Source organism: Bombina bombina, chromosome 6 (genome assembly GCF_027579735.1).
Source record: "Bombina bombina isolate aBomBom1 chromosome 6, aBomBom1.pri, whole genome shotgun sequence".
In the NCBI taxonomy this organism is placed as follows: Eukaryota; Metazoa; Chordata; class Amphibia; order Anura; family Bombinatoridae; genus Bombina; species Bombina bombina.
In genome coordinates, this window is record NC_069504.1 from 879,165,292 (window position 1) to 879,309,470 (window position 144,179).

A 144,179-nucleotide genomic window follows, 5' to 3' on the forward strand; every position below is an offset into this window, starting at 1 on the left:
TTGCCCCCCCTCGCCGCTCTCCCCATATTGCCGCCCATACAGCTCCCCCACCTGCCCAGCCCCCAACTCACCAGGCCCCTGACTCCCCAGCTGTACGGGCTATCCCAGAGTGGCAGCCCAATCCCATCCCTCCCCTCCTCCCTTCCCACCCCCTCCAGACTTTTACCCCAGTCCCCACCTTCATTGTCCTGGGTGTCGGATTGTCCTTCGCAGCCACAGATGTAAGTATCATTACAAATCCACATTATAACATACTTTCTTAAAGGGACACTATAGTTATATAATTAGACATAAATTGATTTTTTTTATTCAAAAAAGGTCTGATAAAAATTTTCTTTATTTGATTAATCTAAATGTTACAGATCTTCAGTTTGGTGAAATCAACATCCACATTTTTGAATATCTAAATTATATTGCTTAGATGTTGTATATCTATTCTGTATATATGATGATATTTTGTATTTGTTATCACTGCCCTTTTCACAGTGTGTCATAAACCAAAGAAATATATTTTTCAAGATTGAGAGGGTTTGGATTTGTGTTAAGATCTTAAAGGGACAGTATACTATAAAATAGTTTTTTCTTAATGTGTTTACAATTAGTTTTTGGACCAGCTGCAGAGTATAAAATGTATGCAATTTGCTTGTTAATGATTCTTTGTGTATATGAATTAGCTGATTTTGTGTTTTCAAGCCACAACCTAATAAAATGGTTTGAACTTGTAGGTATTATCAGATCTCATTACTTTATCCCATTTTGAAAATATACATGCTTCTTTATCTCATATCACTCCATATACCAATCACCAATACTTGGATAGAACAATTGAAAATTAACTTTTTATTACCTTATCTCTTCTATAACCCACTGGGAGTGTAATTTCTTCTGCTTGCTGTGTTTACACAGCTTGGCCTCGAGGCCAAAAGGTTTAAGTATAGGTATGGATGCCACAGGCTAAATAAACTATTTCAGATACCAATGTAAGGACAATGGAAATACTTATAAACAATTTAATACACTCCAGCAGGTAAAGTGGATCATTGTGAACCAATTAAAGGGGAGAACATTTTTGAGTAAACTGTCCCTTTAATGGTTTATCTATGAAGAACATATTTAATGTATAAATCTTCTATATAGAATATTTAATTATAATAATGATTTTTTTTTATTATTACAATGTCTATTTGCTCTCTTTTTATTATGTGCTGGAATTAACAATAATTTTCATACTTAATTTTTGTTTAGATTGTGACTCAGCATGTTTAACGCTAGAGGCTCTAGCACGTATAGAGCAGACCATGCTGAGGAACAGTCTGTTGCTGGGAAGGATTCATGACACCATGCATACCCAGCTGCAGATGCAGCGCTTGACTCTAGAGCGCATTCTGCGTCTAGAGTCAATGCATGAATCCGCAGCTGGTAATGCACAGGACGATGAGGGTCAGGCTGATGCCCCATAAGTGGAGGATCCGCAGATGCTCCAAGGGCGCAGATACGAATCTTCCGTCCACATGTTACTTTTTTTGTATTTATTGTTGCCATTTGGCCTTTTTTTGTTTTTTGTTGTTGTGCCTGTTGCACTATTTCACCTTGTCAGATGACTCCAATGAGGCTGTGTTGGCCCTTGTCAAGTCCCTCCAAGGACTGTGATGCACTCTTTCACCTTGTCAGATGTCTCCAATGGGGCTGTGTTGGCCCTTGTCAACTCCCTCCAAGGACTGTGATGCACTCTTTCACCTTGTCAGATGGCTCCAATGGGGCTGTGTTGGCCCTTGTCAACTCCCTCCAAGGACTGTGATGCACTCTTTCACCTTGTCAAATGGCTTCAATGGGGCTGTGTTGGCCTTGTCAACTCCCTCCAAGGACTGTGATGCACTCTTTCTCATTGTCAGAGGGCTCCAATGGGGCTGTGTTGGCCCTTGTCAACTCCCTCCAAGGACTGTGATGCACTCTTTAACCTTGTCAGATGGCTCCAATGGGGCTGTGTTGGCCCTTGTCAACTCCCTCTGAGGACTGTGATGCACTCTTTCACCTTGTCAGATGGCTCCAATGGGGCTGTGTTGGCCCTTGTCAACTCCCTCCAAGGACTGTGATGCACTCTTTCTCATTGTCAGATGGCTCCAATGGGGCTGTGTTGGCCCTTGTCAACTCCCTCCAAGGACTGTGATGCACTCTTTCACCTTGTCAGATAGCTCCAATGGGGCTGTGTTGGCCCTTGTCAAGTCCCTCCAAGGACTGTGATGCACTCTTTCACCTTGTGAGATGGCTCCAATGGGGCTGTGTTGGCCCTTGTCAACTCCCTCCAAGGACTGTGATGCACTCTTTAACCTTGTCAGATGGCTCCAATGGGGCTGTGTTGGCCCTTGTCAACTCCCTCCAAGGACTGTGATGCACTCTTTCACCTTGTCAGATGGCTTCAATGGGGCTGTGTTGGCCTTGTCAATTCCCTCCAAGGACTGTGATCCACTCTTTCAACTTGTCAGATGGCTCCAATGGGGCTGATTTATCAATCTGACTTTTTGTAACTTTATCTTATTTCTTTATGTTTTATGACATAATAATAATAAAAATGTCATTAATATATTATTTGTCCTCTTTATTCATGGCATTTATTAAAATCTATATTTTATGTGGTTAACCCTAAAGGGACATGAAACCAAAAAATGGTCTTTAATGATTCAGATACATAATACAATTGTCAAGAAATATAATATTTACATTTCTTATTTAATTTGCTTAATTTTCTTGATATACTTTGCAGAAAGGTTTATTTTTGCAAGATCATGAGTAGCAGAGAACTGAGGTTCTAGATGTTGATTGTTGTTTGTATATATATATATATATATATATATATATATATATATATATATATATATATATATATATATATATATATATATATTGGTTGTTGTTGGCTCATCCATGTGTTCATTTATAAACTATTCGTGAATTGATGCATCTTTAACAAATGATCCCAAGATTATTAAACTGAGCTAATTGATGTAAATTATTAATTTGATGGAAATAGTATCCTCTCTGTAAATCCTGCACTTAATTGTTTGTATTTCATGTCCCAGTGATGCTGACCACAATTCTTAAAGGATTACTTTCTGTTATAATTTTTAAGCTAAACAAATAACATATTAAAGTTAATAAACATTAATTAAAACCTACTGACCTATATTTTCTCCAAAACGAAGTTTCATAACGTTCTAAAAGTTATATCTTTTATTCGCCGATGATGTCACGTTATCCTGCCCACTATTTTCAGCCTGCATGTTCAAAATACTTAAACTAATAACTTTGTGTTTAAAGCGCCATTTTGAAACCTAGGTATTGTAAACGGATTGGTACAGAGCAAAGGATACCCACGGAGTGGGTTTGGAAAACAATTAAATTTGCAGACAAGATTTCTGATATACGGTAGAGATATGTTAATGAAATGCTATTGATAAAAAGCGTATTTGGGGTAGTTAGTTAGTAACAGGCATAGAAAATATTTACTTACAGTGGCCCTTTAAGGAATGGATATTTATTTCTAATGTATTTTTTTCCTTTTTACATCAACATAGACATATAATATTTGTAAAACAGACTATTATTTGAATGTTGACAGCACATGTATTCCAATTTTACTTATATCTTATTGTAGTAGTCTAACAAAAGCAATCACTGTGTGTAATGCGCATATTTTAGCTGATTAATATCTTTCTCTTATTATTATTATTATTATTGTTTCTCTTTAATGATCCAACAATCTATTGCTATAGGTAGGCTGACCATATTTCAACTTGAATAAGTGACACATCTGATAAATACATGGGTCATTATTCTTATTCCAAATAAATCTTTAAACATATCTGAAAACATCCCTGACATATGTATTTCTCATGTGTCCCTTTTTAAAGCATAAAGATGGACACCATAGCTATAGGTAACATATAATGTATAACCAATCCCGATTTTCATAATGTATCTCGTAGCATTATTTATAATTTAAAGGGACATGAAACACAATAATCTATTTTTTCATTTATGTTTAACATACGATTTTTAAATTCTTTCCATACATTCTCAATTCTGCTTCAGTCTCTTTGTATCATTTGTTTAAGGAGCAGCAGGGCACTACTGGTTTCTAAATGAACACATAGGTGAATCAATGACAATCGGTATATATATGTAGCCACCAATCAGCAGTTAGAATATCATATTTTTCTGCTCTTGAGATTACCTCTAAACACATTTCATCAAAAGATTAAAATTAAATTTGAAATTGAATTTCAAATTGCAATGTCGCTCATAATCGTGTAACATAAAATGCTTGCTAAATAGTTAATAATCCTCCGATTCTAATGAAATATATCCTTATTACCAACAATGGATTCTATTTCATATATCACAGTATTACGTTATCTAGCGTGACATTCATAGATCACAATATAGCACATACTAGTTATTAAAATATAAATACGTTTCTTATTGACATGCAAAGCTGAAAAATGAGTCCTTGTATTGGCTGACGTTTTTACGTGATCTCGGATGCGCCATATTGCTTAAGACGTCACATGCCAAGCTGTAAAATGAGTTCTCGGATTGGATGCCGTTTTTATGCGATCTCGGATGCGCCTTTGATTGGATGACGTTTTTACGCAATCACGGATGCGCCATGTTGTTTTAATCTGCAAAGCTACTAGATGTAATTTTTTTAAATGTATAGTTTTGCTTATTTTTAAATACCATTGCTGTGATTTTCAGACTCCTAACAAAGCCCCAAAGTTTGATGTGAATACCGTCAGCTACCTTCTCCAGCTTGCTCCTGTTTGTGTAAAGAGTCTTTTCATATGGAAAAGAAGGGGGAGTGGGTAGTGTTTTATTTCCCACTTGCAATGGGCTTTCCAGCTAATTTTTCAACAGAGCTAAACTGAGAGTTTCTAAGTAAGTCTTTAAACCGTTTTCTCATGGATTTTTATATCAGTATCTGGGCATCTTGTTCTTTAGTGTCTATTACATGCAGCTCTATGAAAATGAGTGTATACTGTCCCTTTAATGTTAATGCTCAGTATTGTGTCATGTATGACTCCCACGTTGTTAATCTCCAAATATATTACTGTGAGCATATATTTCTAATGTAACTCTTAAAAGGGCATGAAACCATATTCCTTCTAAATAAAATGTATTTCTTAAATAATTCAAACACTATAATGTATCTTTAAGAAAATAGACTTTATTTAACACGTCGAGAGAAATATGTCATACAGGCTTAGTATCCTAATCAAATATTTTCTTGTTTGAACAAGTACGTGTAGATATACCAACAATCCCTAAGGATTAGTATATGTTATCATATGTTCTTGTTTAAAGGGACAGTCAAATCAAACAAACCAGTAATGATTAAAATTGCAATTTTTAAAAAAATATATCGCAAACTTTTATCACCAATTTATCTTAGTTCTCTTGGTGTTCTTAGTTGATATCTAAACCTAGGAGGTACATCTGTTCATTTCTTCGAGCTTGAAGAGTGCATCTAATCTGAATGTATTTTGACCATTAGAGGGCATTATTTTTTGTGTTTCATATAGAAAACATTGAGCTCATGCAGTATAGTTACCCTGGATTGATCAGTGATTGGCTGAAATGCCGGTCTGTCAAAAGAACAGAAATAAGTGGTCATTTTTCAGAGGCATAGATACAAAGTTAATCACAGAAGTAAAACATGTATTTCTCTAAGTCTTGTTTTTCCATACTTGATAATGCGTAATAAAGTGTTTTCTTTGTAACCAACAATAATTAATGTTATGACTGTCCCTTTAAGCTGTGTTGTTGGCAGCAAAACAGTGATATGCCATCATGTATAATTGTAATGGTCATTTTGTTTGAGATTAGGGAAACAGTTTGTACATCACATCACAGAAACCAATCAATGTAATCAACAAGGATAGGTATGTGATGATGTGGTCTCCACACACTTGTAAAACACACTCTGCAAACAATCTGCCTCCATGGACCCGGTCCCATAGAAGCAGATTATATACAGAGTGTGCTCCACAAGTGTAAGAAGACCACATCATCACATAGCTATCCATTACACATTAAATAACTAAATATATATAAAAAAACTTACTTCCTCTTCCTTCCCCTCTTCCCATGAGACTGAGGCTCTGGGGGGGGGCAACTGCCCCCTCCAACAAGTTCTCATCGGAGATGTTTGGGGAAGAGGGGAAGGAGGAGTACTGGGATCACCCGGCTGAGGAGGAGATTGAGGATGAGTTGGAGGAGGGCCAGGAGAAGATGGACCAGCAGCAGATGGCCCAGGATCAGATGGCCCAGGATCAGATGGCCCAGCAGCAGATGGCCCAGCAGCAGATGGTCCAGCAGCAGATGGTGCATTATGTGCCTCCCGGAGGACCTGCAATATATCTTTCAGAGTATGCAAGATCTCTCTTTGGTCTTGGCGAAGCTCTCTTTGGTCTTGTCGAATATCATTAATTGCTTCCGTCAGCTGGATTCTGATTACTGCCTGTTCCCTCCGGGAGGCACGCATCTCTTCAAGAAAATCTCTTAATATCTGCAGCTCTGTTATCTCCTCCTGAGTAGCTGCTGGTGCACGGCAGGCTGCTGGTGCAGGAGGGGCTGCTGCAGGGATCTCTTCTGCAGTGGGGGCTTCTTCAGAGGATGAGGATAGAGGGATGTCTTCCATGTCTCCCCAAGGTGGCGAGTCATCTGCACCACTCTCATACCTGGGTGAAGGAGGAGCCTGTGGGTGCTGTGCTGCCTCCTCCCCGGGCTCAGACTCTGTATATTGTAAAAAGAAAGAAATCAAGATATTAGAACAGTTCCAAATAAAGATGTAAATGCTTTTGCTTACAATAGAATTACAAAGACAGCCTCATTAATACACTTTCATATACAACAATCAATACGATTTCCGCATTTTCAAAACCGTGTTTCTGATATCTATATGGTCAATCTGAATGTGGTTTTGGGTTTGTTTTCAGTCTGTTAAAATGCACACATAATCTGTAGACTAGATACTAATGTGATGGCTTTTCGTGAAATGCAACTTTCGCAAGGTAATTGTGAATGCGTTTACGTAATAATGTCTAAAAAAGCGTAATTGCATTAATCATATCCTTAAATACATTCTTTATTTTTGATGTAAAGAGATTATTAAATGAGCTTACCGGAAGATGAGAGTGGCAGGTTCCCGGTATCGACTCCTCCGATACCGACTATGGCCACTTCGGAGATGCTGGGATGCAACATTTCCTCCCATCGGGAATATTCCACGATCATTTCAGGACCGCCACCGGTCCCTGTTAGATATTGGTTCTCCCTCGAGAGCTTTCTTTTGAGTTCCATTTTGCAGTCCCGGTAGTGATGCTGTATGGACTTGACATCCCTGTAATGGACCCCCACTGTATTAACGGCATCCCTGATCTCCAGCCATAGCTTCCTCTTCTCCTTAGGGGTGGTCTTCTGAGCCTGCAGCCTCCTAGCCCTCTCCATATAAGCCTCTATGAGGGCCTCCTTCTTATCTATGGTATATCTCGCCTCCCTAGTCAGCTTGGCTTTCCCCTGTGATGTGAGCTTCTGTTTCCCAGACTGTGAAGCTCTACACTGCACGCCACTGGGCCCAGCCACTTGTTTATCTTGAACAAAGTGGTCGGGTCCACCCACCGCTTCCTCCCCCCCCTTCCTCTCCCCCTTCCTGTCCCCCTTCCTGTCCTGTTCCTCTTCCTCTCCCTTTCCCCCTCCTCCCTCTCTCCTGCCTAACCTCCTCTACAAGCTCTTCTCTAACCTCCTGCCTGATGAGCTCTAATAGCTGCGGGCTAATCTGCCCCCTATCCCCCCCTCCCGACATACTCAAACAAAAAGTAATTGTGCCCAAATGAAAGGGGGTAAAAATAAATAACAAAAATGTAAAAAGTGCTCAAAGTGTGAAAGGGATATAAATAAAAGAGGGTAAGGGGTATTAAACAGACAAAAATGTAGAAAAAGACTAAAATGAGGATATGTAAACAAAATCTAACTATGGGATGGGTATGGGCTTACAGGGAATGGGGTATGGGCTTACAGGGAATGGGGTATGGGATGAAAGGGAATGGGGTATGGGATGAAAGGGAATGGGGTATGGAGTGTAGTATGATAGGGGATGGGGTATGGAGTGTATGTAGTGTTATTGATAAGTGTATGTATGTATTGAATGTGTTTGCGTGTAAATGTGTTAAGTATTCAGAAAAAACACTCACCCAAACAAACTCTCGCTCACTACCGCTCTCTCACTATCTCACACTACCACTAACTCACTATCTCACACTACCATTAACTCACTATCTCACACTACCACTAATTCACTATCTCACACTACCACTAACTCACTATCTCACACTACCACTAACTAACTCACTATCTCACACTACCACTAACTAACTCACTCTCTCACACTACCACTAACTAACTCACTCTCTCACACTACCACTAACTAACTCACTCTCTCACACTACCACTAACTAACTCGCTCAGTAACACTAAATCTCACAATACCAGTAACTCGCTAAATGTCTCTAATCTCACAAAATCCTCCAGCAACACAGTCAAAGAAGCCATGCTTGTAGCGTGCTTATATACCCTATGTAAATGGTTATGATGTACCGGTTTGGAAAGTAAAGTATGTTCAGGTGTGCTTTGTTAGTAATTAGTATGTGTGCAATGTGTATTAGTTGTGTGAATGTGCGCATGCTCATATTGAGTTAGTATTTGTGGAATGTGTATAATGTGATGATGTCATAGTGATCGTTTTGCATAACATTGTCCAAAAATATTATCTGTAAATGTAAATGGTGATTTGTGATGGTGTCATATTTGTGAAGTGGTGTAAATGTTTCTTTGTACTAATGTTCCGTAATCTTGAATGCAAATGTTTTGTTTGTGCATGAGTGTGCAAATCTTTTTTTCGTGCTGTTTTGTTCCGTGATGCAAGATCGTAACGTATTTATGTATTCCTCATTAATGTAAATGTTGCTTATTCTTTTTCTTTTCCGATTGTGAATGTGTAATGCGTATGTGGTATGTTGCGTGATTGTTGTTTGTACATTTGATGTGTGTTTTTGTTGTGCATTATTCCGTATACGTAATATGACAGAGCAGTGTGTATTACGGGTAAAAATTAAACGCCGTAGTCATGTTACCGTGACGCATTACAAGGTTGTTTTGAGACTCGTAATATCAACGTTAAGAAAAGTGCACAATGGAAATAAAGTACACGTAACTAGCGCATCCCTCCTAACGCACAACTCGTAATCTAGCCGTTAGATAATAAAATTAAAGATGACTTTTATTTTAGATGGTATCATATATTTTATACTACTTTTTTTATTTTTTTATTGAGGTTATAAAATAAACATAACAGGCAAATTACATGACATAGTTTCAAGACAAAAACAGAAATACACGTAGTAAGAAGTAACCACAAATCAGATTAATTCCCCAAATAATACAACACCAGAGTAGGATTATAAACATTGCCCAGTTATATAAATAAGTAGTAAACCGCAAGTATTTTTTTTTTTTAAATTCAAGTATATCCCCTTAAAAGCATGGTACAATATGAGGTAAGTTCCTCTAACCTAGACGTCTCTCTTGGACCCCAAAAAGATAGCTATGGCACAATGGGGAATGTCAGGGGAGAAATAAAATAACAAAGAGGGCCGCTCTTGGACCCAGGAGAGAATATATAATGATATTTAACCAACCTTATGTAAGTAACATCTATAGGACTGCTGATTAGAAGCATATAGAATGGGAAAGTATGAGCAAATCTCTATCAAGATAAGTCTAGGGAAGGACATAAATATGGACAAATCCTTAAGGAGACATACCCTCTAATAAATATAAGTATACCCAACTCAAAATAAAAGTAGATGTATAGATAATGGAGAATTATGTGACCAAAGATACAATTTCCTGAGGATAATTGGAGCAGTTATAAAAAGATTTTACATAGATTGTCTTCTTCAGTTAGCTAGTTACAGATATTATCCATTGCTCTCAGATTCATTCAAAAAGTTATAATTGAGAGTTTATATATCCTATAGACCAGGGTTCTTCAAACTTTTCCCCCCAAGACCCAGTGCCATGATACCACATACCTTTGTGACCCAATTTTTATACTTGGGGGCCTATTTATCAAAGGTCTTGCGGACCTTATCCAACAGTGCGGATCAGGTCCGCAAGACCTCGCTGAATGCGGAGAGCAATACGCTCTCCATATTCAGCATTGCACCAGCAGCTCACAAGAGCTGCTGGTGCAACGCCACCCCCTGCAGACTTGCGGCCAATCAGCCGCCAGCAGGGGGTGTCAATCAACCCAATTGTACTCGATCGGGTTGAATTCCGGCAATTCCTGTCCGCCTGCTCAGGGCAGACGGACAGGGTTATGGAGCAGCGGTCTTTGTGACAGCTGCTTCATAACTGCTGTTTCTGGCGAGTCTGAAGACTCGCCAGAAACACGGGCCCACAAGCTCCGATCGGAGCTTGATAAATGGGCCCCCATGTCTGAAATTTTCTTAAGAAATAAACAACAGGATAGCTGCAATTTTTGGTAGAGACTAAAATATGTGCATGCTTTATTTCTGATTGTAGTCAAATTTGAAAGCGTTTTAAAATGTAATAACACACACAATCTCATACAACACACACACCCCACACTCATACAACGCACACACAATCATACAACACACACAAACACACTCTCATACAACACACATTTTTATGTAATACACATACCACACACACTCTCATACACTGTCATATAACATACACTCACCCCATACACTCTCTTACAACTCACACATACACACACACTTTCATATAACACACTCTCTCATTCAACATACACAAACACTTTCATATAACACACACACACACTTTCATATTACAAGCATAACACCCACACACACTCATACAACACACATACCACACACACTCTCATATAACACACACACCACACACACACTCATACAACACACACACACTCTCATACAACACACACCTCACAAACTCTCATACACAACACACGCACAGCACACACACAATCTCATACAATACACCACACACACTCCTTCCACTGGTTAATGGTAGATGTACCCGTATGTAAAAAAACAAGCATGATCTTATGCGTAATATAGTGGGTAGTGACGATCAATGACAGATCACACAGTAGCCCTCTATAATATTTGTCACACCCCGCAGCTGTTAGTTGGCATACAGCTATTTGCGGAGAGGTCAGAGCAATGCTGACTATCTGACTATCTCCGTTTTTCTGCTTTTTCCTACACAAGTGAGCTGGGTGGCGTGTTTTAAGAAAGATAGGTTAGTCTCCATAAACAAATAATTGGCAGCTTTGTATTGCTGCAACAGCAATCCGGTCTGCTTTCCACATTATGTCCCCTATTCACATCTAGTTGTACACAGCAACGTGGGGTTATATGTATACACTATTTTATCTGCAACTGTATATATGAATAGTACTATATAACATTGGCATTGGTTTTACTGCATTATTGTCACTGTATTATGTGTATTGTTGTTATGGTGTCACTATGGTAACCCTTTGGCGGTTTTTCTGTCAGGGGGTGGGGCTTCATACACTTTAAAATGTTTGCTGTGTGTTTCATTATTGTTGGTCTGATGAAGGAGTGAACACCCTGAAACGTCACTATGGAGTAAACTGTTGAGTTTGGACACTTGATAAGACCAGTGAGTGCTTTGTTCTACTTTAATATACCCAACACCCACCAGTGATAATCAGTGATCATCTATAACAGCTGTGCCTTGCATCGGACCAAACGCTGTAACCGTGGCAAAAACAGATACAAATTAACCGTGCATCGCGATGACGTCATCGGAAAGTGCCGATGTAGCCACAGCAACACATACACAATGTCGCGATCGCTCAGCTGCTGATCGCTTCTTTCTACAGCGCGGTAGCGCTTTCATTGGTTGCCTAGCAACCCTGTTCCTGCCGGCCCTTCCGATGACGTCAAGGCCGATGACGCCTTCTTATTCCAGCATCTCTTCTCATCGGTGCCTGTTTGTTTTACTCGTGGGCTTTTGTGAGTACAAATTTATTCCTGAATCTGTGCCTGTTTATTCTGAACCCTTATCCCCTACCTACCGGATATCGTTGCTGGACACTGCTTACCCGACTACTCTATTGGTTAACCCCTACCTGCCTGATAACACGTTGCTGGACACTGCTTACCTGACTACTCTATTGGTTAACCCCTACCTGCCTGATAACACGTTGCTGGACACTACTTACCTGACTACTCTATTGGTTAACCCCTACCTGCCTGATAACACGTTGCTGGACACTGCTTACCTGACTACTCTATTGGTTAACCCCTACCTGCCTGATAACACGTTGCTGGACATTGCTTACCTGACTACTCTATTGGTTAACCCCTACCTGCCTGATAACACGTTGCTGGACACTGCTTACCTGACTACTCTATTGGTTAACCCCTATCTGCCTGATAACACGTTGCTGGACACTGCTTACCTGACTACTCTATTGGTTAACCTCTACCTGCCTGATAACACGTTGCTGGACACTGCTTACCTGACTACTCTATTGGTTAACCCCTACCTGCCTGATAACACGTTGCTGGACACTGCTTACCTGACTACTCTATTGGTTAACCCTATCTGCCTGATTACACGTTACTGGATATTGCTTGCCTGACTATTCTATTGGTTAACCATTACCTGCCTGATTATACGTTGCTGGACATTGCTTGCCTGATTACTCTATTGATTAACCCTTTCTACACGAAGTTTCTTCTCCTGACCCTGCTGTGTCATCTTCCAGTCTATTACTGTGAGTATATATTATACTACAGCTGTCGCAGGGTCAGGTCCTGGTATATACTCACTGTGCTAGGGTGTTATTAACCTCATTCTAGCATTTGGGTCTAACTCTGGACTTTACCTATCCTGACACACAACAGCCGTGTATACAACAACAAACAGCACTCACAGAATGCGGTCAACAGCTGTTAGGAGTAATTATAAAACTACATATAGAAATTGAACAAACTTTATATAGAAGACAGGAACATATCACAATACCAAGGTATAAAATTAGTTAGTGACAACCACTTAGAAGCTAGCATATAGTTAGTCAATTTGTGACAATTTAAAAGAAAAATACTTCCTACATCGTAAAATGTTCCCATCAAGATAGCCTAATGTGGTACTCAATACATTGCTGTATCAAAACCACTACCGACATCTTCTAATACGAAGAGTATATACAAAACTTTCAACTAAGTGTCTCAAGAGTATGGTAATTAATTTATTTATAGAGTCCTGATATAGAGGAGGATAATACCCGGACATCCTGGGTCAAACCAGTTCCCCTGCTTCAGAGGTGACATGCTGATGGTGTACTCCAACATTCCAAATTTCGCACACGTTCCATGGCTATAGGAGCTCCACTGACAACATCACAATACTCCTACACATCCAGATTAGCGGTAGCAACAGGCAAAGTCCACCATGCTGTTCAGGCCTCTAGGTGAGACTGTATCCAATGAACAAATCCATCTTGCTTCCAGTTTTAATAAAGCTTTAGCTATATCTCCCCTTCGCTTCAAGGGCGGTAGATGGTTGATTAACATAGTCTGTAGTGATGATATAGGGTGGCCTGCTTTCACAAAGTGCCTGGCCACGGGCTGATCATAATCACCCTTGTCAATGACCTGTCTAATGGCTGATTTGTGATTGGCTATGCACTCCCTGAAGGTAGTGACCGTTTTTCCAATATAACACAGAGAACATGGGCAGATGATCATATAAATCATATATTCAGAGAGGCAGGTCAGTGTATGTTTGATCTGATATAGCTTATTTGAGTGTGGATGATGAAATATGCTGCCTGTAATCAGACTATTGCAAGTCACGCAGTTTCCACAACAAAAGCATCCCTTTTTACCTCTGGGCAACCATGTCTCTTTACTAGACATGTGCATGGCGAAAAAATTCGGTTCGGATCGCTTTGGATTTTTTCGAATTTCGGTTCGGAGCGATTCGAATTCGGAAAAATTTGAATCGATTCGGTTCGGATTTGTTTCGGATTCATTCGGATTCGAATAAATTCGGTTCGGATTTGTTTCGGATTAATTCGGATTCGAATAAATTCGGCTGGATTCGGTTCTATTTGGTTCGGTTCGGAAATTCGGAATTTCGGTAAGTGTTAGGTGGGATTAGACTCGTATTATGTACTGTACATTAGGTGTAACCCATAGCAGAGTGATATAACCTAATATACTGTACAATACTAGTGTAATCCATGGCCATCCGAATCTACCGAATAAATCCGAATAAATTCAAAAAAATCCAATTTATTTGGTATATTCGGCACTATTTTAATTCGGCAATTCGGTTCGATCTGAATCTCCGAATTCTGTCAGTACCAGAAGATCTTGTAGATTTTTAGATCTCTTATATACCATTTGGGGAGGTGACATACCACCAAAGGGAAGACTATTATCCATTGCTACAATAGGCCAGTTATCCTTAAGTGCTGCCGTCACCAACCTACTTGGTGGAGTGTAGGTAGTGATGAAATTAATTTGGGTATCAGGAGCATCATCAGCTCTTCTGATGGTGGTGTGTGCCTGTGTCAGGCCTTTAGCTTTATTACATTGTTGGGAAATAAGAGAATGTGGGTACCCTCAGTTCAGGAATTTCATAGACATTTAATCAAGTTGTAATATTTTCCTGGTATCATCGGTGTTGTTACGCACCACAACTGAGAAGAACCGACCCCATCTTTCTGAAAACGGGGATGAAAACTGTTACTGTTTACTAAAAAGAGTAGTATGTAGTTGACATCCCTCTGCTGTAAACTCCTTGTATATCTTAAGATCAAGAAAATGAACCATTTTTGTATCACTCTCTATCTTAAATCTAATGGTAGAGTCTAGTGAATTCAAGGCATCAAACCAAACCATCAATGAGTCAGAAGTACCCCTCCAGATTAAAAACACATAATCAATATAACGGTGGTAAAAAGGAATAGATGTGTGTGTGTGGAAAAGAATATATTCCATTGTTCGTACATTGCCATATAAATATTGGCATATGCAGGGGCCATACTCGACCCCATAGCCATTCCCAGGGTTTGCAGAAAAAAAGTTTCTTCAAAAGGAAAAAAATTATTCTCCAGATACAACTCTAATAACTGAACAATAAAGTCAATAGAAGGTCAGTTATATTGTTGGTTGTTAATAGATAGATTACCACATTAGGCTATCTTGATGGGAACATTTTACGATATAGGAAGTATTTTTGCTTTAAATTGTCACAAATAGACTAAATATATGCTAGCTTCGACGCGGTTGTCACTAACTAAATACAGTATATACCTTGGTATTGTGATATGTTCCTGTCTTCTGTATAAAGTTTGTTTTATTCCTAATTCCTGTTGACCGCATCCTGTGAGAGCTGTTTGTTGTTATAGGCACAGCTGTTATAGATGATCACTGATTATTGCTGGTGGGTGTTGGCTATATTTAGGGGTTCTCTTGTGCAATAATTTAAGTCTACTCTGGCCTCCATTTGATAAAGGCTCCACCGGGAGGCGGGAGCTGAAACGTCATGGCTTTTGGCTAATATTGTACCTGTAAATAAAAGGCTTTTTTGCAGAACCTGTGCCTGTGTTGCCTGTTTGTGTACCCATTGAGGAAACTGCCGATCATGGATACACTTGGGAGTCATTATATATATATATATATATATATATATACACACACTGTATATATATATATATATATATATATATATATATATATATATATATATATATATATATATATATATATATATATATATACGATATATCTATTTAAAAATAGAAATAATATTTTCCCCAATGTAAAGAACATTAGAATGTAAAATATTTACAGTAAATACTCATTAAAACACATTATAAAAGGGACATGAAACCTAAATATTTTTCTATCATGATTCAGACAGAGCATAGTATTTTAAACAACTTTCCAATTTACCTATATTATCTAATTTGCTTAATTTTCTTGGCATCCTTTCATTGAAGGAGCAGCAGTGCACTGCTGGCAACTAGCCAAAAGAGGTATATGTGTGCAGCCATCAATCAGCACCTAGGTATATTTTTCAACAAAACATACAAAGAGAACAAAACACATAAGAAAATAGAAGTAATTTGCAAAGTTGTTTAAAATTGTATGCTCTATCTGAATCATTAAATAAAAATTTGGGGTTTCATGTCCCTTTAAATATTAAAATTGAATATTTTTTTTTTTTAATATTTTAAGGTATTTGAATGGAAAGGGCTCCAAAGTATGTGTGTGTGTGTGTATATATATATATATATATATATATATACACACATGTATATACACACACACACACACACACACATATATATATATACATACATACTTTGGAGTCCTATATACGTATATATATATATATATATATATATATATATATATATATATATATATATATATATATATATATACCCGCATACACATATTTAGACACATATATATTATATAGGTATTTCCATTTAAACACCTTGTGATATACCATATACCTTTTAACCCTTATAAAATACTTTAATTAATATTTATATGAATCATTTGTTATAGATAGTTTATATATGAGTGTAACACTTTATTTTAATGTATTTATGTTGTATTTAGTGCAATGTTTACTATAGTCCTAACCCTTTATGTAAGGTCTTCCATCGTGCTAACCTGAAAAGCTCAAATTTAGACTGCACTCGTCAGTGCACATTTACTTTCAACTTGTATTGTGTGAGCAAATTAGCACGGTCACGATATTGCAATAACAATAATGTTAGCGTGCCACTTATAATCTAGCCCATAATTTGGGATGCAAGTACATATATCTGCTTTAAATACTCTTTAGGGTATGAAACTGGCATAAATGGAGATGCAGTGGCATGTAGCTACTTTGAGGAATCTCTAGAGCAGGGGTGTCAAACTCATTTTAGTCGCGGGCCATTTTCCATACAAGTACAACTCACGTGGGCCGCACACTACCTACATATCTTGTCATTGCTAAACAGTGCAGTGGCATTTGCTATAACTGTATACATTTCAAAAGATTGTGTTCTGTAACTCCTAATTAACTTACTCTGGCTTGAGGAAATGTGCTCTAATGCTTTTAAGAAGGTGACACACGCTCCACCTGCGACGCACTGTTTATAATAGTGATAGACATACCTGTTGTACATAATATAAAATAAATACATAGAAATATATATAAAGTATGTGATTTTAGTTAAAGAGAAAATTATGGAAAGGAATGGACAGAAATGATGTGGGAAATCAGTGCTACCATAGTAATGAACTGCATGTGTTAAAGAAACCATTATGCACTTATCTGTCTTTTTCTTTTTAATAACGTATGTTTTAATGTATGTGCATCCCTAGCAGTAAGCGCACTCGCTCTTTAAGTAATAAGCATATTATAATTAATATTTTTCATGGAGGTGGTGTGGGCCGCACAAAATTAGGTTGAGGGCCGCATGAGGCCCGCGGGCCGCAAGTTTGACACCCCTGCTCTAGAGAGTATATAGCTACTATGAAGGGGGATGCAGGGGCATGTAGCTACTTTGATGAATCTCTAGAGTATATAGCTGCTATGAAGGGGGATGCAGGATCATGTATCTGCTTTGAGGACTCTAGGGTATGTAGAAGTCAGAAAGGGGATTTGAGGGCATGTATCTGCTTTGAATACTCTTTAGGGTATGAAGCTGGCATAAAGGGAGATGTAGGGGCATGTAGCTACTTTGAGGAATCTCTAGAGTATGTAGCTGTGCCTGCTATGAAGGGGGATGCAGATGCATGTATTTGCTTTGAGGATTCTTGGGTATGTAGAAGTCATAATGGGGATTCAAGGGCATGCATCTGCTTTGAATACTCTTTAGTGTATGAAGCTGGCATAAAGGGATATACAGGGGCATATAGCTACTTTGAGGGGTTTCTAGAGTATATAGCTGCTATGAAGGGGGATGCAGAGGCATGAATTTGCTTTGAGGACTCTTGGGTATGTAGAGGGCATAAGGGAGATGCAAGGGCATGTATCTGCTTTGAGGTCTCTCTAGGGTATCTAGTTGACATAAATAGAGATGCAGATACATATATCTTCTTTGAGGAATTTCTGGGGTATGCGGCTGGCATAAAGGGGATTCAGAGGCATGTATCTGCTTTGAGGACTCTAGGGTATGTAGAAGTGATAAGGGGGATGCAAGGGCATGTATCTGATTTGAGGTCTCTCTAGGGTATCTAGTTGACATAAATAGGGATGCAGATACATATATCTACTTTGAGGAATTTCTGGGGTATGCGGCCAGCATAAAGGGGGATTCAGAGACATGTATCTGCTTTGACAACTCTAGGGTATATAGAAGGCATATGGGGAATGCAGGCATGTATCTGTTAGATCTCTCTAGGGTATGTAGCTGACGTAAATAGGGATGCAGGTATATATATCACATTTGAGAAATCTATGGTGTATATAGTTGGCATAAAGGGGGATGCAGGGGCATGTATCTGCTTTGAGAAACCCTATAGGTTAATATAGAGGACATACAAGGGATGTAAGGGCATGTAGCCGATCTGAAGTTTCACAGGGGTGTATAGCCAGTACAGATATCACTGTTTTTGGTGACTAAAAATCTATGTATTTATATACTAATTGTTTCTGTTTGAATTAATAGATGCAGTTGAATATTCTCTGTGTGTAGTGGGGAGGTATCTGAGGTAACATTTTTTATGCTAGTCCCTCTCTTCATTGGCTCTGCTACTGCTTATAATTAATATTTAGTAAAGTTTGCTCTGTCCAGCAAGGCATCTACTGATGTTCTATTTTCTCCTACACTCTCACCATTATGCATTGTTTCTACTCGTCATTACATCAGTCATGATGATTTGTGCGTTTGTTTTGTGTGCTTTCTTGCCCCCCAGCCCCTATTACATAAATAGTAACACTGCCTGACCTGTTTAAACAGCATATAAGCTAATGACTCATGAGATATAGATAGATAGATAGATAGATAGATAGATAGATAGATAGATGATAGATATAGACAGATTAGATTGATATATTATATAGTTGAGATAGACAAACATGATAAATGCATAGACAGATATAGATATTAAAATAGAATGCAAAAAGTAAAACGTCATAATTTATGAATACATAACTATATAGCGTGATTTCTCAAGCCAGTGTATTGTTTTTTTATTACACAGTGAGCAGCAGAAGAGTGTATTCTGCCTTACTTTAAATCACAGTATCAGTTATCATTACAAAGTGTCTTTATGCATTACAAACGTGCAGAAATGTACTTTACATAACACTGAGTGGGGAGGAGTTACAACTACACAGTGCTGCTGTTGAGAGTTTGCCAATATATACATAGAGTGAGGGGGATAAGAAAAAATGTTAGGGGGGTACAGAGGGGTACCAAGGGAAGGTGGGAGAAATGAAGGAGGAGGAGAGAGGGGGATGGGTTTATTACTACAAATATAAGGAAAGGAGAAAGATTTGGAGAGAAAAAAAAAATCTCCGAAACTCCAATAAGAAAAGGGGAGGAGAACGATTGACAGAAGGAAGCAGAGAAGGGACAGAGAGATAGAGGAGGCTGGACTTCCTGACAGTGGAGATGTCAACAGGCTAGAAGAGAGCAAACAAGGAAGACAGGGAAAGAAGCATTTTAAATACGAGTCAGGGGTGATCAAGCAGTGCTAGAAATGAAGCAGTTAGTTTGAGTAAAGGGGGAGGGGGAAAAGAGTTAAAAAAGACAGGAGAAAAAAAAACTTATAGAAAACAATCAGAAAAACCTGTTCTTTCTATACTACAACAACCCTAAACCTCTAGGACTATAACCATTGCTTCTCTTCTCACCCTCCTCTCTCAAGAGTCCACCAGCTCCACAGGCAGAGGTGAGAAGTTGTTTATTATTATTATTAGTGTTAATATTTCCTACTTACACATACTTAAAATGTGTGTGCCTGTCACTAACAAGTGAAATTCGGTTATTACTGGCCATTTAGGGACCTTCACTATGGAAACAATTCTGGGATTTCTGCCAAAGTTTTCTAAGGTAGAATTGATACCGAGGAAAGGTCATAAGGAATAGTGGACAAACACAAAAGCAGGATGATGATCAAACTAAGCCACAATATACAGACGACGGGAGCATTATTTTACTATTCACAGTGACAGTTTGCACTTTGCAGCTACATTCCGTTCCATATCTGCTAGCAGCTTTCTTTAGGTTCACAAGTATTAGAGAATACTCAAGTTCTTAAACTCATCCAGTAAAGTTGCAATGGATGAACCAATCTATATTTTTTTGAGAAAAACCTAAATCCTAAAAACAAATATATGACATTTTGAGCAAGCATAGGGAGGAATATTATTCTGAATCTGAGATTAGAAGGGAGTTTATTTGATTACTTTACAGGCTGGTTGGCAAAGGTGTGATGGGATGTTTGCTTTTCTCTAAATCAACAAATCTAAAACTTGGATTAGAGCTCTAAAAAGGCTGAACATGATGGGGTTAATTCTTTCTTTGTGTTATGTTATGTCCACTGATGATCGCTCGTGTCACATTACAAATGTCACATTCTTAGGTATATACCAACCTTGCAAAGTATTATCCACATTAAAGCCAGTTTATTATTTCATTTTTATGTATTTATTTTTTTTGCATTGAAAATAGGGCATTTTATTTTAAATGCATTCATAAAAAAAAAAAAAAAACTGTGCTAGAAAAGATATTTTCATGCTTGTGAGAAGTGTCATTGGCCACCTCTAAATCTGTTGGGGTTGTCTTTATCAGCCAGTGATTACTTTATCACACTGATAAGCTATATTACAAACATGCACTTTCAAATCATTTGAAATCGTTTTAATATTATTAATGCAACAAATCTGTTTAACATGTATAAATAGTAAAGTACTTTTTGATATGAATGTTAAAACATTTTTTTAGTTTAATGTCTGTCCCTTTAAAGGGACGGTCAAGTCAAAATTAAACTTGCATGATTCAGATAGGGCATGCAATTTTAAACAACTTTCTAATTTACTTTTATCATCAAATTTGCGTTCTTCTCTTGGTATTCTTTATGAAAGCTAAACCTAGGTTGGCTCATATGCTAATTCCTAAGTCCTTGAAGGCCGCCTCTTATCTCAGTGCATTTTGACAGTTTTTCCACAATTAGACATCACTAGTTTATGTGTGCCATGTAGGTAACATTGTGCTCCCTCCCATGGAGTTATGAGTCAGCACTGATTGGCTAAAATGCAAGTCTTAAAATAACTGAAATAGGGGGCAGTCTGCAGAGGCTTAGATACAAGATAATCACAGAGGTAAAAAGTGCATTACTATAACAGTGTTGGTTGTGCAAAACTGGGGAATGTGTAATAAACGGATTATCTGACTTTATAAACAATAAACAGTTTGGTGTAGACTGTCCCTTTAAGTCAGTAATTTTGTCTGGGTGTGTGTGTGAGGAAATTAGCCCCAGAGGTAAATTGTAGGATAAGCAGTGAGTGGGTGATGTGTTAGATTACATGATGCATTTTTGGAAGAGTGCATTATTACTCATTTAATGTGAAAATGCAGCTATTGGCCATACACTGTGATTCTTTCACACCCATACATTATTTATATTGACACCTTTCATTGAGCTTGAAGGGATTGGAAAGTCAAAATGAAACTTGCATGATTCTGAGAGAGCAGGTAATGTTAAAGGGCCACTAAACCCAAAATCTTTCTTTCATGATTCAGATAGAGAATAGACATTTAAACAACATTACAATTTACTTCCATTATTTATTTTGCTTCATTTTTTAAATATCCTTAGTTGAAGAAAAAGCAATGCACATGGTGAGCCAATCACACAAGGCTTCTATGTGCAGCAGCCAATCAGCAGCTAGTGAGCATATCTAGATATGCTTTCAATCAAAGAATATCAAGAGAATAAAACAAATTAGATAATATAAGTAAATTAGAAAGATGTTTAACCCCTTAACGACCGAGGACGTGCAGGGTACGTCCTCAAAAAAAAGGCAGTTAATGCCTGAGAACGTACCCTGCACGTCCTCGGTTTGGAAAGCAGCTGGAAGCGATCCTGCTCGCTTCCAGCTGCTTTCCGGTTATTGCAGTGATGCCTCGATATGGAGGCATCCTGCAATAACCTTTGGTAGCCATCCGGTGCAGAGAGAGCCACTCTGTGGCCCTCTCTGCACCGGAGCTCGGTGGCTCCCTGCGCTGTTGGGTGGGAGCCGGACCGGGAGGCGGGTGGCGGCCATCGATGGCCCTGGTTATGTGCAGGGGGGGCGGGATCGTGGGCGGGGACGAGCAGGGGCGCGCACGGACGCGCGCGCGTGCACGCGGGGGCGGGCGCGTGCACGGGGAGGGAGCGGGTGGGAACCGCTACACTACAGAAAATGATTTAATAAAAAATGTATAAATTTCGAAATATTTAAAAAAAAAAAAGATCAGCAAGGTGGTGGGGGTTTGTCTGTGTGTGGGGGGGAAGCTACACTACAGAAAAAAGCCCCAAAAAAATAAAAAAAGCACTTTTTTTTGCAAACTGGGTACTGGCAGACAGCTGCCAGTACCCAAGATGGCCCCCAATGAGGCAGAGGGGAGGGTTAGAGAGCGGTTTTGGGGGGGATCAGGGAGGTTGGGGGCTAAGGGGGGGATCCTACACCCTAGCATATGTAAATATGCTAAAAATTTTTTTATTTTTTTTAAAAAACCCTTTTATTTTAGTACTGGCAGACTTTCTGCCAGTACTTAAGATGGCGGGGACAATTGTGGGGTGGGGGAGGGAAGGGAGCTGTTTGGGAGGGATCAGGGGGTGGGATGTGTCAGGTGGGAGGCTGATCTCTACACTAAAGCTAAAATTAACCCTGCAAGCTCCCTACAAACTCCCTAATTAACCCCTTCACTGCTAGCCATAATACACGTGTGAGGCGCAGCAGGATTTAGCGGCCTTCTAATTACCAGAAAGCAACGCCAAAGTCATATATGTCTGCTATTTCTGAACAAAGGGGATCCCAGACAAGTATTTACAACCATTTGTGCCATAATTGCACAAGCTGTTTGTAAATTATTTCAGTGAGAAACCTAAAATTGTGAAAAATTTAACTTTTTTTTCAATTTGATCGCATTTGGCGGTGAAATGGTGGCATGAAATATACCAAAATGTGCCTAGATCAATACTTGGGGTTGTCTACTATACTACACTAAAGCTAAAATTAACCCTACAAGCTCCCTAAAAGCTCCCTAATTAACCCCTTAACTGCTGGGCATAATACACTTGTGGTGCGCAGTGGCATTTAGCGGCCTTCTAATTACCAAAAAGCAACGCCAAAGCCATATATGTCTGCTATTTCTGAACAAAGGGGATCCCAGAGAAGAATTTACAACCATGTATGCCATAATTGCACAAGTTGTTTGTAAATAATTTCAGTGAGAAACCAAAAGTTTGTGAAAAAATTTGTGAAAAAGTGAACGATTTTTTGTATTTGATCGCATTTGGCGGTGAAATGGTGGTATGAAATATACCAAAATTGTCCTAGATCAATACTTTGGGATGTCTACTAAAAAAAAATATATACATGTCAAGGGATATTCAGGGATTCCTGAAAGATATTAGTGTTCTAATGTAACTAGCGCTAATTTTGGAAAAAAGTGGTTTGGAAATAGCAAAGTGCTACTTGTATTTATGGCCCTATAACTTGCACAAAAAGCAAAGAACATGTAAACATTGGGTATTTCTAAACTCAGGACAAAATTTTGAAACTATTTAGCATGGGTGTTTTTTGGTGGTTGTAGATGTGTAACAGATTTTGGGGGTCAAAGTTAGAAAAAGTGTGTTTTTTTCAATTTTTCCTCATATTTTATATTTTTTTTATAGTAAATTATAAGATATGATGAAAATAATGGTATCTTTAGAAGGTCCATTTAGTGGCGAGAAAAACGGTATATAATATGTGTGGGTACAGTAAATGAGTAAGAAGAAAATTACAGCTAAACACAAACACCGCAAAAATGTAAAAATAGCCTTGGTCCCAAACGGACAGAAAATGGAAAAGTGCTGTGGTCATTAAGGGGTTAAAATTGCATTCTCTTTCTAAATCATAAAAGAAAAAATGTGGGTGGCATGTCCCTTTAAGGCACTTTTGAATTCACTTCTATTTTCAAATTTACTTTGTTCCCTTGGTATAATTTGTTGAATAATATGTACATATCCTTCACTACTGAGAGCTAGCTGGTGATTGGTAGCTGCATTTGTCCCTTGTCATTGGCTTGCCAGACATATCAGAGCATTTTATTTTTGCTGTTGTATATACCTTTAAAGGGATAGTCTAGTCAAAATTAAACTTTCATGATTCAGATAGAGCATGCCATGTTAAGCTAATTTACTCCTATTATCATTTTTTCTTCGTTCTTTTGGTATCTTTATTTGAAAAAACAAGAATATAAGCTTAGTAGCCGGCCCATTTTGGTTCAGAACCTGGGTAGCACTTGCTGATTGGTGTCCAAATGTAGCCACCAATCAGCAAGCATTACCCAGGTAGCTAAACAAAAAATGAGCCGGCTCCTAAGCTTACATTCTTGCTTTTTCAAATAAAGATACAAAAAGAGAAGGAAGAAACAATTATAATAGGAGTAAAGTAGAACGTTGCTTAAAATTGCATGCTTTATCTAAATCATGAAAGTTTTTAATTTTGACTTAACTATCCCTTTAATCCAGCTTTAGTACTTATAACACTCCGTAACACAGTTATCCATAACCCACACAACGTAGGAGCTAGGGAGCCAAAATTCCTAGAATGTTTCTAGAATGATGATCACACCTATATGAGCTTTTTGAACATCCTATTTCAAAACCACAGCCATTAATATGGAGTTGCCCCCCCCCCCTATTGTGGCAATAACAACCACAACTCTTTTTGGAAAGCTTTCCATAAGATTTTTGAGCGTGTCTGTGGAAATGTGTGCATATTTAACCTAAAGAGCATTTTTGAGGTTAGACACTGATGTTCAATGAAGATCAGGCTCACTATTGGCGTTACAATTCATCCAAAAGGTGGCTTTCTCCAAGCTGTTGCCACAAAGTTAGAGGCACCCAGTTGTCTATAATGTCACTGTATGCTGTAGCATTAACGTGACCCTTCACTGGGCCTAGCTCAAACTCTAAAAAACAGCCCCAATCGTATTCACTCTCCACCAAACTTTACAGTAGGCACTATGCATTTTGGTAGGTACTGTTCTCCTGGCATCCGTCATACCCAGATTCTTCCATCAGACTGTGAGATAGTGAAGAGTGATTAATCTCCCCAGAGAACACGTTTCCACTGCTCTGGCTAGCGCTTACAGTTAAAGGACCCCTCAATACAGTAGAATTACATAATTAACAAGTACATAATGAAAAGGCAATGCAATAGCACTTACTCTGAATTTTAAATAGGCAGTAGATTTTATTCTGACAAATTTATTTTTTCCTACTATTTTTGGCCCCCCTGTATCTTGTGACAGACATCAGCCAATCACAGGCTAGTATACATATACCCTGTGACCTTGTGCACATGCTCAGTAGGATCTTGTTCCCCCGTAAGTGTGACTATAAAAAGACTATGCAAAATTTGATAACGGAAGTAAAATGGAAAGTGTCTTCAAACTGCATGCTCTATCTGAATCATAAAAGTTTATTTTGACTTGAGTGTCCCTTTAACTGGGGCAGATCTAGTAGTAGAGAAATTTTACAAACTGACTTGTGACCCTATTACAGTGCCACGTTTAATGTCCGTAAGCTCATCTGTATGACCCATTGTACTGCCAGTGCTTGTCTATTGAGAATTAATGGCTATGTGCTGGATTTTATTCATCTGTTAAAACACCATAACTCAATAATTAGTAGGGGTATTAGTAAGGGTACTTTTGTATATATACTGTGTGTGTGTATATATATATATATATATATATATATATATATATATATATATATGGGATGGCACCATGGCCATGTTTTCCTAAACTCTAATGAGTTACGCATATGTTGCAGGGTAAGCAGGGCGGAACCTGTATTGTGCCTCTGGACATCACATGAATAGTGCTGATGAATGGCACAATACATGTTCCGCCCTGCACTCCCTACAGCATGTGTAACTCATAAGTGTCCAGGAAAACTCGGCTGAGCTGGCAACCCATATATATATCTCTGGAAAAAATTAATAGACGACTGCAAAATTATAAAACTATTCCTTCCAAAACCCAAAGGGTTTTTACCTGTTTTTTAAAACTGTAATTCTTTTTTAGTGTATGCTGTAAATCAGATAGCTGATTTATGCAATTTGCCGCATTTTAAAAAACCAGGGTCAAATATTTTGCATTTTGGCCTCTCTTGGGAGCGTGGAGCAAAGTAGTACTGTTACACCAAATCAAGTGGTGTTTAAAGGGACAGTAAACACCTTGCAATTTTTATATAAAATGTTTAGTTATGCATAATGAAACAACTTTGCAATATATGTTTATTATTTATTTTCCCCTCTTTTGTTGTAATTTAGCTCTGAAAATTAAGCAATTTCTAAGAACTTGGAATGTCCCATGCTGACTTATTATAGTGACTAGCCTTGTTGTCTGTGGACTGAAGGCCAGATTGGCACCTCCAAATATGGCAAGTGGTGGATATAGTTTGGCTATTCATTTTTTATTTTTTTGCATGGTTATTAATTTGTTTACAAAACGTTAAAGGGACAGTCTACCTAAAATTGTTATTGTTTAAAAAGATAGCTAATGCCTTTACTACCCATTCCCCAGCTTTGCACAAACAACATTGTTAGATTAATATACTTTATAATCTTTAAACCTCAAAATTTCTGCCTGTTTCAAAGGCTCTATTGTCAGCGTCTTAATCACATGCTTTTATATTTGCTTTTCACAACAGGGGACTGCTAGTTCATGTGGTCCATATAGATAACAATGTGTTCACACCCGAGGAGTTATTTAAGATTTAGCACAACACAGTACTAAACCCAATTCAATAGATAATAAATAAATAGTCATGTGATCAGGGGGCTGTCGAAAGATGCTTAGATACAAGGTAATCACAGAGGTAAAAAGTGTATTAATATAACTGTGTTGGTTATGCAAAAGTTGGGAATGGGTAATAAAGGCATTATCTATCTTTTAAAACAATAAAAATTCTATTGTAGACTGTCCCTTTTTGACTTTGCTATGTTATGCTATAGCAGCACAACATAAATGTTGTGTAACTACAAGGTGTTTACTCTTTTAATGTTCTCAAATACTTATAATTCTTCCTCATTTAGAATCTGAGATAAACCAATTCTTTGCCCCCCGCCCATATTAAGGATACATAAGATCAGAGTTTTCAGGGTTATGCATGTATTAGATCACTGCATCTGATCATTGTGTAGTGTTACATAGGTGTTTGATAATTAATGCTCTCATTTAGGACTCCATCACTATGAGCCTTGGGAAGAAGCGAAGTGGCTTCCAGATCACTAGTGTGACCAGCGACTACCAGCCATCCTCTCCTTCCTCTCCAATACCAGCAGAGAGATCTCTTTCTCCATTGTCAACTAATGGGCTGTGTTCACCCCCCACCTCACGGTTTCGAGTTGTACGCCTGGATCAGGTCTCTGTAGGGGGTGGTAGAACCTATCAGAAAGGCCGGTGGAACTGTGTGGACTTTTATTCCCCAGAAGTTGGATCCCCACTAAGGGCCGGAGCAGGACACTCACTGGATTCAGGGCTTCCCCGTGCCACTATTCCACATTCACCCTTTTTACTATCCCCAGGAAGGGCTCAGCAGGTTCCAAGGTCACAGGGAGCACCTGTGCTGAATGTAGCAACAGAGGAAGAGGCAAAAACACAGGTAAGAGTTGATGGCAGAATTATTCCTCACAATGGCTGTCTGTCCTGTTTGTGTATATGCATAGAATGTATTGCAAATATCTGCATACAAAATAAAGTTTTAAATTTGGCAACATTTTAATTGTTTTATAATCCAGTGACAAACCATTTGAAAAGCTTCAAAAGTGTCTGTTTATCTTTTTCTCGCCTTCCCTGGCTATTTAAAGGGACTTAAAGGGTCATTGTACACTAGATTTTTCTTTGGATAAATGTTTTGTAGATGATCCATTTATATAGCCCATCTGGGAGTGTTTTTGTAACAGTGTATAGTTTTGCTTCTTTTTTTAATAATGTTGTGATGATTTTCAGACTCCTAACTAAGCCCCACATTGTCAGAAGATGTATATCTGCGTTTACAGAATCCTTTTTGTGTAATCTGTCTTTTCATATGCAGGGAAGGGGGTAAAGGGGAAGTGTCTGCTGTTTTTGTTTTTCCAGCCCCTTTCACTGGGTGTCCCAGTCAACCTAATCAACAATGCTAAACTTTGAGCTTCTTAGTAAGTTTTTAAAAGGTTTTATACTGTATTTTTACATAAGTATCTGTGTATATTCTTTATAGTAGGGGAGCCTAGTTCTGATGCTGTCACATATTTACACATAAATATATATAAGCATATACATATATATTTACATTGCGGTCTATGAAAGCAGTTCCCAAAGACCGCAATGTAAAGGTACTTTTCAGTGGCGTTTTTCTTTTCTAACGCCCCACTCCCACCAACTTTTTAAGTCCCAAAACTGCCTAGCTTGCGGGAGTGCGATAATTTAGTGCTCCACTTGTAATATAGCCTAAAGTATTTTACTACATACAGTTAGTTTTATTGTTTATCCCTTCAAGCTGATTGTTTATCCTTCTCTCTCTCTCTCTCTCTCTCTCTCTCTCTCTCTCTCTCTCTCTCTCTCTCTCTCTCTCTCTCTCTCTCTCTCTCTCTCTCTCTCTCTCTCTCTCTCTCTCTTTCTCTCTTTCTCTCTTTCTCTCTTTCTCTCTTTCTCTCTTTCTCTCTTTCTCTCTTTCTCTTTCTCTCTCTCTCTCTTTCTCTCTCTCTCTCTTTTTCTCTCTCTTTTTCTCTCTCTTTCTCTCTTTCTCTCTCTCTCTTTCTCTCTTTCTCTTTCTCTTTCTCTCTCTTTCTCTCTCTTTCTCTCTCTTTCTCTCTCCTCTTTCCTGCTTATTTGCTGCACATGCTCACCCACCTTATATTAGCATTGGCTTTCTCACCAGGAAGACATTTTTCCCTCTGTAGTATTTTTTTACTTAATCTTTATCTTCCCCAAAGCTACAAGCGAGCTTGTGTCATGTTGGGAGAGGGTCAGACACAGAGCTCCTTGCCTGTGCCACTCTGTAAAGAGGGCAGACTTGTGTCTCTCTTCTCTTTGTTTTACACTGCAAGAAGATAAACAGACTAATGGCTCTGTGTAAACACTGTCTCTATTTTATCCTGCGGGGATAAGGATGAACTCCAAGTTCCTTGCTGGAGGGGAAAACGTTTCCTTTCATACCCTCATGATCTCATACTCATTACTGCTGGGAATAGCCTTGTACGTTCTTAGACTTGGTAGATACTTCCACAAGTCTCTGTGAAATTCCTTTGTCTTGCAGCATATTGCTCCTGCTGATGTCAGTTTAGTTTCTACCTATTTAGAGAATAAATGTCTGGTCTATGTTGAAGATGTTTCTTTCTAATGACACAGTGAGTCCACGGATCATCTCTAATTACTATTGGGAATATCACTCCTGGCCAGCAGAAGGAGGCAAAGAGCACCACAGCAAAGCTGTCAAATATCACCTCCCTTCCCTCCAACCCCAGTCATTCTCTTTGCCTACGTTAAAAGCAAGGAGGTGGTAAAGTTTAGCTGTCTGAAAGAAGATTCTTCAATCAAGATTTTTTTATTTTACAGCAGAGCAAGTTTGTTCTTCTCCTTCCTGGGGTGTAGCCGTAGCCCATGTCAGCCTCTTCAGTAGAGCAGTGGTGGCTTTTAAGAAATTGGGAACTTGTGGGGTATAATCCTCACTGTGCCTCCCAAATAGTTTTGCTGCCCTAACCGGAAAGCCTGAGTAAGATTATTCAGTTTCTCTTTTTTTCCATAGTTCCATGTGAGGGAGAATGCCTCTCAAACCTAGTGAGCTGCCCTGCTGCCAGGCAGATTTACATTAAGGTAAGTGCTGAATTTAATTTTCTAAAAAGGGAAGACATTTTTTTGGCACGTTAACAGTTAACTCTGTTGGGACATTAAATACATTAATCCTATTATAGGTTAATAGGATAATGTAAGGCAGTTTGTGCAGGCACTGGGGACGAGAGGACTCAGTCTTTTTTTCCGGTGTGTTCCGGTCAGGGGTATAACAACTTGGTAGTGTGTTTTACTTGTGGTTTCTCTCGGCAGCTTTACTTTCTTATAATGCCGGCCGGGATGTGTCAGCTGAGAACGCCCACTATGGGCTGAGCTTTTATGAAGCGGCAAAGAGATTTTGCACACTTTTTCTTCTTCACTTCCTGAGGGCCGGAAGAGTGACATAGTTTTTCAGAAGTCTGGGAGAACGATTGCCTGATAGCCGGTGGGAGCAGCTCTGATTTGAGTCCCGATCTTTAACTTCTGTTGACTCCAGTAACCAGCAGGACAAGTAGGCACCTCAGCAGGGCTTGCTGAGGTGTAGAGGCTGTCTGGGTTTCTCTAGAGCCACTGCTCTGCTATTAGAAAATAAAAAGTTACTTTTAACATTTAGTTGAAATATTTCTTTATTAGTAGCAATAGAATCAGGTTACAACATAGCAAAAATGTACATGTAACAGTCAGTCAATTTTCTTTTATCTAGTAATGGGCCTCGGTCTTCTCACAGGCACTTTAACTGAGGTGAGAGGGATCCTACTCTTGGTTATTGAAAACTGTAGGTTCACTATTGTAGCAAAATCATTCACCCAAGTCCGGCCTCCCTGGTGATGTCTTTATGTATGGGGGAGTCGCCTCCTCTCCCAAGCGTGGTTGCTTAAATACACTACCTCTCACCTCTAAATGTTCGAAGACCTTATCTTATCCCTGACATATTCATCCAAGTGCTACATTGCAATCCTCTTAACCTTCACCATGTATCATGTTTTTGTACATAATCATTGCATACTGTGAATAAACTGTGCAACATATAAAACAATTTTAACCAAACTTAAAACTTTCTGTGGTACTATTTGTAGTCGCCTACACTCTGATCTGTCTGTATCAAGTTTCTACTCTTGTTAGGTGGAGATGGTATCTGTTCAGTGAGTCTGCAATGGTTAGTTCTTGATTTACCTCTTACTCTTTGTATAGTCATACTTATCTGCAGATTCCCTGTTCACTCTTCCTCTTGCATAATACAATAAAACCATATTTTAATAAACTGTTCCCTTGTCCCCTGTATTGAAGCAGCTAGTTCTGACATGGTATATGTGTGTTCTATTTTATCTAGCACCTCTCGCGATACAGACTCTAGTCGCTGTACAGAGAATTTTAATAAATGTGTTGATTGCTTTGTTGTACGGTGTAAGCCTGTGTTTCAAAAGAGCCTGTGCAACTGTCAGAGTAATTGGCTCTTGTAGAATTCTACCTAGGAGTCTCTGAAGCTGTACCCAGATAGCCCTTATCTCGGGGCACTCCCACCACATGTGTATATAGGTCCCCTTTTCCCTACAGCCTCTATAGCAGTGGTTTCTACCGTCTCGCGAGAAGTGGCATGTTTTCTCCGGGGTGAGGTACCACCTAAAGGTCGTTTTTATGCACTTCTCTTTGAGATCAGCATTAATCAGTCCTTTACTGGAATCATGGAAAATACGGTCCCATTTATCTTTTGGGAGGTCGAGTCCAGTGTCCCTTTCCCACTTATCTATTAGTGTAGATTGGTTAGTAACTTTAGCCTCCTGCAAGGTCATATATAGGGGACAATTTATTAAAAGGTCTTGCGGACCTGATCCGACAGTGCGGATCAGGTCCGCAAGACCTCGCTGAATGCGGAGAGCAATACGCTCTCCGTATTCAGCATTGCACCAGCAGCTCACAAGAGCTGCTGTTGCAACGCCGCCCCCTGCTGACTCGCGGCGAATCGGCCGCCAGCAGGGAGGTGTCAATCAACCTGATCGTATTTGATTGGGTTGAATTGTGGCGATTCCTGTCCGCCTCATCAGAGCAGGCGGACAGGGTTATGGAGCAGCGGTCTTTAGACCCCTGCTTCATAACTGCTGTTTCTGGCGAGTCTGAAGACTTGCCAGAAACACGGGCCCACAAGCTCCTTTCGGAGCTTGATAAATGGGCTCCAATGTGTCGAGATCAGCTTCTTCTGTCTGGTTGGAGTAGTGCATTCTAGTGTTGTGAATGTTTGTGGAGGCCAAGGAGAGCAGTATTTGTGTATGGCAGAGGAAATCTGAAGGTATAGGAACCATTGTAATTTTAATGGGTGAATTATTTCTTGTATTTGGGAATATGTCTGAATATGGCCTCCGTCCAGAAAGTCAGCCACTCTGTAAAGTCCCTTGTTAAGCCATTTCCCCAATTGTCTATGTGATTCTGGGTGCAAAAGAAATTTAACTGGTTTGCTTCTGGATTGTGTTTGAATGAGTTTCAGGGATCCGGTAAGAGATTTCCACACCTTGATGGTGTCAGCTGTGGCAAATGTTCTGTAATTATAGGTGTCATATGTATGTTCTGAATCCCACAATATGTCGGCAGGTGTTTCAAAAAACCCCAGGTCCGCCTCCAGTCTGGTCAATAAGATGTCTGGAGTGTTATTGCCCAGCAAAGAGGCTTGTGCTAGTCTAGCTGCGTAGTAATAGTCTGTCAAGTTCGGCAAGCTCACACCACCCAATTGTCTATGTCGGGATAATATGTGTGAGGCTATTCTCACTCTCCTATCTCCTCTAAGGTAACTGTTAAGGGAAGATTGCCGTTTATGTAAATATGATCTGGATACCGCAGTCGGCAATGCCCTAAAGAAGTATAAGATCCTTGGGAGGATATTCATTTTAATCACCGAAAGTCTACCATACCAGGAGAATTTGTAGGTTTTCCATTTTCTCAGGTCTCTGTTAATGGCATTATATAGCGGGACATAATTTAGGTCATATAAATTGTGGTATGTGTCTGAAGTTTTGATGCCTAAGTGAGTGATTGATTTCTTAACCCAAACAAATTCGAACTTAGCTTCGATCAGTTTTTTTGTGTGTGTTGGGAGAGCTAAGGGCAACGTTTCGCACTTGTCTAAGTTGATCTTGCACCCTGATATTAGGGAAAAGTCATGTAAGGTCTGATATAAATTGGGTAGGGAGATCAAAGGTCTCGTCAAAGTTAGTAGGACATCATCTGCAACGAGTGATAGCTTATACTCCAAGTCTTTCACTTTTACCCCTGAAATGTCTGGGTTGTTTCTTATACATGCAGCTAGCGGTTCCATACATAAGGCAAACAATACTGGCGATAAGGGGCAGCACTGGCGAGTGCCATTTAAAATATTTATGGTTTTAGATTGGAACCCTGCCGCCCTAATGGCTGCTGTCAGGACAGAGTATATACTCTGTATTGCCTTCATAAAAGCCCCCCAAATCACATTTCTGTCAGGACTGTAGTCATATAAGTCCAGTCTACCCTGTCAAATGCCTTCTCCGCGTCCAGAGAAAGGAGCAGAGAAGGCTTTCCAGTTCCCATCAGGTAATCTACCAAGGCTATCGTTCTCCTCACATTATCTGGTGCTTCCCTGTCCGATACAAACCCAACCTGGTCCGGGTGGACCAGGAGCGGGATAAGTTTCTTAAGCCTATTGGCCAAGATTTTAGTGAGAATTTTAACATCTTGATTTATCAGGAATATCGGTCTATAGCTCTGACACTTCTCAGGGTTCTTGCCTTTCTTAGGAATGACTACAATTTTAGCACTTAACAGATCGGTTGTAATCCCTTTGCAAATGGGGAATCGGTTCTGACTTAAATATTTTATAGTACTCCCCCGAAAAAAGCCATCCAGTCCCGCTGCTTTACCCGGCTTCAAATCTTTAATTGCTAGTAAAATTTCCCTCCTCGTGATATCTGCATTCAATTCCTCACTATCTTGTTTGTTTAATTTATTCAGTTTAGCATTAGCCAAGAATTTCTTGAGCAATTTCTGTGTATGAGGGGTTTGGTCCACTTTTTTACCATCATAGAGACTAGTGTAATATTCTGTGAATGTGTCCGCTATTTCTTGTGGGTGGGAAATGCGTTCCCCATCCGCTTTTTGTAAGATTGGGATCGAAAAATTCCTAATCCTTTCTCTTATTTTATGGGCTAAATATTTATCTGGTTTGTTGGAGTATAAGTAATAATGGGCTCTCAATATCTGTAAAGCTCTGATCTTGTTGGAGTCTAGGATTTTGGCTAGAGACTTTCTTTTTGTTTGGAGTAGCTTAAAAGTAGACGTAGATAATGATTGTTGGTGATGTTTCTCCAATTCCCCTATATCTGTTCGCAGTTTGTCTATTGTCTCATTAGCGGTTTTAGTGCTGATTAATTTATCTTTGATTAACAAACCTCTAAGGTATGGCTTGTGAGCCGCTCATGTGTTAATGGGGTTAGCAGTAGTACCCTCATTTAGTGACTAATATTCTTTTAGGGCCTCAGTGATACTCTTGTGTATAGGTTGGGTTTTAAGTATCGTCAGGTCAAAGGTCGAAGAACGTTGTTTGTGTATGTTTATAATACCCGTTATTTCAATTTGTGTGAGTGAGTGGTCAGACCACACTCAATGTTGGATAGAAGATGAGATGACGTTAGGTATGAGTGTCTGGCTGACACAAATATAATCCAGCCTGGAATAAGATTTGTGTTCATATGAATTGTATGTATAGTCTAGTGTTGGCCCATATTTAACCTCCCAGGTGTATAAGATATTGTGCGTGTTTAAGGATTCCCTAATTGCTTTCGCAATATTATTATGTCTCTGTTGTTTATTGGTTAGTTTGGCTGCTGTTGGGTTTTTGTAGGGAGTCAAAGAGATATTAAAATCACCATCTAGTATGATTCGAGATTGGGACCATTGCATCAGGAGTTGCGATATTTGCCTAAAAAATGTATCCTGTTTCTCATTGGGGGCATACACAGATGGTAACTGGAGTGTTTTGGATGCGTCCCCTGACTATTAAATACCTGCCTGTTGGGTCTGCAATTACTACCTCTGTGTTAAACTGAAGCAATTGATGTATAAGGATGGATACCTTTTTTTGTGTCAGTTGTTGAGTGATAGTGTAATAGAAAATGTTTAGACCAGTATTTAGGAATTACTGTGTTGGTGAAATGTGTCTCCTGCAGCATTATAAGGTCTTCTCCTGCCCTAGAGTATAGTGCTGTTTTTCGCTTGACATCTGTGTTAAGGCCTCTCACATTATGTGAGATAATTGTAATCTTCTGGGCCATCGGTCAAGTCCTTCCTATCGCCTTGTCTCCTGAATACCCCCCTCTCCTTTGGTGTATTGCCTAGTACCACAGTAACAAAACATCAATAAACAATAAAAACAGTACAACAATTTAAATTTAAAAACATGTATAGTATATAAGCCTAGTGCCCATTCACTATTGGTGTACAATTCTCAAAGGTAACTTACAAAACATGTATAACAACAATCGTGCAATCGAAAATCTAGGATTGACATTTTAACTTTAGTGTAAAGGAGCCCTTTGTGGTATGTAACTTTTGCCTTATCACCTCCATGAAGGTGTTGCTCAGATCTCCCTTCTTACTCTCTATTCACAGCAGTTATAGACTATAGATTCCCACCTCATGCATAGTCCCAAATTCACATTATTGACCATTATAGCTTACCCTCAGTTGGGGCAGCTGGCACTTCTATCCTCCTGGTAGTCTATTTCACCTCTCCTGGCCAACACAACTAGCCAAAGTAGGAGTCAGGTCTAGTGTTTTAACCTTTTCAACAGTCATCCAAACAAAAGTAATTCTATACTCATCTGAAACTCGTCGTCCCAGGGGATGGAGTGAACCTAAGCTTCTCGCCTACTCAATGGGCAGGGCGGGACTTCAGGTCTTTTGTTTCTTCTTGGAGACCCTCGTCAGGTTTTGTCACCGTGGGAGGGTGCGTGGTAGCTGAGGTGTTTCCAGACCCAGGTGGCTGCAGATGTCAGGGATGTCTTGAGCCTCCTAATAGTGAATGTAATCCCATTATTGATGATATTAAGTGAGAAGGGGAATCCCCACCTATGTGAGCGGTCTCAAAGCACTTCTCCTCTGTAGGGTCCTCACACAGAGGTCCTGGTAGAACTGGACAACTGATCCATGGAATTTGAAGGTCTGGTTCATGCTAGCAGCAGCGAGGATAGCTTGCTTTTCTTGAAAGCGGAACATTCGGACTATAACATCCCTAGGTGGTGCTTCAACCTTGGGTCTCGCTCTTAAAGCCCTATGTGCTCTTTCCATCTGAAAGGTGCCTTCTTCTGCATGTCCTGTAATAGCTTGGAAGAGCTGAGTACGGTATTTTTCCAACTCACTTGAGGTTACGGTCTCAGGGATTCCTTTTAATCTAATGTTGCATCTGCGACTCCGATTTTCAAGATCTTCCATCCTGTCTTGGATTGAGTCTATCTCTTGCTGGTGAGAAGTCACCTGCTGGAACAGTGCGGTAGAACTGTGTTTTCACTATCCTCTAGAGTGGACACACGGTTGCCCAGATCTTGAATATCTTGTTTAATGTCTGCGAGACTACTGGTCACCGTGTGTTGCATTGCATCCATCTTTTCCCAAAGTTTGTTGAAACTGGTTGATATATCTTGCTTTGAGACCAGATGTTTAATGTCTTTGGTTACTGGAGTCAGATCCTCATTAGGAGAGTTGGAATCTGAGTCTGCATCCTCCTCCTGTTCAACTATCTGGGTTTCCGATGATTTGTCCACTCTCACAGGTTTAAAAAAGAGGCTTGCAGTAGCTGTTTTATCCCCCTGAGCAGATTTAGCCGATTTCCTGGCAGACATTGTAGTAGGGATATGTGAGTGCAGAGCTGCACCAATGTTGTTTGTGTCCCAGTGATAGGTGCGGTATTCCCTAGTTGCGATTAATGTAATGTTCAGGGGTATAAAGATGGATTCACCTGGATCCTAGATCCGTAGCTTCCGAATGTTCCAGATAAGGTGTCTGTAGGTATATCTCACAGCCTGTAGATATATATTTATATGCCTTCAGTGCAGCTGAATTCTATTATTGACTATTGGCATCCTCAATCCTGTTGCATCTTTAGCTCAGTTATCATGTGTGGGCCCCCCATTGCTTATGATTCCATGTTAGGACTGTATATCATCCCAGCAGCTGGCCCTCCGTTGCTAATTTATTATAGACCTATATCATGAAGGCCTGTGTATGTGCAGCCGTTTAATGTTCAGGCTTTTACTGCCTCCCGCTCTCCCTCAGCGTTTAGCTGTGTACTCACTGGGCCATTAGAGATTGCCCCTCTGCGTCCGGTGTCTCATGCGAGTGCTGGAGTGGCCTGGACTTCTATCCTTACTGCCGGAGCGACCACGTGGCTCCTCAAGATGGCGGCTGCGCTCCTAGCCCAAAGAAGCACCGGCAGTGTATAGGGAGCAGAAGTGCGGTCCGGGTGCAATCTGGATGCCGTTCTCGGTAGTCTGAGGCTCAGGGCATTTTGAACTCTCCACAGACAGGAGCTAGAGGATTTGGTGCAGATTTCTCGCTCCTTTACTCCCTGCTTTGCACAGAGCTGTTTGATTAAGCAGCCGACACCATGTTCCTCCAGACTCCGCCCCCTACTTTTAACATTTAAAGGGACAGTAACGTTTTTTTGACATAAATTTCAAATTTAAATAAAGCATTTTATTTTTTGTTTATTCATTTATTGAGTAAAGAAGGACCAAGAGGCCCTGCAAAATGTTACTTGTACTTTGTGCTTTGATGCTAATGTGGAACCACTAATCCCTTTTTGTTCTTCATGTATTGAGAGAACATTGCATTACAGGGATAGACTTTTTGAGTCTGAGCCAACATTGTCTGGGGCGGATGCTGTTCAGGGGTCTCCTGTTCAAGTTATGCCGCAGCTTTCTCCTCAAGTGTCCCAAACCTTATCATCTACACATGCAGTGCCCTGCGTTTCCTCTCAAGCTCCAGTTGGAGTTACCTTGCAATACATTGCTACCCACATACAGTTGCAAGAAAAAGTATGTGAACCCTTTGGAATGATATGGATTTCTGCACAAATTGGTCATAAAATGTGATCTGATCATCATCTAAGTCACAACAATAGACAATCACAGTCTGCTTAAACTAATAACACACAAAGAATGAAATGTTGCCATGTTTTTATTGAACACACCATGTAAACATTCACAGTGCAGGTGGAAAACGTATGTGAACCCTTGGATTTAATAACTGGTTGAACCTCCTTTGGCAGCAATAACTTCAACCAAACGTTTCCTGTAGTTGCAGATCAGACGTGCACAACGGTCAGGAGTAATTCTTGACCATTGCTCTTTACAGAACTGTTTCAGTTCAGCAATATTCTTGGGATGTCTGGTGTGAATCGCTTTCTTGAGGTCATGCCACAGCATCTCAATCGGGTTGAGGTCAGGACTCTGACTGGGCCACTTCAGAAGGCGTATTTTCTTCTGTTTAAGCCATTCTGTTGTTGATTTACTTCTATGCTTTGGGTCATTGTCCTGTTGCAACACCCATCTTCTTTTGAGCTTCAGCTGGTAGACAGATGGCCTTAAGTTCTGCAAAATGTCTTGATAAACTTGGGAATTCATTTTTCCTTCGATGATAGCAATCCGTCCAGGCCCTGACACAGCAAAGCAGCCCCAAACCATGATGCCCCCACCACCATATTTCACAGTTGGGATGAGGTTTTGATGTTGGTGTGCTGTGCCTCTTTTTCGCCACACATAGTGTTGTGTGTTTCTTCCAAACAACTCAACTTTGGTTTCATCTGTCCACAGAATATTTTGCCAGTACTGCTGTGGAACATCCAGGTGCTCTTGTGCAAACTGTAAACGTGCAGCAATGTTTTGTTTGGACAGCAGTGGCTTCCTTTGTGGTATCCTCCCATGAAATCCATTCTTGTTTAGTGTTTTACGTATTGTAGATTCGCTAACAGGGATATTAGCATTTGCCAGTGACTTTTGTAAGTCTTTAGCTGACACTCTAGGATTCTTCTTCACCTCATTGAGCAGTCTGCGCTGTGCTCTTGCAGTCATCTTTACAGGACGGCCACTTCTAGGGAGAGTAGCAGCAGTGCTGAACTTTCTCCATTTATAGACAATTCGTCTTACCATGGACTGATGAACAGCAAGGCTTTTGGAGATACTTTTATAACCCTTTGCAGCTTTATGCAAGTCAACAATTCTTAATTGTAGGTCTTCTGAGAGCTCTTTTGTGCGAGGCATCATTCACATCAGACAATGCTTCTTGTGAAAAGCAAACCCAGAACTGGTGTGTGTTTTTTATAGGGCAGGGCAGCTGTAACCAACACCTCCAATCTCATCTCATTGATTGGACTCCAGTTAGCTGACATCTCACTCCAATTAGCTCTTAGAGATATCATTAGTCTATGGGTTCACATACTTTTTCCACCTGCACTGTGAATGTTTACATGGTGTGTTCAATAAAAACATGGCAACATTTAATTCTTTGTGTGTTATTAGTTTAAGCAGACTGTGATTGTCTATTGTTGTGACTTAGATGATGATCAGATCACATTTTATGACCAATTTGTGCAGAAATCCATATCATTCCAAAGGGTTCACATACTTTTTCTTGCAACTGTATCCTCGGCGGTAACTGATGCGCTGTCTGCTTTTCCCATGTTGCAGGGAAAGCGCAAGAGGAAAAGTAAAGAATCAGTGAGTAAGGTTTCTGATAAAGTCGTGGCTATGTTGAATGCTTCCTCCCAGAAGTCTGAGGAGGAAGATACTTCGGTAGCATCTGAGGGTGAAATCTCAGATTCAGACAGTGTAATTCCTTCTTCTGATACTGAAGTTGTATCCTTCAGGTTTAAGCTAGAGCACCTCCGGTTGTTACTTAAAGAGGTTTTGGCTATCTTGGATGACTCTGACATGACTGTCGTAGTCAACCCTAAGAAGTCTAGTAAGTTAAACAAATACTTTGACGTTCCTTCCACGGTGGAGGTTTTTCCGGTACCAGACCGGGCTACAGAGATTATTGCTCGGTAATCGGAGAGACCTGGTATCCCTTTTTCTCCATCCCCAATTTTTAAGAAGATGTTTCCTATAGCTGACTCTATCAAGCAGTCTTGACAGACGGTCCCCAAGGTGGAAGGGGCAATTTCCACTTTGGCTAAGAGAACCACTATTCTCATAGAGGATAGCTGTTCCTTTAAGGACCCTATGGATAAGAAGTTGGAAGTTACTTAAAAAGATGCATGTACACCAGGGTTTACAATGGCAACCTGCGGTGTGTATTGCTACCGTCACCAGTGCGGCGGCATACTGGTTTGATGTGTTGTCTGATTCTATTCAGACAGATACTCCCCTTGAGGAGATACAGGATAGGATCAAGGCTCTGAAGTTGGCCAATTCCTTTATTACGGATGCTTCCCTACAAGTTATTAAGTTGGGAGCAAAGATTTCTGGTTTCGCAGTACTGGCCCTCAGAGCCTTATAGTTGAAATCATGGTCTGCGGATGTGTCGTCTAAGTATAATTTTTTGATTGTTCCCTACAAGGGTAAGACCTTGTTTGGGCCAGGCTTGGCTGAAATTATTTCAGACAATACAGGAGGTAAGCGTCATTTCCTCCCTCAGGATAAGAGGAATAAGCAGAAAGGACGTCAGAGTAATTTTCATTCCTTTTGAAACTTCAAGGGTAAGACTTCCTCTCCCTCTGCCAAGCAGGAGCAGTCCAAGTCTTCCTGGAGGCCCAACCAGTCTTGGAACAAGGGGAAGCAATCTAAGAAGCCCGTTAGTGACTCAAAGTCAGCATGAAGGGTCTGCCCCCGATCTGGGACCAGATCTTGTGGGGAGCAGACTTTCTTTTTTCGCTCAGGCCTGGGTTCGGGACGTTCCGGATCCCTGGGCTGTGGACATCGTTTCCCAGGAATACAAACGAGAGTTCCTCCCAGGGGCCGGTTTCTGCTCTCTAGATTGTCTGTAGAGCAGATAAAGAGAGAGGCGTTCTTACACTGTGTTCGGGACCTTTCCGACCTGGGAGTGATAGTTCCTGTTCTAATACAGGAACAAGGTCTGGGATTTTACTCCAATCTGTTTGTGGTTCCCAAAAAAGAGGGAACTTTCAGACCTATTTTAGACCTCAAAAGTCCAAACAAGTTCCTCAGAGTACCGTCCTTCAAGATGGAAACTATTCATTTAATTCTTCCCTTGGTTCAAGAGGGTCAATTCATAACAACAGTTGATTTAAAGGATGCATACCTGCATGTTCCCATCCACAGGGATCATCACAAGTTTCTGAGGTTTGCTTTTCTAGACAAACACTTCCAGTTTGTGGCTCTTCTATTTGGCCTTGCCACAGCTCCCAGATTTTTTTCAAAGGTCCTGGGATCTCTGTTGGCGGTGCTCTAGTTGCGGGGTATTGCAGTGGCGCCTTATCTGGACGACATTCTGGTTCAGTTGCCATCCTTTCAACAAGCGAACCCCCACACGGAGATGTTGTTGTCTTTTCTGCGTTCTCATGCATAGAAGTTGAAATAAAGAGTTCCTTGATTCCAGCTACAAGGGTAGTGTTCTTGGGAACCATAATAGATTCCTTATCAATGAAGATATTTCTGACAGAGGTCAGAAAATCAAAGATCTTCGACACTTGTCTGGCCCTTCAATCCTCTCCTCGGCCGTCAGTGGCTCAGTGTATGGAGGCGATCGGTCTGATGGTAGCTGCCATGGACATCATTCCGTTTGCCCGGTTCCATCTCAGACCTCTGCAGTTATGCATGCTCAGGCAATGGAACGGGGATTATGCGCATCTGTCTCCTCAATTACATCTGGATCTGGCGAAAAGAGATTCTCTTCTTTGGTGGTTGTCTCAGGAACATCTCTGAGAGGGAACCTGCTTCCGCAGACCCACCTGGGTGAATGTGACAACGGACGCCAGCCTGCTGGGATGGGGAGCAGTCTGGGGCTCACTTAAGGCTCAGGGGACATGGACTCGGGAGGAGTCTGTTCTCCCCATAAACATCCTAGAGCTGAGGGCAATCTTCAATGCTCTTCTGGCCTGGCCTCAGTTAGCTTCAGCCCGGTTTATCAGGTTCCAGTCGGACAACATAACTTCAGTGGCTTACATCAACCATCAGGGAGGAACTTGGAGTTCCTTGGCCATGACAGAGGTAGTCAAAATTATTCAGTGGGCGGAGACCCACAACTGCTGTCTATCTGTGATCCACATTCTAGGAGTGGACAATTGGATTCGGATTTTCTGAGCAGACAGACCTTTCACCCGGGGAAGTGGGAACTCTATCCGGAAGTGTTTTCCAACTTGATTGTCAGGTTAGGTTATGTCCAGAAGAAGACCCAAATGCTAGGACAAACTAAAATAACACCCTAGCACTCTGAGTTTAATCTAGGACTTGACCCCACGACAACTTCTATAAGACAAGGTACTCACGATATGGAACAGTGTTGATCTGAGTCCTCTGGATAGAGTAATGGAAAACTTGATAGCAGAAGGATAAACTTCAGACTTGGAAACTATAATCAAGCAGTTCAGGAATAGACCACAACAGAACCTGAGATGCAGAATAAGACAACTTGAAATCAGGCAGATAGAGGGTTAAACAATAATACAGTCAATAATACAGAGTTGACGACTTGAATTCAGGCAGTTTGAGGGTTAAACAATAGCGTGGTCAGTAATGCAGAGTTTGGCAACTTGTAATCAGGCAGTTTGAAGGTTAAGTACAGCGTGGTCAGTAATGCAGAGTTTGGCAACTTGTAATCAGGCAGTTTGAGGGTTAAGCACAGCGTGGTCAGTAATGCAGAGTTTGGCAACTTGTAATCAGGCAGATTGAGGGTTAAGCAACAGCATGGTCGTTCAGGCAAAGGTTCAGGAACAAAAGACAAATTTCGAAAGTTTCAGAGTACCCACGACAGCCACAGAGGTTAACAAACAAACGGGCACCAGAGGATCGAGTCACCAGAATAAGAAGCCAGCCTGACGTCAGCCGAGTGGGACGGCTCAGAATGAGCGAGACGTTTTTAGGCAACTAGGCACACAGGGTGAACCGCCGGGATATCCGGCAGCGGAGCGTGACAGTGCCCCCTCCTTAAGGACCCCTCCGGGGGACTCAACCAGGCTTGGAAGGATACTTCATATGAAAAGACTTGACAAGAGCAGGAGCATGTACATGAGAGACAGGTTCCCAAGACCGTTCAGTGATAGGATAACCCTTCCAATGGACCAGGTAGTATAACCGATCTCCCCGTAGCTTGTACCCTCTACAAATAGCGGAGGAGGAGGTTTAATATTGATGGTGTATCGATTGTTGATAACTGGCTTGAGGAGAGACACATGAAACATTGGGTGGATCTTAAGGGTCTTGGGTAAGGCCAGACGATAAGCTGAAGAGCAAACTTTGGAAACAATTCGGAAAGGTCCAATGTATTTGGGACCCAATTTTGTACAAGGTTGTTTTAGATGTATAAATCTAGTGGATAACCATACCCTGTCCGAAGTAAAGGAGTCTTACACCTTCTGCGATCAGCATATCTTTTGTACTTTATGGAAGAAGAGAGTAGATTTTGACGGATGTGTTTCCAATGGTTTCTGAGATTTTTTACAATACAATCTGCTCCAGGAACTTCAGTAGAACTAGTAATCATAGGAAAAGTTCTAGGCACAAAGCCATAAGCTGCCTTGAATGGTGAGGTCTGTAAGGAGGAATTGAAGCGAGAGTTGTGAGCTATTTCCGCTAAAGGTAATAACTATGACCAGTTAGAATGTTGATGGTTTACATAGTGTCTGAGAAAAGACTCCAAGGATTGATTACACGCTCGGTCTGTCCGTTGGACTGAGGATGATGTGCAGTAGAAAGAGATAAGTTGATTCCAAAGTGCTTAGAAACAAATTGAACACCACGATCAGAAACTATGTCAGAAGGAAATCCATGTAATCGAGAGATATGAAGAACGAAAAGTTCAGAAAGTTTTCGAGCAGAAGGCAATCCAGGAAGAGGAATGAAATGAGCAGACTTGGAGAATCGGTCCACCACTACCCAAATGGTCGTATTTCCAGCAGAAACAGGAAGATCCGTAACAAAGTCCATGGATATATGGGACCAAGGGTAATGAGGGACAGAAAGGGGTTGTAACAATCCAAACGGCTGATGAGTAGACTGTTTATTAGATGCACAAGAGCTACAAGCGGCAATGTAATCCTTAACGTCCCTCCTCATGGTGGACCACTAAACATGCTGCTTAAGTTTCCACAGAGTATTGGTTACTCCAGGATGACCTGCCGATATATTGTCGTGAGCCCAACGTAAAAGCCTAAGACGTAATTTACTGGGTACATACAGGACCCCAGAAGGAAGTTTGTAAGAAGATGGTACCTGGTTTTGAGCTGAACGTAAAGCCTGTACAGGAAAAGAGGATACTTGAGCCAGAACTCTGACTGGATGTAGTATGGGTTCAGAATCCAGTGGAGTAGGTTCTGTAGACTGAAATTGCCTGGATAATGCATCTGCCTTGGAATTCTTGGAACCAGGAACATAGGAAAGTACAAAATTAAACCTGGAAAAGAACAAAGCCCACCGAGCCTGACGAGGATTTAGGCGTTTAGCTGTATGGAGGTCCTGGAGATTCTTGTGGTCTGTCAGAATGAAAAACGGTTGACTAGTACCCTCTGACCAATGTCTCCACTCATCCAAAGCAAGTTTTATAGCCAATAGTTCTTTATTGCCCACATCATAGTTTAACTCAGCAGGATTGAACTTCTTTGAAAAGAACGCCACCGGATGTATCTTGCTGGTAGTCAGATTTCGTTGGGAGAGAACAGCTCCAGCAGCAATAGAGGAAGCGTCTACCTCCAGGATAAATTGGAGATCAGGAATATGATGACTAAGGAGAGATGTCGAACAAAATGCAGATTTCAGAGTTTCAAAAGCCCGTACTGCCGAATTAGACTAGTTCCTACCATCTTGACCCTTTGTAAGGGGAGTGAGTGGAGACGTGATGTCAGCAAAGTTTTTTTTAATAAACTTTCTATAGTAATTGGCAAAGCCAAGAAACCTCTGCAGGGATTTGAGGTTGGTTGGTCTGGGCCAGTCCTTGATTGCCGAAATTTTAGCAGGATCCATCTCAAATCCAGATTCTGAAATAATATAACCCAAGAAGGGAATGGAACTCTGATGGAAAGAGCCTTTCTCTAATTTAGCGAAAAGGGAGTTATCACGTAATCTTTGAAGCACAAGTTTTACATGGTGTACATGTTCCTGTAATGTTCTGGAATAGATCAGTATGTCATCAAGATAAATGATAACAAATTGGTTTAAATAATCTCTAAAGATCTCATTAACAAAGTGCTGGAACACTGCTGGTGCATTGCACAATCTAAAAGGCATTACAAGATACTCGTAGTGACCAAATCTGGTGTTAAATGCTGTCTTCCATTCGTCTCCCTCACGAATTCTGACCAAATTGTAGGCCCCACGAAGATCCAATTTGGAGAAAATAGAAGCACCTTGGAGACGATCAAATAGCTCAGGGATGAGCGGAAGAGGATAACTGTTTTTGACAGTAATCTGATTCAAGGCTCGATAATCAATACAGGGACGAAGCCCTCCATCTTTTTTCCCAATGAAGAAAAAACCTGCTCCCACCGGTGAAGATGAAGGACGAATAAACCCTTTGGCCAAGTTGTCCTTAATGTATTCTTCAAGAGAGATATTTTCTTGACGAGAGCGAGGATAGGTCCTCTCTTTAGGTAGAGGTGCCCCAGATAACAGATCAATAGGACAGTGAAAAATCTGGTGAGGAGGCAACGTTTTAGCCTCCTTTTTAGAAAAAACATCACAGAAGGCATGATAGTGATTAGGCAAAGAATTAGGAACATCCAAAAGAGCCACAACAGGACTGGACGGTTTGGAGGGAATTTGCAGACAATGCTTAAAACAGGTAGTTCCCCAGGAAATAAGCTCTCCTTTAGACCAGGAGAATACTGGATCATGAAGCTTCAACCAAGGTAACCCCAAAATTAATGGTATGTGGGGGGAAGAGATGACATCAAAACAAATAATCTCAGAGTGGAGTATGCCCACAGACAAAAGAAGAGGTATAGTAGAATGTTGAATCATTCCAGATTCCAGAGGTTGCCCACTAACTGTAGTTACCTTGATTAATTGTTTCTTGGCTAGAAGAGGAATCCTGAGAGAGTTAACAAAACTTGAATCAATTAACACTCCAGCAGCTCCAGAGTCGATGAGAGCTTGAGCTTGAAACTTGGTATTACCAAAAGTGATGGTAACAGGAACAAAGAGTTTAGGATTGAGGGATGTCATAGGATTCTGGCTTAACTCTGTCCCTCGATCAATAGTTAAGCCTTGGCTTTTACTGGCCGGATTGGACAGTCCTTCAGTAAGGGACCTTTGGTGCCACAATATAAACATAACCCAAGAGTACGCCTTCTATGGCATTCAGCTTCTGTCAACTTAATAGCTCCTACTTCCATGGGTTCTACAGACTCAGAAGAATGGGAGTTGTTATTAGAAAGACTTGGGGTACGAATAGGAGGACGATAAGTAGATCTAGGAAAAGATCTCTGATTCCGGTCTCTCTCCTGTAGGCATTCTGAATGCCGGGCGTTGAGATTAATACATAAATTGATAAGATCCTCAAGAGAGTCAGGAAGTTCACGAAACACAAGTTCATCCTTTAAGCGTTCGCAAAGTCCTTTGCGAAAAGCTGCCTGTAAGGCTCCATGGTTCCAATCAGTTTCTGCGGCTAAAGTCCTGAATTCAATAGCATATTGAGCTACAGAAAGGGACCCCTGTCTCAAATCCAACAGCCCTGCCTCAGCAGCAGCTGACCTCCCAGGCTTGTCAAAAACAGAGGAAAAAATAGACAGAAATAACTCCAAATCCTGAAGAAGAGGATCGTCTTTCTCCAAAAGAGGAGATACCCAGGGCAAAGCCTTACCCTTCATGAGGAAAATAATAAAGGTGATCTTGGAAGAAGAATTGACAAATACTTGAGGATTCTTTCTGAAGTGTAAACTACACTGATTAAGGAATCCACAGTATTCTTCCGGATTTCCGTCATACTTATCAGGAAGAGGAATTCTAGGAATAAATTGTCCCACTGGCTGAGGTGGATTATAAACAGCATTGGAACTGGCAGCAGCTGCAGCAGTAGCCGTAGCTTGAGAAGGAGTGGAGAGGTTATGTAGCAGAGCAGTAATCTGGTCAAGCTTGGAATCCAATGATTGTAAATGTGCAGAATGATTACCAAGAAGTTGTCCTTGAAGAGCCACGGCCCTGGATAACTTTTGTTTGTTATGTCAGGTTAGGTTATGTCCAGAAGAAGACCCAAATGCTAGGACAAACTAAAATAACACCCTAGCACTCTGAGTTTAATCCAGGACCCATGACAACTTCTATAAGACAAGGTACTCACGATATGGAGCAGTGTTGATCTGAGTCCTCTGGATAGAGTAATGGAAAACTTGATAGCAGAAGGATAAACTTCAGACTTGGAAAATATAATCAAGCAGTTGAGGAATAGACCACAACAGAACCCGAGATGCAGAATAAGACGACTTGAATTCAGGCAATTTGAGGGTTAAGCAATAGCGTGGTCAGTAATGCAGAGTTTGGCAACTTGTAATCAGGCAGTTTGAAGGTTAAGTACAGCGTGGTCAGTAATGCAGAGTTTGGCAACTTGTAATCAGGCAGTTTGAGGGTTAAGCACAGCGTGGTCAGTAATGCAGAGTTTGGCAACTTGTAATCAGGCAGATTGAGGGTTAAGCAACAGCGTGGTTGTTCAGGCAAAGGTTCAGGAACAAAAGACAAATTTCGAAAGTTTCAGAGTACTCACGACAGCCACAGAGGTTAACAAACAAACGGGCACCAGAGGATCGAGTCACCGGAATAAGAAGCCAGCCTGACGTCAGCCGAGTGGGACGGCTCAGAATGAGCGAGACGTTGCTAGGCAACTAGGCACACAGGGTGAACCGCCGGGATATCCGGCAGCGGAGCGTGACATTGATTTTCAAATGGGGACAGCCAGAGCTGGATCTCATGGTATCTCGACAGAATGCTAAGCTCCCGAGGTACGAGTCGAGGTCAAGGGATCCTCAGGCTGTACTGATAGATGCTCTGGCGGTTCCTTGGAACTTCAGTCTAGCATACCTATTTCCTCCGTTCGCTCTCCTTCCACAGGTCATTGCTTGAATCAAACAGTAGAGGGCGTCGGTGATCCTCATTGCATCGGCGTGGCCTCGCAGGATCTGGTATCCAGACCTAGTGGAGATGTCTTCCACCTTGGAGACTTCCACTGAGGAAGGACCTTCTACTTCAAGGGCCCTTCCTTCATCCAAATCTCGTTTCTCTGAAACTGACTGCTTGGAGATTGAACGTTTAATTCTATATAAGCATGGTTTTTCTGAGTCGGTCATTGAGACCATGATAGGCTACTCTTGGAGTAGAGTTCGGATTCCTAGAATTTTGTCTTTTCTCCAGGAGGGTCTGGAGAAGGGATTATCTGCTAGTACCTTGAAGGGTCAAATTTCTGTCTTATCTATATTGTTGCATAAACATCTAGTGGACGTGCCAGATGTGCAATCCTTCTGTCAGGCCTTGGTCAGAATCAGGCCTGTGTTAAAACCTGTTACTCTTCCCTGGAGTCTTAACCTTGTTCTTAAAGTTCTTCAACAGGCTCCGTTTGAGTCTATGCATTCTTTAGATATTAAGATGTTATCTTGGAAAGTTTTGTTTCTTGTTGCAATTTCTTCTGCTCGTAGAGTCTCTGAGCTCTCGGCATTGCAGTATGAATCTCCTTATCTTATTTTTCATTCGGATAAGGTAGCTCTGCGTACTAAGTTAGGGTTCCTCCCTAAAGTGGTTTCGGATAGGAACATTAACTAAGAAATTGGCTACTACGGCTACTTCTCTTTCTTTGTGGCTGAAGAGTATAATTCGCTTGACCTATGAAACTGCTGGACAGCAGCCTCCTGAGAGAGTCACGGCTCATTCCACGAGGGCTGTTTCTTCTTCCTGGGCATTCAAAAATGAAGCTTTTGTGGAACAGATTTGCAAGGCTGCAACTTGGTCCTCTTTACACACTTTTTCAAAATTCTATAAATTTGATACTTTTGCCTCAGTCGAGGTTACTTTTGGGAGAAAGGTTCTTCAAGCAGTGGTGCCTTCTGTTATCATCTGTGTCCTCTAGCTTGGGTATTGATTCCCAATAGTAATTAGAGATGATCCGTAGACACGGTGAGTCCACGACCCGCCCCGTATTTTTACAGACAGTTTTTCTTTGTTATATAAACCTCAGGCACCTTTGCACCTTGTGTTACTTCCTTTCTCTCTTTTTCCTTCGGTCGAATGACTGAGGTTGGAGGGAAGGGAGGTGATATTTAACAGCTTTTCTGTGGTGCTCTTTGCCTCCTCCTGCTGGCCAGGAGTGATATTCCCAATAGTAATTAGAGATGATCCGTGAACTCATCGTGTCAAGAAAGAAAGAAATTTATCAGGTATGCATAATTTTTTTTTTTTATAACTTTAGAGGAAGAATGAATATTGAGACCCCCTAAGTAGGGATTATTGTTGCAGCAAATGGTGTGGCCAACCCTAACCCCCATTAGACTTGGCAATAGATTAATAAGGTGTCCATTATGTAAGACGTTCAGAGTATCAAAAGTTCCCATGGACCTGCCCACAAGGGGGACAGTAAAGTTCAACTTAAGCTTTCATGATTCAGATAGGGCATGTCATTTTAAACAACTTTCCAATTTACTTTTATCATCAAATTTGCTTTCTTCTCTTGATATTCTTAGTTGAAAGCTAAAACTAGGTAGGCTCATATGCTAGTTTCTAAGCCCTTAAAGGCCGCCTCTTATATGATTGCATTTGACAGTTTTTCACAGCTAGAGGGCGTTAGTTCACGTGTGCCATATAGATAACATTGTACCCACGCACATGGAGTTATCTAAGAGTCAGCACTAATTGCCTGAAATTCAAGTTTGTCAAAAGAACTTAAATAAAGGTGCAGTCTGCAGAGGCTTAGATACAAGGTAATCACAGAGGTAAAAATTTATATAACAATGTTGGTCATGCAGAACTGGAGAATGGTAAATAAAGGGATTATCTATCTTTTTAAACAATAACATTTTTGGTATTTACTGTCCCTTTAACTGTAGCTACGCTCTCAAGGCGTCCCCTTGTAAGCAGCATTTACAATGTAGGAGGATACAAGTCGTGTTTTCAGGATGTTTCAGCAGTTTTTAGTGCTGGGACATCACGTGTGCTGTTTGCTCCACCTGTGTGCTGCATTATCCAGATAGTTCAGATCTACTGCAGATATACTCTTCACATACCCCATGTTGTTTGCTACTTTTTGTCATTTATTATGGGCATTTTGTTTTAGTTCACTATCACAGATCACTGTTAATGTATTTCTGAAACATACTCTTAATCTACAGGTTTATTCATTTGCTTTCCATATTATAGTGTCTGGTGCAAGTTTTGTTACTATTTATGCTATACTGTATGTATGGTTTAAATAAGGGTTTGATACTTTTTCAAGAAAACTGCTATCCTTCAGCACTGCAGGGTGGAACTTGATGTTTTGCATGTGTGAGAAGGTTATGTGTCTGCTTTCCTTTGCATTTCCTACGAAACAGAGGGTTCTGGTACTTTAAATGACCACTAAATCCCGTAGAAGTGCATAATAAAAAGACAACGCAGTAACACTTACTCTGAATCTCAAATAAGCAGTAGATTTTTTTTCTTCTGGCAAATGTATTTTTGCTTCCATTTTCCGGCCCCCTGTATCATGTGACAGACATCAGCCAATCACAGACTAGTATACACATACCCTGTAACCTTGCGCACATGCTCGGTAGCTACTGGTGCTGAAGAAAGTGTGCAAAATTTGATCAACTGGAATTGGAAAGTGTCTTAAAACTGCATGCTCTGTCTGACTCATGAAAGTTTATATTGACTTGAGTGTCCCTTTAACAACTCTTGGAGGCAGAAACTCCACAAGTGTTGATGGTTTGCTCTATATGCAAGGCAGAATTAATTGTGGGAACGACATTATAAGGCATATTTTGACAAATCCATGGAACTAGATCATAATAGTGAGTTAGAAATTGTACTTGGGGCCTAGAAATATGAGCCCTGATGTTGCTCCAGTATTATAGTGCCATACTGCCCTTTTATCCATAGTAGTAGCGCCTTTGTTCGTAACACTGAGATGTACAGCTGTAAAAGACAAAAAGTAATCCTAGAGTATCACTCAAACCTAGGGGTGAAGAGAAAATGTGATGAGATATGCACACAGCAGTGGTTGTCACTTGGCCCCATTCCGACCCATTACAGTTTGCATGTGACCATTTTGTATTGAACTCAGGGGATTTTTGGCTTTCTTTTGTATGCTATTCCAGTCCATCAGTAAAGCAGGAAAATCTGTTTTTCTTATTCTCTGATTGGAGTGTTTGATGGGGGTTTCCGCCCACCTACACAGAAAATAAAAGGTCTATGAGATACATTGCGGCTGATTCAGAACAAATGATGTGTTTGAATACAAGATTTTTCACTATGCTAATAATATCAATTGGTATTTTAGTTGTGTACAAGTTTTATAATTTTAAGTGTTTTTAGCTATATTTTTTACTTCCTATTAAAACAGGAAATGAAGGACCTCAAATTTGAAACTCCAGCTAGAAGCTGTGTGATTTGAAACATAACCCCTGATATTGTGTTTCGGACAATCACTGCTGAGGGTGTCATGGGACATTATGGGATTAAATTACTACCGGCTAGATTTGGAGTTTGGCGGTAAAAGGGCTGTTAACGCTCCGCGGGTTTTTTTCTGGCCGCACCATAAATTTAACTCTGGTATCGAGAGTTCAAACAAATGCTGCGTTAGGCTCCAAAAAAGGAGCGTAGAGCATTTTTACCGCAAATGCAACTCTCGATACCAGAGTTGCTTACGGACGCGGCCGGCATCAAAAACGTGCTCGTGCACGATTCTCCCATAGGAAACAATGGGGCTGTTTGAGCTGAAAAAAAACCTAACACCTGCAAAAAAGCAGCGTTCAGCTCCTAACGCAGCCCCATTGTTTCCTATGGGGAAACACTTCCTACGTCTGCACCTAACACCCTAACATGTACCCCGAGTCTAAACACCCCTAACCTTACACTTATTAACTCCTAATCTGCCGCCCCCGCTATCGCTGACCCCTGCATTACACTTTTAACCCCTAATCTGCCGCTCCGTAAACCGCCGCCACCTACGTTATCCCTATGTACCCCTAATCTGCTGCCCTAACATCGCCGACCCCTATGTTATATTTATTAACCCCTAATCTGCCCCCCACAACGTCGCCGACACCTGCCTACACTTATTAACCCCTAATCTGCCGAGCGGACCTGAGCGCTACTATAATAAAGTTATTAACCCCTAATCCGCCTCACTAACCCTATCATAAATAGTATTAACCCCTAATCTGCCCTCCCTAACATCGCCGACACCTACCTTCAATTATTAACCCCTAATCTGCCGACCGGAGCTCACCGCTATTCTAATAAATGTATTAACCCCTAAAGCTAAGTCTAACCCTAACACTAACACCCCCCTAAGTTAAATATAATTTTTATCTAACGAAATAAATTAACTCTTATTAAATAAATAATTCCTATTTAAAGCTAAATACTTACCAGTAAAATAAATCCTAATATAGCTACAATATAATTTATAATTAGGATTCTATCAGCCAATCAGAAAATTCCTACCTTAATTCCGATTGGCTGATAGAATCCTATCAGCCAATCGGAATTCGAGGGACGCCATCTTGGATGACGTCCCTTAAAGGAACCGTCATTCGTCGTCTAGTCGTCGGAAGAAGAGGATGGATCCGCGCTGGAGGTCTTCAAGATGGAGCCGGTCGTCATCGGATGGAAGAAGATAGAAGATGCCGCTTGGAGAAGATGTTTGCCGGTCCGGATGTCCTCTTCTTGCCGGATAGGAGGAAGACTTTGGAGCCTCTTCTGGACTTCTTCAGTGGATGTCTAGCCCCCGCTTGGGTTGGATGAAGATCTTGGAGCCAGGACGGATCGGTGAACCTGGCATGGTGAAGACAAGGTAGGAAGATCATCAGGGGGGTAGTGTTAGGTTTATTTAAGGGGGGTTTGGGTTAGATTAGGGGTATGTGGGTGGTGGGTTGTAATGTTGGGGGGGGGTATTGTATGTTTTTTTTTACAGGCAAAAGAGCTTAAATTCTTGGGGCATGCCCCGCAAAGGGCCCTGTTCAGGGCTGGTAAGGTAAAAGAGCTTGTAATATTTGTATTTTAGAATAGGGTAGGGAATTTTTTATTTTGGGGGGCTTTGTTATTTTATTAGGGGGCTTAGAGTAGGTGTAATTAGTTTAAAATTGTTGTAATATTTTTCTTATCTTTGTAAATATTTTATTATTTTCTGTAACTTAGTTCTTTTTTATTTTTTGTACTTTAGATAGTTTATTTAATTTTATTTATTTGTAGCAATTGTGTTTAATTAATTTATTGATAGTGTAGTGTTAGGTTAATTGTAGGTAATTGTAGGTAGTTTATTTAATTATTTTATTGATAGGGTAGTGTTAGGTTTAATTATATCTTAGGTTAGGATTTATTTTACAGGTAAATTTGTTATTATTTTAACTAGGTAACTATTAAATAGTTCTTAACTATTTAATAGCTATTGTACCTGGTTAAAATAATTACAAAGTTGCCTGTAAAATAAATATTAATCCTAAAATAGCTATAATATAATTATAAATTATATTGTAGCTATATTAGGATTTATTTTACAGGTAAGTATTTAGCTTTAAATAGGAATTATTTATTTAATAAGAGTTAATTTATTTCGTTAGATAAAAATTATATTTAACTTAGGGGGGTGTTAGTGTTAGGGTTAGACTTAGCTTTAGGGGTTAATACATTTATTAGAATAGCGGTGAGCTCCGGTCGGCAGATTAGGGGTTAATAATTGAAGGTAGGTGTCGGCGATGTTAGGGAGGGCAGATTAGGGGTTAATACTATTTATGATAGGGTTAGTGAGGCGGATTAGGGGTTAATAACTTTATTATAGTAGCGCTCAGGTCCGCTCGGCAGATTAGGGGTTAATAAGTGTAGGTAGGTGTCGGCGACGTTGTGGGGGGCAGATTAGGGGTTAATAAATATAACATAGGGGTCGGCGATGTTAGGGGTAGCAGATTAGGGGTACATAGGGATAACGTAGGTGGCGGCGATTTGCGGTCGGAAGATTAGGGGTTAATTATTTTAAGTAGCTTGCGGCGACGTTGTGGGGGGCAAGTTAGGGGTTAATAGATATAATACAGGGGTCGGCGGTGTTAGGGGCAGCAGATTAGGGGTACATAAGTATAACGTAGGTGGCGGTCGGCAGATTAGGGGTTAAAATTTTTAATCGAGTGGCGGCGATGTGGGGGGACCTCGGTTTAGGGGTACATAGGTAGTTTATGGGTGTTAGTGTACTTTAGGGTACAGTAGTTAAGAGCTTTATAAACCGGCGTTAGCCAGAAAGCTCTTAAAGTGAAGGTCAATTTTGGCATATTGCAATACACCATTGCAAACCTTAATATACAAATATTACAGTCGCTAAGTTTATATTTTTATAAAATTATTAGTTTTCCCAAAATATATATATATCAAATACCTCCGTTCTAGCTATTTGCTCCGCCCCTACCACACTTCCTTATTTATCTGTTGTGACGTCGCTGTAGTTCCTACAAGTGGACTACGCTCGTGCACAACAGTAACTTCTAAATGCGCATGCGTTTCGTACACTCAGTAGCGATGGATATTACTTTAATATATATGACCGCAATAGCTTGGAAAATAACATCGTAATCTGTCTTACTCTTTTTTTAAAATATATTGCCTCTGCTGCGATCGAGCGTTGTCGTGGATACAATCTACCAAGTGATTGTGAGACGGGACAACGCATGCGCGTATCGTGAACGAGCAGGAGGACGATGACTCGGTTTTTTTAACGCATGCGCAGAACTTCGTAGTGACGCAAGAGAAAAGGGGCTGGACGCCACGGGGTTAGAAGATATATTGGATACCAGTAATGTCACTCAATAACGGGAGTATGGCGGGCGGTTAATACGAAGAAAACGGAGAGGAATTAAAAGGTGAAAATAAATAATGTTAACAATAAATATAAATAAATTGATGAATGAACATAACTCTTAATTTAAGTGAGCTATTGGAAAATGTTAAGCAATGCTCCTGACTTGACCTTCACTTTAACTCCTGCTATTTTCAGGCGGCTGGAATCTTGTCGTTAGAGCTCTAACGCTCACTTCAGAAGCGACTCTAAATACCAGCGTTAGGAAGATCCCATTGAAAAGATAGGCTACGCAAATGGCGTAGGGGGATCTGCGGTATGGAAAAGTCGCGGCTGTAAAGTGAGCGTTAGACCCTTTAATCACTGACTCCAAATACCAGCGGGCGCCCAAAACCAGCGTTAGGAGCCTCTAACGCTGGTTTTGACGGCTACCGCCGAACTCTAAATCTAGCCGTTAGTGTCTTACTGTCAACCAAGGGTTTAAAGGGATAGTAAACACCAAACATTTTATTGTTTAAAAAGATAGATTTTACTAATCCCCAGTTTTACATAACCAACACTGTTATAGAAATATACATTTTACCTTTGTAATTACCTTGTATCTAAACTTCTGCCGACTGCCTCCTTATCTCAGATCTTTTGACAGACTTGCATTTCAGGCAAATAGTGCTGACTCTTAAATAACTTCACGTGCATGAGCACAATGTTATCTATATGAAACACATGAACTAACGCCCTCTAGCTGTGAAAAAACGTTAAATGCATTCAATTTAGAAGTGCCCTTCATGGGCTTACCAATTAGCATATGAGCCAAACTAGTATTAGCCTTCAACTAAGAATACCAAAAGAACAAAGCAAATTTGATGATAAAAGTAAATTAGAAAGTTGTTTAAAAACATAATTTATGTAAGAACTTACCTGATAAATTCATTTATTTCATATTAGCAAGAGTCCATGAGCTAGTGACGTATGGGATATACATTCCTACCAGGAGGGGCAAAGTATCCCAAACCTCAAAATGCCTATAAATACACCCCTCACCACACCCACAATTCAGTTTAACGAATAGCCAAGAAGTGGGGTGATAAGAAAGGAGCGAAAGCATCAAAAATAAGGAATTGGAATAATTGTGCTTTATACAAAAAAATCATAACCACCACAAAAAAGGGTGGGCCTCATGGACTCTTGCTAATATGAAAGAAATGAATTTATCAGGTAAGTTCTTACATAAATTATGTTTTCTTTCATGTAATTAGCAAGAGTCCATGAGCTAGTGACGTATGGGATAATAAATACCCAAGATGTGGAACTTCCACACAAGAGTCACTAGAGAGGGAGCGATAAAATAAAGACAGCGAATTCCGCTGAAAAATAATAATAATCCACAACCCAAAACAAAAGTTTTAATCTTAATAATGAAAAAAACTGAAATTATAAGCAGAAGAATCAAACTGAAACAGCTGCCTGAAGTACTTTTCTACCAAAGACTGCTTCAGAAGAAGAAAACACATCAAAATGGTAGAATTTAGTAAAAGTATGCAAAGAAGACCAAGTTGCTGCTTTGCAAATCTGATCAACAGAAGCTTCATTCCTAAACGCCCAGGAAGTAGAAACTGACCTAGTAGAATGAGCTGTAATTCTTTGAGGCGGGGATTTACCCGACTCCACATAAGCATGATGAATCAAAGACTTTAACCACGATGCCAAAGAAATGGTGGAGGCCTTCTGACCTTTTCTGGATCCAGAAAAGATAACAAATAGACTAGAAGTCTTTCTAAAATCTTTAGTAGCTTCAACATAATATTTCAAAGCTCTTACTACATCCAAAGAATGTAAAGATCTCTCTTTTGAATTCGTAGGATTAGGACACAATGAAGGAACAACAATTTCTCTACTAATGTTGTTAGAATTCACAACCTTAGGTAAAAATTTAAATGAAGTCCGCAACACTGCCTTATCCTGATGAAAAATCAGAAAAGGAGATTCACAAGAAAGAGCAGATAACTCAGAAACTCTTCTAGCAGAAGAGATGGCCAAAAGGAACAGAACTTTCCAAGAAAGTAATTTAATGTCCAGAGAATGCATAGGTTCAAACGGAGGGGCTTGCAAAGCCCTCAGAACCAAATTAAGACTCCAAGGAGGAGAGATTGATTTAATGACAGGTTTGATACGAACCAAAGCCTGTACAAAACAATGAATATCAGGAAGATTAGCAATCTTTCTGTGAAAAAGAACAGAAAGAGCAGAGATTTGTCCTTTCAAGGAACTTGCAGACAAACCTTTATCCAAACCATCCTGAAGAAACTGTAAAATTCTAGGAATTCTAAAAGAATGCCAAGAGAATTTATGAGAAGAACACCAAGAAATGTAAGTCTTCCAGACTCGATAATAAATCCTCCTAGACACAGATTTACGAGCCTGTAACATAGTATTAATTACTGAGTCAGAGAAACCTCTATGACTAAGAATCAAGCGTTCAATTTCCATACCTTCAAATTTAATGATTTGAGATCCTGATGGAAAAAAGGGCCTTGAGATAGAAGGTCTGGTCTTAACGGAAGAGTCCAAGGTTGGCAACTGGCCATCCGAATGAGATCCGCATACCAAAACCTGTGAGGCCATGCTGGAGCCACCAGCAGTACAAACGAACGTTCCATAAGAATTTTGGAAATCACTTTTGGAAGAAGAACTAGAGGCGGAAAGATATAGGCAGGATGATAATTCCAAGGAAGCAACAACGCGTCCACTGCCTCCGCCTGAGGAACCCTGGATCTGGACAGATACCTGGGAAGTTTCTTGTTTAGATGAGAGGCCATCAGATCTATTTCTGGAAGTCCCCAGATTTGAACAATCTGAAGAAATACCTCTGGGTGAAGGGACCATTCGCCCGGATGTAACGTCTGGCGACTGAGATAATCCGCTTCCCAATTGTCTACACCTGGGATGTGAACCGCAGAGATTAGACAGGAGCTGGATTCCGCCCATACAAGTATCCAAGATACTTCTTTCATAGCCTGAGGACTGTGAGTCCCACCCTGATGATTGACATATGCCACGGTTGTGACATTGTCTGTCTGAAAACAAATAAACGATTCTCTCTTCAGAAGAGGCCAGAACTGAAGAGCTCTGAAAATCGCACGGAGTTCCAAAATGTTGATTGGTAATCTCGCCTCCTGAGATTCCCAAACCCCCTGCGCTGTCAGAGATCCCCATACAGCTCCCCAACCTGACAGACTCACATCTGTTGAGATCACAGTCCAGGTTGGACGAACAAAAGAAGCCCCTTGAACTAAACGATGGTGATCTATCCTACATTGGGATTTAAGGATATTAATTGTGATATCTTTGTATAATCCCTGCAGCATTGGTTCAGCATACAAAGCTGAAGAGGTCGCATGTGAAAACGAGCAAAGGGGATCGCGTCCGATGCAGCAGTCATGAGACCTAGAATTTCCATGCATAAAGCTACCGAAGGGAATGATTGAGACTGAAGGTTTCGACAATTTCAGACGTCTCTTTTCTGTTAGAGACAAGGTCATGGATACTGAATCTATTTGAAAACCCAAAAAGGTTACCCTTGTCTGAGGAATCAACAAACTCTTTGGTAAATTGATCCTCCAACCATGTCTTTGAAGAAACGACACAAGTTGATTCGTATGAGATTCTGCAGAATGTGAAGACTGAGCAAGTACCAAGATATCGTCCAAATAAGGAAATACCGCAATACCCTGTTCTCTGATTACAGAGAGAAGGGCACCGAGAACTTTTGAAAAGATCCTTGGAGCTGTTGCTAAGCCAAACGGAAGGGCCACAAACTGGTAATGCTTGTCTAGAAAAGAGAATCTCAGAAACTGAAAGTGATCTGGATGAATCGGAATATGAAGATATGCATCCTGTAAATCTATTGTGGACATATAATGCCCTTGCAAAACAAAAGGCAGAATAGTCCTTATAGTTACCATTTTGAATGTTGGTATCCTTACATAACGATTCAATATCTTTAAATCCAGAACTGGTCTGAAGGAATTCTCCTTCTTTGGTACAATGAATAGATTTGAGTAAAACCCCAGACCCTGTTCCAGAACTGGAACAGGCACAATTACTCCAGCCAACTCGAGATCTGACACACATTTCAGAAATGCCTGAGCCTTCACTGGATTTATTGGAATGTGAGAGAGAAAAAATCTCTTCGCAGGCGGCCTTACTTTGAAACCTATTCTGTACCCTTGTGAAACAATGCTCTGAATCCAAAGACTGTGAATCGAATTGATCCAAATGTCTTTGAAAAATCGTAACCTGCCCCCTACCAGCTGTGCTGGAATGAGGGCCGCACCTTCATGTGGACTTGGGAGCTGGTTTTGACTTTCTAAAAGGGTTGGATTTATTCCAGATTGGAGAAGGTTTCCAAACAGAAACCGTTCCTTTAGGTGAAGGGTCAGGCTTCTGTTCCTTATTCTGACGAAAGGAACGAAAACGATTAGCAGCCCTATATTTACCTTTAGATTTTTTGTCCTGAGGCAAAAAAAGTTCCTTTCCCCCCGGTAACAGTTGAAATAATTGAATCCAACTGGGAACCAAATAATTTATTACCTTGGAAAGAAAGAGAAAGCAAAGTTGACTTAGAAGACATATCTGCATTCCAAGTTTTAAGCCATAAAGCTCTTCTAGCTAAAATAGCTAAAGACATATACCTGACATCAACTCTAATGATATCAAAGATGGCATCACAAATAAAGTTATTAGCATGTTGAAGAAGTTTAACAATGCTATGAGTATTATGGTCTGATACTTGTTGTGCTAAAGCCTCCAACAAAAAAGTGGAAGCGGCAGCAACATCAGCCAAAGAAATAGCAGGCCTAAGAAGATTACCTGAACATAAATAAGCTTTCCTTAGAAAGGATTCAATCTTCCTATCTAAAGGATCCTTAAAGGAAGTACTATCTGCTGTAGGAATAGTAGTACGTTTAGCAAGAGTAGAGATAGCCCCATCAACTTTAGGGATTTTGTCCCAAAACTCTAATCTGTCAGATGGCACAGGGTACAATTTCTTAAACCTTTGAGAAGGAGTAAATGAAGTACCCAGATTATTCCATTCCCTAGAAATTACTTCAGAAATAGCATCAGGGACAGGAAAAACTTCTGGAATAACTATAGGAGGTTTAAAAACCGAATTTAAACGCTTAGTAGATTTAGTATCAAGAGGACTAGAATCCTCCATCTCTAAAGCGATTAAAACTTCTTTAAGTAAAGAGCGAATAAATTCCATTTTAAATAAATATGAAGATTTATCAGTGTCAATATCTGAGACAGAATCCTCTGAACCAGAAATATCCTCATCAGAAACAGACAAATCAGAATGATGATGGTCATTTAAAAATTCATCTGAAAAATTAGAAGTTTTAAAAGACCTTTTACGTTTACTGGAAGGAGGAATAACAGACATAGCCTTCCTAATAGATTTAGAAACAAATTCTTTTATATTAACAGGAACATCCTGAGTATTAGATGTTGAAGGAACAGCAAGAGGTAATGGTATATTACTAATGGAAATACTATCTGCATTAGCAAGCTTATCATTACATTCATCACAAATTACAGCCGGAGGAACAATTACCACAAGTTTACAACAAATGCACTTAACTTTGGTAGAACCAGCATCGGGCAGCGTTTTTCCAGAAGTAGATTCTGATCCAGGGTCAATGTGAGACATCTTGCAATATGTAAAAGAAAAAACAACATATAAAGCAAAATTTATCAAATTCCTTAAATGACAGTTTCAGGAATGGGAAAAAAATGCCAATGAACAAGCCTCTAGCAACCAGAAGCAATGAAAAATGAGACTGAAATAATGTGAAAAAAAGGTTGAGACAAGAATGACGCCCACATTTTTTAGCGCCAAAAAAGATGCCCACATTATTGGCCCCTTAAAATTTCTGGCGCCAAAAATGACGCCACATCCGATGACGCCGACATTTTTGGCGCAAAACGTCAAAAAAATGACGCAAACACGAACAACTTCCGGCGTCAAGTTTGACGCCGGAAATGACAAACAGAATTTTTTGCGCCAAAAAAGTCTGCGCCAAGAATGACGCAATAATATGAAGCATTTTCAGCCCCCGCGAGCCTAACAGCCCACAGGGAAAAAAGTCAATTGAAACAATTTTTAAGGTAAGAAAAAAATGATTATTCATATGCATTATCCCAAATAATGAAACTGACTGTCTGAAATAAGGAATATTGATCATCCTGAATCATGGCAAATATAAGTAAAAAGACAAATATTTAGAACTTTATAAATAAAGTGCCTAACCATAGCTTAGAGCAGTGCTTTCCAAACTGTGTGTCGGGACACACTAGTGTGTCGGCAGCAGTGTGTAGGTGTGTCCCTGCTTCAGCACAAATTTTTTTAATTTTTTTTTTTTTGGTTTCTGACTTTCCGCCAGCCTGCTACGCATATCACATGGTTGACACGTTATTGATTCCTAGGGGGACACAGATCATCTTAACCTATTGGCACAGCTCAGTGGGAACTGAAACTATTCCCATTGGCGGCACATTGGCTCCTGACTGCACGTGTAGTCTCCTTAATTGGCTCGTGACTGCATGTGCAGTCAGTGAGTGGGACAGCAGTGTGTTTGCAGTGCGGGCAGTAGTCAATCGGACTCACCGAGCTCTGAGGGCGGCAGCTTAAATGCTGAGCTGAAGTCAGTGAGGTTTTTTTTGCAACTAGCTCCCAGTAGTGCATTGCTGCTCCTGCTCTTGATATATGGATAGGAAGTGGAAGCTTAAAAATGCTTGATGATGAAATGTGAGAGTGTCTTTATCTAATATTCCACTAAATATTCCAAAACTGTTTATCCCATCAACCTTATACAGCCCATTAAAATAGTAAGTAGCTATTGGTGTTATTCAACTTTTTTTTAATTCTTGCACATACTTACTGTTACTTGTAAATACATTTTGCTATTATATCATTTATGTATGTGTCTGTATCTCTTAAAACAAGTTAGTTTAACCTCCTGTTTGCCAGTACAACTGAATTAATGTGTCGCGAAATGATGTAGGTCTAAAAAGTGTGTCACTAACATGAAAAGTTTGGAAAGCTCAGGCTTAGAGTGTCACAAAAAATAAGACTTACTTACCCCAGGACACTCATCTACATATAGTAGATAGCCAAACCAGTACTGAAACGAGAATCAGTAGAGGTAATGGTACATAAGAGTATATCGTCGATCTGAAAAGGGAGGTAAGAGATGAATCTCTACGACCGATAACAGAGAACCTATGAAATAGATCCCGTAGAAGGAGACCATTGAATTCAAATAGGCAATACTCTCTTCACATCCCTCTGACATTCACTGCACACTGAGAGGAAAACCGGGCTCCAACCTGCTGCGAAGCGCATATCAACGTAGAATCTAGCACAAACAAAGTTTGTAAAACTGAATTGTGGGTGTGGTGAGGGGTGTATTTATAGGCATTTTGAGGTTTGGGAAACTTTGCCCCTCCTGGTAGGAATGTATATCCCATACGTCACTAGCTCATGGACTCTTGCTAATTACATGAAAGAAATGACATTTCCTAGCTGAATCATGAAAGTTTAATTTGGACTATCCCTTGAAACAACTGTGGGCATCACTAGCAACCAAGATGTTAAATCACTGTTATGTATATCTGAAAGGTAAAATCATGGTTTTTTTTACATGTTATTCCGATAAAGGGTTAAATCTGTGTGTGTTTGTGTGTGTGTTATTGGCAATGACTAATGTCATTTTGGTTTGGCTGATAGATTTTGAACACATTTATGGATACCTGGTATAAGGTTTATTTTGGTATGGAAGAGGTTGCTGATATGGATTTTGATCAGTTGTCATACTTTTAAAAGACAATAAACACATTAAGATTTTAATATAAAATGTTTAGTAAAACCACATTGCAGTATACTTTTATTATTTATTTTGCCCCCCCTTTCATGTAACAAAGGATACTAGGAGAACAAAATACATTTTGATGATAGAAGTAATTTGAAAAGTTAAAAAAAAAAGTGTACGCCATATCTGAATCAAGAAAGAAACATTTTGAGTTTCCCTTTAATGTTGGTAGGAACGTGATACAGTTGGCTAGATTAATTGTCTTCTAAACAGATGGAATTAAAGGTTCAGGGAGAAGTCTAGGTTGTGCATGGGTGGAGTCAGAGCCATGCAGAGGAGGAGTTAGGACAGTCCAGGGGCTTGCCCATGTGGATCAGGAGCGGAGTTGTATTTTTTTGTATAATTTTGTGATACCAGGACATAGTGTGCATGGTGTGTGCCTAGGCAGACGCTAATCACCCCTGTAGGCAAAAATGATTGCTGGCTGTTTTAGGTAAGCTTTCAACCTCTGTTCCTTCTGGATTACTACCCTCTGCATGTTGCCCACACATGGACAAAGGTTTAGAATAATCCTGGAATTTCAGGCCTCGGTTGAGTGAGCCCTGCACTGGTATAAACTAAAATGGAACTGATCATTTATTTTTTATTTTTTATATTAGACAGGAGCATGAGGCAAAGGATATGTTAAAGGGACATAAAACAATTTGGGATAGAGACAAAATATAATAATATGTACTTTAATTACTTTACCTGCTAATTTGTACTGCAGTGCCTCGCCATTAACCCTTTCTTTTAAAGGGACACTAAACCCCAATTTTTTTTCTTTTATGATTTGGGTAGACCATGCAATTTTAAGCAACTTTCTAATTTACTCCTATTTTCAATTTTTCTTCATTCTCTTGCTATCTTTATTTAAAAGGCAGGAATGTAAAGCTTAGGAGATGGCCTATTTTAGGTTCAGCACCCTGGGTAGCACATTGGTCGCTACATTTAACCACCAATAAGCAAGTGTAACCCATGTTCTGAACCAAAAATGGTCCGACTCCTAAGCTTTACATTCCTGCTTTTTAAATACAGATAGAAAGAGAACAAAGACAATTTGATAATAGGAGTAAATTAGAAAGTTGCTTAAAATTGCATGCTCTATCTGAATCATAAAATAAAAAAAATTGGTTTAAATATCCCTTTAAGTGTCCTGAATTGTACAGCTCTAACTCCCCCCCACACAATTCGTTCTATGTCTGTATCTATATCTACTTTTGGTAGAATGCAGAAGTACATGCTCATTATCTGCTGGAACATGCCTATAAGCAAATAAGCAGCTGTGAAATACAATGCATGTGTTTCTGTAGCTAAACACTGATAAGGGGGGTGGATCAGACTACACCAGACAGCATGGCTATGTAACCAATTTTGCTATTTTTTTTAAAAATACTTCCCAGTAGCTTTAATTCACATTTTTTATGCAAACAATTTTTTTACTTAATTAGCCCTTTTAGGATATGCACAGATCTCAACATGTTTTATGGCACTTTAACCCTTAAGTGACCAGACCATTTTTCAATTTACTTACTATTAGGGACCAGGGCTATTTTTACATTTCTGCAGTGTTTGTGTTTAGCTGTAATTTTCCTCTTACTCATTTACTGTACCCACACATAATATACCGTTTTTCTCGCCATTAAATGGACTTTCTAAAGATACCATTATTTTCATCATATCTAAGAATTTACTGTAAAATGTTTTATAAAATATGATGAAAAAATACACACTTTTTCTAACTTTGACCCCCAAAATCTGTTACACATCTACAACCACCAAAAAACGCCCATGCTAAATAGTTTCTAAATTTTGTCCTGAGTTTAGAAATAAGTAGCACTTTGCTATTTCCAAATCTATCGGCTAGATTACGAGTTTTTGTCGGTAATGGTGTGCGGTGCTAACGCACAGTTTTTCCTTACCGCTCACCTACAGTAACGCTGGTATTACGGGTTTTTAGAAACCCGGCGTTAGCTGCAAAAAAGTGAGCGTAGAGCAGAATTTAGCTCCACATCTCACCTCAATACCAGCGCTGCTTACGGTAGCGGTAAGATGACAAAACGTGCTCATGCACGATTTCCCCATAGGAATCAATGGGGCAGATTCGGCTGAAAAAAAGTCTTACACCTGCAAAAAAGCAGCGTTCAGCTCCTAACGCAGCCCCATTAATTCCTATGGGGAAATACTTTTTATGTCTACACCTAACATCCTAACATGAACCCCGAGTCTAAACACCCCTAATCTTACACTTATTAACCCCTAATCTGCCGCCCCCAACATCGCCGACACCTGCATTATATTATTAACCCCTAATCTGCCGCTCCGTACACCGCCGCCACCTACATTATACTTATGAACCCCTAATCTGTCGCTCCCAACATCGCTGACACCTACATTATAGTTATTAACCCCTATTCTGCCGCCCCCAATGTCGTCGCAACCTACCTACAATTATTAACCTCTAATCTGCCGCCCCCAACGTCGCCGCCACTATAATAAAGTTATTAACCCCTAAACCTAAGTCTAACCCTAACCCCCCTAACTTAAATATAATTTAAATAAATCTAAATAAAAATACTATTAAATAAATTATTCATATTTAAAACTAAATACTTACCTATAAAATAAACCATAAGATAGCTACAATATAACAGTTACATTGTAGCTATTTTAGGATTTATTTTTATTTTACAGGCAACTTTATTTTTATTTTAACTAGGTACAATAGTTATTCAATAGTTATTAACTATTTAGTAACTTCCTAGTTAAAATAAATACAAATATACCTGTTAAATAAATCCTAACTTAAGTTACAATTACACCTAACACTACACTATAATTAAATAAATTACCTAAATTAACTACAATTAATTACAATTAAATTAAATAAACTAAATTACGAAAAAAAAACCCACTAAATTACAGAAAATAATAAAATAATTACAAGTTTTTTAAACTAATTACACCTAATCTAATCCCCCTAATAAAATAAAAAAGCTCCCCAAAATAATAAAAATCCCTACCCTATACTTAATTACAAATAGCCCTTAAAAGGGCTTTTAAGCGGGGCATTGCCCTAAAGTAATCAGCTCTTTTACCTGTAAAAAAAAAAGACAATACCCCCCCAACATTACAACCCACTACCCACACACCCAACCCTACTCTAAAACCCACCCAATCCCCCCTTAATAAAACCTAACACTACCCCCTTGAAGATCACCCTACCTTGAGAAGTCTTCACCCAACCGGGCAGAAGAGGTTCTCCAGACGGGCTTTAGTCTTCATCCAGGTGGCATCTTCTATCTTCATCCATCCGGAGTGGAGCGATCCATCTTCAAGACATCCGACGCGGAGCATCCTCTTCTTTCGATGGCGACTGGAACAATGACGGGTCCTTTAAATGACGTCATCCAAGATGGCGTCCCTTCAATTCCGATTGGCTTATAGAATTCTATCAGCCAATCGGAATTAAGGTAGAAAAAATCCTATTGGCTGATCCAATCAGCCAATAGGATTGAAGTTCAATCCTATTGGCTGATTAGAACAGCCAATAGGATTGAGCTCGCATACTACTGGCTGATTGGAACAGCCAATAGAATGCGGGCTCAATCCTATTGGCTGATTGTATCAGCCAATAGGATTTTTTCTACCTTAATTCCGATTAGCTGATAGAATTCTATCAGCCAATCGGAATTGAAGGGACGCCATCTTGGATGACGTCATTTAAAGGACCCGTCATTGTTCCAGTCGCTGTCGAAAGAAGAGGATGCTTTGCGTCGGATGTCTTGAAGATGGACCCGCTCCGGATGGATGAAGATAGAAGATGCCGCCTGGATGAAGACTTCTGCCCGTCTGGAGGCCCTCTTCTGCCCAGATAGGATGAAGACTTTGGACCGTCTGGAGGACCACTTCTGCCCGGTTGGGTGAAGACATCTCAAGGTAGGGTGATCTTCAAGGGGGTAGTGTTAGGTTTTATTAAGGGGGGATTGGGTGGGTTTTAGCGTAGGGTTGGGTGTGTGGGTGGTGGGTTGTAATGTTGGGGGGGGGTATTGTCTTTTTTTTTTGTACAGGTAAAAGAGCTGATTACTTTGGGGCAATGCCCCGTAAAAAGCCCTTTTAAGGGCTATTTGTAATTTAGTATAGGGTAGGGATTTTTATTATTTTGGGGGGCTTTTTTATTTTATTAGGGGGATTAGATTAGGTGTACTTAGTTTATTATTTTCTGTAATTTAGTGTTTGTTTTTTTCCGTAATTTAGTTTATTTAATTTAATTGTAATTAATTGTAGTTAATTTAGTTAATTTATTTAATTATAGTGTAGTGTTGGGTGTAATTGTAACTTAGGTTAGGTTTTATTTTACAGGTATATTTGTCTTTATTTTAACTAGGTAGCTATTAAATAGTTAATAACTATTTAATAACTATTCTACCTAGTTAAAATAAATACAAACTTGCCTGTAAAATAAAAATAAACCCTAAGCTAGATACAAATGTAAATATTAGTTATATTGTAGCTATTTTAGGGTTTATTTTATAGATAAGTATTTAGTTTTAAATAGGAATAATTTATTTAATTGTAGTAATTTTATTTCGATTTATTTAAATTATATTTAAGTTGGGGGGTGTTAGAGTTAGAGTTAGACTTAGATTTTGAGGTTAATAAATTTAATATAGTGGCGGCAACGTTGGGGTCGGCAGATTAGAGGTTAGTAAATGTAGGTAGGTGTCGGCGATGTTAGGGACGGCAGATTAGGGGTTAATAATATTTAACTAGTGTTTGCGAGGCGGGATTGCCGCGGTTTATTGGTTAATACATTTATTGAAGTGGCGGCGATGTCCGGTTAGGCAGATTAGGGGTTAAAAATTTTAATATAGTGTTTGCGATGTGGGGGGCCTCGGTTTAGGGGTTAATAGGTAGTTTATGGGCGTTAGTGTACTTTTTTAGCACTTTAGTTAAGAGTCTTATGTTACGGCGTTAGCCCATAAAACTCTTAACTACTGAATTTTAAATGAGGTATCAGTCTTGACAGGAGAGGCTGTACTGCTCACTTTTTCCAAGACTCGTAATACCGGCGTTAGGAAAATCCCATTGAAAAGATAGGATACGCAATTTACGTAAGTGGATTTGCGGTATGCTCGAGTCGCGGAAAAAAAGTGAGCGGTACATCTGTACCTGCCAGACTCGTAATACCAGCGGGCGTTAAAAAGCAGCGTTGGGACCTCTCAACGCTGCTTTTTAAGGCTAACGCAAGACTCATAATCTAGGCAATTGTTTTTCAAAATTAGAGAAAGTTACATTGTAACACTGATATCTGTCAGGAATCCCTGAATATCCCTTGACATGTATATATATTTTTTTTAGTAGACAACCCAAAGTATTAATCCTAGGCCCATTTTGGTATATTTCATGCCACCATTTCACCGCCAAATGCGATTAAATAAAAATAATTTTTCACTTTTTCACAAACTTTAGGTTTCTCACTGAAATTATTTACTTAATTTAATTGCTTGTGCAATTATGGCACAAGTGGTTGTAAATGCTTATCTGGGATCCCCTTTGTTCAGAAATAGCAGACATATATGGCTTTGGCATTGCTTTTTGGTAATTAGAAGGCTGCTAAATGCCGCTGCGCACCACACGTGCATTATGCCCAGCAGTGAAGGGGTTAATTAGGGAGCTTGTAGGGTTAATTTTAGCTTTAGTGTAGTAGACAACCCAAAGTATTGATCTAGGCCCATTTTGGTATATTTCATGCCACCATTTCACAGCCAAATGCGATCAAATAAAACAAAAGTTCACTTTTTCACAAAGTTTAGTTTTCTCACTGAAATTATTTACAAACAGCTTGTGCAAATATGGCACAAATGGTTGTAAATACATCTCTGGGTTCCCCTTTGTTCAGAAATAGCAGACACATATGGCTTTGCCATTGCTTTTTGGTAATTAGAAGGCCTCTAAATGCCTCTGCACACCACACTTGTATTATGCCCAGCAGTGAAGGGGCTAATTAGGTAGCTTGTAGGGTAAATTTTAGCTTTTAGTTTAGAGATCAGCCTCCCACCTGACACATCCTACCCCTGATCCCTCCCTGACCCCTCTCAAACAGCTCTCTTCCCTCCCCCACCCCACAATTGTCCCTGACATCTTAAGTACTGGCAGAAAGACTGCCAGTACTAAAATAAAAGGATTTTTTTAAATTTATATTTTAAAAATACATATTCTGCAGTGTAGGATCCCCCCTTAGCGCCCAACCTCCCTGGCTGTCTGCCAGTACCCAGTTTGCCATAAAATGTGCTTTTTTTATTAAAACCCCAATTTTTCTGTAGTGTAGCTGTCCCCCCTCAATAACCTACCCCCCACCCCCTCCCAGATCCCTTGGACATCATTTATCCCCCCCCTCTCCCTCCTTCCCTTTACACTTTAAGTTCCATAGTGTAGTGGTCCCACCCGCTCCTGCCCCCATGCGCACTCCCGGCGCCCCCTTCTACGATCCTGCCCCCCCCTCTTCCCACTGCACCGGATATCCTCCAGAGATGGGCCACCCACCCGCCTCCCTGCAATGGCTCCCACTCACCAACGATCGGCACTATCGCTGATGCTTTTTTTTTAAAAAAAAGGGTATTGCATGATGCCTCAATATCGATCAGGATCGCTTCCACCTCTTGAAACCCCTGAGGACGTACAGGGTACGTCCTTGGTCATTAAGTCACAGTTTTTGTAGGATGTACCCAATACGTCCTTTATCGTTAAGGGGTTAAAGGTGTGTTACTGCAAGGTTCTTCAAACTTTTCCCCCAAAACCCAGTGTAATGATACCACATACATTTGCGACCCTATTTTTATGCTTGGACGGAAAATTTCTGAAGTAATATACATCAAGATAGCTGAAATTTTTGGCAAAGTGAGTAAAATGTGTGCGTACTTTATCCCTGTATGTAGTCAAACTTGAAATTGTTGTAAAAGATAATAAACCACACCCACACTCTTTTACAACACACATACCTCACACACACCCCACACACACTCTCATATAACACACCCACACTCTTCTACAACACACATACCCCACACACCACATACAACACACACCACACAAACTCTCATATTACACACACCCCATACACACTCTCATATAACACACCCACACTCTTCTACAACACACATACCCCACACACCACATACAACACACACCACACAAACTCTCATATTACACACACCCCATACACACTCTCATATAACACACCCACACTCTTCTACAACACACATACCCCACACACCACATACAACACACACCACACAAACTCTCATATTACACACACCCCATACACACTCTCATATAACACACCCACACTCTTCTACAACACACATACCACACACCACATACAACACACACCACACAAACTCTCATATTACACACACACCCCACACACACTCTCATATAACACACCCACACTCTTCTACAACACACATACCACACACACACACCACATACAACACACACCACACAAACTCTCATATTACACACACCCTCATATAACACACCCACACTCTTCTACAACACACACACACCAAATACAACACACACCACACAAACTCTCATATAACACACCCACACTCTTCTACAACACACAAGTCGTGACCCAGTAAACATTGTGTTGCAACCCAGTAATGGGTCCCAACCGTAGTTTGAAGAACCCTGTGTTACTGTACTGTTTTGTTTTTTTAAATAAAAAAGTCTGTGGCAGGGGAAAGTTGTGTAATCTAGTTAACTGTTTATGCTCCTTCCCTGTTCATTACTATGTATATTTTATCATATTATGCCCATCAATATGGCTAATCTCTGAAATCCAGCTCCTACTTCTGGTGGTCTGCACTAATACTCCTCTTTCCACTATTAAAGTTCTTGATTAGCTACCTACTCCTTGTATTTGTAATGCACAGTAGTGCATTATAAATACCATTACAAAAGGTTTGTACAATATGCTTCAGTTTAAAGAAATGCTTCTATTATTGCCATTAGTGTTAACTTTTTAACATAAATTTGAACTACTCCTGGACTGTATGCCAAGTTCACCCACATGTGTTCACCACACAATCAGGAAGTACCACAGATAATGCCTCTAGTAGGTCCCTGTTCACCCAATACTGCTATATCACTGCAACCATGTAAATGTTTTCCCATTATATGTGGTTGTAGCTTAGGGGCCCAGTAAGGAAGAGACCATGACGTGGTCCTGGGCATATCACCATTTGGCCAAAGGCTGTAACTAACTCTTCCATTTGGCTTTTTATCTAGCTGTGTGCTTGTAAGACAGTGCCACACTTTCTGTGTGTTTTGTTAAGAATTTTGTTTTGTAATTTACCCTTTGGGCTTTGCACCCAAGCCTGTCTGTGGTTAACTGCTTTAGTTATAAAAGCTATGCAGCTGGCTGTGTATGTATGTGTGTGTATATGTATATATGTATGTGTGTGTATATGTATATATGTATGTGTGTTTATATGTATATATGTATGTCTGTCTATATGTGTGTGTGTGTGTATATATATATATATATATATATATATATATATATATATATATATATATATATATATATATATATATATATATATATATATATATATATATATATATATATATATATATATATATATAGTAGCCAGGTGGGGGCAGTGTAATACATTATATATATATATATATATATATATATATATATATATATATTATGAATATGTATCTGTGTATTTATGTATGCATGATTGTATGTATATATCTATATGTGTGTGTATTTGTGTATGAGTTTATTTGAGCTTTTGGGTGCACACCCTAATGCAATAGGCTGCACACGCCTATTTACCAGGACATATTGTAAATAGGTGTGGCAAAGCAATAATAATGTATAACAATGTCACCAAATTGTGAAAAAAAAAAAAATATGGGACAGTTTGGAGGTCGTGTTATGCTCTAAAGCAAAAGAGAACCTCCTTTTTTGTGTAACTTTTTTTTTTTTTTACCATGCAAGAGAAATCACAGACTTCTTGCCCCCAAACTCATAATTTGTAGTACTTGTATAACTGTTACTCCAAAATATGAGTGGCAAATTTTATATTAATATATTCTTTCTACACCTGTAGCCAACTCCTTCTCCAGGTAACGTCTCCCGCCCTGTATCCCCAGTCGTTACTCCGCAGCGTGAAAAGCAGCCTAGCAGAGTGGTCTCTGATATTTTCAATGAACGTCTTATTTTAGCACGGTCTGTATTTGGAATGGGAGGAGAGTCTGAAAACGAAAGGTAGGTTGGTATTTATGATCTGTATAACAGATAGTGTTATAAAAAAGCAGGGATCTAGAACAGCTATACAACACAACACTCAGAAAACAGCACTCTGTGGGTATTTCACTAATACAGAAACACAGACAACATTATGCCTTACATTTAGAGATTGTATGCAGAGCTCTAATATATAGATATCACACTATATTCTAATATTATGCAGCACAAAGTATAACAGATATTTAATGTACCAACTGCACACAATTCAGATTTAATACAGGGGTCACACACAGATGTTATACAAGGGTTGTCCCAGAACAGAATGCACCATATTTTGCATGTTTCAGGGGAATGTGACCTGTAAAACAAAGACAACAGCAGAACTAGTCTGTTTTTCAGCTCATACTAGAACTCGTTTCATTACATTTGCGGGGGTTAAACCCACAGCAGTACAGGGTCAATAGTCTTAAAATGACATGCTCTAACTAATTAGAGCATGTCATTTTTTAACTATTAAAGCCCTTTAATGCAGTGCTTCCTTAATTAAACAGAGAAGGAAGTAAATGTATTAAAGAAACGGTAAAGTCAAAATTAAACTTTTATGATTCAGAGCATGCAATTTTAAATTTACTTTAAAATCCCTTTATTACCCATTCCCTAGTTTTGCATAACCAACATGGTTATATTAATATATTTTTTACCTCTGTGATTACCTTATATCTAAGCCTCTGCAAACTGCCCCCTTATTTCAGTTCTTATAAAAGACTTGCATTTCAGCCAATCAGTGCTGACTCATAAATAACTCCATGGGAGTGAGCACAATGTTTATCTATATGGCAAACATGGACTAGTGCTGTTTAGCTATAAAAAACTGTTAAAAATGCACTGAAATAAGAGGTGGCCTTCAAAGGCTTAGAAATTAGCAAATGAGCCTACCTAGGTTTAGCTTTCAACAAAAATACCAAGAGAACAAAGCAAACAATGATAAAAGTTTGGAAAGTTGTTAAAAATAGCATGCCCTATCTAAATCATGAAAGTTTAATTTTGACTAGACTGTCCCTTTAATGCAAATGAGAAAACAATAATGGCAAACATTATACCGCACATCAGCTGATCCCTGCCCTCACAGGCACTTCATAATTCATCATTTGTAAAGCGCACAGAAATGTGAACCCTAATATAGAGCTAGATTACAAGTGGCACGCTAATGTTAGCACAGGTCGTAATAAGCAATATCGTGAACACGCTAATATGCGTGCGTATTACAAGTTGAAAGTAAAGGGTGCGCTGGAGTGAAAACAAAATTTACACTCATTGGGTCGTGATATCCGAAGTCCTGAAGTTAACTTTTTACTTTCAACTAAACCATCCACATTAAAAGCTTACTTTCAGCTGTGTTAACGCACAAGCGAAAAATATATTTCTTCTATAAGATACGACGAGTCCACGGATTCATCCTTTACTTGTGGGATATTATCCTCCTGCTAACAGGAAGTGGCACAGAGCACCACAGCAGAGCTGTCTATATAGCTCCTCCCCTGACTCCACCCCCCAGTCATTCTCTTTGCCTATACTAAGTGATAGGAAGGGTAAAGTGAAAGAGGTGATAAAATGTTAGTTTTTATTTTCTTCAAGCAAGAATTTTTTATTTTAAATGGTACCGGTCAGTGCTTTTTTTTTCCCAGGCAGCAGATGGATGAAGATTTCTGCCTGGAGACTGATGATCTTAGCAGTTGTTACTAAGATCCAGAGTAGTTCCCACAGAATGGCTGAGGAGTACTTAAGAAACTTCAGTGTGAGGAACGGTTTTCATGCTACAAGCATTGAGGTATGTTCAGTCATTTTTTTCTGGAGAGACTGTGTTATTTCAGAATTGGCTGACAGTATTCCCATGAGGGAAGGGGTAAGCAGTAATTCTATTGTGAAAAAGAGTGTTACTGGACCTGTATGTTGGGCTATAAAATGATTGACACTGATAACATAATGTTTGTGGGCAAACGATTATATGTTGGGAGATAACTTAACGTTTTTTTGTGACAAATGTTTTCTTTTTTATTGGCAATGGAGGGTACACATGGCTTAAGTTAGATTTGGGTATATGAACCCACATGGCTAGATTTTTAGACTGCTTTGGAGCGGTCCTTTTGCAAATCTGTGAGACATCGAGTAGATGGGCGGGGCCTATTTTCGCGCCTCAGTTGCGCTGTTATATTCCCCATGCAAGCAGCAAGATCCAGCTCCGGTGGGCCTTTCAAGAAAGTTTGGGCCTAATCGAAGGGTTAATCCGATTTTGCAGACCCCTGAGGGCAGGTAGGCGCCACAGCAGGGCTGTGGCGAGGTGCAGGTTTTTTTTTTGTCTAACGTTTTTATACATAAGAGTTAAGTGATCCTTTTCTTGTGGTGCAATCTTAGCTGGCAAGTTAGGATATATTTAGCATAAAATTGAAATAATTTTATCATTTTGAAGCAGTTTTGGAAAAATTGTATGCTTTTTTTTCTCTTAAAGGCGCAGTACCGTTTTTTCAGATTATTATTTTTTCACTAAATAAAGTGTTTTCTAGCCTGTTTGTGGTTATTACTAGCCTGTTTAACATGTCTGACATTGAGGGAAGCCAATGTTCCATGTGTTTAGAAGCCATTGTGACACCCCACTTCAAATGTGTCCCTCATGTACTGAAAGGGCCTTACATTGCAAAGACCACATTTTAGCTGATAAAAGTATGTCTCAGGATGATTCCCAGTCAGAAGAGAATCAGGTTATGCCATCTGCTTCTCCCCAAGTGTCACAACCTTTAACACTCGTCCAAGCGACGCCAAGTACTTCTAGTGCGTCTAATTCTTTCACCCTGCAAGATATGGCTGCAGGTATGTCTACTACCCTTACAGAGGTATTATCTAAACTGCCAGGGTTACAGGGTAAGCACAGCAGGTCAGGCATTAGAGTAAATGCTGAGCCCTCTGATGCTTTATTGGCCATCTCCGATGTACCCTCACAGTGTTCTGATCTGGGGGTGGGGGAATTGCTGTCTGAGGGAGAGCTTTCGGACTCAGGAAAAATGTTCCCTCAAACAGACTCAGATGTAACGGCCTTTAAGTTTAAGCTTGAACACCTCCGCTTGTTACTCAGGGAGGTCATAGCGACTCTGCATGATTGTGACCCTATTGTCATACCACCAGAGAAACTGTGTAAAATGGATAAATATCTAGAGGTCCCTACTTACACTAATGTTTTTCCAGTCCCTAGAAGAATTTCGGACATTGTTACTAAGGAATGGGATAGACCAGGCATTCCGTTCTCTCCCCCTCCTACTTTTAAGAAAATGTTTCCCATATCTGACACCATTCGGGATTCATGGCAGACGGTCCCTAAGGTGGAGGGAGCTATTTATACCCTGGCTAAGCGTACAACTATACCTATTGAGGACAGTTGTGCTTTCAAAGATCCTATGGATAAAAAATTAGAGGGGCTTCTAAAGAAATTGTTTATTCATCAGGGGTTTCTTCTACAACCTATAGCGTGCATTGTTCCAGTAACTACTGCAGCAGCTTTTTGGTTCGAGGCTCTAGAGGAGTCTCTCAAGGTTGAGACCCCATTAGATGATATTTTGGATAGAATTAAAACTCTCAAACTAGCTAATTCTTTTATTACAGATGCCGCTTTCCAAATGGCTAAATTAGCGGCAAAGAATGCAGGCTTTGCCATTTTACTGCGTAGAGCGTTATGGCTTAAGTCATGGTCTGCTGATGTGTCATCTAAATCCAAGCTTTTAGCTATTCCCTTTAAGGGTAAGACCCTATTCGGGCCTGAACTAAAGGAGATCATTTCTGACATTACTGGAGGTAAAGGTCATGCCCTTCCTCAGGACAAGACGGTTAAAATGAGGACCAAACAGAATAATTTTCGTTCCTTTCGAAACTTTAAAGGCGGTCCCGCTACTTCCTCATCCGCCTCCAAGCAGGAGGGGAACTTTGCTCAATCCAAGTCAGTCTGGAGACCTAACCAGACCTGGAATAAAGGTAAACAGGACAAGAAGCCCACTGCTGCTACCAAGACAGCATGAAGGTGCAGCCCCCGATCCGGGACCGGATCTAGTAGGGGGCAGACTTTCTCTCTTCGCTCAGGCTTGGGCAAGAGACATTCAGGATTCCTGGGCATTAGAAATTGTGTCCCAGGGGTATCGTCTAGAATTCAAGGATTCTCTCCCAAGGGGGAGATTTCATCTTTCACGTTTGTCTGTAGACCAGACAAAAAGAGAGGCGTTCTTACGCTGTGTAGAAGACCTATATACCATGGGGGTAATCTGCCCAGTGCCAAAATTAGAACAAGGGCAGGGGTTTTATTCCAATCTGTTCGTGGTTCCCAAAAAAGAGGGAACCTTCAGACCGATTTTAGATCTCAAAAGTCTAAACAAATTTCTCAGAGTCACATCCTTCAAGATGGAGACCATTCGAACAATCTTACCAATGATCCAGGAGGGTCAATATATGACCACTGTGGATTTGAGGGATGCGTATCTTCACATTCCTATCCACAAAGATCATCACCAGTTCCTCAGGTTCGCCTTCCTGGACAAACATTACCAGTTTGTGGCCCTTCCTTTTGGGTTGGCCATAGCTCCCAGAATTTTCACAAAGGTGCTAGGGTCCCTTTTGGCGGTTCTAAGACCGCGGGGCATATCAGTGGCGCCCTATCTGGACGATATCTTGATTCAGGCGTCAACTTACCATCTAGCCAAATCCCACACGGACATTGTGCTGGCTTTTCTAAGAACTCACGGGTGGAAGGTGAACATAAAAAAGAGTTCACTTGTTCCTCTGACAAGAGTTCCATTCCTAGGAACTCTGATAAACTCGGTAGACATGAAGATTTTTCTGACGGAGGTCAGAAAATCAAAGATCTTAACTACTTGCCGAACACTTCATTCCATTCCTCGGCCGTCAGTGGTTCAGTGTATGGAGGTAATTGGATTAATGGTAGCGGCAATGGACATAGTTCCGTTTGCCCGCTTACATCTCAGACCACTACAGCTGTGCATGCTTAGACAGTGGAATGGGGATTATGCGGATTTATCTCCGCGGATAAATCTGGATCTAGAGACCAGAGACTCTCTTCTTTGGTGGTTATCACAGGATCATCTGTCCCAGGGAATGTGCTTCCGCAGGCCAGCATGGGTCATAGTGACGACGGACGCCAGCCTCTTGGGCTGGGGTGCAGTCTGGAATTCCCTGAAGGCTCAGGGTGTGTGGACTCAGGAGGGGTCCCTACTACCAATCAATATTCTGGAACTGAGAGCGATATTCAACGTGCTTCAAGCGTGGTCTCAGCTGGCTTCGGCCAAATTCATAAGATTCCAGTCGGACAATATCACGACTGTGGCGTATATCAATCATCAAGGGGGAACAAAGAGTTCTCTAGCGATGATAGAGGTTTCCAAAATAATTCGATGGGCAGAGACTCACTCTTGCCATCTATCAGCAATATATATCCCAGGAGTGGAGAACTGGGAAGCGGATTTTCTAAGTCGTCAGATTTTTCATCCGGGGGAGTGGGAGCTCCATCCGGAGGTGTTTGCACAATTGATTCATCAATGGGGCACACCGGATTTGGATCTGATGGCATCTTGTCAGAATGCCAAACTTCCTTGTTACGGGTCCAGATCAAAGGATCCTCAAGCAGTACTGATAGATGCTCTAGCAGTACCTTGGTCGTTCAATCTGGCTTATGTGTTTCCGCCTTTTCCTCTTCTTCCTCGTCTGATTGCCAGAATCAAACAGGAGAGGGCTTCGGTAATCTTGATAGCGCCTGCGTGGCCACGCAGGACTTGGTATGCAGACCTGGTGGAGATGTCATCTCTGCCACCGTGGAAACTGCCACTGAGACAGGACCTTCTCATTCAGGGTCCGTTCCAACATCCAAATCTAATTTCTCTGCAACTGACTGCCTGGAGATTGAACGCTTGATTTTATCTAAGCGGGGATTCTCTGAGTCAGTCATTGATACTTTGAAAGCCTGTCACTAGGAAAATTTACCATAAGATATGGCGTAAATATCTTTATTGGTGCGAATCCAAAGGCTACTCATAGAGTAAGATCAGGATTCCTAGGATTTTGTCCTTTCTCCAGGAAGGATTGGAGAAGGGGTTGTCAGCTAGTTCCTTAAAGGGACAGATTTCTGCTTTGTCAATCTTACTACATAAGCGTCTGGCAGACGTCCCAGACGTTCAGTCGTTTAGTCAGGCTTTGGTTAGAATTAAGCCTGTATTTAAACCTGTTGCTCCGCCATGGAGTTTGAATTTAGTTCTTAATGTTCTTCAAGGGGTTCCGTTTGAACCTATGCATTCCATAGATATTAAACTTCTATCTTGGAAAGTTCTGTTTTTAGTTGCTATCTCTTCTGCTCGAAGAGTTTCTGAGCTATCTGCATTACAATGTGACTCGCTTTATCTTATATTCCATTCTGATAAGGTGGTTTTGCGCACTAAACCTGGATTCCTTCCTAAGGTTGTGTCTAACAAGAATATTAATCAGGAAATCGTTGTTCCTTCTCTGTGTCCTAACCCTTCTTCTAAGAAGGAGCGTCTGTTACATAACTTGGACGTGGTTCGTGCCTTGAAGTTTTACTTGCAAGCGACCAAGGATTTCCGTCAAACATCTTCCCTGTTTGTTGTCTATTCTGGAAAACGTAGAGGGCAAAAAGCTACGGCTACCTCTCTTTCTTTTTGGCTAAAAAGCATCATCCGTTTGGCATACGAGACTGCTGGACAGCAGCCTCCTGAAAAGATTACAGCCCATTCTACTAGAGCGGTGGCTTCCACATGGGCTTTTAAAAACGATGATTCTGTTGAACAGATTTGTAAGGCTGCGACTTGGTCTTCCCTTCATACCTTTTACAAATTTGATACTTTTGCTTCTTCTGAGGCTATTTTTGGGAGAAAAGTTCTTCAAGCAGTGGTGCCTTCTGTTTAGGTATCTGTCTTGTCCCTCCCGTTCATCCGTGTCCTGTAGCTTTGGTATTGTATCCCACAAGTAAAGGATGAATCCGTGGACTCGTCGTATCTTATAGAAGAAAAGGAAATTTATGCTTACTTGATAAATTGATTTCTTCTAAGATACGACGAGTCCACGGCCCGCCCTGTCAAATTAAGACAGATTATATTATTTTGTTTAAAACTTCAGTCACCTCTGCACCTTTTTGTTTCTCCTTTTTCTTCCTATACCTTCGGTCGAATGACTGGGGGGTGGAGTCAGGGGAGAAGCTATATAGACAGCTCTGCTGTGGTGCTCTTTGCCACTTCCTATTAGCAGGAGGATAATATCCCACAAGGAAAGGATGAATCCGTGGACTTGTCGTATCTTAGAAGAAATCAATTTATCAGGTAAGCATAAATTTCCTTTTTTAGCGCACCCCTTGTAATCTGGCACATAATAGGGAACAAAAGTAAGGACGTTTACCCGTCTTACATTTAAAAAAATAAATAACAAAAATTGTCACGACTATAAGAAAGCTCACTTTATTAAATAACCCCTATTATAAAAATGATACATATCAAACACTATATAAAGTACAATAATTTGAAGGATAAATCAAAGGTAAATCAAAGTAGGTGTTTTATAAAATACCATAAAAATGTAAGTTCGTCATAATACAAATAAATGTGATGGGAAGACATAAGCAAAGCCCCTGGAAAAGAAGCAGACTTATAGAAGTACCATCCAATGTGTAGAGTCTTGGGTATAACTATATGGGGTTTCAGAGGTATCAATTAAGACCAGGCAGCACCTCTAGGAGGCCTATCTGGCCCTGCAGTCGGTTCTGACGCCTCTACAGAGGGGCTAGGGCTCTACCTGCATTATGCCTGGGACCTCAATGTGCTCTCCTGAGAAAAGGGTTCAGTTTAAGGAAAGTATATGGATTTTTCTTTACGTTACGTTGGCAGGTTTTCTAATACGTCTGGCTGCTGAATAGGTTCTGATGATTGTAAACAGCCAGAAAGGGTAATGTTGAAATAGGGGTCACTGACACAATCTTTGCCCTGGGGCCCAGTGAGATCTAGTTACGCCTATATAAGTAAAGTAAAGAGGTCAAAAGTCTGAAGAGCAACTAATGAAGGTTCAGTAAATGTCATGATCTTATGGGCACTTAGAGCATAAGCGGGAGACAAATTTGCTTGCATGCAGCTTACTGGAAGGGAGGTCAAGGCCTGTTGAAAGTTATTAATAACATACAATAGATCTAATGCAGTGCACATCAGTACATCTTAAACACCACTGCCATGTCCCTGTAGTCTGTTTGCCACTAGAGGTCATTGAATTGTTTGTTTAAACCTTGTTGTTATTTACTTCTGCCTGAACAATGTAGCTCACCCTTTGCTTAAAGGGACATTATACACTCAATATTTCTTTGCATAAATGTTTTGTAGATGATCTATTATATAGCCCATACAGGCTTTTTTTAAAAAAAAATAGTATAGTTTTGCTTATTTTTAAATAACATTGCTCTGATTTTCAGACTCCTAACCAAGCCCCAAAGTTTTAGGAGAATACCGACGTATACCTACTCCAGCTTGCTCCTATTTGTGTAGAGTATTTTCATATGCAAAAGAAGGGGGAGTGTCTTATGTCCCACTTGCAATTGGTGTATACTGTCCCTTTAACGCTAACCTACACAATGGCCCACTGTGTTTCAAGTTCTATCCTACTTCTGTTTAAGTAATCATCTATCTTTCCCTCTTTAGTGGTTCCAGTAATAGTATGGTGGCTATTGACAACAAAATTGAACAAGCTATGGTGAGTATCTCTTCTGCCATACTTAAATTGTTTTCTGCATTCTACAAAAAAATAATAATATATATATATATTTATATGTATATATCGCTGTAGTTTCATCCCACATGCTACCTTGCTGTCCATTTTGCTATTTCAGAACTGATTTCATGCAAAGTATTCCTGCTCTGCAGCTCCCTCTGCTGCTTCTTTTCTGACATCACACACAGTGCTGCACAAAACCCAAAAATGTGAATTGGCAATCAGTCTTTTAGTGATGTGCAAGTGCAAGTGCAAGACAAGAGACCCACTGCAGGCCTCAATTACTGCAAAAAAGAACACAAAGTCCCACAGCACATAAAAGTATAACTCACTTTATTACAAGGTGGAAGTCCAAAAACAGCAACGTTTCGGGCTATACACCCTTATTCATGCTATAACATTTGCTTTAAACTGAACACAACACGTTTCTTAATTACCTTAATTACCTTCAGCACTTTACCTGTGCACAAACCTACATTTACTATGCATATTGCACCATCTAGTGGTACCTAGTGACTATAACATACACTTTTATCTCTTAAAAGCCAATCACATATACAGATGTTAAATGTAAACAGACATATCATATTCCTTGTTCATGCCCTGTGGTCTAAGGGCATTCAATATAAAAATCCAATATAACTCCCTTCTCTTTAATAATAATTCCCTATTCCCCCCCCTCCTGGGCATTTTAATCTGATCTAAAACTTGCCACCTTAATTGGCTGATGGAATGTTTAGCTTCAAGAAAATGGGATGACACTGGGGCATCCTTATCCCTACTCCTAATATTAGACTTATGTTCCCTTATTCGATCACCCGCCTTTCTGGTGGTTTCCCCACTGTAAATTTTAGAACATGGGCATTTGATTAAATTAATTATAAAGGTGGATTTACAAGTAAAATGATCCCTTATCCTATAAATGTTACCAGATCTGGGATGGGCAAACGTGGCCCCCTTAATAATTGAATTGCAGCTATTACAGCCCAGACAAGGGTAACAACCCAGGTTTTTCTCTGTTATATAACTGTGGGTAGACTTTTTATTAGTACCTATGTCCGTGTGCACAAGCATATCTTTAAGGTTACGATTTCTTTTGTAGGCCATCATAGGGATATGTTGAAAACTACTAATATTCGGATTACAATCTTTCAGGATATGCCAATGTCTGTAAACCATGTTTTTAATCTCTCTACTATTTTTACTGTATTTAGAAACAAGGTCCAATCTATCTTCTTTATTTCTCTCCTTTTTGTCCTTGTTTCTGACAAGCAAGGAAGCCCTATCAATATTACTACTGCAATTTCTTTATCAACAACGGCTTTCGGAAAGGCCCTATCCAAGAATTTGTTCCCCATTTTCTCTTAATCTTTGGCGCCTTTTCCACTCAAATACTTTGAAACCTAAAAAAATCATTTTTATTCAAGAATAATATTTAATTATATAATAATGAGTTTTGCTGTGTATTTACTATAAATATTTTATTTTCCAATGTTCTTGGAAAATATAAGATATACTTCAAAAATGTCTGTTCTGTGAAAAGCACATAGTAGAAAATGTTATTTTTAAATGAATATTCCTATTTATATCTGTATATATCCATATATTCTGTATATATTCATATAGATATATAGGTATCGTTATATATGTATATATTTTTACAATAAAACCATTTTATATTTATATATATATATATATATATAAATAAATATATATTTAAAAATAAAAAGAACATTTTTTTTCTATGTGAAGAGCATTGGAATGTAAACTATGTGTAACGCGCTTTCGGTTTTGCGGTGTATGTCTAACATGGTGTCGGGTTAGCGCACATGAAGAATTATGGAAGAATTAAGGCGCGTTATGTAAATATTAAATATAATAATTATATTTACTGTAAAATATATCTATATATTCAAATGATTTTTTAGAATTTTTAAGAACAGAAATAATTATTAAAGCCTGCACCATTGAAGTTAAAGCTTGCGCAGTATCCAAAGTCTTTTAGTTAACGCGTGCTGGGTTTCGCTTATGTGCAAAAATTTTACTTTCAACTTGTAATACGAGCGCTAACCTGAGCGTGCAAAGACCACTTCTGGCAGTGTTAGTGCTTGAGTGATACTGCTACATAGGGCCCCACTTGTAATCTAGCCCTCAGTGTGTGTGTTTGTGTCATTTACCAGTAGAGACTGACACAGCTCAAGACAAAACAATGTGTTAGTGTTGTTAATGTAGTATCTGTCAGAAACTAAACGTCACATTAGAAGGAGCAGACAAAAGAATAGTCAAAAGTTCTGTTCCAGAAGTCAGCAGTTAAGGGTACAGGCAAGGATAACGTTTGGTGCATAATCCAGGATGTAAGCAGTGGTCAAAACCAGGAAAGCAGATCAGAGACAAATATACCAGGACTTCCATAAGAAAAACCAAGCACTGACTGGCTTTTGACATTTCCCCATAGTTCATGGTGCCAAAACAACTGCAGAGTCACTTCCAACATCAGGGTTACAAATAGTGCTACTTTTAGTGCAGGTAACACAGTTGGCAATTTTAATAGAAGAAGTCTGCAAATCCTGTATGTTAAACTTAGTGCACCATATATGCCCACAGCACACCCCGTTCCATCAGCAGCGCTAAGCTCCTTTCAGTGGCACAGCCTTGGACCCCAGCAGCATTCACAGCTCTCTTTACACTGTTCTGTTCACTGCGCAACCCTGAATGCTTAAACTGCCTCCAGCCTTTAAATTAGCATCTGTGAAGGACGTCATGGATAATGACTGGCAAAAAATCTACTTGGTTAATAGAAATAGGTTGTCATCGTCTGCCACTATACTGATCTGTACTGCTAGCCTAGCATAATGTGTAGCTTAAATTGTGTTAGGTAGTCCAGTAAAACATTGTGGACAACCTAGACAATAGGAGCCATCTTGAGGAGGAAGAATATCTCAGATCTTAAATGTAGTATTTAGGCCTTCAATGATCCAGTTGCTGAACACATATAACTGTTATGAATATGGTATAATTTGTATTGTGCTGATTTGTAAAGTTCACTTGTGTTGGCGCTTTAAAACCTTCCATTTTTTTGCTTGAACGTTAATAGTAATATGGAAACAATTATATTTAGTAAACTCTTGATAACACCAGGTTCATTATTTTGTTTTGGTCTGGTTCTGTGTTTGATGTTTGATTCCTGTGGACTCTCTGGCCTCTATTTAACAAGCTCCGAATGGAGCTTGATGGCCCCTGTTTCTGGCGAGTCTTCAGACTCGCCAGAAACAGCAGTTATGAAGCAGCAGTCACAAAGACCGCTGCTCCATAACCTGTCCGCCTGCTCTGAGCAGGCGAACAGATATCGCCGGAAATCAACCCGATCGAGTACGATCGGGTTGATTGACACCCCCCTGCTGGGGCGAGTCTGCAGGGGGCGGCGTTGCACCAGCAGCTCTTGTGAGCTGCTGGTGCAATGCTGAATACGGCGAGCGTATTGCTCGCCGTATTCAGCGAGGTCTGTCGGACCTGATCCGCACTGTCGGATCAGGTCCGACAGACCTTGATAACTTGGGGCCTCTGTCTCCTATTCTCTTTACAAATAGGCCTTAGCTTTGTTATATGTGAACCAAAGCCGGATGGAAAGGTACTGTATATATTGGTTGAGAAGATTCCTAGGGCACCCAACAGTTTTTGTTAAATCCAAAAAATAATACATGGTCGAAATTTCCAAAAACGGCATCCCCTAGAATGTGAAGAAATTGATTTATTGTAAATATACATTTTCATTTATTAACCATTCTCCTCCATTTTTCTGCTTTTTTTCATTCCTGTTATTAATGCCTCAGGACCTTGTAAAAACTCATCTCTTGTTTGCTGTCCGTGAAGAAGTTGAGGTTTTAAAAGAGCAGATAAAAGACCTCTCAGAAAGAAACAGCTTATTGGAACATGAAAACAGTCTCCTGAGGTCTCTTGCTACGTCGCAACAACTGTCTGAGGTACAGTCTCGTATTCAAGCATCCAGAAAAGGTCTCTAATGTGCCCAAAAGTGCAAAGAGAAAATACTGGACCCCTGGAATCACTAACACTCTCATTTGTTCTTACCATGAATGTGATCGTCTTCAGCATTATCTGCATTGTGTGCCTTACTTTTTTGTGCAGGTGAAAAAAACGGTACAAGAATTAACAAAATAAATATTTGCAATATTTCCGTTACAGTGTTGGAGGAAATTGTGGAAGAGACCAGAAAGTGAATAGAACATAATGCTTCATATTCATTCTCCAAAACATTTTTTTCTAAAAGCGTTGTGAAAAATATGTTGTGAAAACCCAGAGAAAAAATACTGTAGGAGAGCAATGACACCTCCAGGTTTACCTCTGACGCAATTCTTTTATATTAAAGGGACGAGGGAATAATACTTTGCACACTAAATAAATGAATTGTCATCAAGTAACTGGTCTACAAATTTGGTTGGCCTTTCCTATAAGCTAAGAATTTTGGTTAATCAGAGGCTGACCATTGGAGTGACTATTTAACAGCAAACTGAACATAGCTGTGTTTACTAAGAATATTAGTTTGTTATAACATCATCTGATGCGACTGGGGAGTTGCCTTGCTGTTTGGTGCAGATGAAAATAAAAAGGTTAAAGGGACATAATACTCATATGCTAAATCACTTGAAACTGATGCAGTATAACTGTAAAAAGCTGACAGGAAAATATCACCTGAGCATCTCTATGTAAAAAAGGAAGATATTTTACCTCACAATCTCCTCAGCTCAGCAGAGTAAGTTCTGTGTAAAAAGTTATACTCAGCTGCTCCCAGCTGCAGGTAAAAATAAAAAAAAATGAAGAAATGAACAGCAGCCAATCAGCATCAGTAGTGCTGAGGTCATGAACTCTTACTGTGATCTCATGAGATTTGACTTAACTCTCATGAGATTTCATAGTAAGCTTCCTTTACCTGATTGGTGAAATAATATGAGAGTTCACGAGGCTCATCCTTTCAGCTGTCCCAGGACAGACACACTAAAATGCTGCTTAGAAATCCTTTACAATGGGAGGTGGCTACTGAGGAACTTTTGAGGTAAAATATCTTTCTTTTTTACATAGAGATGTTCAGGAGATATTTTCTAGTCAGCTTTTTACAGCTATGCTGCATCACTTTCAAGTGTTTAAACATTTGGGTATTATGGCCCTTTAAGGGCAATGGTCTTCCATGGATAGATGTATTGTTCTCTTTTCTTGGAGCACCAAAGCATTCCTGAATGATCTTAATTTTAATATGCTGCTTAACAAGTATAATGGATGCATTTTTATTTACATATATTGATCATATGACGGTGGGATGTGCATACATTTTTATTTTTTTTATTTTTTTATGGTACAGAAATTTGGATTTGGTTGGAAAAATCCATGCGTGACTTGAGCTTTTTTTTCTGCACTTTTACAAATAATAATAACTGCCTTTGTTAAATAAAATGTTCTAATGTGAAATGAAGGTTTTCTGCCATGGAAATGTGTTACAAGTCTAGGTGATGGGTTATGAGGAATTACGCAATGTAAGCTTATTTAGACTGCCTTTTAGTGGCACAACAAACAAAATGTTGATGTACAGAGCATTTTAAAGCGCTGTAATTTACCCTTTGTCACTGGTTTTCAAACCTGTCCTCAGGCCACATTTTAAAGGTTATCTGAGCTAGAGCACAGGTGAAATAATCAGCTGATTAGTAAACAACATGGTTATTTTACCTGCTCTCCAATGTAATTCGGAAAACCTGACCTGTTGGGGAGGCCTGAGTACAGGTTTGAAAACCAGTGCCTTATAAGTTATCTTCTAAATCAGGGACGGCCTTCTGCATTAGTTTCTGTGGCCCTCAGAAAAACACAAAGCTAACAATGTGTGTTTTTGGGGCTTTTTGGGTAAATATGGTGGCCACAACTCAAAAGAGTCCACTGGAGTTGAGAAAAGCAGATAAAGGGTTCCCTGCAAATTTACATAAATCAGGCAATGAACCACTGGCTATTTATAGAAATATATTTTTATTTGGGTGTTCAATAGCCATAAATGTATATGCGGCCCTTAAAGGGACATGAAACCCATCTTTTTTCTTTCATGATTCAGATACAATGTACAATTAGATTTTTTTTTTTACTATTTACATATATATATTATATATATATTATTATCTAATTTGCTTTGTTCTCTTGGTATTGTTTGTTGAAAAGAATACATAGGTAGGCTCAGAAGCAGCAATGCACTACTGGTAGTTAGATGCTGAGTGCACATATTTGCCTCTTGTCATTAGCTCACCCAATGTGGTCAGCTAGCTCCCAATAGTGTATTGCTGCTTTTTTTCAACAAAGGATACCAAGAGAATGAAGCACATTTGATAATAGAAATAAATTGGAAAGTTGATTTAAAATTCTGTACTCCATCTAAATCATGAAAGAAACATGTTGGATTTCATGTCCCTTTAAGGCTTCTGTAATATTGATCTGTTTGTTAGGACGTTGGCCTTCACTGCTTTAAATAGCATCACCAGCCACAACCTAGATACACACAGAGCAATATGTAATTAGCCATTTTCACCTCATGATCTCCAGTGTAAAAAACAGAGCTAGTATAATTTGGCAAAATTCTAGATAATACAGTTAAATCTGTCTCTAGCTTCAGTGTTACTCATTTCTTCTAATATAATACAGATAATAGGATTATAAGGTACAAAATCCATATATTTCTAGCATGTTCTACTCTCGTTAGATTTGTTTGCGAATGATCGTTAAACTTGATAATGAGGCTCCAGGTGTTTCACAGTTTTAATTGTGGGATGAAGGGTGGCCATGCATGTAATTTATTCCCAAGGGGTATTGACCTAGGCTAAAATAATACTTGAACGTTTAGTAATGATATTTACTGTTATATAAGGAAACATTTGATGGTAGATTATCTACAATGACCTATATTCATTAGACACTCACAGAAGGACCTAGTATTGTAAATTCTGTATGTTGCAGTGTTCTAAAATCTAACATAAAAGTGTTTGGTATCTGACCTTATGTAGGGGGGGGGGGTGCAGATCCATTGTAGGGAGAGTTTCCTCCGGTGTTTAGTTTGATAAGCAAAGTTCTAATGCATTATACAATGGCACAAAACCTGTCAATTGTCCTCAACATGTGATAATAATATAAAAAAATTATAGCAATGTAATTGTTTCCTTTTTTAGAATACTGACCCAGTATACATTTTTTATGACACTAAGGGTTAGATTTATTAATAGCGAATCATGTCCGCTCCAACTAGCTAAACGCAGACAGCATACGCTGTTGGCATTTAACATTGCACAAGCATTTCTAGTTAAATGCTTGTGCAATGCCGCCCCCTGCTCACTGGTGGCCAATTGGCCGCTAGCCAGGGTTGTCAATCTTCCCGATCGGATCGATTTTCATCACCCACCTAAAAGGTGGCTGCTTAAAGGGATACTGAACCCCAATTTTTTCTTTCGTGATTCAGATAGAGCGTGCAATTTTAAGCAACTTTCTAATTTACTCCTTTTATCATTTTTTCTTCATTCTCTTGCTATCTTTATTTGAAAAAGAAGGTCCAGAACCTTGGACAGCACTTGTTAATTGGTGGATGACTCTATCCACCAATTAGCAAGAACAACCCAGTTTGTTCACCAAAAATGGGCCGGCATCTTAATTTACATTCTTGTTTTTCAAATAAAGATACCAAGAGAATGAAGAACATTTGCTAATAGGAGTAAATTAGAAAGTTGCTCAAAATTGGATGCTCTATCTGAATCACACAAAAAAAAATTGGATTCAGTGTCCCTTTAATAAATGAAGCCCATATACTTCACCTAAGACGACCTTATGTAGCAAATGTTGCTTTCTGAAAACATAGGAATGGCTATACAGTATCAGATAGCAATGTCAGCTTTAGGAAGATTTCTTTCTCGTGCTGTACACAGATGAAATGAGCTCTTAAAACTGATACACACATCAGGTAGGTAAATTGTGATTAAAGAGTACTTACTATAAACAGTATCAAGGCAAAAAGCTGACATTGTTTTAGGTTGGTCATAAAGATCAATGCACAGTATCTCCAATGCAGCTAAACATTATAGTTATTTACAATACATTATACTTATAGATTAGTATAGAGTCTGTTGCACCTACATCTGCTTTCAGATCATCTTAGTATAGTGTTTAGATCTTTGCTTGCAAGTGCAGGGATAGCCTAGCCCTGAACTGGTTTGTCTTACTGCGAATCCTGACAATTTCTGCCTACTACTATGGAAAGGTATTTTAAAGGGACATGAAACCCACATTTTTTTCTTTCATGATTTAGAAACAGCATGCAATTTTAAACAACTTTCCAATTTACTTTTATTATCTAATTTGCTTCATTATCTTGATATCCTGTGTTGAAAAGCATATCTAAATAGGCTCAGTAGCTGATGACTGGTGGCTGCACATAGATGCCTCGTGTGATTGACTCACCCATGTGCATTGCTGTTTCTTCAACAAAGAATACCTGAAGAATAAAGTAAATTAAATAATAGAAGTAAATTGGAATGTTGTTTAAAATTGTATGCTCTATCTGAATCAGGATTGGGTTTTGTCTCCCTTTAACTCCTCATTTGTTGTATTCAAAGCAGCTTCAGGACTACCCCCCCCCCCCACACACACACACACTGGGATGTCAATTTCGCCTGATGTCTTGATTAAATAGGTTTTCTATAGTCAATACTACAGTATTGAAATTTTCAGTATCGGTGGTGGTTTCAATGGACAAAAGCTATTTCAAATGACAAAATTAAAGCAAAGCAGCTATCTGTAAGCAATTTAATACACACCAGTAGTAAAAAATGGATCATTAAAAACATTAAAGAGGAGAACATTTTACAGTATAACATCCCTTTAACACAAAACGGAAATCTGATTTTCTTAAAATGCATCTTACTCATATGTAGTCATGAACTGCATTTTGTGATAAAGCCAGTACATTTCTTCATGACAGTACCACTTTAATAGATTCACAGTAAAAAGTCATTTCTCCTAAGGATAAATTAATGGAAACTGATAGTAAATTATAATTTATTTTATTTTAGTAAAATTGATATATAATTTAATATTAAGAGAACTAAAACTGATATCATATTGAGTATCAAAAGGGAATTTCTTACATATTAATATAAAAACTACATTTTTAATTAGTTTATTTTTAAAAAGGGAAATATTTTTGAGCCATGAAAAGTATTTTTAACATTTCCTCATATGCTTTTGTATATGTGATGGCTATTTCAGGATGTGTATTTTTGATTAAGCTGAATGTACATATGCGTCAGAAAATGTATGATGATAATTAATTGCAGCAAAAATGATAACTCTACTGATAAATAAATATTTTTATACCAATTTTACTTGTTTCATGTATTGATTTTTGTGTAAATACACTCTGCTGTATGTTTTTATTTGCTTGTTTGTGTATGGTAAAGGCATTTGTAATTCAATGAAAAATTTCACTGCAAAATGTTTAAAAAAACTGGTTGAATGACAGCCGTGTTTCATGACAGGATTAGCAATAAAGCATAGAATAGACTTTTAGTAGAGGTGGTAGGTATTTTAAGCACATTTAAAGGGACAGTCTACTCCAGATTTTTTTTGTTTAAAAAGATAGATAATCCCTTTATTACCCATTCCCCAGTTTTGCATAACCAGCACTGTAATATTAATACACTTTTAACCTCTGTGGTTACCTTGTATCTAAGCTTTTGCAGACTGCCCCTTATCTCAGTTCTTTTGACAGGCATGCATTTTAGCCAATCCGTGCTGACTCTTAAATAACTCAGCGGGAGTGAGCCCAATGTTATCTATATGACACATGAACTAGCAGTGTCTAACTGTCAAAAACTGTCCAAATGCACTGAGATAAGAGGCAGTTCAACGGCTTAGAAATTAGCATATGAGCCTACCTTGGTTTAGCTTTCCACAAAGAATATCAAGAGAACAAAGCAAATTTGATGATAAAAGTAAATTGGAAAGTTGTTGAAAATTGAATGCCCTATTGTAATCATTAAAGTGTAATTTTAACTAGACTGTCCCTTTAAGAATGTCCGATATGAATAAAGCTATCCTAATATTTAAAGTGACAGTAAGGTCAAATTAAACTTTCATGATTCAGATAGACCATGCATTAAACTTTCATTATCAAATTGTGCACTATATTTTTATATTGACACTTTCTGAGGCACTAGCCCCTACTGAGCATGTGCAAAAAGTTCAGTGTATACGTATATCAGTCTGTCAATGTATTATGGGTGTCACATGATATAGAGAACTGGCAAATTATAGAGAATTTGAAGGAAAAAAATCTATTGCTCATTTAATATTCAGAGTATCTGCTATTGCATTACATTTTTTTTTTACTTTTTGATTATGCAATTCTATTGTATTTAGTGGTTCTTTAAAGGGACAGTCTACACTAAAATTGTTATTGTTTAAAACAGATAGATAATGCCTTTACTACCCATTCCCCAGCTTTGCACAACCAACATTGTTAGATTAATATACTTTATAACCTTTAAACCTCTAAATGTCTGCCTGTTTCTAAGCCGCTAAAGGCAGCCTCTTATCACATGCTTTTTTATTAGCTTTTCACAACAGGAGACTGCTAGTTCATGTGAGCCATATAGATAACAACATTGTGTTCACACCTGAGAAGTTGTTTAAGAGTTAGCACAACACAGTACTAAATGCAAGTCAATCCTATATAATAAAAGGCCAAGTGTGTTTGTCCAAAGCTGTCATGCACAGTAGAAACTGCGCACAAGGACAAACACACCTGGCCATCCAACTGACCTTGTTGTGTGGTGGAGTGGGCGTGGCCGGGCAGGTGCGGAGTTGTAGTGGCCGGGCGGGTGCAGCGTGGCCGGCGGGTGCGACGTGGGCGTGACATGGCGTGGGCGGGGCCAGATGCCGAGAGACAGAGAGCTCTAAAGAGGGGGGATAGAGAGAGCAGAAGAGGGTGGATAGAGAGAACAGAAGAGGTGGGATAGAGAGAGGGAGAGAGAGACAGCAAAAGAGAGAGGGAGAGAGAGACAGCAAAAGAGAGAGTGGAGAGAGACAGCAAAAGATAGAGGGGAGAGAGACAGCAAAAGGGAGAGAGACAGCAAAAGAGAGAGGGGGAGAGAGACAGCAAAAGAGAGAGTGTGAGAGAGACAGCAAAAGAGAGGGGGGAGAGAGACAGCAAAAGAGAGGGGGGAGAGAGACAGCAAAAGAGAGGGAAGAGTGCGCAAAAGAGAGGGGGGTGAGTACGCAAAAGAGAGGGGGGAGAGAGTGCAAGAGAAGGAGAGAGTGCAAGAGAGGGGGGAGAGAGCGCAAAAGAGAGAGGGGGAAAGAGCGCAAAAGAGAGGGGGGGAGAAAGCCCAAAAGAGAGGGGGGAGAGAGCCCAAAAGAGAGGGGGGAGAGAGCACAAAAGAGTGTGGGGGGGGGGAGAGCACAAAAGAGAGGGAGGGAGAGAGTGCAAAAGAAAGGGGGAGAGAGAGCAAACGAGAGGAGAGAGAGAGCAAACAAGAGGAGAGAAAGCAAATGAGAGGGGGGAAGAGAGAGAGCACAAAAGAGAGGGGGGAGAGAGCACAAAAGAGAGGGTGGAGAGAGCGCAAAAGAGGGGGAGAGAGCGCAAAAGAGGAGAGAGAGAGCAAACGAGAGCAGAGAGAGAGCAAACGAGAAGGAGAGAGAGAGCAAACAAGAGGAGATAAAGCAAACGAGAGGGGGGAAGAGAGAGAGCAAAAGAGAGGGAGAGAGACAGCAAAAGAGGGGGAAAGAGAGCAAAAGAGATGGGGGAGAGAGAGAGCAAAAGAGAGGGAGAGAGACAGCAAAAGAGGGGGAGAGACAGCAAAAGAGGGGGAGAGAGAGCAAAAGAGACGGAGGAGAGAGAGAGAAAAAGAGAGGGGGAGAGAGCAAAAGAGAGGGGGGAGAGAGCAAAAGAGAGGGGGGAGAGAGAGAGCAAAAGAGAGGGGGGAGCAAAAGAGAGGGGGGAGAGAGAGGGCAAAAGAGAGGGGGGAGAGAGAGAGCAAAAGAGAGGGGGGGAGAGAGCACAAAAGAGAGGGGGGGAGAGAGCGCAAAAGAGAGGGGGAGAGAGCGCAAAAGAGGAGAGAGAGAGCAAACCAGAGGAGAGAGAGAGCAAACAAGAGGAGAGAAAGCAAACGAGAGGGGGAAGAGAGAGAGCAAAAGAGAGGGAGAGAGACAGCAAAAGAGGGGGAGAGAGAGAGCAAAAGAGAGGGGGGAGAGAGCAAAAGAGAGGGGGGGAGAGAGAGAGCAAAAGAGAGGGGGGAAAGAGAGAGCAAAAGAGAGGGGGGAGAGAGAGAGTAAAAGAGAGGGGGAGAGAGAAAGAGAGTAAAAGATAGGGGGAAAGAGAGTAAAAGAGAGCAAAAGAGAGGGGGGATAGAGAGAGAGCATGGGGTGAGACCGATGTACTGCAAAAAATGGCCCGTGTACACAGGCTTTAGGACTAGTAGATAATACATAAAAAGTCATGTGATCAGGGGGCTGTCAAAAGATGGTTAGATACAAGGTAATCACAGAGGTAAAAAGTAGTGGCCCTCGGTTTATGACAGTGCAATTTGCGTTGTTTCAGAATAACGCCCTTTTTTTTCCAGTCATGTGACTGCTATTGAAAAGCATTGACTGCTATTGAAAGCATTGAGAAACATTAAAATAGCCAGAAGAAGGAGCTGTCCACTTGTATTGCAGCAAAGAAATGCAAAGCCAAGCAAGCCAGACGTGATCAATGGATCAGCTTTCAAAGGAACAAGATCTAGCAGCCACTTCCCTTAGCTGCAGACTCAATGCAGAGAACTGTTTGTAGATAAAGGCAAGTAAAAAAAATGTTTTTGTTCATTAAACTTAGTTTGATGATGATACAGTCTGTTGTGTGATTAAACACAGGCAGGCTAAAATTAATCAGTGTATAACCAGACTTTAGCAATGGAGCCGTTTTTAAAGGAACAAGATCTAGCAGCCACTTCCCTTAGTTGCAGACTTAGAGAACTGTTTGCAGAAAAAGGCAAGTAAAAAAAACGTTTTTGTTCATTAAACTTAGTTTGATGATGATACAGTCTGTGTGATAATTTTATTAGGTGCAGTTTAGCAAATGTTTTTGTTCATTAAACTTAGTTTGATGATGATACAGTCTATATTATTAGGTTTATAATGCTGTTTAGCATTTAAAGTCTTCATTTCAAAGCTTTAAAAATAATGTATTAGGTGTTACTTATGACTATTTTGAGAGGGGCCTGGAACCTAACTCCCTCACTTCCCATTGACTTACATTATAAACTGGGTTTCAATTTACAATGGTTTCGATTTACAACCATTCCTTCTGGAACCTAACCCCGGCGTAAACTGAGGGCTACCTGTATTAATGTTACCGTGTTGGTTGTGCAAAACTGTGGAATGGGAAATAAAGGGATTATCTATCTTTTAAATCAATAACAATTCTATTGTAGACTGGACTGTCCCTTTAAGGAACAAAAAAAAGTCAAAATGAAACATTATTCAAACAAAGAATGCAATTTTAAACATCTTTCCACTTTGTTCCTTTAGTATCCTTTGTTGAACAGCAGGCTTTGGATCAACAATGCACTACTGGGAGCAAGCTGAACACATCTGATGATCCAATGACAATAGGTATATGTGTGCAGCCAACAGTCCCCAGATAGCTCCCTGTAGTGCATTGTTGTTCCTGAGCCTATCTGGGTATCTACTTCAACAAAGGATACCAAGACAATAAAGCAGATTAAATAATAGAAGTAAACTGAAAAGTTTTTCAAAATTGCTTGCTCTATCTGTATCATGGAAGTTCAATTTTGACTTTACTATTCTGTTAGGTGTAGACTTAAAGGAACATTCTAGTGTGATAGTAAAAATTTTAAGGGACAATAAACCAGTAAGTACAACTGCAATAGATGTGGTTGTCTTTTTGACAAGCAGGTAGTGCACTGTACATTTTTGCAGTGGTTGCTTTGCACTTTATTATTTTATTAAGACTTTTTGATATTGATTATGCAACTATTAAACTATAAAAAACTGCTAAAATGAAAAGCTCCACTCTTTATTGTGTGAGCTAAATCAAAGTGCAATGTACAGCTATAAAAAAACAAAACGCTAACATGGCTGATCTGTGGATGGACACTGCTTCTTTCACAGGGTGCAATAATATGTGCATTCCAGAATAAACATGCAGAGCTTCACAGATCAACAAATGTCATGTGTTAAAGGGACAGTCTATACCTTGGTCATCTTAAAGTCTTACCTTAGATTAAGCTGCAAATATCCTCCCGTACCCTTTCTATATTATGCAGCAGGAACAGTAAAAAAGTTATTTCTTTTACAATATATGACGAGTCCACGGATTTCATCCTTACTTATGGGATTACGCCTCCTGGTGAGCAGGAAGTGGCAAAGAGCACCACAGCAGAGCTGTATATATAGCTCCTCCCTTCCCTCCCACCCCAGTCATTCTCTTTGCCTGTGTTAGTGATAGGAAGAGGTAAAGTGAGGTGTTAGTTTAGATTCTTCAATCAATAAGTTTTTTTATTTTAAAATGGTGCCAGTGAGTACTATTTTTCTCAGGGTGAAATCGTCAGTAAATAAATTCCCAAGAGGAGTGGAGACATCTTATTTTCTGCCCTGATGTTGATGATCTTAGCAAACATTATCTAAGATCCTGCTGGTTCCCACAGAGCAGTTGAAGGTAGTGTAAAGAAACATCTTCAGTGTGGAGAACCGTGTTCTTAAAAGTACTCTTAAAAGAGTAATAATTTTAGAGTACAAATATAATATTTAGTCTTAAAGGTTATTTAATATGAGGAATTTTAGATCCTTAATCTGACTTGTAAAGTGCATATATATATATATGTATATTTATGCAATATTTTCTGATTTTTATCCCAGAGTGACAATATAGCATACGTCCATAAAATATATCTGTTTATTTACATTGAGCTCATTGAGGAATTAACAATTAAATTCTAACTAATCCAGATATATATTTATGTTTTCTTGACCATGCAAGGCATAAATTATATGAAATCTGGCTTATTATTTAGCTAAAAAGGGGCTTACAATGTACAAATTGTAGCTATAGGATTAAATATTTCTATATTATATTAATAGATAGAACTGACTAAGTTCTAGTTTAAAATATTGCATAAATACACATATAGATGAGAAACTGATAAATACCCAATGTAATAAGACTCTTAAAATTACTGTTGGTTTCAAAATACACAATTATTTATTAGATCAGCTATAAAACATAAAATGGCACAATATTCAATGCATAGGCCTAAAGACAATAACAATTAACATTTACTTATCAGACAAATATACATTTACACAAACATACATGACATAGGTACCTTGGGATTATCTTATGGACAGTCTGGATGTTTCTGCTAGCTTCCTGTCCTCATCCTCCCCTCTCTCTGACTCCTGACTAACTGAATCTTCTACTATATATTCAATCCTTGCCCTACCTGTTAGTATTACTCTTGATACAATTGGTTCATTTGTTCCCGCCTCACCATATTTGGAAAACTGAATGCCATTGGTCCTAGCTGTTTATATGTAAATAGGGGCTATTGTAGGGGGTGGATAGCTATAAATCATATGGCTTGGACAGCTGTTCTGATTGTAAGGTCAGATGTTCTTTTGTCCATGATAACCTGTTATTTACCATCCACCATCCACACCCCAACAGGTACATGAAAGACTCCTATTTACATGTAAACATTTGGTGACTCTTATTGAATGGGAGTAAGCCTGAGAAAATAACTCCCTTGTTTACCATATCCTGATTCTTTTTGAGATAGACAGGGCATGGTAAACAAAAAGGCTCATAGCTTTTGTAACTGAAATAGGGCATAGAAAGATACACAGCTTCTATATTTCTCATGGCTAATTAATATGACTAAAATATTATACAAATACATAAATATGCTCATGCATACAATATATACATTGAAATGGAACTATAACATAAGCACATTGCCAAACTGTAACAGTCCCCCACTTTGTGGCCTTGAAAGCTTTAGCCAATGGCCACACATTATGTATCCTGCTTATGTATTTCTCCCATGATCAGACCCTTACTAGACAACCTATGCATTATTACAAAGTATTATGTACAGTATCATGCTATAACCCATGGTAATGTGTTCCGTGAGATGAAGTTTAATTTAGAAAAGATTAACACGACTGGCCAATAGCATTAATTATGCTATTTGACACTGGTGCTGGCATCTGGAAGCTTGGTATCCTTATGTAAGACAAGATCTGTACATTCATCAGTCCATTTTGTACATCTTAAAAATGAAGTGACCCCTTCTTGTACAAACGTTTGTTATGAGGGCAAAGGCACGTATACACTTTCGTATTGGAACAGTTTTTCTTTTCTTTTGCCACAGGGGCCTGCTAGATAAGTGGTGATATTTTAGTAAACTGTTATCACCTTGCAGCACCACAGGTCCATTTTCTTAGTATATGCACATGCAAGTAAAGGGTTTCGAATTCAGTGGAAATGTTGTGAACACAGGAACCTGTGGTGGCCTCTTCTCATGCTGTAGTCACCGTGAAATGATGTGGGTCCCTGGCTCTGTAACATGAATGTACCCCTTTTGATGATCCACTTGCATAACTGCACTATCCTTCCTTCAGGGATGTTGGTAGTGTCTTTGTGATAGGTTGTGACAGGATCTTGAATCTTCCATCTTCCTTCTGTCTCTGGGATGTTATTTTCTATCTTGAAGTAATATCATCAGCAGAGAAGTCCCAGATCTACACAGCACATCTTCAGTAGTTAAAAAAAACTTGCTTGGCATAATCAAAGTTATTGACAGTGGTGTTGGTATCCCAAATCTTGGAGAGGCAAATACTGCCATTATTCTCCTGAGAATTACATTCTCTTTTGACATTCATCTCACACCTGATAGGTTTGAACACAAAACCGTATAGGTTATAACTGAAAAATCAACATATTTATGTTACTCCGATTAAAATATTAACCAACATATAAACACAACAAAATAAAAACAAAAATAATTCCCTACACCTTCTACACTAAGTATTAAAACAAAAGCATTACTCACTCTATGTCAATATGCCTATAATATACTTTAAACCATATGTCTACCTGACTTCCCTAAAATGGTCTAACACCTATTATGTATGTTATTCTGTATCATAGTATTCATGATGTTTTTAAGGTCATAAATGTACTGGGAAAGACACATTTCTATCAGAACCTCAATACCTTATAGAGAGTCTATCCAAAGAATGACCATTAATAGTGATACCTATTATTATTAACAGGCATAGAATATAAGTACAGTAACTATAATGAAATATCATTGGAGATGTTGTTTCTGCGTTTCTGCTCAGCTGTTGGGATTCTGAGGAAGCATTTACAGATATCCATCACTGGTTTTCGATTTTTCTAGAAAAACAAACAAAACAAATGTAATTACTTTTCTAATTTGATCAACTATTATTTACATTTTGGAAACATCTCTTGGACATCCCTCTCTTAAATTTTATAAAAGTGCTCTAAAGCAATCCAAAATACTTTGAGCAAATAATATTGTTAAAATCATTTAAGATTATTTTTCCTAGGGGTAATACAACTGACAAATGTGCTTGAAACATGCCATTTTGATCTCAGGTCTGTGACAAAAACAAACAATGGAGTGATATACTTCCAAATTAAAGATAGATAGGAAGAACATTTTGTAAACATGCTGGGAGACAAAGGGTGAATGTGCCTCAGGACCACCAATAGGTAATTCTATTCTAAGGTAGGCACACCCTATTTTAACTGTTTAACAATTTAACAAACAAGTGCCCAGACAGGAGGACACTTCCCTGAAAGACAACTCTCTCCCCCCCCTTGGGCACAATGTTTGTTTAGAACTAATTAAAGGCTGTAGTAGTTCCAAGAACAATGGTAATACAATTATACTCACCATTGCTGTAAAAATACCACCTATCTCTGTAAGAAAGATTCCTCCATGCTTCTCTTCGTTACATGTATTGGAGCTGAAAAAGATTCTTTGTAGAAAATAGACTTAGATCATGTAACCATTTTGCATATGATTTTGGGTAACAATGGGATCTATCCAAACTCCAAGTGTACCTCTGTTTTTCCAAGAAATGAGGAAAAACAGGTTTACATTGTTGATCATAACAATACTGTTTTTCTTTAAAACCATTAATTGTGTCCATGATTTCCATCCATCTGTTGCTCTGTAAATCATTTGTTAATATGTCAAGTTCCAAAAAATTAACTACAATATCTGTTTTAGTTTCTAATGCATTCCCCAAACATATTTTGAAGAGATCCATGTTCTCATTTTTAAGCAAATCACTGCAGATATCATTGTGTAACTGTGGCATTTTTACAGAATAATTTGGTAATTTAGAAACACATTTATCACACTCTTTTTGAGCTGTGCAATTTTTACCTGAATTTGCTATAAAACTTGAATTGGGCATTGTAGTAATTAAAATTGGTGTGGAGTGGTTGTTAGATACAGTATTTGAAATATTGCCTCTGGTAGCAGCGCATAACACAGGTGTTGCTAGAAAAACAGGGATTTCACCTATGTACTGAATTTGCATTATAGTTATTCACTGTATCTTTTAACATCAAATTGATTGTTTTATCGGTTTTGTTGGAATTATCAAATAAAATTACATTCCTTGTCTCCCCCACTTTGTTACAGTTATTCAATGAATATGTTTGGGTGGATGCATCTTTTTTCAAAGTTTGTAGCAAATGAGTATTTTGTACACTTTGTGATTGTGTAAGTTTATTTTGGATAACTTTATTTTCACAAATTATATTATCCATTTCATTTTCTGTTTTAATCAATTTTTCCTTACACATTTTAAGTTCTGTTTGTGCAGTAGCACAATTCTCATCACTTTTTTCTTTTAAGCATTTTATTTCATCATTAAGTGATGTTAAGAAACTGACTTTACATTCCAATTTGTCAATTTCTTTTTCTTTCTGGTCAATTTCTTTTTCTTTGAGAATTAAATTTACTTTAGAATTGTGAAGGGCGTCATTTAAAACTTCAATTTTGGCATTCATTGCCAAGCATGCAGCAAACATACTTGCTACTGCTCTGCCCTTCAATTTTTTACTTTTTTTTAGAGAAAGTCATCTCTTTTTCAAATAAATCCTGGACATATTTCCAAGGATTCTCTTTTTCATGAACATCACAAGCAAAATCTTTACTTTTGTGACTTGTGATGTAAGTAACTACAAAACTTTCTAATGCAGTTATTGTAGCCATCTTGGAAAAAAAACTCAAACAAAATGATAATAAAGTAAAAAAAAAAAAAAAATCAAATAACAAAAAAAAAATTCCCTTAATTATGTACTACTTGTAATACCATTAATTGACAAAACAAAACAAAAATAATTAAAAAAAAATCAAAGGCAAGACAAGTTAGTAGAGGGAAACCTTTTCAATATTAATAAAACAAAGCTTCCCTTTGCTTAGCCGGCAACAATATTTATTTATTTAATTAAAAAACAAACGTTTTAGGTTTAATCCTCTCTTGAGGGATTTTACTGGTTCAAAATGAAGCCAGAAATAAGCTTATTTTATGGCATTGAATAAATGTGGTTTTATCACTGTTGAGCGGCTGGAGCAGCCTGACTCGCCTAATAATCTGCTATGGTCACAACCATAGCTAAAAATTGTTGTAAATGAATACCAACAGTTAAACTATATTTGTTTCAAATGATGAGGATTCTTTGAATAGAAGTAAACGTTCGAACAAGGTATTACTACTAGCTCAATAAACAGAATATACTATAATTCAGTTATTGCTGGTGGCTGCCTCAGCCTGGCACTGCTAGTAGCCTCAGCATACGTGTAAAACGTATATGTCGGATAAAATATCTTAATGGAGACGTAAATTTCTATTACCTGACGTGGTTCGCCAACTCTTAAAAGTAATAATTTTAGAGTACAAATATAATATTTAGTCTTAAAGGTTATTTAATATGAGGAATTTTAGATCCTTAATCTGACTTGTAAAGTGCATATATATATGTATATTTATGCAATATTTTCTGATTTTTATCCCAGAGTGACAATATAGCATACGTCCATAAAATATATCTGTTTATTTACACAGCTTTTATGGCTCATTGAGGAATTAACAATTAAATTCTAACTAATCCAGATATATATTTATGTTTTCTTGACCATGCAAGGCATAAATTATATGAAATCTGGCTTATTATTTAGCTAAAAAGGGGCTTACAATGTACAAATTGTAGCTATAGGATTAAATATTTATATATTATATTAATAGATAGAACTGACTAAGTTCTAGTTTAAAATATTGCAAAAATACACATATAGATGAGAAACTGATAAATACCCAATGTAATAAGACTCTTAAAATTACTGTTGGTTTCAAAATACACAATTATTTATTAGATCAGCTATAAAACATAAAATGGCACAATATTTAATGCATAGGCCTAAAGACAATAACAATTAACATTTACTTATCAGACAAATATACATTTACACAAACATACATGACATAGGTACCTTGGGATTATCTTATGGACAGTCTGGATGTTTCTGCTAGCTTCCTGTCCTCATCCTCCCCTCTCTCTGACTCCTGACTAACTGAATCTTCTGCTATATATTCAATCATTGCCCCACCTGTTAGCATTACTCTTGATACAATTGGTTCATTTGTTCCCGCCTCACCATATTTGGAAAACTGAATGCCATTGGTCCTAGCTGTTTACATGTAAATAGGGGCTATTGTAGGGGGTGGATAGCTATAAATCATATGGCTTGGACAGCTGTTCTGATTGTAAGGTCAGATGTTCTTTTGTCCATGATAACCTGTTATTTACCATCCACACCCCAACAGGTACATGAAAGACTCCTATTTACATGTAAACATTTGGTGACTCTTATTGAATGGGAGTAAGCCTGAGAAAATAACTCCCTTGTTTACCATATCCTGATTCTTTTTGAGATAGACAGGGCATGGTAAACAAAAAGGCTTATATGGCTTTTGTTCTTGAGGCAGGGCAGTAAACAAAAGACTTCATAGCTTTTGTAACTGAAATAGAGCATAGAAAGATATACAGCTTCTATATTTCTCATGGCTAATTAATATGACTAAATATTATACAAATACATAAATATGCTCATGCATACAATATATACATTGAAATGGAACAATAACATAAGCACATTGCCAAACTGTAACAGTGTCATGCTACAAGCAGCATTGAGGTATGTTCAGTCATTTGTTTCTGGGGAGACTAGATACATCAGAACAGGCTGACATTATTCCCTAGCTGGGGAGGGGTAATCAGTATGCACTATATAAATGGAAATGGTGTACCTGGAATTCCCTTTTATCTTGATTACTTATCAGTGTGTTTGGTGTTTCACTTCTGCATATACTGTGTGGGCTGACGCTGGGAGATGCGGTTTGCTGCTTAAGGGCTGTCGTTATTATGTCATTATAACTGGCTTGGGAGAGAGCAATATTCATTGGTGTGTGTATAAGAGGGGCACATGGCGTTTTTAGTGATATAAGTTGGGAAACCGATATGTTTTTTTCTTCCCATGCGGGTCTCAGTACGGCTCGAGTTACGCCCACGGTGGGCGGGGCCTAGTTTTGCGCGCTCAGCCGTGCAGTATTCACCCGGATCGGTAGCAAGGTCCTGGACTCCGGTGGGGCCTAATTCAGTTTGTACACCAAGGGGTACAGAGAGACTTGGGAGTGCTACTCAAGGAGGATCAGTGTGATCTGGGGGCAGGTAGGCGCTGCAGCAGGGCTGTGGCGAGCTGCAGGGGCCTGGAGTGTGATAAAAATTGGTATATAGCATAACTAAACAAACGGAGCAGTATTGTTAAGTTAATTTTGGCACATTAGGGCACCTTTTATTGCTGCAAACATTTTTGACTGATAGCAGAAAAATTGTTGCGCTTTCATTATTTAAAGACGCAGTACACTTTTTAGTTCAAATTTTTTGATTATATGATTTGACTTCAGAGTTCAATATATCAAGTAAAGAACAACTATTATTTCTATTGCTAGTCTGTTTAACATGTCTGAACTTCAAAATACACAATTATTTATTAGATCAGCTATAAAACATAAAATGGCACAATATTCAATGCATAGGCCTAAAGACAATAACAATTAACATTTACTTATCAGACAAATATACATTTACACAAACATACATGACAAATTATATGATTTGACTATTATTGCTATTGCTAGTCTGTTTAACATGTCTGAACTTCAGGAAAGTACTTGTTCAATGTGTTTAGATGCCATTGTGGAACCCCCTCTTACTTTTTGTCCCTCATGTACGGAAAGGGCCTTACAATGTAAAGAACAGATTTTCTTTAATGCAAGTATGTCTAAGGATGTTTCTCAGGGTATGGCACTACTTTCTCCCCAAGCGTCACAACCTTTAACGCCCACCCAAGCGACGCTGTGTTCTTCAACCGTGTCCACTTCATTTACTCTGCAAGATATGGCTGCAGTTATGTCATCAGAGGTTTATGAGTACGGCTCAGCAGAGCTGAAACGCGTAAGACCTGATCTGATGCCCTCTTTCAGCTTTTTAACATGTCGAGTGTTAATGATTTTAACCCCTTAATGACCACAATGTACCCTGTATGTCACTGGTCGTTAAGGTTTTTTTCAGGACATAATAGCACAAGTCTAGCAAGAACACGCTATTAATGCCCTCCCTCCAGCAGGCTTTGTGGAATAGAGCAGTCTCAACGCTGGTGGAAAGACCGCACTATAAAACAATCAAGTCCCAAAAAAAGGCCAGCGACATACAGGGTGCGTCGCTGGTCCTTAAGGGGTTAAAATTTAAATAATAAATTTTGCTTTGTTTTACCTGCATCCACGACTGGAGAATTGTTTGCTTTTACTTGGTTATGTTATCTACCCTTACAGAGGTTTTATCTAAGTTGCCAGTGTTGCAGGGCAAACGCAGCAGGACAGAAGCCTCTCTGATTCCTGCGACTTCTGATGCTTTGATGGCTGTTTACGATGTACCCTCACAGGGATCTGAATTGGGGGTCAGGGACCTTCTGTCTGAGGGGGAGCTTTCCGACTCGGGAAGTGTGTTACCTCAGACGGACTCGGACGTCATGTCCTTCAGATTTAAGCTTGAACACCTCCGCCTGTTACTTCGGGAGGTTTTAGCGACTCTGGATGACTGTGACTCTATTGTGGTACCACTAGAGAAATTGTGTAAGATGGACAAGTACTTAGAGGTACCTGCTTACTCTGATGTTTTTCTGGTTCCTAAGAGAATCTTGGAAATTATTACGTGGGAATGGGAAAGACCGGGTATCCCGTTCTCACCTTCTCCTAATTTTAAGAAAATGTATCCCATAGCTGACACTGTCCGGGACTCTTGGCAAACAGTCCCTAAGGTGGAGGGAGCTATATCTACCCTGGCTAAGCGTACAACTATTCCTATTGAGGACAGTTGTGCTTTCAAAGATTCTATGAATAAAAAGTTGGAGGGTAACCCCCGAAACGGCCTTATTTCATCTAGGCACGTGCCAACTACCCAAACACTACTGTACCCTAAGTATTTTCCTATTCTCTGCGGTTAAATTAAATATAGCGAGATCTTGGAAGAGATCTCTTCCCCCGGCCTGGTCGAACATTGTATTAACAATGGCTTACATATACTCCATGGAGAAAAATATTTATTATACGTCAGGTAGACCTGATTTTTTTTAACTAGTTTGGTCCGACTGGAAGAGTAGGTTTGACACATCTTGGCTCCCCAGCTTTGAGACCTAGGATAGACTACCCCTTAAATTTTTTTTTTTTTAACTTGAGCTTCCAGCCCCACCCCCAATAAACCTAGTTCAACTGCCTCCTCACGAGGACCCCTCCTAATACTTCCCTTGCCCGCCCCTTCCCCCCCCTTGCCTCTACTCAACATTGCCTCATCCCTCAAAGAGATATTGGCAACTTTTCGTCAATTTTGTATTGTCTTCTTCTATATTTCAGTTAATTTGAATTTGTCGTACGTTTACTCGTACAGTTGTTGTATCTATTGATTATTTGAAAAACCAATAAAAACTTTATTAAAAAAAAAAAGTTGGAGGGTCTTCTGAAAAAGTTATTTATTCATCAGGCTTTTCTTTTACAACCGACGGCCTGCATTGTACCAGTTACTACTGTGGCGGCCTTCTGGTTTGATGCCTTAGAAGAGTCTCTTAAGACTGAGACTCCTTTAGAGGAAATTTTAGATAGAATTAAGGCTCTTAAGCTAGCTAATTCTTTTATTACGGATGGCGCCTTTCAGATTGCCAAATTGGCGGCTAACAATACTGTATTTGCCATTTTAGCGCGTAGAGCGCTATGGTTAAAATCTTGGTCTGCTGATGTATCATCTAAGTCAAAGCTTTTGGCTATTCCTTTCAAAGGAAAGACCCTATTCAGGCCTGACTTGAAAGAAATCATTTCGGATATTACGGGAGGTAAGGGTCATCTCCTACCTCAGGATAAAGCAGCTAAACTGAGGAGTAAACAGAATAATTTTCGTTCCTTTCGGAATTTCAAAGGGGTTCCCTCTTCTTCCTCCGCTAAACAGGAAGGGAATTTTGCTCAAGCCAAGTCTGTCTGGAGACCCAACCAGGTTTGGAACAAGGGTAAACAACCCAAGAAGCCAGCTGCTGCTCCCAAGACAGCATGAAGGGGCGGCCCCCGATTAGGGACTGGATCTAGTAGGGGGCAGACTTACTTATTTTACCCAGGCTTGGATAAGAGACGTTCAGGACCCCTGGACACTGGAAATAGTGTCCCAAGGGTATCAACTGGAATTCAAAATTCTCTCCCAAGGGGGAGGTTTCTTCTTTCACGATTGTCTGTAAACCAGATAAAAAGGCATTCTTATGTTGTGTAAAAGACCTCTCTACTATGGGGTAATTTGTCCCGTTCCAATACTGGAACAGGGGCAGGGGTTTTACTCAAATCTTTTCGTGGTCCCCAAAAAAGAGGGCATGTTTCGACCTATTTTAGATCTAAAAAGTCTAAACAAGTTTCTCAGAGTCCCATCCTTCAAGATGGAGACTATTCGAACAATTCTGCCATTGATCCAGGAGGGTCAATATATGACTACTGTGGACTTGAAGGATGCATACCTTCATATTCCTATTCACAAGGATCATCACCAGTTCCTAAGGTTTGCCTTCCTGGACAAACATTTTCAGTTTGTGGCTCTTCCCTTCGGGTTGGCCACAGCACCCAGGATCTTCACAAAGGTTCTAGGGTCTCTTCTGGCGGTTCTCAGGCTGCGGGGCATTGCAGTAGCACCTTATTTGGACGATATTCTGATCCAGGCGTCATCTTACCATCTGACAAAATCTCATACAGACATGGTTCTGTCCTTTCTGAGGACTCACGGGTGGAAGGTGAATCTAGAAAAGAGTTCACTTATTCCACAGACAAGGGTTCCCTTCTTGGGAACTCTAATAGATTCCATATCCATGAAAATTTTCTTGACAGAGGTCAGAAAGTTAAAGATTCTGAATACATGCTGAGCCCTTCAGTCCAATCCTCGGCCATCAGTGGCTCAGTGCATGGAGGTGATTAGATTGATGGTGGCGGCAATGGACATCATTCCGTTTGCTCGGTTTCATCTCATACCACTACAACTGTGCATGCTCGGGCAGTGGAATGGAGATTATGCAAATTTGTCTCCTCAGATAAATCTGGATCAGGAGACAAGAGACTCTCTTCTTTGGTGGTTGTCATCGGATCATCTGTCCCAAGGGACGTGTTTCCACAGACCCTCTTGGGTGATAGTAACAACGGACGCCAGTCTACTAGGCTGGAGTGCAGTCTGGAATTCCCTGAAGGCTCAGGGGGTGTGGACTCAGTCAGAGTCTCTACTTCCAATGAATATTCTGGAATTGAGAGCAATATTCAATGCGCTTCAGGCTTGGCCTCAGTTAGCTTCGGTCAAATTAATCCAATTTCAGTCGGACAACACCACGACTGTGGCTTACATCAATCATCAGGGAGGAACGAGGAGTTCCTTAGCAATGACAGAAGTATCCAAGATAATTTGGTGGGCGGAAGCTCACTCTTGTTATCTGTCAGCAATCTACATCCCAGGAGTGGACAACTGGGAAGCGGACTTTTTAAGCAGACAGACGTTTCATCCGGGGGAGTGGGAACTCCACCCGGAGGTCTTTGCCACCCTGATTCTCAGATGGGGCAGACCAGAATTGGATCTGATGGCGTCTCATCAGAATGCCAAGCTCCCAAGATACGGATCCAGGTCAAGGGATCATCAGGACGTCATCAGGACGAACTGATAGATGCCTCGGCAGTGCCTTGGTCGTTCAACCTAGCTTATGTGTTTCCACCGTTTGCTCTCCTTCCCCGGGTGATTGCACGGATCAAACAGGAGAGGGCTTCAGTAATTCTAATCGCACCTGCGTGGCCTCGCAGGACTTGGTATGCCGATCTGGTGGACATGTCCTCTCTGCCGCTGTGGAAGCTTCCATTGAGGCAGGACCTTCTCATTCAGGGACTCTTCCATCATCCGAATCTAGTTTCTCTGCAGCTGACTGCTTGGAGATTGAACGCTTGATTTTATGTAAGCGGGGTTCTCTGATTTGGTCATTGATACTTTGGTTCTTCAAGCAGTGGTGCCTTCCGTTTAGGTTCCTGTCTTGTCCCTCCCTTTCATCCGTGTCCTATAGCTTTGGTATTGTATACCATAAGTAAGGATGAAATCCGTGGACTCGTCATATCTTGTAAAAGAAAAGGAAATTTATGCTTACCTGATAAATTTATTTCTTTTATGATATGACAAGACCACGGCCCACCCTGTCATTTCTAAGACAGGTATTTACTTATTTTTGTTAAACTTCAGTCACCTCTGCACCTTTGGCTTTTCCTTTCTCTTCCTAACTTTGGTCGAATGACTGGAGTGGGAGGGAAGGGAGGAGCTATATATACAGCTCTGCTGTGGTGCTCTTTGACACTTCCTGCTGACCAGGAGGCGTAATCCCATAAGTAAGGATGAAATCCGTGGACTCGTCATATCGTAAAAGAAATAAATTTATCAGGTAAGCATAAATTTCCTTTATAAAATGAATATTGTTTCTGGCCACTTTGAAATGGCAGCCAAGCTCAGCCCACTGATGACATCACGATCTGGGCTGCATATTGCGTCCAATCACAAAAGGCTCACGAGTTGGATTCAACAGACTGTCAATGCTATTTAGCAGAGTGCATAGATGCAGCCCAGATTGTGATGTCATCAGTGGGCTGATCTTGGCAGACGTTTCAAAGTGGCCAGAAACACTATTCATTTTAAAATAACTTATTTACTGTTCCTGCAGCATGATAGAAAAAGGGTGCAGGTGGCTATTTGCAGCTTAATCTAAGGTAAGACTTTAAGATGACTAAGGTGTAGACTATCCCTTTAAAATAAGAAAATGGATCTGAAGAGAGCTGCTACTTACATATGGGACGATGATCTAAAGCTCTCCGCTCAGGCAAGATGATCTAAGAAGGCTTCTCAGTACTGCGAGGTCCCTCAAAAAATGTAGAAACTTAACTTTTACCTTGAAAGATGTTTATTTCACTATGCAAGAATCTGTATGTAAAGGAGATATAAAAATAAAAAGTACAAAATTCACGATACCAATAAAAAATACAATAAAAAGTGAAAAAGGTAATTGTAATATTTAAGGATATATATCTTGAGTCCACGTGCTATTTCGTGAGAATTCGTGTTTTTGTGTTTCCAATGACCTCTTGCCTCAAACGTAAAAGCAAATATATATATAGTGAAGTATAGCTTCAGAGATGATATTCACAAAGGGATGCCGCCAAGGGGTTACTCACACTTTCTGGAGCCAAAAACGCCTCTGGAGTAGACGCACACCTGGTTTTATACTGCCAGATACCCAGTATTCATTCCTAGGAACGTCAGAGCCACGTCCCCTCTATAGTAGTCACCAGGACAGGTATAGCGGGTATTACAAAATTGTAGTGGTTTTGAGTGCAGCAGGCTCTGCACTCTATCTCATCCATCCGGACAGATATTGGTGATATACCGCCCACTTATACTTATTTGTGGACAGATACCAGAGTGACTTTATGAAGGGTGGTGTATTGTAGCTATTTATGTATTTTAAATTGTTTTAAATAAACATATGTTATCTTCTAAAGTAGCAGTCTGCGATTGGATGAATACTGGGTACCTGGCAGTATAAAATCCGGTTTGCGTCTACTCCAGAGCCAGTTTTGGCTCCAGAAACTGTGAGTAACCCCTTGACGGGATCACTTTGTGAATATCATCACTGAAACTATACTTCACTATATATTTTTACTTATACTTTTGAGGCAAAAAGTCATTGGAAACAAAAAAACATGAATTATCACAAAATAGCACGTGGACTCAAGATATATATACTTAAATATTACAATTACCTTTTCACTTTTTATTGTAATGTAAAGGAGATATTCCTACTTTACATTATACAATCTAAAAATAAAATACCAAAGATTTTGTATGATTTCTCTCCATGCTGGCGAGTTTTTGATCAGTGCTGTGGTGAGTAGTAATCATTCTACTGTAGTTGTACCCAGAAGTTTAATGCCCTTTAATATTCAATAGAATTTTATTATTAAATTAGGGAACCAGTTACCAAAAGCTGTCCAGCATAGAGTGAAATCATTGTACAGACTTATTAGGGCTAGAGTACGAGTGGCGCGCTAACTGTTGTGAGCGGGCGAAAAAGGGATTTATCACAGCTTTTTGCACTTGTTGGAAGTAGCGCACGTATTACAGGTTGAAGGTAAACGTGTTCGATTGAGCATAATTGAATTTATCGCGTGCTGGGATAGCGCAACTTCAGAACTCTGGTTAACTGTTAAGCTTGACAAAAAAGTGGAATTTATATTTTTAAAGAAAATATTGCATAGAAAAGTTATAAGGGCTCAAAGACATGAGGTCTCATGTGTTAGAAAAAAAAGCATTAAGATAGAGATACATACATACACATGTTTAAATATGTCTGTACAGTATGTGTATATATGTATATATGTGTGTGTGTATACATATGTTCTTATGTATTTATATGTGTATATATGTATACATTATAACACATATAAATAAATATGTGCAAAAAGTGCGCCAAATATCGAGTGTGGAATGCGTTCCACACTCGATATTTGGCGCACTTTTTGGAGTAACACTTGTTTGGTGAGATACTGTTAGAAACACTATAAATTGTGTGATGTTTGGTTATATGTTGATGCTGATGAAGGGGTTGTGAACCCCGAAAACGTTCCATTAAAGAATTTTGTGGAAGTCCTGAGAGTGCATCTGTTTCTGTTCACTTATATATATATATATATATATATATATATATATTTTTTTTTTTACATATTTTCTGCAGTGAAGGATTCCCCCTTACCACCCAACCTCCCCCCCAAACAGCTTTCTACCCCCCCCCCTACCTATTTAACACAATCTTAGGTACTGGCAGCTGTCTGCCAGTACCCAGTTTCCAGTAAAATTGGGCAATTTTTTTTTTAAATTGATTAACCCCTTTTTTTCTGTAGTGTAGCTGTCCCCCTCAATACCCTACCCCCCCCTCCCAGATCCCTTTCCCAATAGATATCCCCCTCTCCCTCTGTCCCACTCACTACATTTTGTTCCATAGCGTAGCGGTCCCACCCGCTCCCGCCCCTTGTGCATGACCTCTCGCCCTCCTTCCACTTTTTCCAGTGATGGGCCGCCCACCTGCCTCCCTCGTATGCCTCCCACGCCACCATCGCTGGCCGATTCAGAGAGGGTCTCAGAGAGGCCGTTTCTGCATCAGTTGCTTACCAGAGGGTATTGCACAGTGCCTCAATATCGCTGCAATACCATGAAAGCATCTGGAAGCAATCATAATTGCTTCCAGCGCTTGAAACCCCTGAGGACGTACCAGGCATGTCCTTGGTTGTTAACGACCGTTTTTTGTAGAACGTGCCTGGTACGTCCTTGGTCATTAAGGGGTTAAAGCAATTACAATATTCAAAGTTCAGCTTTTTGCACTCGTCTGGTTAGCGCTTGTGTGAAAACTTTTTACTGTCAACTTGTAATTTGCGCACTACCTGATGCACGCAAAAAGCCTCCGTCTTGCGAGTTAATGCATGAGCGGAAGGGTTAAACAGTGTGTTACTTGTAATCTAGTCCTTAATAGGGGTAGAACTCGTATTCTCTAAGAAAAAGTGTGAAACCTAGAAGTCACAAAGGAAGAAACTGGAGAGCTCCATCCTATCACTACCTTCAGCCCTCTACAGTTCTTCAGCCACAGCCCAGATTAACTTCTATTACTTCCTCCTGTATGTGCAAAGAATCACTTCTCTGTCCAATGTGTATTAGTCTAACTTATACAATCTTGCTCTGTGGATGGGTATTAAAAGAATGGCTGAATTGGATAGCAATACAATTTCTTTATTAATTTATTATTGAAAATCAAGGTGAGCAATCAGGTGTAGCCATGACTCCATCTATCACTCACCTGTTACATGTCAGAGTCTGCTATTTAAAGGGAGGACAGCTGTCAACCTTACCGCCTATACTGCTTCCTGGTAGTCTCTTCTTTTGACAGCTTGTACTCTAGATTCCTTTTCCAGTTGTGCTACTGTGTGAATATACAGCTGGTGAACAGATATACAGGGAGTGCAGAATTATTAGGCAAGTTGTATTTTTGAGGATTAATTTTATTATTGAACAACAACCATGTTCTCAATGAACCCAAAAAAACTCATTAATATCAAAGCTGAATAGTTTTGGAAGTAGTTTTTAGTTTGTCTTTAGTTATAGCTATTTTAGGGGGATATCTGTGTGTGCAGGTGACTATTACTGTGCATAATTATTAGGCAACTTAATAAAAAACAAATATATACCCATTTCAATTATTTATTTTTACCAGTGAAACCAATATAACATCTCAACATTCACAAATATACATTTCTGACATTCAAAAACAAAACAAAAACAAATCAGTGACCAATATAGCCACCTTTCTTTGCAAGGACACTCAAAAGCCTGCCATCCATGGATTCTGTCAGTGTTTTGATCTGTTCACCATCAACATTGCGTGCAGCAGCAACCACAGCCTCCCAGACACTGTTCAGAGAGGTGTACTCTTTTCCCTCCTTGTAAATCTCACATTTGATGATGGACCACAGGTTCTCAATGGGGTTCAGATCAGGTGAACAAGGAGGCCATGTCATTAGATTTTCTTCTTTTATACCCTTTCTTGCCAGCCACGCTGTGGAGTACTTGGACGCGTGTGATGGAGCATTGTCCTGCATGAAAATCATGTTTTTCTTGAAGGATGCAGACTTCTTCCTGTGCCACTGCTTGAAGAAGGTGTCTTCCAGAAACTGGCAGTAGGACTGGAAGTTGAGCTTGACTCCATCCTCAACCCGAAAAGGGTTGATGATACCAGCCCAAACCAGTACTCCACCTCCACCTTGCTGGCGTCTGAGTCGGACTGGAGCTCTCTGCCCTTTACCAATCCAGCCACGGGCCCATCCATCTGGCCCATCAAGACTCACTCTCATTTCATCAGTCCATAAAACCTTAGAAAAATCAGTCTTGAGATATTTCTTGGCCCAGTCTTGACGTTTCAGCTTGTGTGTCTTGTTCAGTGGTGGTCGTCTTTTAGCCTTTCTTACCTTGGCCATGTCTCTGAGTATTGCACACCTTGTGCTTTTGGGCACTCCAGTGATGTTGCAGCTCTGAAATATGGCCAAACTGGTGGCAAGTGGCATCTTGGCAGCTGCACGCTTGACTTTTCTCAGTTCATGGGCAGTAATTTTGCGCCTTGGTTTTTCCACACGCTTCTTGCGACCCTGTTGACTATTTTGAATGAAACGCTTGATTGTTCGATGATCACGCTTCAGAAGCTTTGCAATTTTAAGAGTGCTGCATCCCTCTGCAAGATATCTCACTATTTTTGACTTTTCTGAGCCTGTCAAGTCCTTCTTTTGACCCATTTTGCCAAAGGAAAGGAAGTTGCCTAATAATTATGCACACCTGATATAGGGTGTTGATGTCATTAGACCACACCCCTTCTCATTACAGAGATGCACATCACCTAATATGCTTAATTGGTAGTAGGCTTTCGAGCCTATACAGCTTGGAGTAAGACAACATGCATAAAGAGGATGATGTGGTCAAAATACTCATTTGCCTAATAATTCTGCACTCCCTGTACATGGGTAAACTACAATCACTGGTGGCATATCAAAAACAGAAAGGGTTCCTGGAGTGCAACGTTGATTATTTGTTTTACCCTATTGAAGAAGTTAAAGGTATAATAAAAGAAGCAAATTAAAGGGCCATTATAGTAAAAAAAATCTCATGCTCTAATACATTATGATTAGAGCACGTAATGTTAAGACTATTATCCCTAGACTACCTTGTGTTTAACCTCCACAAAGGGTTTAAACACACAGTAGAAATACCATTTAGGACTTGCAGAGCACTTCTGGTGCCGAGCAGAAAATACTGCTTATCCAATTATCAGTGCAAGTCACATAGTTCAGATGTGGAACTAGCGATGTTGATTGCAGCTTTTTACGCTCGGGACCAGCAGTAAATGGAAATGTATTGAAAAAGACCTTCCAACTTGTCAGTATATTTATGAAAATCTTAGTAGTGCTATCCAAATAATATATCAGTTTATGGCAGGGTTATAAACACAATACAAAAAATAGAAACCCTAATCAACCATGCATCTACTAGACCATACAATTAATATAAATACCTGAACTCTTTTATTTAGATAATATCCATGAACATATTGAAGTATATTTGCAATAAAAGGAAATTAAATAACTTTTTATGCGCTTGAAAACTATTTAAATATGCTATGCAAAATTCATACACGCTTATCTTAAAAACCCACCTTATTTATAAATAACCTTTAACATCCAAGCAATACAATTTTAAACAGTATTCTTAAACAATAGGATAATATATATATTCTGCTATTTAACTGCAATTTATCCTAATACAATATTGACTTAAAATACCAGAACTTTCACAGATAAATCACTTAGTCTACCAGATACAAATTTAAATAATATCTAGGCTGGGATTACCAATTTAAAATACAATTTATTTATTTGACTCTGCCAGGCCCAGCAATAGTAATTGTTTACTTTAAATGCTTGCATACAAATAGGTAGGCTAAGAGCTATCTAGGACAATGACACACAGTTTAAAAGTATAATCTGCTCTTTAAATCTATTAACTGTAAAGGCTATGCATATGATTTATCTTACAAAACCCAGAAAACTGTATCTTTAAACTGCAGTGACTTTAAAATATCACATGTAATTAGCAGCCCTTTTCTTATACTCTATATATATATACGTTACCAAAATGAGATCCAACTTCAAGATTTTTCACACCTCATATAAAATAAGTGTAATTGCAATGGAATAGGAGTAGTATGGCCCACTTTGTTTTTATAGTTTGACTGTGTCCCACGCAAAACAGTTTCAGTCAGTTACAAAACTCTGCAGCCAGTGTCTCTCCTTCCTTCTGCATACAACTTATTAGTCTAATCATAGGTGTGAAATATGGGTGGCCCTCCGAAACCTTGCCCCTCTATTGGATAATCTGAATATCCCATTTCCAACAGCCAAAAAGCTTTCTGGCTGTAGTTCTCTCATATCAACACCGGGTGGCAGCATTACAATTAGACAGCATAAACAATTGCAGTATGACAAAGAAATACAGTTATACATTTAAGCATCTTTCTTTAAAATGTATAATAACTCCCATAATTTCTTGTATTAATCTCTCCCAATATTAATTATAGGTGAAGCGGCATCAGATTAATTTCCTGATCATTTTGATATGAAACATCACATATATCTAACATTATTTTAAAATAATTTATATTTCATTTAGCCTAACAGAAAATTTATATCTCATAGTCATATCACATCAAAGTAACTTCCATATCTTCATCTCACTATATTTTAAAAGATGTATTTAAAACTTTATAAACGTCTTTTTCACATTCATATGATATGACATTTCATTTCAGGCAGGCATTCCATCTGAAATAAAGTAATAAGTGTCATTAATTATTTCTTTCCAGGTCCACAAGTATTTATTTATATTCTTAAAAACACAGAGGTTAAGTAAGATCTTTTATGTTTTCAAAACATATATATATATATATATATATATATATACATATATATATGCACATTCATTTCTATGTAGATCTGAGATTATCTGTCTGAAAAATATAAACAAAACAGAGGTTATTACACATTTTTGACTGACTAAAACAGTTATCTCCCAAGCTTAGCAAATACCCATGTAATAATAATAGAGAATTAGACAATTTCTCAAATTTCTATATTTAATACATTCTGGGGCATGCATTCAAACAGAAAAAAAAAATACATTGATGTTTATTTGCTGCCTGCTTAAATGAGTTTCAGAGTCACACCTCAGCATCTGTCTTTTGTTTCTCAAGGCCTTTATTGCCCCACATGGGGTCAATCCATGAGTAGTTGTAAAAGTCTTAATACAGCACATTTCCTGTAAGTACTATGCTTATCCAACTATTTTAGATTTTATCCTTTTAAGTGATGGTCTTAAATTTGGTAGACCAAATGTTCCATTGTATCAAAGTGCTGTCATTTAACATTGGTTCCCAGGCAATCATATAGATGGTTAAATAAACTGTGTTATATTTCAGTTCCTTGCTAAATTATACAATTGCATAATTTAACATATTGAGTGTGTGAGATCTCCCAGAGATAATCCTTTGTTCTCATTTTAGCCAAGAATGTCTCCTGTGCAATTGGAGTGGGGGAGATCTCTTAGAAATAATCCTTTGTTTTACAGACCATGTGCACATCCACAGATTTATTAAATAAAGTTAAATATACTTCTATATATTATTTAATAATATTTCAAATACCTTGACATAAATCCCCCTTTCCAATTCAAAAATAGGTAGGACACATGTATTTGAATTGGATCAAGTAGTGATGGGTGTGGGGAGCGCTCTAAAAGAGCTGTGAGTATAAACTATGATTTGAAGTGTGTATACACTGTGATAGAATGTGTATGGATTTACCAAATATAATTTCTTTGAATAAATATAATTACTTTGAATCATAAATTTTTGTGTGGTTCTGGTGTTATGTAGTGTCTCTCCAAAAAATGTGAACAAATAAACAAACAAAAACAAAACTGATAACAAATACCAAAGTATCACAAAAGGAAAATGAATGGAATAAATGTGATCAAAAGAAAAAAGCCCCAAAAAAAAAAGGAGTGAATAAATATACGTGGTGCCACTCACGTATAATCAACCTAAATAAATAAAGTTCATATAAGGATATGTGTACTTTTCCCGGCACTCTTCAATCTTCTGTGTGGTCTCTCTTGATCCTCATAAAAAAGAAGAAATATGCCACATAGCGTAATTCTGTAATATTGTTGCAATAAGAAACTTGTGTCTGTGCAAATGGTTACTCACATGCGGTAGAGCTATAGCCTAGCTCAGGTAGAAGCGCACACCCTCTTTTATACTGTTGGGTAAAACAGATTCTTGTTCTTGTCGTTCAGATAAATGAATTTATTAAAACATCATAAAATATATATATAAAATAGCGTCACCAGACCTGCTAACAACACCTTCTATAATAAGTATAGGCAATACAGTGTAGTAATTGCTCAATATGAGCTTAACAGAGTACTAGAAACCGTGGTAAGGAGTGTAGAAACTGAACCACACAACCTCCCCCAGAAAAACCAGTAACTGTTGCTCTCCTTATTGGTGTGCAGGTATTTAGGAAGGCGCCAAGGAACAAACAGTCCAACGTACGTTTCGCATTAAGCTTTATCAAGGATCCTTGATAAAGCTTAATGCGAAACGTACGTTGGACTGTTTGTTCCTTGGCGCCTTCCTAAATACCTGCACACCAATAAGGAGAGCAACAGTTACTGGTTTTTCTGGGGGAGGTTGTGTGGTTCAGTTTCTACACTCCTTACCACGGTTTCTAGTACTCTGTTAAGCTCATATTGAGCAATTACTACACTGTATTGCCTATACTTATTATAGAAGGTGTTGTTAGCAGGTCTGGTGACGCTATTTTATATATATATTTTATGATGTTTTAATAAATTCATTTATCTGAACGACAAGAACAAGAATCTGTTTTACCCAACAGTATAAAAGAGGGTGTGCGCTTCTACCTGAGCTAGGCTATAGCTCTACCGCATGTGAGTAACCATTTGCACAGACACAAGTTTCTTATTGCAACAATATTACAGAATTACGCTATGTGGCATATTTCTTCTTTTTTATGAGGATCAAGAGAGACCACACAGAAGATTGAAGAGTGCCGGGAAAAGTACACATATCCTTATATGAACTTTATTTATTTAGGTTGATTATACGTGAGTGGCACCACGTATATTTATTCACTGCTTTTTTTTTTGGGGCTTTTTTCTTTTGATCACATTTATTCCAAACAAAAACAAAACGTTGATTCTTAAAATTCTTCAAGGATAATTTTATAAAATCCTTCTATTTATTCAAAATGTGTATGCTCGGTGTATTATCACTGTACCTTTAAATAAATTGATGTGCCTCTAAATAAATTGATACACAAATTGTGCTTCAAAATGGATAGACAAACAAATCGTTATGAATTTGAAACGTGATGAATTTAAAACGTGATGAATTTAAACAAATCGTGATGAAAAAAATGACTTAACTTCTAGATGAATAAACAAACAAATCGTGATAAATTTAAAAAAACTTTACTAAGATAAAAAACAGTATAAGATCGTTTCAATCGTATTTTGTGGTTATACCATACAATGAATCTGTTTAGAGCATGTGGGGGTACATCTTTATCGTAAAACAATGCTAAAAGTTCGGATTTTTAATCCTTATGGTGGAAGTTCGTATTTGTAATCCTTATGGTTTTCTTAAGTTGTGGCCACAACCAATTTTAAAACAGTTAAAATCCAAATGTAGTACTGTGCTGTTGTTAATTTTGCAGTTTATTCTCCCCCTAACCGGACCTCTGATATTCCTTACCTCCGTGTTTTCTTTGTATTACCTTGGGTTCTGGGAAGAGTGCTTTTTGTAAGTAGGTCGAGTTCTCCAAGCGGCTTTGCCGCTGTTTGAATTTCCTCCGCAACTACTTCCTACCCTGATGTGCGTGTGACGTTGACGTTGTACACGGAGGACCAATCAGGCAACCGGATCGTGGGGGGAGTGTTTCTTGTACTGGAGCCAATCTTTCCACACTCGATGTCAGGTTTTCTACGCGTTTCAGCGCCGTAACTTGCGCCTTTATCAAGACTGTATAATCTGGTGTGTCTTTTAGGCTCCTATATAGTCCTGTTGAGGTTAGGATACTCCCCCTAATTAATGCTCTAATATGTTCCGGTTTATAAATTATCATTTCTTAGCCTTATTCATTTTCTTTCAATGGCAGATTCTTTGTATACAACTAATGTTGTTAACACATTTATACTGAAATATATTTATTGAAAATAAAATAAATAAATGAAATAAATAAAACATGTGAGTGAAAAGTGATGTTTAGTGAAAATGTGAAGGGAGACTGTGGTGTGTTAATTCAATTGTTGTCATATTCGAATAAGTATGAGGATATGTGCCATCAAATAATGGTTATTTTCTATCGGGTAATCAGTACACTATTGTACTTTTGTTATGGCAATACTGTTCACTGTTTTCGCTGCACTCACAAGAAAGGATTCAAGTTAAGCTCTGCATTGAGGCCATATGGTGTGAGAGTATTGAATTTGAATATGAGTTCAGCTTCCTTTAATAGTAACATATTTTCCATATTACCTCCTCTGTTATTATGTATCTTTTTTATACCCCAGTATGTGAATCCTATTGGTTTTTTTTGATGTTTTTCTGTGAAATGTTTAGATAATAGATGTTTGCAATTACCTCTTTTAATGTTGGATAGATGTTCTCTTATTCTATCATGTAACGGTCTACTCGTTTGCCCTAAGTATTGTAATTTGCATTTGCATTGGATTAAATAAATTACATTTGTATCTGAACACCTAATGGTGTCTCTTATGGGGTATTTATAGTTGTTATTGGAGGATATTACTACTTTACTTTTTTTACCATATTTGCACGCTTTACAGCTTGTGCAAGGAAAAAAACCTTGCAGAGCATTTCCATATAGGTCTTGGTCTCTTGGTTTAGATGATTTGTTAAATTGACTGGGTGCCAGTATACTTCCCAGATTATTTGTCTTCCTGAATATTAGTGTAGGTCGTGATTTTACAATGTCAGTTAGTAGTGGATCTTTTCTAATTATGTGCCAGTGTTTATTTAGAATCTTTTTTATAATCTTATGATCTTCACTGTATTCTGTAATGAATGATATTTGGTTATGTAATAAGTTTTTGTTCTTATTTGTATATTTTAATAATTCTGTTCTATCTTTATTTGTTGCTTGTTTTTTGGCTTCTTGTATTATTTTATCTTTATATCCTTTCTCTTTAAATTTCCTTTCCAAAGTGTTCGCTTGTGTCTGAAATGTATTTTCATCTGTACAGTTTTTTCTTATCCTATAGAACTGGCCTTTAGGTGTATTGTTGATCCATCTTTCCAAATGACAGCTATCCGGATGTATGTAACTATTTGTATCTGTAGGTTTAAAATATGTTTCTGTTGTGATGGTGTTATTTATAATATTTATTTGAACATCTAAAAAATGTATATTTGTTTTACTATATTCATGGGTAAAACTTAAACCCCAAGTGTTATAATTTATGTCTTCTAGAAATAAATTGAGGAGTTCTTGATCCCCTTTCCAGATCAGAAACATATCGTCTATGAATCTCCTATAGAGCACAAGGTTTGCACCCCATGGGGAGTGTAGGATATATTTATCCTCAAACCTCCCCATGAATAAGTTAGCGTAACTGGGTGCAAACCTTGTGCCCATAGCTGTTCCTTTTAATTGTAAATAAAATGTTTGATTGAAGTTGAAATAATTATTATCTAATATGAATTGCATACAGTTTAAAATAAATTTAATCTGTTGATTTTTCATTTCATAATCTGTGTTCAAGTAGTATTCTGCGGCTTCTATTCCTAGTTTGTGTTGTATGTTGGTGTATAATGAATTGACGTCGCATGTGACTAATGTGTAGTCCTCTTGCCATTTTATTGTTGTTAATGTATTTAAAAAATCTGTGGTGTCTTTTAAATGAGAAGGTAAGTTTTGTACGTATTTTTGTAGGAATGAATCCACATATTGTGACATATTAGAAGTAAGAGCATCAATTCCTGAGATTATTGGACGCCCTGGTGGGTGGTCTAGTGTTTTATGTATTTTAGGGAGGTAATAGAATATTGGAGTTTTTGGATATTGTATATTTATGAATTGATACTCTTGATTATTTATTATTCCTGCTGTTTTGGCAATATTTAAAATTATTTCGAAATTTTTTGTCTGTTTTTGAATAGGGTTAAATGATAATTTTCTGTAGGTTTCTGTGTCTCCCAGTATTCTATTGGCTTCCATAATGTAATCTTTAGTATTTAATACAACTAACCCTCCGCCTTTGTCTGCTTTTTTTATTGTGATGGTTGGGTCTTCTTTAAGTTCTTTTAAGATAGTTCTCTCTTTTTTAGTTAAATTAGATGGTTTTCTTTTATTGATTTCACAATTCTCTATTTCCTCTTTTATTAGTTTTTCAAACATTTCAATATGTGCTCCTTTGTCTTGTGTCGGATAGTATGATGATTTAGGTTTAAGTGATGTGTGAATGTATTCTGATTTTTTAGTTTGTATTTGATTCTCTTGGGGATTTTTCAAAAAATGTCTTTTTAAGGTGAGTTTACGTATAAATTGGTTTGCATTTATTAGGGTGTTGAATTTGTTTAACCTAGTAGTTGGGGCAAATGATAATCCTTTAGCTAGGACATTTTCCTGTTCTCTATTTAGGGGTTTATCACTTAAATTAAAAATGCCCTTATTAATGTTATTGCTTTCTGTTGTGTTTATCTCGTTTTTTTGTGCTTTCCTGGGCTCTCTGCCTCTTCTTCCTCTACTTCCTCTAATCTTCTTTTCTTTTGATTTTTTAATCTCTCTCTGTTTTCTTGTTGTATAGTGTTGGATGTGGATGGGTGTTCTTGTCTTATCCCTAAAAAATGTTGATTGTCATCATCTAAGGTTTCCAATACATCATATCTATTATCAAGTTCTATCTTTCTTTGTGAGTCTCTGGTTTCTTTATTATTATTGTGATATCTATTATAATATGGTTCATATTCCCTATAATATTGTTGTTGTCTTGGGTGGTCATTATATGAGTTGTGTCTTCGTCTATCATGATTGGAATTAAGTTCTTCCTGATTGTGATATCTGTACTCTTCTCTTTCATGGTAATTCATATTTGGATTGTGTGTGTTTCTTCTCCAATTTTGTCTGCTGCTCCAATCATTTGTGTAGTGATCTCTATTCTTCCAATTTTGTATGTAATTATTTCTATAGTCTCTATTTGGATATCTGTATTCCCGATTTTGTGTTGGGTTATGGTTGTAATTGTAGAATCCACCTCCATAGTTATTGGTTCTACTTCTGTGATAGTTATCTGTATCTCTATAATTTTGCCCATAATCATTTCTATGGGTTCTAAAATATCTATTGGAATGATGTCTAGAATTATATTCTTCTCTGTGTCTATCTGGATATGTCCCTGTGTGTTGTTCATAATTATCTCTATATTCTTTTTTTGCATTTTTAGTCCATTGTTCTCTATTCGTATGATCACTTCTTTTATTTGAATATTGTTGATTGTTCTTATTCGTTTTTTTAAAAAGTTCATTATTTCCTTTTTTATTTGTGTTATTCTTATCTGTATCAATTGTTTCCATTTCTGTTTCTTCTATGTCTGTGTCATTATTTTCACAGTAGTTTTTTGGTGAAATTCTTTTATTTTTATTTTGGTTATAATTATAGTCAGTTTCATCTCTCTCTAATTTTTTTCTTTTACTATTATATATACTTGTGTTAAGATCTTTCATATTTTTAATGATGCTTTGTTGTTTTTCTTTAAATTTGCTATCTTCTATATATGGTTTGAGTGTTTCTTTAAATTGATTAATTTTTATGGAAAGATTTTCTAATGTTCTAGTGCGAGATTTTATAATTACTTGCATCAGATCTAATGATGCTTTTTCTAGTATATTGCACCATTCATTTTCGTGATCTTCTTCTAATTCGAAAGTGCAATTTTTCTTCAGTCTAAGTCCTCTTGGGACCATATTAGAACTGGTGTATTTTTCCATAAATATTATTTCAATTTTTTGTTTTATTTCTCTCATCATTATATTTTCTAATTCAGACATTTCTTCATGTATGTCTATATTAGTTTTATGTATTAGTGTGTCATTAGAATTATTCGATATATCAGATAGTATATTATCTCTTAGATTAAACATGTCCATGGTTTTATCTACTGTTCACTCTACGGGAGAAAAGAAGAATGCAAGAAAAGGGAAGTGTGGAGTGATATGTAGATAGGACTCAACTAGCTTCCCCAAATCTGATATGCTCCCAATATCAGATGTATAGAAATGTGCAAGTAGTGATGGGTGTGGGGAGCGCTCTAAAAGAGCTGTGAGTATAAACTATGATTTGAAGTGTGTATACACTGTGATAGAATGTGTATGGATTTACCAAATATAATTTCTTTGAATAAATATAATTACTTTGAATCATAAATTTTTGTGTGGTTCTGGTGTTATGTAGTGTCTCTCCAAAAAATGTGAACAAATAAACAAACAAAAACAAAACGTTGATTCTTAAAATTCTTCAAGGATAATTTTATAAAATCCTTCTATTTATTCAAAATGTGTATGCTCGGTGTATTATCACTGTACCTTTAAATAAATTGATGTGCCTCTAAATAAATTGATACACAAATTGTGCTTCAAAATGGATAGACAAACAAATCGTTATGAATTTGAAACGTGATGAATTTAAACAAATCGTGATGAAAAAAATGACTTAACTTCTAGATGAATAAACAAACAAATCGTGATAAATTTAAAAAAACTTTACTAAGATAAAAAACAGTATAAGATCGTTTCAATCGTATTTTGTGGTTATACCATACAATGAATCTGTTTAGAGCATGTGGGGGTACATCTTTATCGTAAAACAATGCTAAAAGTTCGGATTTTTAATCCTTATGGTGGAAGTTCGGATTTGTAATCCTTATGGTTTTCTTAAGTTGTGGCCACAACCAATTTTAAAACAGTTAAAATCCAAATGTAGTACTGTGCTGTTGTTAATTTTGCAGTTTATTCTCCCCCTAACCGGACCTCTGATATTCCTTACCTCCGTGTTTTCTTTGTATTACCTTGGGTTCTGGGAAGAGTGCTTTTTGTAAGTAGGTCGAGTTCTCCAAGCGGCTTTGCCGCTGTTTGAATTTCCTCCGCAACTACTTCCTACCCTGATGTGCGTGTGACGTTGACGTTGTACACGGAGGACCAATCAGGCAACCGGATCGTGGGGGGAGTGTTTCTTGTACTGGAGCCAATCTTTCCACACTCGATGTCAGGTTTTCTACGCGTTTCAGCGCCGTAACTTGCGCCTTTATCAAGACTGTATAATCTGGTGTGTCTTTTAGGCTCCTATATAGTCCTGTTGAGGTTAGGATACTCCCCCTAATTAATGCTCTAATATGTTCCGGTTTATAAATTATATTGGGAGCATATCAGATTTGGGGAAGCTAGTTGAGTCCTATCTACATATCACTCCACACTTCCCTTTTCTTGCATTCTTCTTTTCTCCCGTAGAGTGAACAGTAGATAAAACCATGGACATGTTTAATCTAAGAGATAATATACTATCTGATATATCGAATAATTCTAATGACACACTAATACATAAAACTAATATAGACATACATGAAGAAATGTCTGAATTAGAAAATATAATGATGAGAGAAATAAAACAAAAAATTGAAATAATATTTATGGAAAAATACACCAGTTCTAATATGGTCCCAAGAGGACTTAGACTGAAGAAAAATTGCACTTTCGAATTAGAAGAAGATCACGAAAATGAATGGTGCAATATACTAGAAAAAGCATCATTAGATCTGATGCAAGTAATTATAAAATCTCGCACTAGAACATTAGAAAATCTTTCCATAAAAATTAATCAATTTAAAGAAACACTCAAACCATATATAGAAGATAGCAAATTTAAAGAAAAACAACAAAGCATCATTAAAAATATGAAAGATCTTAACACAAGTATATATAATAGTAAAAGAAAAAAATTAGAGAGAGATGAAACTGACTATAATTATAACCAAAATAAAAATAAAAGAATTTCACCAAAAAACTACTGTGAAAATAATGACACAGACATAGAAGAAACAGAAATGGAAACAATTGATACAGATAAGAATAACACAAATAAAAAAGGAAATAATGAACTTTTTAAAAAAACGAATAAGAACAATCAACAATATTCAAATAAAAGAAGTGATCATACGAATAGAGAACAATGGACTAAAAATGCAAAAAAAGAATATAGAGATAATTATGAACAACACACAGGGACATATCCAGATAGACACAGAGAAGAATATAATTCTAGACATCATTCCAATAGATATTTTAGAACCCATAGAAATGATTATGGGCAAAATTATAGAGATACAGATAACTATCACAGAAGTAGAACCAATAACTATGGAGGTGGATTCTACAATTACAACCATAACCCAACACAAAATCGGGAATACAGATATCCAAATAGAGACTATAGAAATAATTACATACAAAATTGGAAGAATAGAGATCACTACACAAATGATTGGAGCAGCAGACAAAATTGGAGAAGAAACACACACAATCCAAATATGAATTACCATGAAAGAGAAGAGTACAGATATCACAATCAGGAAGAACTTAATTCCAATCATGATAGACGAAGACACAACTCATATAATGACCACCCAAGACAACAACAATATTATAGGGAATATGAACCATATTATAATAGATATCACAATAATAATAAAGAAACCAGAGACTCACAAAGAAAGATAGAACTTGATAATAGATATGATGTATTGGAAACCTTAGATGATGACAATCAACATTTTTTAGGGATAAGACAAGAACACCCATCCACATCCAACACTATACAACAAGAAAACAGAGAGAGATTAAAAAATCAAAAGAAAAGAAGATTAGAGGAAGTAGAGGAAGAAGAGGCAGAGAGCCCAGGAAAGCACAAAAAAACGAGATAAACACAACAGAAAGCAATAACATTAATAAGGGCATTTTTAATTTAAGTGATAAACCCCTAAATAGAGAACAGGAAAATGTCCTAGCTAAAGGATTATCATTTGCCCCAACTACTAGGTTAAACAAATTCAACACCCTAATAAATGCAAACCAATTTATACGTAAACTCACCTTAAAAAGACATTTTTTGAAAAATCCCCAAGAGAATCAAATACAAACTAAAAAATCAGAATACATTCACACATCACTTAAACCTAAATCATCATACTATCCGACACAAGACAAAGGAGCACATATTGAAATGTTTGAAAAACTAATAAAAGAGGAAATAGAGAATTGTGAAATCAATAAAAGAAAACCATCTAATCTAACTAAAAAAGAGAGAACTATCTTAAAAGAACTTAAAGAAGACCCAACCATCACAATAAAAAAAGCAGACAAAGGCGGAGGGTTAGTTGTATTAAATACTAAAGATTACATTATGGAAGCCAATAGAATACTGGGAGACACAGAAACCTACAGAAAATTATCATTTAACCCTATTCAAAAACAGACAAAAAATTTCGAAATAATTTTAAATATTGCCAAAACAGCAGGAATAATAAATAATCAAGAGTATCAATTCATAAATATACAATATCCAAAAACTCCAATATTCTATTACCTCCCTAAAATACATAAAACACTAGACCACCCACCAGGGCGTCCAATAATCTCAGGAATTGATGCTCTTACTTCTAATATGTCACAATATGTGGATTCATTCCTACAAAAATACGTACAAAACTTACCTTCTCATTTAAAAGACACCACAGATTTTTTAAATACATTAACAACAATAAAATGGCAAGAGGACTACACATTAGTCACATGCGACGTCAATTCATTATACACCAACATACAACACAAACTAGGAATAGAAGCCGCAGAATACTACTTGAACACAGATTATGAAATGAAAAATCAACAGATTAAATTTATTTTAAACTGTATGCAATTCATATTAGATAATAATTATTTCAACTTCAATCAAACATTTTATTTACAATTAAAAGGAACAGCTATGGGCACAAGGTTTGCACCCAGTTACGCTAACTTATTCATGGGGAGGTTTGAGGATAAATATATCCTACACTCCCCATGGGGTGCAAACCTTGTGCTCTATAGGAGATTCATAGACGATATGTTTCTGATCTGGAAAGGGGATCAAGAACTCCTCAATTTATTTCTAGAAGACATAAATTATAACACTTGGGGTTTAAGTTTTACCCATGAATATAGTAAAACAAATATACATTTTTTAGATGTTCAAATAAATATTATAAATAACACCATCACAACAGAAACATATTTTAAACCTACAGATACAAATAGTTACATACATCCGGATAGCTGTCATTTGGAAAGATGGATCAACAATACACCTAAAGGCCAGTTCTATAGGATAAGAAAAAACTGTACAGATGAAAATACATTTCAGACACAAGCGAACACTTTGGAAAGGAAATTTAAAGAGAAAGGATATAAAGATAAAATAATACAAGAAGCCAAAAAACAAGCAACAAATAAAGATAGAACAGAATTATTAAAATATACAAATAAGAACAAAAACTTATTACATAACCAAATATCATTCATTACAGAATACAGTGAAGAGCATAAGATTATAAAAAAGATTCTAAATAAACACTGGCACATAATTAGAAAAGATCCACTACTAACTGACATTGTAAAATCACGACCTACACTAATATTCAGGAAGACAAATAATCTGGGAAGTATACTGGCACCCAGTCAATTTAACAAATCATCTAAACCAAGAGACCAAGACCTATATGGAAATGCTCTGCAAGGTTTTTTTCCTTGCACAAGCTGTAAAGCGTGCAAATATGGTAAAAAAAGTAAAGTAGTAATATCCTCCAATAACAACTATAAATACCCCATAAGAGACACCATTAGGTGTTCAGATACAAATGTAATTTATTTAATCCAATGCAAATGCAAATTACAATACTTAGGGCAAACGAGTAGACCGTTACATGATAGAATAAGAGAACATCTATCCAACATTAAAAGAGGTAATTGCAAACATCTATTATCTAAACATTTCACAGAAAAACATCAAAAAAAACCAATAGGATTCACATACTGGGGTATAAAAAAGATACATAATAACAGAGGAGGTAATATGGAAAATATGTTACTATTAAAGGAAGCTGAACTCATATTCAAATTCAATACTCTCACACCATATGGCCTCAATGCAGAGCTTAACTTGAATCCTTTCTTGTGAGTGCAGCGAAAACAGTGAACAGTATTGCCATAACAAAAGTACAATAGTGTACTGATTACCCGATAGAAAATAACCATTATTTGATGGCACATATCCTCATACTTATTCGAATATGACAACAATTGAATTAACACACCACAGTCTCCCTTCACATTTTCACTAAACATCACTTTTCACTCACATGTTTTATTTATTTCATTTATTTATTTTATTTTCAATAAATATATTTCAGTATAAATGTGTTAACAACATTAGTTGTATACAAAGAATCTGCCATTGAAAGAAAATGAATAAGGCTAAGAAATGATAATTTATAAACCGGAACATATTAGAGCATTAATTAGGGGGAGTATCCTAACCTCAACAGGACTATATAGGAGCCTAAAAGACACACCAGATTATACAGTCTTGATAAAGGCGCAAGTTACGGCGCTGAAACGCGTAGAAAACCTGACATCGAGTGTGGAAAGATTGGCTCCAGTACAAGAAACACTCCCCCCACGATCCGGTTGCCTGATTGGTCCTCCGTGTACAACGTCAACGTCACACGCACATCAGGGTAGGAAGTAGTTGCGGAGGAAATTCAAACAGCGGCAAAGCCGCTTGGAGAACTCGACCTACTTACAAAAAGCACTCTTCCCAGAACCCAAGGTAATACAAAGAAAACACGGAGGTAAGGAATATCAGAGGTCCGGTTAGGGGGAGAATAAACTGCAAAATTAACAACAGCACAGTACTACATTTGGATTTTAACTGTTTTAAAATTGGTTGTGGCCACAACTTAAGAAAACCATAAGGATTACAAATCCGAACTTCCACCATAAGGATTAAAAATCCGAACTTTTAGCATTGTTTTACGATAAAGATGTACCCCCACATGCTCTAAACAGATTCATTGTATGGTATAACCACAAAATACGATTGAAACGATCTTATACTGTTTTTTATCTTAGTAAAGTTTTTTTAAATTTATCACGATTTGTTTGTTTATTCATCTAGAAGTTAAGTCATTTTTTTCATCACGATTTGTTTAAATTCATCACGTTTTAAATTCATCACGTTTCAAATTCATAACGATTTGTTTGTCTATCCATTTTGAAGCACAATTTGTGTATCAATTTATTTAGAGGCACATCAATTTATTTAAAGGTACAGTGATAATACACCGAGCATACACATTTTGAATAAATAGAAGGATTTTATAAAATTATCCTTGAAGAATTTTAAGAATCAACGTTTTGTTTTTGTTTGTTTATTTGTTCACATTTTTTGGAGAGACACTACATAACACCAGAACCACACAAAAATTTATGATTCAAAGTAATTATATTTATTCAAAGAAATTATATTTGGTAAATCCATACACATTCTATCACAGTGTATACACACTTCAAATCATAGTTTATACTCACAGCTCTTTTAGAGCGCTCCCCACACCCATCACTACTTGCACATTTCTATACATCTGATATTGGGAGCATATCAGATTTGGGGAAGCTAGTTGAGTCCTATCTACATATCACTCCACACTTCCCTTTTCTTGCATTTTTTGAATTGGATCAAAGTTAGTGGTATTTGGTGAGGATGTTGACCGTACACATCATGGACAGTCTTCTATGTAGATAGTCTGTCGATTTTTAGCCTTCAGGTTTATCAGCTAGGCATCTTTGAACTACAGTATGTCTTTAGTTCATTTGGGGATATGACACTTCATTCTCCCTCTATGACTTGTAGATGGGATTTGGGATGACATGCCCGCAATTGATTGATATGGACCCATTTATCTATGAAACTTTCATTTTTGGGGATCCGTATTTTATAGGCCACTGGAGATATTTTGTCAGTAATGACGAAAGGACCTTTCCATGAGGGAAGAAATTTCTTCTCCCTAACCTGATCTCTTCCAAAGTTATAAAGATAAACTTTATCATTTATTTCATATTCCTTTTTGGACGTTTTGAGATCATAATAGGTTTTAGTGGCAGTTGCGGCTCTTTCTAAATTCCTTTGAGCAAATGCGAATGCATATTGCAGGTGTTTTCTTAGGTTTTCCACATATTGATGTGTATTGGCAGCGTTTATCAAGTTTTGGTCTGATGTACGGTACAGCAGATGCTGAGGTAGAACGATTCTTCTACCAGTCATCAGTTCAAAAGGTGACATCTTGGTAGCACTACTTGGAGTTGCTCTTAATGCCATTAAGACTAGAGGTAGTTTTACATCCCAGTCTTTACCTGTTTCACTCACAAACTTTTTGAGGATTTTAACAATGGACTGGTTGTAACGCTCTACACCACCACTTGAGGCAGCTCTATAAGCAATATGGAGCTTTCTTTTAACCCCTAGTATTTTCCACATTTTCATCATCACTTCGCTAGTGAAGTGGGTTCACCAATCTAATTTGATTCTTTGGGGCAAACCAAATCTGGAAAATACATGGTTGATGAGCAACGCTGCACATGTTTCAGCACTATTGTTAGGTGCACTAATGCATTCTACCCATTTAGTGAACAGGCATGTCACGGTTAACATGTATTTGTTACCTCTTTATGATCTTGTTACTGGGCCAATGAAATCAATTTGTATATCTGACCATGGCATTACCATCCCCCTTTTCTGCAATGGCGCTCTATGCGTTGGTGTAGTGGGTTGGAACTGTGGACAGATTAAACACCCTTGACAGTAGGTTTGAACATCTTTCAACATGTGTGGTCAAAAAGCATAATCACGCAATATTTCGTATGTGAGTTTGGCACCGCGATGACCAGATGTGGGAGCATCATGGGCATGTTGAAGCATTAGACCTCTGAATTTGGTGGGTACTACCCACTGCTTGATGCCAGTTTTGGAAGTTCTAATTAACAAACCATCCTGTAACTTGAATTGTGATCTAGATTTTATTAAGATTCTAAGATCTTCTTTGCCAATACAATCATCTTTTGAGATGGGGTTGCTTTCAGGATCTTCTATGTGTTTATAGAAGATGCCTACAATGGGGTCTTCTTTTTGACTAGTGATCAGGTCCTCACTAGGAGAATCCTGACTCCATTGTACCAAGTTAGGCTCACTCTGTTGTTTTGCCTGGCTTCTGGTAATGGCTTCTACCTGAATTGCACCCATTAAGTGGTCAATATTAAGGAGTTCTCCAGTTATGGCTCCTTGTTTGGCTAATGAGTCCGCAAGGTCATTGCCTTCCTTATCAGGACCTAGAACTCTGGAATGACCCTTGGTCTTTTTCCAGTGTATGATTAAATCATTGGATACTACCAGATTATCAATCTCGTAGAACAATTTGCCATGCTTGACTGGTTTGTTATTGCTTTTCTGCATGCCATTTCTTTTCCAAGTTGGCAGGTATTCAACAAAACTGTCACGCACATAATTTGAGTCAGTTATGATCACAAATTCATGAATACCATGTTCAATAGCCATTTCAATGGTTTTGAAAACAGCAGTTAGTTCTGCAACTTGACTGGATCTTGGTCCAATGTTGAAACCTATAGATATATTTGGGAATCCATTTGCCCCAGTTATACCAATGCCAGCGACTAATCTGCGCTCATAATCAATAGTGGCATGGTAAGAACAACCATCAACATATACCCAAGGTAATGTTTGGCAATGGTCCTCATTGTACATTTTATATGGGGAAAGCAATTGTTCCTCCAGAAAATCATCTTCTGATAATTCTTCCCCAGGATCTCTAGCAGTACAGTCGTGGAGCTCAGCAAGCCCTTGTGCGACTGGATTCTTTTTATTCTGCTTGTAGCAAATTTCTAATGGCCAGCCTTGCAAGGAAAGAGTCCACGCTGTTATGCGGCTATTTGACAAATTCCCATCTCTTATTCTCTCACTTTGCAAATATAGTAAAGGCTGGTGGGCCGTTTCTACAATAATTTTCTCGCCTTGTATATAGCTGCGGAAATTTTGTAGAGCCCATACAGTAGATAAGAGGGCTTTTTCGCAATCGCTAAACTTTATTTCTACTGGGGATAGATTTTTTTTCGCATAAGCAATGGCTTTGTTCAAATTATCATGCTTTTGGTATAAAACAGCACTCATGCTTATATCTGTGTAACCTGTCTCTAAGAAGAAAGGTTTACCACCTTCAGGGTACGTTAAGCAAGGTGCTTGAGTGAGTTTTCTCTTCAGCTCTCTGATGGCTGTCTCTTGAGACTCACTCCAGTGCCATTTCACATCTTTCTTTAGAAGAAGTAGTAGTGGTTTAGCTAATTCCGCATAATTATCAATGAATTTGCGAGAATAATTTGTCATACCCAGGAATGATCTCAATTCCTTTAAGTTAGTTGGGTTTTTAGAATTCACTATAGCTTCCACCTTTTTCTTTTGGGGATTTAATCCTTCAGAGGTAACTTCATGTCCCAAGAAGTTTACACGAGTGCGGCACCATTGAGCTTTTTGTAGCGATAATTTGACACCTGCCCTTTTAAGTTGGCTGAGGACGTGTTTAAGCTCTGCGACGTGTTTTTCAAAGTCTGTGCTTTTGATTAAACCATCATCAACATAAGATAAGGTCCCCCTTTCCAGTGCATCAGGCATAGCCTTATGCATGAATACAGCAAATTCATGTCCAGAATTTATGTATCCAAATGGAAGTCTCTGGAATGCATATTGGACCTTTTGAAAAGAGAATGCCAGCTTATATTGGTCCTCTTCATGTACCTTTATGGTCCAATATCCCTGCGCACAATCAATGGCAGTGAATATTTTGGATCCCTGCATTTGTGCTAGGCATTGGTCAATATATGGCACAGGCCAGCCAGACATGTATACTCGTTTGTTTAGCTGTCTTAAGTCAGCACACAAACGCCATTGTCCATTGGGCTTAAGGACACCTAGAATAGGATTATTATAAGAGCTGTGCACCTGTCTGATAATACCTCTTTCTTCCAAATTCCTTATGATCTCTGCAAGAGAATCATATGAGGCTAAGGGAAGTCTGTATTGTTTGACAAATACAGGTGGTGCATCGGGATCTGTTTGTATTCTTGCAATGTGCAAGTCTGTAGTACCACAGTCATAAGAATCCTTAGCAAAAATATCCTTGTACTCCATTAGGAGTTCTCGCAGCTGTTGGCGTTCATCATCGCTGGAACAGCCATTAGCTAAGGATATTTGCTCTTTGACTATTTGCTGAAATCCTGGAAAGATTTCAGGCTGTCCTATTTCATAGGCTTCTTCCAATCTAGAGGTGAGATCCCCTTGATTATAATTTACATTGCTCCCATGACTCTGGGTATTGGGGTAATCTTGCTGTTTGATTGGCTGATCAAACACTAGAGAGGCTTCTTCAATTTTACAGATGCCTTCCTCTGAGCTGAAGGGATAAATAGACTGAACATTAAATAGACCCTCTGGCATAGATGCAAAGGATTGTTCTATTAATTGTTCTTCAGTTAAGTATCCTTCAGGTATTAGTCCAATTACATTATTCTGGAATCCAAAAGTGTTATAACTTGATTCCAGTGCATATCCTATGGTAATTCCCTTGGATAATGTTATATCCTGTGGGGTCATGTTATGTACAATAATATGTATTGGAATAGTTCCAATATTCACCATAGGAGTTTAAGTCACTGTGACACCCAGATTTTGTATTCTATGGGAGAGGCAAATTAGTGTTTCAGAAGTTTTTAATTTCTGACCTCTCTTTACCTGTAAGGGTAAAAGAAATTTATCAGCCCCAGCAGGAATTATAACATCGCTAGATACCTGCATATTCACAGCATATGGCAATTGCTGGTTTGATTTTAGGGCTGCATTTTCATCCTGAAATACTTCAGGGTCCCCCTTTAACCTGCTCCAAAGGCAAGAGTTAATCAAATCTATTTGTATGGCATATCTATGTAAGATATCATTGCCAATGTATATCTGATTATGGGGAGTATTTAAAACTAAAAACAGGTGCTTCACTGACTTATTACCAATAGAGATAGATAATAAGCACTTAGCTGTGATGTTATAGCTTTCAGACCTGTCATCCAGGCCGTTGACACAGTGGTCTTGGGGAGAAAGATATTTAATCACTTTAGGTTCAGCTATCTGCGCTAATAAACCTTCGCTTATATAGCTAGCTTCCTGTTTTAAGTTTATTTTAGCATACTTGGTTTTACCAAGGTCATGTACTTGTATAGGGATAAATAGATCCTCTTTAACTCTCTCAATCCCTGTGAGGTATTGAGCATGGTCTCCCCCTTTAGGGATTTTAGGATCCCCCTTGTGGAGTGATATGGTTAATATATCGCCATCTAGGGAGATATTCGCTATCTTTCCGGGCGAAATTTTAAAAGTATTACCATCAGAGCCACTAAAAGGAGTCTGATCATCTATTTGTAGAATAGTGATTTCAGGTACAGAGTTATTCCTGAAATGAATCTCCACAGCATCTGGTTTCTCTTCCACCACGTGACAGCTATGTCGGGTGCGAGATATACCAGATTTTTCATAATTGATAGGCCGTTTAACTTGTGACCAAATTACATTATTTATGCAATCAATTATGGTGCTTAATCGCTTCAGGAGATCACTACCAATAATTAAACGATCAGTTGGCAGATCCACTATAATGACAGGGTGTCTTATGACCCTGTTCCCCAATTTAAATTTTAACCAGGCAGTGCCGTAGACTTTTAGGGAGTCACTCCCAACACCTATTAGAGAACCGTCAAATTCTCTTATTTTAGGTTTGTGGGGTGTTAGCTCATTTAGCTGTGTGTAGTACCTGTGGGATAAGATAGTTGCCTGTGACCCAGTGTCAATTAATCCCCTGATAGGGTTGGAGACTGAATCTTGCAGCTCAACTAATACATAATATCTTCCTGCAGTTTCTACCATTTCACACATAAAATTGGCATTCTCACACATCTGTGGGCTTCGCCACGTGTTACCTGAATTCGCTGTGTCATTCGATGCAGAGGAACCTTCATACCTACCTGTTTCCTCTATGACAGGGTCGGCTGGATTCTTTTGTACTGCATCTGTGGAGATAAGGTTAGGAGAGAGCTGCAAGGGAAGAGTTTTGTTAATTTTTCCCGGATGAGGTTGCTTGTCATCACAGCTAAATTGTCCGTTTTCGGTCTGTGGGGAGAGAACATGATTAGTATCATTGATATTTATTATTACATTTTGTATATCTCTCCCCTCCCCTTCAGGTGACACTGCAGTATTTATGACTGTTCCTGTGGTCCACTGCTGACCACTGGCTGTACCCCTAAAAAAGTATTGTTCGGTTGTTGAGCCGTAGATTTTTGACTCATATTAGCGATTTGTTCGCTCAACCGATTTAACTGGGTAAACAGCATATCTACCTGATTGTACAAGTTACCTCTACCCCTGGGCCTATCTCTTGGTGCCCCATTGTACTGATTCCTGGACCATTGGGTTCCCTCAGAATCAGGGCCGCTATTTCTATTCTGGCGTGGTTGCCCCTGGGGTTCAGCTTGTTCAGTATTAGTACTTTGGGGAGCATTATATACCTGGGTGTCTGGTTACCCTGAGAATATCTTCGCCGCCTATTGTATCTACCCTTGCGCGGATACCAATTATTTGGTGAGTATTCTCTTTGTGAGTAATTATTCACCTGATTATGTCCCCCACTTTGGTTATAGTCTCCCTGCGCCTCAACCTGTGTAGGGGGAGGGGCAGAATTAAACCTCTGTGGAGATGGCCTGTTTTGACTGGCCACCTCTGCATAAGTCCTCTTTTTAGATTCCAAATTGAGGGGGCTAGGTGACACCCTAGTTTCTGCCACAATTTTGGGTTTTGACTCCTTTTTCACCCCCTGTTCACTGGACTGCTGAATAGAGTATAATTTTGTACTCTCTTTGATCAGCCATTCCAATGAGCAGTCCTCATCAAAATCTCTAGCTAAGTTGATTTTGATGGGTGTAGGCAGTGCTTCAAAAAATAAATTTACAAATTCTGAGCCATCAAATTTGGGATTATCTTCAGCCATACTGTACGCATTTTTTAATACAGAAAGGAATTCGATTGGACTCTGATTCGCACGACACTTTAAACCATATACCGCTATTTTCGCGGCAGTTTTAGTGCGATATTGCCCGAATTCTTTTCTGATTGTCGTTTTACCCCATTCTAGGAATGAATATTCATATCCTTTAGTGAAGCAAAGAATTTGTGATGCTTACTGTCAAATACCCAAGGCAGAAATTCAATTTTCAATTTCTCACTCGTAACATTCATTATAGCTAACGCATTTTCAAAAGCCTGTAAATGATCAATTACAGATGTTGTTCCCTTATTGGAGAATATAGGTACTGCGCGTTGTACGAAGGTGATTATTTTATGGGAATCATAGACTTTATCAGACTTACTTTGGGCTTCTGTGTTAGAGTTTCCCTCCCCCGCACCAGCTGCGCTACAGCAATCCTCTGGATTTACATCCTGAGGGGATTGTCTATTTGGGAAGTCTATTTCTGACCCGTTAGGGGTCGTTTGTCTGTATTGTTCTATATATTTTTGTACCTCGTCCCTGACGCGTTCGCTAAAGGAGTTAGCATTATCTGTATTATTCTCATTGTTAACATAAGGATTTTCATTATGGCGATATGACCTTTTTAAATCGCTTAATTCTCTCTGGCTTTGCGCAAGCTGTTTATTTAAATCTTGTATCTGCGCGATTAAGTCCATATTGTGCTTATCTAAGGTGGCTAGGTTTTGGGCAAATTCATCCATTTTATTTTTGGCTATTTTTAAACCCTCTTCGCGTCTGCGCGAGGAACGAATACTATTTTCTAGCTCCTGTATTTGCAATCGTTTGTCTGTGACACAAAACGACATTTCGTCAATTATGCATATTAAAAGGGGCCAGCATTTTAGTATTAGTTTGTCTCGCTTTTTGAGAGCCTTGCATTGATTAATCATTAATAATTCCTGGAAGAATTCATTCTCTTCATTCCACATATTATTATTAACGGTAATATTTTTAGCCCTAGTTTCAAGCATATCCACAAAATCATTTAATTCACCAGCAATATTTAACTTCCCTTTAATGTAACTTAAGATATCTTTCTTAAGGACCTGACCTTTAGTAATAGGTATGGTTATGGGACCAATTTCATTGCTATGTATAGAATTAAATGAGTCACTTCTGGCTACAGACATTATTATATTGGTTTTGTACTTAGTTAAACTAAAACGCTAATACAATTTTTGTCAATAAAAAGAGAGAAGGAAAAATTTTATATTTAAAAAAAAAATATTAATTTTGAAAAATGAAAAATTAATATTTCGAAATATGAAAAATTAATATTTTTGATTAACTTTGAAAATATGAAAAATTAATATTTTTGATTAATTTTTAAATATGAAAAATTAATATTTGTATTAATCTTTCAAAAATTAATCTTTAATAATACTTCAAGATATTAATATCAATCTCGAAATATGAAAATCAATATTTCAACCTTTCAAAAATTATATCTTCAAAATATTAATATCGAAATATGATTTTTTTTTCTCTTTTATAATAATTTCTGTCTACTACAAATATATAATATCAAATATGATGGATATTATTAAATCTCAGAACAGTGCCTCCAATTATTATGTCAGTATATTTATGAAAATCTTAGTAGTGCTATCCAAATAATATATCAGTTTATGGCAGGGTTATAAACACAATACAAAAAATAGAAACCCTAATCAACCATGCATCTACTAGACCATACAATTAATATAAATACCTGAACTCTTTTATTTAGATAATATCCATGAACATATTGAAGTATATTTGCAATAAAAGGAAATTAAATAACTTTTTATGTGCTTGAAACTATTTAAATATGCTATGCAAAATTCATACACGCTTATCTTAAAAACCCACCTTATTTATAAATAACCTTTAACATCCAAGCAATACAATTTTAAACAGTATTCTTAAACAATAGGATAATATATATATTCTGCTATTTAACTGCAATTTATCCTAATACAATATTGACTTAAAACACCAGAACTTTCACAGATAAATCACTTAGTCTACCAGATACAAATTTAAATAATATCTAGGCTGGGATTACCAATTTAAAATACAATTTATTTATTTGACTCTGTCAGGCCCAGCAATAGTAATTGTTTACTTTAAATGCTTGCATACAAATAGGTAGGCTAAGAGCTATCTAGGACAATGACACACAGTTTAAAAGTATAATCTGCTCTTTAAATCTATTAACTGTAAAGGCTATGCATATGACTTATCTTACAAAACCCAGAAAACTGTATCTTTAAACTGCAGTGACTTTAAAATATCACATGTGATTCGCAGCCCTTTTCTTATACTCTATATATATATATATATATATATATACGTTACCAAAATGAGATCCAACTTCAAGATTTTTCACACCTCATATAAAATAAGTGTAATTGCAATGGAATAGGAGTAGTATGGCCCACTTTGTTTTTATAGTTTGACTGTGTCCCACGCAAAACAGTTTCAGTCAGTTACAAAACTCTGCAGCCAGTGTCCCTCCTTCCTTCTGCATACAACTTATTAGTCTAATCATAGGTGTGAAATATGGGTGGCCCTCCGAAACCTTGTCCCTCTATTGGATAATCTGAATATCCCATTTCCAACAGCCAAAAAGCTTTCTGGCTGTAGTTCTCTCATATCAACACCGGGTGGCAGCATTACAATTAGACAGCATAAACAATTGCAGCATGACAAAGAAATACAGTTATACATTTAAGTATCTTTCTTTAAAATGTATAATAACTCCCATAATTTCTTGTATTAATCTCTCCCAATATTAATTATAGGTGAAGCGGCATCAGATTAATTTCCTGATCATTTTGATATGAAACATCACATATATCTAACATTATATTAAAATAATTTATATTTCATTTAGCCTAACAGAAAATTTATATCTCATAGTCATATCACATCAAAGTAACTTCCATATCTTCATCTCACTATATTTTAAAAGATGTATTTAAAACTTTATAAACTTTTTTTCATATTCATATGATATGACATTTCATTTCAGGCAGGCATTCCATCTGAAATAAAGTAATAAGTGTCATTAATTATTTCTTTCCAGGTCCACAAGTATTTATTTATATTCTTAAAAACACAGAGGTTAAGTAAGATCTTTTATGTTTTCAAAACATATATATATATATGTATATATATACATATATATATGCACATTCATTTCTATGTAGATCTGAGATTATCTGTCTGAAAAATATAAACAAAACAGAGGTTATTACACATTTTTGACTGACTAAAACAGTTATCTCCCAAGCTTAGCAAATACCCATGTAATAATAATAGAGAATTAGACAATTTCTCAAATTTCTATATTTAATACATTCTGGGGCATGCATTCAAAAAGAAAAAAAAAATACATTGATGTTTATTTGCTGCCTGCTTAAATGAGTTTCAGAGTCACACCTCAGCATCTGTCTTTTGTTTCTCAAGGCCTTTATTGCCCCACATGGGGTCAATCCACGAGTAGTTGTAAAAGTCTTAATACAGCACATTTCCTGTAAGTACTATGCTTATCCAACTATTTTAGATTTTATCCTTTTAAGTGATGGTCTTAAATTTGGTAGACCAAATGTTCCATTGTATCAAAGTGCTGTCATTTAACATTGGTTCCCAGGCAATCATATAGATGGTTAAATAAACTGTGTTATATTTCAGTTCCTTGCTAAATTATACAATTGCATAATTTAACATATTGAGTGTGTGAGATCTCCCAGAGATAATCCTTTGTTCTCATTTTAGACAAGAATGTCTCCTGTGCAATTGGAGTGGGGGAGATCTCTTAGAAATAATCCTTTGTTTTACAGACCATGTGCACATCCACAGATTTATTAAATAAAGTTAAATATACTTCTATATATTATTTAATAATATTTCAAATACCTTGACAAACTACTTGAGAAGGACAGTCCCAGGGCTGGACTGGGAAATCAGGCCGGTCCTGGAATTTTTGAAGATTGGCCCTGCACGTACAACCCCCCCCACACAAAACGGTGACAGGCCCCCATCAACCTAGTGAGCCCCTGATACCCAGTCACAAATGTTGGGAGGTATGCAAAGTTGTTTTAATACACATAATTAAACAATTTCAAAGTATTTGTCACATTAATACTTGTAAAACCTCAAAAGTGTCTAGCCCAACTGTTTTTTCTTTTCTTAAATTAATAAATTTGCCTGTTTTAAGTGGTATTTCTTGTCAAATTGCACCTGAATATAATTTATAATAATTCCTATTTTAAATCAGATAAAGGGCTAAGTATATAAGGTTTTACATATCAGCATAACAGCAATATTTGTTGAAACAAGTTAAAAATGAGTGAATGAGGTTTTGCACATCTGTACTTACACAACGGACATTTGATAACAGCTTTCTAACAATTTATAAGTTATAAAAAAAAAGTAGATGGAGAGGTCAGTTCCTGACAGGCCAGGAAATGTTTAAAATGACATACATAGCAGTTTAGGAAACATACGCCTAGATTACGAGTTCTGCGTTAGCTTTAAAAAGCAGCGTTAAGGGGTCCTAACGCTGTTTTTTAACGCTCGCTGGTATTACGAGTATGGCAGGTACAGGTGTACCGCTCACTTTTCTTCTGCGACTTTTGGCTACCGCAAATCCCCTTACATCAATTGCGTATCCTATCTTTTTAATGGGATTTGGCTAACGCTGATATTACAAGTCTTGGAAGAAGTGAGCATTACAGCCTCTACCTCCAAGACTCCTACCGCATAAAAAAGTCAGTAGTTAAGAGTTTTATGGGCTACCGCCGGAACATAAAGCTCTTAATTACAGTGCTTCAAAGTACACTAAGACCCATAAACTACCAATGAACCCCTAAACTGAGGCCCCCCCACATCGCAAACACTATAATAAAATTATTTAACCCCTAATCTGCCGACCGGACATCGTCGCCACCTACATTATACCTATGAACCCCTAATCTGCTGCCCCTAACATCGCCGACACCTACATTAAATTTATTAACCCCTAATCTGCCCCCCCCAACGACGACGCCACCTACCTACACTTATTAACCCCTAATCTGCCGACCGGACATCGCCGCCACTATAATAAATGTATTAACCCCTAAACCGCCGCAATCCCGCCTCGCAAACACTATAATACATTTTTTAACCCCTAATCTGCCCCCCTAACATCACCGCCACCTACCTACAATTATTAGCCCCTAATCTCCCGCCCCCAAATGTCGCCGCTACTATAATAAAGTTATTAACCCCTAAACCTAAGTCTAACCCTAACCCTAACACCCCCCCTAACTTAAATATAATTTAAATAAAACGAAATAAAATTACTATAATTAAATAAATTAATCCTATTTAAAACTAAATACTTACCTATAAAATAAACCATAAGGTAGCTACAATATAACTAATAGTTACATTGTAGCTATTTTAGGATTTATATTTATTTTACAGGCAACTTTGTATTTATTTTAACTAGGTACAATAGCTATTAAATAGTTAATAACTATTTAATAGCTACCTAGTTAAAATAATTACAAAATTACCTGTAAAATAAATCCTAACCTAAGTTACAAATACACCTAACACTACACTACCAATAAATTAATTAAATAAATTAACTACAATTATCTAAACTAAAATACAATTAAATAAACTAAACTATAGTACAAAAAAAACACTAAATTACAAAAAATAAAAAAATATTACAAGAAGTTTAATCTAATTACACCTAGTATTTAGTTTTAAATAGGAATAATTTATTTAATTATAGTAATTTTATTTAGATTTCTTTAAATTATATTTAATTTACGGGGGTGTTAGGGTTAGACTTAGGTTTAGGGGTTAATAACTTTATTATAGTAGCGGCGAAGTTGGGGGCGGCAGATTAGGGGTTAATAATTGTAGGTAGGTGGCGGCGATGTTAGGGAGGGCAGATTAGGGGTTAATACAATTTATTATAGTGTTTGCGAGGCGGGATTGCAGCGGTTTAGGGGTTAATACATTTATTATAGTGGTGGCGATGTCCGGTCGGCAGATTAGGGGTTAATAAGTGTAGGTAGGTGGCGGCGACGTTGGGGGCGGCAGATTAGGGGTTAATAAATATAATATAGGTGTCGGCGATGTTAGGGGCAACAGATTAGGGGTTCATAGGTATAATGTAGGTGGCGGCGGTGTCTGGAGCGGCAGATTAGGGGTTAATAATATAATGCAGGTGGCGACAATGTCAGGGACGGCAGATTAGGGGTGTTTAAACTCAGGGTTCATGTTAGGGTGTTAGGTGTAGACTTAGAAAGTGTTTCCCCATAGGAAACAATGGGGCTGCGTTAGGAGCTGAACGCTGCTTTTTTGCAGGTGTTATTTTTTTTTTCAGCCAGCTCAGCCCCATTGTATCGTATGGGGAAATCGTGCACGAGCACGTTTTTCCACCTTACCGCTACCGTAAGCAACGCTGGTATTGAGGTGAGATGTGGAGCTAAATTTTGCTCAACGCTCACTTTTCTGAGGCTAACGCAGCCATTCAGAAAACTCGTAATACCAGCGTTGTTTAAAGTGTGCGTTGGAAAAAAAAGGAGCGTTAGCAATGCAAGTTTTTACCGACAAAACTCGTAATCTAGGTGATACATTCTTCTGGGATAAATGGGGGTGCATGGTGACTTCTGATTATTTCCTTAAAGTGAAGGTAAAGTGCGCTCTATCGCATTAGCTAATTACACTTGTCACCCAAAATGAATAGCACTTTAATTCATCATTTTTTTCAATTCTAAGTATAAATCGAGTTTTAGCCTTTTATACTTACTTTAGTTCAATCCGTAAATACAACCTGTCTTTTTTTTTTTTGATGGCAGGTCACGTTTTTTCAGCACACAATTGACAATCTGGCCGTTAGGCGGCCGTCAACCTACGTCATCCGACTCCTGGATGATCTGCGCATGCGTTTACATTATTTCTTGGGCTTGTAAGACAAGCGCTCTCCCGTTTTGCGCATGCCTATTGCAATCATGAATGATTTGCATTAACATAGTATATCACTGCATGCGCATTGCTGAGAGTAGTCGACGCAATGCGCATGCGCAATTTATAGGATCCTTGTGAACTCGCTTTGGAGACACGTATAGAGCGGGTGGGACCGCTCTATACGTCACTCTCTCCAAGATAAGGAAATAGCTGATGGGAGGAGTAAGGAACATAACGGTGGGGTAATATAAACCTTTATTTTACATACACTTTTAATACATTCTGAAAAAAAAAGTTAGCGATTGCATTTTTTTAACTATGACTAATTCATTAGGGTTTATAGATAGGTACAACTTTACCTTCACTTTAAACAAAAACCTGCTTACTTAGGGCCCAATGATAAAAGTATTACGGTAATGCGGTATTCTAAAAAGGGATCCGACTTGCAATTGTGATTGATGGTGAAATTTTAAAAAGGGCTGAAATCAGTGCTTGAAGGCAATCTAGCCTAGAGGTGTTATACTATAGGTGGCAATGCTTTTTTTGATACTCGTGGAATTGTAAAAGCAGTATCACCACCTACATTAAAGATGTAATGTAAACGATCCCTTTAGACCAGGTTTTTTTTTTTTTACAAGATAGTGCACCCTTCACATTAGATGTTACTTTATTTTTTCTCTTTAAAGAAAATTGTAATATTTATATTTAGTTTTAATTTGGGGAATTTACATTTGATCTATGGTTCACACACAGCTCTCAAGAGCTGATTCTGCTAAACCAAAAGAGTGTGCCACTTTTCAATTTGCACTTTGTTACTCCTGTGTTAAATGCAACTTACTGATCAAGACGACAAACACAATGATAGTGGAGAGCTCTGCAATAGGCCCGCAGTACCTTTAGGCTGGAGAGCGTATGTCGTTGGGGGCAGCAATGTAGTACTAGGGGGGCTTACCTTGATAAAGAGGTCACAAAGTCCTCAGGCCCTCTTTCTCCTGCTGGATAAAGTTTTACTGATTCCTGCAGAGGCTATGGGGAGGTCCAGGCATCGTCAATAACTCCTAAGTGTTTTTGGGGTGAATCTTCTTCAGCACGATCCAGAGCACCTGCAAGGAGAAAGATAAGTATCACTGATCCCAAGACACCTTCTCCAAATCCCAGTGATCCCAGGGGTCAGGGAGG

General features: G+C 38.5%; 1 protein-coding gene across 2 annotated transcripts; it reads left to right on the forward strand.

Annotated features, from left to right (window-relative positions):
• Positions 1 to 19,583: 19,583 nt before the first annotated feature.
• Positions 19,584 to 90,691, forward strand: TSC22D4 (TSC22 domain family member 4). Of its 2 annotated transcripts, XM_053718362.1 has the most exons (6): positions 19,584 to 20,024; positions 26,671 to 26,780; positions 27,582 to 28,004; positions 72,342 to 72,499; positions 81,217 to 81,268; positions 85,117 to 90,691. In XM_053718362.1, exons 2-6 carry the CDS (start codon positions 26,778 to 26,780, stop codon positions 85,303 to 85,305), a joined length of 825 nt encoding a protein of 274 aa, XP_053574337.1. In that variant the 5' UTR covers positions 19,584 to 20,024; positions 26,671 to 26,777; the 3' UTR covers positions 85,306 to 90,691. The 2 variants fall into 2 exon arrangements, with proteins under 2 accessions (XP_053574337.1, XP_053574338.1); XM_053718363.1 differs by lacking the exon at positions 26,671 to 26,780 and having other exon boundaries at positions 19,587 to 20,024.
• Positions 90,692 to 144,179: the final 53,488 nt, after the last annotated feature.

Coding starts and splice junctions, on each gene's coding strand:
- TSC22D4 (XM_053718362.1), top strand. Junction 28,005..72,341: donor AGGAAGAGGCAAAAACACAG/GTAAGAGTTGAT, acceptor CTACACCTGTAG/CCAACTCCTTCTCCAGGTAA. Junction 72,500..81,216: donor GGAGAGTCTGAAAACGAAAG/GTAGGTTGGTAT, acceptor TTCCCTCTTTAG/TGGTTCCAGTAATAGTATGG.